Consider the following 142,894-nt stretch of genomic DNA (forward strand, 5'->3'; position numbering starts at 1 on the left):
CCCCGCACAGGAGGAAAGGCATGGCCTGAATCTGGAATGTCACAGGATTCTCTGCAAGGCACAGGACTCAGGGCTTGGGGACACTGGGGCGCAGTCCACGCTGTGGACCATGTGAAAGACATCTGAGGAGGTTGCTGCTCTAAGCCTGGAGCCATGATCTTCCCCCAGAGGCCCTGGGAGGGTGGGCATTCATTGTACACCTGAAACTAATACAAACTTCTATGTCAATTATATGTCAATAAAACTGGGGAAAAAATGAGTAAAAGAGTGGAGTGGCTGAGAGGAGGGATTGTTTCTTACCTCAGCATCACCCAGCGCATCCTGACTGGCGCCCCCGTAACCATCGCTGCTCTTTCCCAGGTCCCTCTTCTTGTGGCGGCTGCCTCATCTCTCCTTCCTCTCCGTCCTCGTCAGCCCACTTCCTTCCCACGCTCCTCCCCAAGTGACTTTCAACTTGCACACTTGCTGTTTCCTACACACGCGGGGGAGGGGACCTCAATTCTGCCTGCCGCGATGAGGACCCCCACTTTACAGATGAAGAACCAGGGCTCCCAGAGCTGGTGAGGCAACAGGGAGTCAAGGTTAGACCAGGGGACACAGGAATTGTGGCGAGGGGTGAGGACCGCGCCTCGTTCGTCTGTGTCCCCTTGGAGTGGGGCACGTCTGCAGCTGGACGGGGTGCCTGACTGGCCGTCTCCTCAGGTTTCCCAATGAGCCATCTGCTCGCTTCACCACACAGGCAAGTCCACTTGGCTGCCCATCAGCAGAGCCACTCCGGAGGTTCTTTGGAGGATTGCGGTGGACGCTGGGTGGGCCCCCTGAGATTCTAGATCTTTCTGGTCCCAGATGAGTTACTTACTGGGAAAGTCACTCTCCCTCTGGGCTTCATCAGACTCCTCTGTGACATAGAGATGTTGGATTAGATCAGAAATCCTGACCTCAGAGGCCTCCAGGGGGCCCGGCAGGCAATGTGAGTAAGGGAAGTTAAGGGGTAGGGACTGTTGGGGCCCATGGGTCCCGTCCAAAGGGAGCAGTTGGAACTCAGCTCCAGCCAGCTCTTGCCATGAAAGACACCCTCTTTTATTTATTTATTTTAAAAAGAGAAACGAGAAATGTCACAGGTTATTATTATTATTTTTTTGGACATTGACAATAAACTCAATCAAAAAAAAAAATCCCCTTACAAGACTTGACATGGCCCTCGAGCTGCCAGTGTGAGCCCTGTGGGTTATCTGGGTCTTCCACTCCCTCCTGTTCTCCATCCGGTTCTCTGATTGTTTGGTGGGTCTGTGATTCCTGGGCGGGTCAGGTGGGGTTGATCTGGGATGAGATTTCAGAGATGGCAATTCCTGCCTCCTGTCCTTCCACACATCCCCACGCTGTCATGTGTCACCCGACATTCCCAGGAGGCCACACATTGCACCAAACAAACATTCCGTGTGCTGAGTGCTCAGGGACCAGTGTCATCCCGTGCCACTGTCACCATTCTACCCAGGTGAGGTCTTCAAGGATGAATCATTGTGGGCCAGCCCTGCAGGTTTCACGGAGACTGGAGCCCTGTAGGTTTTCACTAACAAAAAGAAAAGAAAACTTCTGATTGTTCCGTGTGTGTCAGGGAGGACGAGGGCTCTGACTTATTCCTTGACGCATCCTCAGAGCCTCAGAGCCTAGTACATAGTAGGCTCATAGCAGGGGAGGGTCACGGTGACTATAACCCCTGCGGGGGCAGAGGCAGGACTTGAAGGTGGAAATACTGAGCCCAGATTTCCGAGGCCTGAATGAAAGCAAATCAGGATCAAACAGCACGGGGCGCACTAAGAGTTTGCCTTAACTATTTTTTTGTTTGTTTTTAAAAAAATTATTTATTTGGCTGCATTGGGTCTTAGTCACGGCACGTGGGATCTTCGTCTCGGCGCACGGGCTTCCCTCTCGTTGTGGCACGTGGGCTTAGTTGCCCCGCGGCATGTGGGATCTTAGTTCCCTGACCAGGGATCGAAGCTGTGTCCCCTGCGCTGGAAGGCGGATTCTTAACCACTGGACCACCAGGGAAGTCCCTGAACTCTTAATTATATATGTTTTTAGAGTAACCTTTAAATGGTTACTTTTAAAGTACTCAAAAAATGGTATAGATGATCTTATTTGCAAAGCAGAAATAGAGACACAGATGTAGAGAACAAACGTATGGATACCAAGGGGGAAGGGGTGGGTGGGTGGGACGAATTGGGAGATTGGGATTGACATCTATACACTATCGATACTGAGTATAAAACAGATAACTAATGAGAACCTACTGTTTAGCACAGGGAACTTCACTCAGTGCTCTGTGGTGACCTAAATGGGAAGGAAATCCAAAAAAGAGGGGATATATGTATACGTATAGCTGATTCACCTTGCTGTACAGTAGAAACTAACACAACATTGTAAAACACTTATACTCCAAAAAAATTAATAAAAATAAATAAAAAATAAATAAAAGTACTCAAAGCCACACAAGCTTGTAAGTTTTGAAGCCCAGAGCACTTTTTTAAAAAAATTATGGTAAAACTACATAACATAAAATTTACCATTTTAACCTTTTTTTTTTTTCAAGAGGGTATTAAATTGTTTATCTATTACACATGATAACGGATGACACACAAGCTTCATTCCCATCTATATCTGGTACCATAATCCACTTTAGACATATTGCATAGGATATGCCAACAATCATACATTAATAATCAAAAGACTCCGTGACCTGGCTTGGGTGACCCTTTTCACGGTGACCTCCAGGTCACAACGCAGTAACTGTCAGTTCAACTACACCAAGGTTTCGGAAGACAGTAGCTTCTCCACCAAAGCAGGTTGTAAATACATTTTGAATGGAACCGGGCATCACCCTGAAGGAATACTAACTTCACACTGTTGGGGTAGTTTACCAAAATGGCTTCAGGGTAGACTGACTTTACACAGCACATTTTAAAAAAAGACACGTTTATTCAGCGTCACGATCAGACTATTACGTTTAGCAATCAACAGCATGGGTGCAAAAAAAAAAAAATCTACATTAAAACCCTTTGTTGGAATGCTTCACGCTTTTCACAGAACAGAAACTAAAATAAACTGTTACACAATTAGTCACAAATACAGTCCTCGAGTTTTTTTGCCCATATACATGAGTGTTGTGTAAAACATGTCTTCTTTGTAGCAGCTAGGCCCTGCCACCACTGTGCTTGGCTGAGTTCACAAATCTGTTGTAACCTGTAGCTTCCCTGTCACTTCTCTGGCTCTCCTCTCCTGCTAAGCTTTGTTTCCTGGCAGTCATCAAAACCTTCTGCCACTGCCGTAGCTCCTGCTGCTGCTGGAACCACCGTAGCCACCTTGGTTTTGGGGTTTGGCCTCCACCACCGTAGGGGCCAGAACTTCTGCCTCCAAAGTCTCCTCCTTTCATGGGTCCAAAATTTGAAGATTGATTGTTGTAACTGCCAAAATCATTGTAGCTTCCACCACCTCCAAAATGGCTTCCATCGTTACCAAATCCATTATAGCCATTTCCACTGCCACCATATCCCCCGCCACCACAGCTGCCACCAAAGGCACCTCGACCACTGAAGTTTCCTTCACGACCACCACCAAAGTTTTCAGAACCACTTCGACCTCTTTGGCTGGATGAGGCACTAGCCATCTCTTGCTTAGATGGGGCTTTCCTTACTTCACAGTTGTGGCCGTACACAGTGTGGTATTTCTGACCGACAGTCTTGTCTACAGAGTCATGGTCATCAAAGGTTACGAAGGCAAAGCCTCTCTTTTTGCCACTGCCTCGATCAGTCACGATTTCAGTCAGTTCAATTTTTCCCACACTGTTCAAAATAATCTCTTAGGTGACGCTCTTCAGCACCTTCTTTAATGCCACCAATAAAAATCTTTTTCACAGTTGAGTGGGCGCCAGGTCTCTGAGAATCTTCTCTTGAGACGGCCCTCTCCGGTTCCACAACTCTTCCATCCGCCTTGTGTGGCCTTGCATTCATGGCCGCATCCACCTCCTCCACAGTGGCATGTGTGACAACCCTGAAGCCTCTGGAGCGCCTGGTGTCTGGATCCCTCATCACCACACGGTCTGTGAGCACTCCCCACTGCTCACAATGGCTCCTCAGACTGTCATCGGTTGTTTCAAAGCTCAGACCTCCGACGAAGAGGTTCCTCAGCTGTTTGGGCTCTTTGGGTGACTCTGACTTAGACATGACGGTAGTGGGGGGGGGGGGGAGACGTCAACGATGCTTACTTGGCGGCGTCCACGGGCAGAAAGGCCATTTTAACCATTTTTAAGTGTACCTTTCAGTGGCACTAAGTACATTCACATTCTTGGGCAACCGTCACCACCATCCATCTCCAGAACTTTTTCATCACCCCAAACTGAAACTCTGTTCCCATTAAACAATATGCCAATTAGATCTTATGGGTTAATGATGGGTCGGTGGTGGGGGTCTGGTCAGGTGAAATGGGCTTCTATGGGAGTTGGTGGGTATCCCATCGCTAGAGGTGAGCAAGCAGACTGGTGTCAGATACAGGGATTAGCTGAATGGCACTAGTCTATGACTCTGTAGTGGTCTTTACCAGGATTCTGTCGGAGGATGGGACAAAAAGCCTCACTTGTTGCTGAGGTGGGAGGTTTTGCTGTGTGGGTTTTTTGTGTGTCCCAGGGGACATGATTTGACCTGCAGTTTACCTGTATTAAAAAAAAAGCTGTCCAATAATGAGGCTCCATCATACCTCACACAGCCCACAATCTCATCAGGCCAGTCTGAGTCCAGACCTGAGACATGGTGAGTTCATTCATGCTTCTGCCCATTCCATTCCACTTTCCAGAATACATGATAGCCCCCCTCCACCCCTGCAAGAGGGTGCAGACACTGTTGGCTGTCTACTTAACAGCCACCGCCCCGCTCCCTCGATGACAGACCTTCACTTTAAAGGCTCGGGATTCAGATGTACTCAGGGACCGTGCGCCCAGTGCCAGGGCATGAATCATGATTGTTCTAAGGTGTGGACTCTGAGCCACGTTGTGGTTATTCCATTCCTCTTTGCCACTGTAATCATGGTGGTAAATTCCAAGATGGATGGATGACTTGGTCAGGAGCTCAGGAGTGGCTTGTCTGAGCTGAGCCCTGAAGGGTGAGTGAGTTAACTGGGGGTTGGGGTGGGGGTGGGGCAGTTCCAGAGAGAACAGCATGTACAAAGGTCCTGTGGTCAGTAGGGTATGAAACGTCTGAGGTGAGAAAGCCAGCCTGTATGCCTAGAGAGTGTGGCAGGGCCCAGACCCCAGAGGCCTTGCGGGACGGGCCAGGAAGTGGGCCTTTAACTCAAGAACAAGTGAAGGGTTTTAGGTGTGTGTGTTGGGGCTTGGGGGTGCAGGTGTTATAAAACCTGGTCAGATTCGCCTTTTGAGATTTATTCTGATTGTGTGTAAGGAAATCACTGGGGGGAAGGCAGAGTTGATGCTTTAATCTTCTAACTTTATGTCCAGTAAAAGTCCAAAATCCTCCACAGTTTCAGAGATCCCTGGACGCTTATGTTTTCACCACTTCCCCTGCCATTCTTGCTTCTTCCTGAGCGATTTCTGCCCAGTACTGTGCTGACTCAGACATGAAACTTCACCCCTTCTCCATTTCCATAAAACCCTCCTCTTGACAAATACTGGTGAGTGGAACATAGATCTTGGGGTCATAGAGAGGGGTGATATCAGGTCTCACACAGAGGACACTTTACAGGGCATCTTCGATAAGTCTATTCTTCCAGACCTTTTGGGGATACTCTGTTCCCTCCCCTCCCCCAGTCCAGTAGTTCATCTCCAGATCTTTCCCCAACCCTTTGCCTGGTCACCCCGGCTCCTCTCTCCTCCTCCCCTTTGCTTGTCTCTCAGCTCCACTCCCCTCTCCCAGGGGGCATTGGAACTGTAGGATTCATCTCCCGCTGACACACAGAGCAATTCCGCTCTCCCCAGCTCCCTCTCCAAGCTTGCAGATCCCAAGTCACAGTTCACAAACCTGACCATGACTTCTGTTCATTTTCTCCTACGCCTGCCTTTGATGGAGCCCAGCCTCCTGTTTGCAGCCTTTTTGCAGCCTTTTTGACACCTCTGGCAGTTCTGTTAACTTTCTTGTTACTTTCAAGCATGAAAAAGTCCAGAGTTAAATCTCACATCTGATTGAACACCTCCTCAGTTCCCAGGGCCTTACTGGAGAGACTTGGAGGGGGTGGGGTGGGCTGCTCCTTTACCCCTCTTCCCCCTGTCCTTTGGGTCCCTTTCTTCTCTGGTGGGCTATGGTGGGGACAAGAAACACAGAAAGGGCCTCATCTCTTATCAGGTGGTGCTGCCGTGGTCCTTTCTGTGTGATGTCCCTGCTTCTGTGGCCCTCATTGGTGGCTCTGGATGTCCCCTGTGTGGCAGGTGTCTATGCGGTCTGGATAGACGGGCGATGGAAGGAAGGAGGCTGTACTGGCATTTGTGTTGGATGAATGAGTGGCGGGATGGTGGATGGATTGGTGGTGCATAGATGGGGGGAAGGGACACCGAGAGATGGAGGAGGGAATGGAAGGCATTGGGCGTTCGCACCTGGAGGTCTCTGACTGCCCCTGTCTGGCCCTCAAGCTCCATGGCAACATCTGAGAAGTCTCAGCAGTATCCGTTCTTGATCCTCAGTGGGTGGGCAATGGGTAGAGAACATGGTGGGAGAGTAACCGGGGAGGGGTGAGGGAGAGAGGGGATGGGTCTTCTCACCGCAACTTGGGGTCTAAAAGCTAAGATTCCAAGTGCCAGGGAGGGTGGGGCAAATGGGACTCAAACAATTTGAGAGTCTGGGTTTGCAGGTGTCAGAGGGAAGAACAAATCTGACTCCATATTGGATATGTTTCCTTTAACCTGTGTATTCTTTTGCTTTTGCTACAAGTTAATCACTAAAAGAATGTTGTCTATAACCTGAAATATACGGGATAACCTATTCTCAAGGCTCTGACCTTTACAGGTATAACACTTTTCCATTCATATAGAGCTAAAAAGTTGCAGAACGGAGAATAACATTTGTCTCGTTGGAGGTTTACAGGAACATCGACCAGATCTATAAGCTGCAAGAATAAAGGTTTCCGGCACCAAGAAGTTTACAACAACCAGCCACGCCCCCTCCCCTTTTAGTATAAAAGAAGCCTGAATTCGAACCCCGGTAAGACGGTTCTTTGGGACACTAGTCAGCATCTTCTCGTTCTGCTGGCTTTCAGAATAAAGTCACTATTCTTTGCCCCAACAACTCATCTCTCGAGTTACTGGCCTGTTGTGTGGTGAGCAGTATGAGCTTGGACTCAGTAACACAGAGTTGAGGTGGGAAGTGGGAGCAGACTGTGTCCACAAGGGAGAGACCAGTGCAGAAGCCAGGGGTCAAGAATGGCCATGTGCGCAGTGGTTGAGAATCCGCCTGCCAATGCAGGGGACACGGGTTCGAGCCCTGGTCTGGGAAGATCCCACATGCCACGGAGCAACTAAGCCCGTGGGCCACAACTACTGAGCCTGCGTTCTAGAGCCCGTGAGCCACAACTACTGAGCCCACATGCCACAACTACTGAAGCCCGTGCGCCTAGAGCCCATGCTCCACAGCAAAAGTCATCGCAAGGAGAAGCTCGCGCACTGCAACGAAGAGTAGCCCCCGCTCGCCACAACTAGAGAAAGCCCACATGCAGCAACGAAGACCCAACACAGGCAAAAAAAAAAAAAAGAATGGCCACGTGTGGTGAAGATGAAGTCCGAGGACTGTGGGAGCCTGGCGGGTGCCCTGGCCGATGGTGAGCTCAGCTGTCCTCATCCCCTGCCCCTTTAGGTGGTGGGACTGCCCCAAACAGTGGGCAGGCCCAGTGGGGCTGGACAAACAGGCTGTACAGTTAGTTCCCAAGAACGAGCTGCTGGGGCACATCTGGCTGGAATGAGAAACTGCCTCGGTAGGCGATGCAGTCCAATTACGATGCACAAAAGGTAAAGTATACTAACTCCCCATTGCATTGCAAAGTGCTCTGTAGGCAAAAAACCAAGACCAACAAAAAACGTGCAAATTCAGGTCCTGGGGAAACCGTGATAAAGGAGGTCCTTGGTGGGAGAAGGTTTATAACCTGCAGACCAGTTGGGGAGCATTAACATTCTGGGGGATCCAGGGGTGCGTACAAGGGGCCAGGAGGTGTTTCCACAGAGGGACTCTCAGCTACCGTCCTTTCCCCGCTCCCTGCTGGTCAGATTCTGTGGGGGACCTGGATTCTAGTCCTGATTCTGCCACAGATTTGCTGTGTGGCTTTGACCAAGTCTCTGCATCACTCTAGGCCTGAGAAGGGACCCTGCCCTGCTTCACCCTGGCAGCCCCCTTCCTGCAGGTGGTCGGAAGCTCCTGCAGACTAAAGGGCACGTCCAGCCCAAGCTCCCCAGGGGGCAACTGGTGCGCTAGCAAGGAGGTGGCCCAGGGCCTTCCATGTCTGCTGACCTGGCCAGCAGGCATTTTCCCACTCCTGTGGCTCCTGCAGCAGGAGAAGAACCCTGGGACCCCATGTTGCCACTTCTGTTACGAGGATTTGTAGCCTCCCATTTTTTTTCCCAGAGGGAGGATTGTGGAATTTGGGGGTTGAGGGAGCAGAAGAGCAGAGTGGGAGGAAGCCTCAGGGTCATTTAATCAATCTCCTTGGTTCATAGTTGGGGAAACTGAGGCCCAGGCAGGAAAGGGCTTGTCTCAAGTCAAACTGTAAATCAGTGGTGGTGTGGGCCAGAAGCTGTGTCTGCTGATCCCCCGCCAGGGCTTGGGGCCACACAGCCTCTGCCGGACAAATAAGGCCTCCGCCCTGGCCTCGCTGAGCTCTCGGGGTGGGCTGAGGGCTGCCTCTTCCCGGGCAGGGAGGCCCCTCCCCTCCCTGGGCCACTGTTTCCCTGTCTGTGATACCACAGTGGCCCAGCCTGGACAGTGGGGGAAGAGGGGTGCAGGCTGCCCTAGGGCAGGGGCAGGGAGAGGCCACAAGATTCCTGAGCCAGAGGCAAAGGGAGAAGATGGGGCCACGTGAGGCTGCTTCCCTAGCCTGGTCCTGCTGCCCAGGGCGGGCAGGAGAGAGCCCTGCCAGCTTGCTGCCTTGGATCTGCTCTGAAACATAGTAGGTGGCAGTGGGGACCAGGACAGCCCCTAGCCCCGGCTCTGGGTGCCCGTGGCCTCCTCGCCTCCACCTCCTTCCTGTTCTGCTCTGCTCCTGGCCCCAGTGGCTAGCCCTTCCTGGGCTCCCAAGGCCAGGTTGGCCCAAGGATGGATCAAACCACCCTCAAATCCCTAACAGGGGTGTGGAGGTGGGTGTTACATGTGGTCACTCCTCTGCAGAGCCAGTGTAGGTCAGAGGTGATGCTGTTCTAGGATGGGGTCCAGAGCAGAGTGGTCATGCCCTGGGAGGATGGCCAGAGGGGCCAGGACTTTGTATATCTGACCAACCGTGGACTGAACTGTGTCTCCCTCAACTTCAGCTGTTGAAGTCCTAACCCCTAAGACCTCAGCACATGACTGTATTTGGAGATAGGGTCTTTAAAGAGGTAATTAAGGTAACGTGAGGTCACTAGGACGGGCCCTAATCCAGTATGACTGTGTAAGAAGAGGAGATGACGACACAGATACACACGGAGGGAAGACCACGTGAAGACACAGGAAGAAAACGGCCATCTGCAAAACAAGGAGAGAGGCCTCACGACAAACAGCCTGCTGGCACCTTAACCTCCTGCCCCAGAATTACGAGCTAATATACTTCTGTCGTTTAAGCCCTCAGCCTGTGGAACTCTGCTATGGCAGCCCTAGCACACTAATACACTGGCCAAGGACTTTTGTGGTGTTTTCTGATGCAAGAGGTAGGCAGGGGTAGTTTGGAGGTGTCAGTACTAGGTTTGCACAAACATTTGGATGGTTTGAGGAGACAGCGGGACTCAGACGTCACTTTGGAGTCTGATCATTCTTCTTAATGGGAAATCTCCTCTTCCTCTTCCACTTCTGTCCTGAATAACTGGTTTAAAGCCATCAGATGGGACCAGGCAAGGCAGGCAGCTGCCTTGAGGCGGCGCTGGGCTGCAGTGGCCCCTAGTGGGGTGTTGGAGACTGCACTGGGTGAGGAAAAGTCTGAGCAGGGGCTCCGGTGGTCCATCCAGGGATGTCGGGACCCAAACAAGGTGAGGACACCTACAGGGCCGGGGCAGCGGGGGCAGTGGGAGACTGGCTACTGATGGGACTGAGCAAGTAAGTCTGTACACAAAGGGCAGCGGGAAGCAGGCTTCTCAATGTTATCGAAGGGGGTCATGGGGAACGGGGAAAACGAGAAGGAATCTCTGATATTGGGTTGTGATTGGAGTTGTTGGTGTAAACTTGTGCTTTTCTGCCTAGACAGGTAGAACTAGACATACACAGGGGTCTGAACTCGGCGTCCGCTGAGCAGGCCCACAGGAACGAGTGCCCCCCGGGCTTCGCAGGAGGCACTCAGAGCTCCCTTTGGCCCTCCCGGCTTGTCAACTCGGTGGTGCTGGCCCCACTGGCCCTGCTACATGCAGCGCTGCTGCCATCTCGTGGTCGCTGTGGGACACTGTCCTGAGCCAGGGTCACCCCTGGAGAAGGGGTTGGGGGCGCTTCCCAAAGCTCCCCACTGTGCGTCAAGCAGAGTCCGATCCAGGACCAGCGGGCAGATCCTGCCTCTCTCTCATTGCCGGGATCAAGACACTCCAGTCCCACTCAGGGGCAGCAGCTCAGACCCAAGAGAGGGGCACAAGGGCCCTGTTGTTGGAACTGCTGTCTGGGAGGCAGCGAGCACCCTTGAGAGCTGGGAGAGCAATATCAGAGGCTGAGCTGGGGTCTCTGAAATTACCCAGGAGTTGGCGGGGCAGTGCCCCTGGCTGGGTGTCAGATGCAGAGGCCGTTCTGGATGGAGGGGGTACCATCCATGACAACATGTTTGGAACATTTCCTTGACAGATGTTGTGGTACTGGTCCTCGCAGTTAACCCTCATGACAACCCTATGAAGCAGCAACTGCTATTAGCCTATTTACAAGTGAGAAAGTTGAGGCACAGAGAGGTTAAGTAATTTGCCTAAGGTCACACAGCTCAGAAGGGTAGCATCATGATTTGCTGTTGTATGACAACTGGAGAGGCTGGATGTTGACACTGGGATTGGGGGGTGGGGTCAGCGTCCAGGCCCAGGCTTGGGTCTGGGCGGGGTGGTGGTGGTGGTGGTGGTGGTCAGGGAAGCCGGGAGGGTGCAAAGAGGGTGGAGGCCCTGCTAAGGGGCTTCTAGGTAGCTCTGGTCAGAGCTTCCTCCAGGCTCCAGGGACTGCCTCCCAGGTGGCCCCTCCCTACCCACCTGCCTGCCTCCACTCAACCTCGCTACACCCCTGGCCAGATGCCATTTCCGAGGCAGAGGGCCCTGCAGGAGCCACTGGTGCCTGGTTAATCCTGACGCGGGGGCCGCAGCCCAAGGCTCCCGCCTGCAGCTGGTCCTCTTCTACGTGGGGCCGCATGACTTCCCGCTGCTGTGATTGGCCCAGGACCTGTGGCCTCAGACACTGCCTGGTGCCAGGAAACCCAGCCTGGCCAGCACCGGTGGCTCCTGCCGGGGCTCCCTCGCCCAGCCCAGCCCAGCCCCAGATGCCTTCTCTCTGGAGGGGTCCTCAAGGTGGGGCCGTCCAGAGCTGCGCCCTCCGGGGAAGCCTGGACACCTTCACGGCAGGGCTCTTTGGGCAGGCCTCACCTCACTAGCTTTGGGTCCTGGTCAGGGGCCCTCCCCGGCCTCCTAGCCCCTGTCACTTGGCATTAGTCTCCCTTTCCTTCATTTCAGAGAAGGTGGCACGTTTGCAACTTGCACCTGTCTATATTGCCCCCTTCCCTCCACGTGACCCATTCACCAGGCCCATTCACCTCTGTATTCTCAGCACCTAGAACCATGCCTGGTGCGCAGCCGGCGCTCCTACCCACACGCAGCGAAGAACAGGTCACTCGGCAACTTTAGCCATTCACAGGCCACGAGCCCCTGGAGCCACCGACTGAGGGTTCCCTGGCTCGCCGTCGCTCACCTGGAGGAGGGGCAGGCAGAAGGGAGAGGCAACGGTGCCAAGAGGAACAGGTCCCGCTTTTCCCTTACTTAGGGTGTGACTGGTCCTGGCGTGCCCCGGCCTCAGTTTCCCACTTGTAAGCAGTGGTCAAAACCATCAACCCCACAGGACCGTTGTGAGGCATGGAAAGGCCCAGGCCAGGTAGGGCCCACAGCAGGCATGTGGTGGGGATGGAGGGGAGGACCTGGGGGAGCTGGGGTCAGGTCCCAGGACAGATGGCTGGAATGGCCGTGCGAGCAGGCAGCCCGGCGCGCCCCACCGCGCATGTGTGAGCGCGAGTGGTGGCCGTCCAGCCTAGCCAGCGGTGGGGGTGGGCAACACGCCGAGTATCCCCACAGTCCTCTCGTCTGACCCAGGTGCTGCCAGCCTCACGATACAGGTGCACATTGGGAAAAAGATTGTCGCCAAAGCCAGGTGCTTTAGGGACCTTCACAGGCTATGTAGAGTCAAGCACAGATTTCGGCTCCGGCTCCAGACGCTGGTGGTCTGGTGTGTGGTGGCTGGCCGTCGGCCAGAAGCGGCCAGAAGCGGCCGGGGAAGGGGCCTCTGGAAGCGACCTGCTGTCATGAGTGCTGAAGGGAGGAGGCGGCCGGGCCAGCTAGATAAAGCAGACTGGGGAGCCGGGCCGCGGTCCCCAGCACTCAGCCGCCTCTGCGTGACCTAAAGCGGAAGGCGGCGGGGGTGCTGGTGGCCGTGTGACAGCACGGTACACCAAGTTGGGCTTCTTCCCAATTTTGAGTCCCAGCAGCCTGGGCAGGGCTGGCAAGGCTCCACCACCTCGGCACAGGCGTCACTGCTGAGTAACTAGGCAAAGCTGGACCATGTCCAGGAGATGCTTAATACCTCGTTAAAACCACTGCCTTCCCCTTACCTGGGTGGACACAGCTAACTTACGCAGGATGTAGGCGGTAACCTTGAGTTTGGACCAGCTGAGCTTGTTATGACTGACGGGTGAGGGCCCAGGACGCCTCCATATCCTGAAAAGCTGTCCGACCAGGCCGATGGCTGGCTACCCAGGGGACAGTGATATGGCTGCTCCCCTTGGGCAGGGGTGGCGGGGAGAGGAAAAAAAGGTGGTTTAGGTTGGGGAAATGGGTCAGATGTCACGTTCAGCAGCCTTTCTTCCAGGCTGGCTCCTCTGCAAAGCTCTGAATCTCGGCCTAGACGATAAGGTCCCTCCTCCCTGCTTAGGGGATGGACAAGCCTCCCGTCCCATCCCGTTGTACCCGCCTCCCAGCTGCCTCCCTTGCCCCAGCTCCACCTGGAGGGCTGGCTGAGCCTGGTCTCCTGTGTGAACGGCTCTAGGCCACGCCTCAGAACGCACGTACAGCCCACCCGCTGCTGATGGGAGCTGGGGGCTGCTCAGAGACCCAGGTGAGCCCCACTCCAGCTTCCCAGGTCCCCTGGACCCAAGCATTCAGATTTCTGCTGTCCTTCATGGGCTGACCTTTCAGGCAGATCAACTGTTCCAGCCCCCTTCCCTCCCACCACCGAGTGCTGGGCCAGGGGGCACCAATGTGCCTCAAGCAGTGACTCCTGGGGAGCCTGGTGTGAAGATCCCAGACCAGAAAAGCTGGCACCCCGAGACCTGGGGTGGCTGAACTGCCATGGAGATAAGAACTGACACCGCGCCTGACCCGTGTGCCCAGGCATCCACACTGAGCCTCAGTGTTGTCATCTGAGAAATGGGGACAACGCACTGATGCGTGAGGAAGTGCCCAGCACCTGATAAACAGCTGCACCTGGGGTGGCTCACATGACCCACCGAGTCACAGACTCAGGCTCTGTAAAACAAGATGCAACTCTGCTCCGCCCAGGGTTGTCGAGACGATTCCACGAGCCCACGTGTAGCCTGGTACGGCGCCTGGCACCTAGGCCTCAGACGGGACGGCCGTATCCTCCCTGCAGGCCCACTGCCCCCCCATCCCCACACCTGCTCCATCTCTGTGACCACAGTGCTGCTGCTGCTGGGCAGGAGCTGGCCTGAGCGCGGATGGCAGCGGGAGGTGCTGAGGCTGCAGACGCGTCACTCGTGGAGAGCAACGGGGCCGCCTGGCAGGCCACGCGTGGCTGGAGCCTGTGCCGGTGTGAGCCGCGGCTGGGTGCCCAGGCCTGCTGCTGCACCTGCCCCGCCTGCAGATGCCCATCTCACGGGCGGCCCCCAGCCCAGCCCAGCCCAGCGGAGTCCCTGCCTCTGGTGAGGCCAAGAAGTCACCTCCTCCTGGAGACTGAACACTGCTAGCAGGATGCTTTTCTACCTTTAATTGGGGATACAAAAGGCACCTCTCCCAGGACAAGAGGATCAACCAACAGGTGCCGAGGCCCAGTGCCTGGTGGAGCCCTGCGTGGGAGGAACAGAGGAAGGCCGGAGGGCAAGGAAGTGGAGTTCGTGGGGGCCACAGGTGCCCCAGGCATCCCTGGAAGCCTCCCCTGGCGGCCTGGGCCTGGTGAGGGCTCCCCCCACCACGTGCAGCTTCATATCTGGACAGCGTGCGCTCAGCAGAGGCCACACGCCCTGTCCTCGACAGCTGGCCAAAGCCTTCGGGCTCCAAGGCAGGGCCTGCGGAATGGACCTGAGGCTGCGACAGAAACTGCTGCTGTCTCCAGCTCACGGCCAGGCCTCGACTGTCAGTGTGGGCTCGGAAGAGGGCTCCTCTGGGCATGGGTCCAGGGAGGGGTAAGGGGGACTCACGCTGGGGCAACCAAGCAGCCGGCCTTGTCTGTCCCAGGGCCTCCGGGTTCTCAGCAAAGTCACAGTGGTCAGTTGGGGTGGGAGGGGAGGCAGGGTGTCCAGGGTTCCGAAGCGCAACTGACCTGTTCCCCCAATTCATCCGGCTGCCCCCCACACCCCCAGGCAGCGCGGCCCCAACCTCAAGGGGGAGAGAAGGGCATACGTAACAAGCCCCCCCAAAGCAGCCGTAACGCTGAAGGAGAGACAGGTCCCCGCGCGGGGTGTGGGAGCAGCGGGGGCTCGGGCTGCAGGGTGCCAGACCCCACACTCATAAGGCAAACAGCACGTCGTCATCCTTCTCCTGGGTCTTCTTTCGAGGGGCACTGCCAGGCGGGGGACCCGGGGGCCCCTCGGCGGAGGGGCTGGAGACGTTGGGCAAACGGTCGGCCACTTTGGCTCGTTCTTCCAGGAACTTGTCAAATTCTGGAGGAACGAGAGGGAGGCTGCGGGTGGGCTCGGAGGCTGGAGCGGGGCAGGGGTGGGCAGAGCCAAGGTCTACTACCTTCACTGGTGACGCCCTTGGGCTCCTCCGCATGGTTCCCCTGTGAAAGCAGAAGGTGAGGTTAGCTGCGGGCACTGCGGAGCGGGCTGGGGCGCAGCCTGACCCCGAGGGGTCCAGACCTCGGCCCCACCCCTTCCTGAGCCCCAGGCCTTGGCCCGAGCCACTGGACTTCTCTGAGTCTCGCTTTTCTGCTTGGTGGCACTCACAGGGTTGTCGGGAAGCTATAACAGAGGAGTACTTGCAGAGGGCCAGGCGCAGGGTAGGGTGCCCGGTGGGCCCCTGACAATCGCTAGTCCCTTCCTTCCAGTGTCTAGAGGGGTGGGCAGACTCGCCCCATGGTGGAAAGGCTGACACCCAAGCCTGAGGCTACACGTGCTCGCGCTGGGGGCTGGGGAGCGGATAAGCCTTCACCCACCAGATGAAACGGATGGACCTTCTCCTGACCTCGGGCAGAAACATGTTCTTGGCCACTTGCAGAAGGCGGCCTCTGGGCCTGGAAGTGCCCAGGCACTTGATCCTTGGTGCCAAGAATTGGGGTGGGGGCTCTGGAGACTGCCGCCCCCCACCGTTGGCGTGGCACCCCTCGCAGCTGTCTATCAGCCTCCCGACCCGCACGAGGGGGCTGCCGAGCTCAGTGCTCCCATGGTCCCGGCTGCCCTCGGCCCACCTGTCCTGCCCACAGTGGGAACCTCGATCGGCAGCAGGCTCGGGGGAGGGAAGGCCCCAGAGGCTGCGAGGGGTGCGGGGCCGGGCCCTCCTCTAAAGGGACCGCCCCCCCCCGTCACCTCCTCATGAGAAAACGGGAGCCCCGGGTCAGGTGGGCGAGGAGGGGGCTGGACTTACCACGTCCGTGGACAGCCACTGCTCGATGTCTTCCATAAGGCAGGCCTGGGTGACGGGGATCTGGAGGGAAGGGCAGCGGGTGAGGGCAGTGCGCCTCGCCGGTCTGGGGCCCACCGGCCGCGTCCTGGGGCAGTTGCCCACCCCTGGGACTCCTCCCTCATGCGATGGGGCCAGTCGGACCTGCCCTGCGTCCCCGTCCCCGGCAGTCCCTCCAGGATGGCTCGATGGCTCCTGCCCAGCTGCCTGGGACCCCAAGTTCTGCCCGCTGTGCCAGGCTGTGGGCAAGGGGGAGGCGGGGCCAGCAGGCTGAGCAGGGGATGGGGAAGGGCTCCTGACAGCTGGAGCAGGGCCACGAGGAGAGAACGGACCCCCGGCTCCTACGGGCCAAGGGTGCGGGCTTGGTGCGCAGGCCCAGGGCCGGGACCAAGCACAGGTGCTCAGGGGCATCTGACACAAGAATATTCACAGCCCAGGGAGCGGCCAGCCAGCAAGGCTGAGGCAGGGGGCACGACTGCAGGCCGTCCCCCTACACCTCCGCAGACTCAGCGTTCGTGGTGGAAGGGGGCAGAGGTGGGCCGGGACAGAGGGAGGGGTCGAGACCACCAGACGAGGCCAGGCCGGTGCATCCCGAGGGGCTGCGGCTATGCACGGGGACATGGCACTGTGGCTCCACCACACAGGCTCCTGCACAGAGGCGGGGGGCTGAGGGCTGGACTGGGGCAGGGCTGGGGCCCGGGGGCTTCCCACGCGAAATGCGTCTACAGCGGGAGAATCCAGCTGGAGGTTAGGGGCACAGACTCTGGGATCAGAGAGACCAGACGCTGGCCGAACCCCTGCGACTCGGCGCAGGTTACTCAGCTTCTCTGCCCCTCACTTCGCTCATCGTTAGAGAGGGTGACAGTACCTACCGTCCAGGCCCAGATCGCTGTGAGGAGTAAACGAGACGAGGGAGCTAAAGAGCTCAGCACAGCGCCCGGCACAGCGTAGGCGCTCGGGGAAACGCGCTTACCACTGAGCGACTTTGGGAAACAGAGGGAGAGCGAGTCTTTCTCCAACCAAAGCCAGGTCAGTCCCCAAGCCCCGTCCTCAGCACCGAGGGCCCCAGGGGGCAGCAGGAGCACCCAGAGAAGAGGCAGGAGCTGACTTCCCAGCAGCGGCAGCAGTGACTTCTCTGGGCTGCCCGCCTCAGCCCCCTCTGCAGGCACTCGGCCCAAGCCCAGGAGAGCCCCGGTCGCCTCCTGGCTGCCACAGGGGCTGCCCGGGCCTTGCTTCCAAGGCAGCACCGAGGGGCCATGGAAGCGAGAGCAGAGGGAGCCGGACCGTGCTGGGTGGGCACCGGTAGGCCCTTGGCTGCCCACCCTGCTCTCCACTGGTTCTGGGGGGCCCCCGCCTGCGAGTGTGCCCGGCCCCTCCTCTCCGTGCCTGGTCTCACCATCCAGTCACTGAGGCTCTTCTCACTGCCGCCTCCCATCTGGGTGAGAGAGGGTCATGCTGAGGGTGGCGGGAAGGCCAGGGCCAGGGCCACCGGTGTGCTGGGGGCCTCCTCCAGCAGGGGCCTGCTACCGCCTCAGGAGCCTCTGTGCGCGCATGTGCGTGCACGCGTGCCCATGCTTGTGCCGGGCTGGTGGGCGGTAAAAGGGGACAGCAAGCAGCAGAGGGCGTTTCCCTGTGGGGACTCCGGAGTCCTGGACGGGCAGGGCAAAGCTTCTCCCCTACTCTTCACCCCAAGGGTCCCTGTGGGTGGGGAGCTGAGCAATCCTGGGATGGTGGAGTAGGCAGCCATTAGCCCCTCACTGGTTCTCAGGGGATTCTGATGGGCACCCAGGGTTAGGAGCACTGCTCTACCCGGTCCCCTCATGTTTACTGACGGGCAAAGAGGAGATCTGTAGGGCCCCAGAGCAGACCGACGGTGGAGGAAGCCTCGGGTCCTGGCTCCCAGCCCATCACCCTGTGACTGCCTTCCCCGCCTGGACAGACCCAGCCCGGGGCCTGTCACATGCCATCCAGCATCCCCACCTCCCAGGCCTCACTAACCCCGGGGGGCAGCCACTGGCTGCCCACAGAGTCGGCACTTGATTCCATTCTGTACATTGCTGCCTGGGATCATGTTCTGACAACCGAGAGGGAGAAAGCCTTACCCCCCAGCCAGACGTAAGCACCTCGGAGCAGATGTTCATGACCTGGTTTTAAGGAAGTCACACCCTGATTTGGGTGGAAGTCACTTAAATCTCCCAAGTTGTCAGAGATGAACGAGCAGAACTTAGCCAGCGCCTGCTTTTCTGCAGGCAGTGGTGTGTGCGTGTTTCTGCCCCGTGGCCGCCTGCCGGGTGGGGCAGCAGTCAGGAGACCTGCATCTAGTGCTCCTCATGCCCTTGTTGCCGTGTGCCCCTGGGCAAGTGACACCCGTCCTGGGCTGCAACGGTCAGCACAGCCGGGCTACTCGGTCAGCCTCCGCCCATGGGAGGTCAGGTGGCGTGGGAGGGAAGGGCTTCCTGAGTGTCCTGATTCATATGGAGTCCTGGAGCCAGAATGATGGCCCCTGGGAAAGGAAGGCTGAGCAGCAGGGGAGCACCTCTGCTCTTCAGAGCTCCACAGGCCGTCTGGGGTTCTCGTTACCAGCACTGGCTTCCAAGCTGGACAGACCAACAGCTGTGAGATCATGGGCAAATGACCTCAATTCTAAGCCGTGGTGTTCTCCTCTGTGAGTGGGAAAAACCACACTGCAGTGATGGAAAGGTTAAAAGCTTCACTGCGTGCCAGGCACTGGGCTAAGGATGTGACATCTGTGGTCTCACTTAACCCCCCTCTGTAATGAACCCCTCATCTGTAAAAGGGGATACCTTAAGGGTTTGTGTGATGACTCATTCAGTAAGCTGGGGTCGCAGAGTGCTTAGCACAGGGCACAGGCTCAACAAATGACTGCTTACAAAGAAAAATGGTGGGAGGCTCTGAGACCGGGGCGTGAACGCGCTCTGCGAGGCAGCAGGTCCACAACGCACAGGAGGCATCTGAGTCCTTGCTGGTCCCACCTCCACAGTGTTCCAGGTCTTGCCCTGTCTGACTTGGGAATGACTCCCGGGATGCTGGGGACGTCTCTGGGGAGTCGCTGGGGATCCCTCCTGCACCCCCTGCCCCGCACCCCACTCCAGAAGACTGGGCAGCTTCCACGGCCTCCTGACCGCTCTCCCAGCTTCCAGGCTGGGTCCTTCTAAAACGGAAGCCAGATAAACGTTCCCCTCTGCTCAAGACTGCTCAGGGCTCCCACCTCACGTGGCATAAACCCAGTCCTCCCAGTTGCCCCTCGGGCTCCAAGCACCCAGTCCCACCTCGGCCTCTGAAGCCCTACGCTGTCACCAACCCTCTCCTCTGCCACGCTGTTCACTGCCCCTGCATCTCCAGCTCCCAGGTCCTGCACTTTCTAACAACCTCCCAAGGAGCTACTTGGCCCACTTACTGGGACAGAGATTCTCTCTTCCCTACAGGCACCCAGAAACAAATTCAAAGGTGCGAGAACTGTACTTGGAGCCCTTGCGAGGGGGAGGGGTCGCCCACAGCGCCTGCTCGGGCATGTGGCTGCCACTCCACACAGCCCAGAAGTTAAATGCAACAAAAATGGCACCCTTGGGTGCCGCCCTGTGGTCTTAGGGTCTGTTCTCCCGTCCACCTCTGTCCACACTCCTGCAGATAACAGGTCTCTGGAGGGGCAGTGAGGCCGAATACTGACTCAGCTCCCATCTGCCCTCTCAGGCTGCCTATTATAAACCACCGTGGGCATCGCTGGGCAAGCATCCCCTGGCCCTCCTTCTGGACAGGCCCCAGGGTGGCGGCAGGGCCCCTCTGCTTACCGCTCCGGTGCTCTGTTGCCGGGCATCCAGGGCTCCAGCCAGGCCATCTGTTGCTTGAGGGGCTTCGTATTTTACCCTGAAACACAGAGGCCACCGTGGCCATTACGTGCCGCCCTTGCCTTACCAGGCATGCCAGCTGACGTGAGGACAGAGGCGGCTGAGTGGGGATGAGCTGGATTCACAACCTGTGTGGACTTGGGACGTGCCTGGGCACGGGCGGCTCAGACCTCAGGAAGTGTGCCAACTCTGCAGGCCTGCCTGAGGATGGTAGGAGGGGTCTCATTTCCTGCCTTTGGGAACCGGGATCAGACGTGTGACCTGCATGACAGGCAGAGCAAGGCTGGAGAGGGGAGGGAAGGTGTTGGGGGCCAAAGACCAAGACCACCAACCTCCTGTGACCAGATCTGGATGAGAAATAGCGTCACTGACCCCACAGCCATAGAGAATTTGCATCTAGACCCTTTTCCGAGCTGCTCCCATTGCATAATTTCAGAAATCACGGTTCTGTGCAAGGCTGCATTTGAAGGGGGATCCCATTCTGCAGCTGAAAACAAACGTGCAGACTGCGGGAGAGGATTCTGAATGTCCTCTGGGGGAGGCCGGCCGGCAGGTACTGGGAGGAAATCGGAGCTGATACCACAGCTTCCGGGCAGAGGAGGACGGGGAAGGAGGTGCCTGCGGTGTCTGAGGTGAGGTTGCAGGGGAGCGAGAGAATAAACCAGGAGTGGGAGGAAAACCTGTGCTAACGAGGGGGCTGGGTGTCTCTCTGACTGCTACAGAGGGGACGTCCAGGGGAGGCTTTGGGGACTCAGCCCCGGCACTGGGAAAGAGCAGGTATCCTCGCCCTGAGCTGCTGGCGGAGAGGAGGTGAGACCGGGTCAGTCACTGAGGCACAGATGAGGGCACGGAATTCTAGCCTCAACGGGAAAGCCGGTACGGATAGAGATGAGGGCTCTTCTTCCAGGTGGGGCGGGTTGGTGAGCATCTCACCCTCTGCTGGAGCCAGGGCTGGTCCAGCTCGAGGCTTCAGGAGCCGAGACCATAGCACGTGTGACTCTCGTAACGCCAACCTGCCCTCCTGGGGACTGGGTAGACTGGCACTTAAACAGGCCTCTTGAGTAAAAGCCCCAAATTCTCAGGCAGCCTCTCTGAAGAGCAGCCATCTGCTACTCCCACAGGACCTGGAGGCAGCCGGGAGAGCACGCTCATCAGCGAGCTCACCGCCCCTCAACCCCCAACGACTGGCGCCCATGCAAGTGGGCTGCGGCCAAGCCGAAGGCCGGGCGGCGGGCGGGGCGCCCAGCCCTTCTGGAGGGCAGCTTAGCACCCCTGGCTAACTGGGGCAACAAGAGCTGGCGAGGAGGAGGAGATGCCGAAGGCTGAGCAGCGCATCCTGACCCGGGGAGGCCCGCTGACGCTGGCGTGGAAGTGGCCGTGCACCTAAGATACAGTGGGTGCGCTGTGGGGAAAGGCAGGGATGAGGCATGTCCAGCCCCAGGAATGTACAGAAAACGACGATGCCCTTCATTCAAAAGAACCATGTGCTCCTTCCTAATTACTCCCCACCACCTCGGCTTTTCCGTCTCTCTCCTGCTCTCATACAGCCCCCAAGGCCAAATCCTGGCCATCCCTGGGGGCCGTGCCTGCAGCGGTGGGGCCCACACGGAACTGCTGGCCCTGTGCCCGGCACAGGAGGGAGGAGGGCCACCCCTCAGGTGGTCTCGGTGAGGCTGGGGGGCAGGGGCTGGACCTGGGGCCACTTGGGGTGACACTTGTCAGTGCCTGAAGGAGACACAGCGGCACTGGGGAGCAAGTGAGCGTGGAAGACGTTGAGAAAGAGAGCACCCTTGGGCTCCCCTGGTGGCGCAGCAGTTAAGAATCCGCCTGCCAATCAGGGGACACAGGTTCGAGCCCTGGTCCGGGAAGATCCCACATGCCACAGAGCGACTAAGCCCGCGAGCCACAACTACTGAGCCTGAGTGCCACAACTACTGAAGGCCACGCGCCTAGAGCCCGTGCTCCGCAACAAGAGAAACCACCGCAATGAGAAGCCTGGGCACCGCAACGAACCCCGCTCGCCACTTAGCCTGCATGCAGCAACAAAGACCCAACGCAGCCAAAAATAAAAATAAATAAATTTATTAAAAAAAAAGAGAGCACCCTTGCTTCTGGCCAAACCTGGCTAAGGCGACCCTAACTCTGCTCACCCAGATGTCCCCATGGCTCTACTTGGCATCCTGAGTGGAAGAGCCTGGTCAGCTGGTGAGGCCGTGATTGTGCCAGCTGTGGTCGGCACAGGCCAGAGGGAGGCATAGGGCAGACACTCGGTGGGCAGAAGAGGTCTTGGAGGGTTCAAGAACCCCAGGGTACAGGGCAAGGTGGGCAGTCCAAAGGCCAGCCAGGTGACCAGGACGAGAAGACCCAGCTGATGCATCAGAGAGGGACGGCCAGGGAGGCTGGCAAAGCAAAGAGGAGGCTCGGGCACACTCCCATCCCGCAGGGCGCTTTCTGCTGGGGTGGAAACCCCTCCCCAGGGAGGGCCTGCAGGAGGACCCATGACCTGAGACGGTACGTGCTGCCCTCGCAGTACGTCTTCCCTGGCCCTGGCGTCTCACATTCTCCCCTGTCTCTGACCCTTTGCACGTACTGTTCCATGGCCTGAAGTGGCCGCCTTGACCTCCCCACTGCGTGGTCCAGTCCTGAGTGCCCTCTGCAGGGCTGCACGCACCTCCTCCGAGTCCACAGTGCTGGGTACGCCCCTCCAGGACGGCACGCGGCACTGCACAGCAGCGGTCCGCATGCAGGTCACTCCCCCCGTGAGACTGCGGGCCCCAGGGGGCAAGCTCGGGGTGTGCTTTTCTCTGTTCTTCAGGACCCCGCTCCCCAGAGGAGTGACGGTGCAGCAGCAAACCTCAGCCGGGTTGGGGCTCTCAGGTAGGCTGCCCTCCAGGCTGCAAGTCCCACCAGACTCACTAGCCTGCAGCAACACAGCAGCCTCAGTGTGCCCCTAACTCCAAGATGACCGTAAGCCACTGATCCTGGAGCACCTGGGCTTGGGAGTACAGGCTCTCCCCCAGCCTAGAGGTGCGGCTCACAGCGCAGGGCTGGTTAGGCTAGTGGGCAGGGCTGCGAGCAGCCTGTCAAGTTCCACCTGGATTGGCCAGGGTGGAGAGGGGATCCCTGGGCCCTCTGGAGGCCCATCAACAGTCCCCCAAGACACCAGAATAACCACTAGGGAGCTCGGGAGTCCGCTGGGAAGGTCCCTTAATCCAGAGCTTTCCTTGGCTGTACATCCTGGTTGCCCTGGGGCTATAAGCAAAGGGCTGACAACAACCTCAAGCAAACTACTTCCAGCCTGTACGGAGCCGGTCCCGGGAAGCTGGCCCTGGTGGACGCTCGGCCGCCTGCCTCGGCTGCTGAAAGCATCTCCCTGATGGACATGGACAGTCCCAGAGAAGGACAGAAGCCCAGCTCCAGTGCAGAGCAGGCAGACTTGGGTGGGGTAGCAGGACTTCTCTGGCTGGCTACGGAACAGCAGAAATGACTGGACCAGCCCCCGAGGGCTTGGTACACAGCCTACAGTGCAGTGGAGAGCAGGGCTGGGCTGGAGGCACTGTGCTTTGGAACCAGACGGCCCTGGGTTCCCAACCTAGTGCCTCCAAACGTTAGCTGCCTGACCTGGGGCAAATGACCCCAGCGTCTCGGTTTCCTCATCTGAGCGGATCATGTAGGATCCTGGCACCTAGCTGGTCATCAACCTACGGGCATCCCTCCCCCCATCCATCGCTGCCTGTAGGGCACAGGGTTCCCCGGGCCTCGCAGGATTGGCTCGGGGGAAAGAACTCTGCTATCCTGAGGGGGTGCAGGCAGGGGCTGGTGTGCCCACCAACAAACTGGGCTCAGGGACCTGGAGAGAGGCCCTCCCCTGATAGGGGGCGACCCAAACTGCAGGGGCCCAGGGCGGGGCCCGGCCACTCACTCTTTGCGTTGGTCAGCCAGCGAGCTGCCCCGTGTCAGCGCAAACATGTCAAACTCATCTTCCAGGCGGCCAGAGGTCTCCAGAGACTGCAGGCCAGCCCTCACGCTGCTGGAGTCCAGGTCTGTGGGGACAAAGAGGCCACGTGAAGGGTCTGCCTGGCTGTCCTTGGACACTGAGCCGTGGCTGAGCTGCTCCCTGCCAGGCCCAGGTCGGTTCTAGAGAAGCAGCGTGGCCTGGAGTGGTGGTGGGGTCGGGGTGCGTACGGATGGAGCAGGCCACCTGCTGGCTGAGGGGCCAGGGGCAAGTCACTTCCTCTCTCTCAATTACTTCCAAGGGCTTGGCGTGAAGCAGGCAGCCAATAACGCTAATCATGGTGACGACGGTGGCAATGGCTAACGCTTACCAGGAGTGCACTCTGGGCCTGGCCCTGGTCTAAGCCCGCTCTGTGCAGAAGCTTATCCAGGCCTCACGATGACCTGTGAGCAGGGCCCATTCCTGCCCCTGTTACAGAGGAGGAAAAGGGCCCAGGATGTCCAAGTGACGTGCCCAGGTTCACCAGATGATTCAGGCCAGGGGGAATCCACGGGGTTGATGGGAAATCACACAACAGTGGGATTTCTGAGATCTGAGGGGGCTCAGGAGTTGTGAGACTGCAAGGGAGGGTCCCCTGTGTTTTGTCCTGGCTGCTCAGCCTTGCAGGAAGATTCAGCACTGGACCCTGGCGAGGAGGGGTCTGGGCCGAGATTCTGCTCTTGGCACTCCAGCTGCAACTGTGTAATGGGACGGCACCGCCAGAGCTGCAGGGCTGTCCGCAGTATGTAAGGTACCCTCAGCCCAGAAACCCGCACGCTGCACTTACTCATTCCCGCCAGCTGGGACGAGAGGCTGCTGGTGGCTGCAGGGTCAGGGCCCATGTCGATCAGGTCAGCGGCCACCTCGGCCTCGCTTGGGGCCTGGGGGCAGGGGAGAGGCCACCGTCACCCTCCCAACCTGACCTGCAGCCTCATTCCCTTCTGTGCTGAAGCACTGGCGCCTTCATTCTTTGCCTGAGGATCTGTCACCAGCGATACCCCCCCACCCACACACACCCCGTCCCTGCAGCAGTGATTGGGAGTCAGGGAGTCTTTCTCCCTCCCCTTGGCCTGTCTAGCTCAGCTGGAGGCCTGGGAGGCTCAGAAGACCCTGGGGCATCAGCTGGGGGCAGAACATTACCTACCCTAATGGCACAATGACATAAAAACTGAGAAGGGGCCCTGTTGGAGATTCTGGCTGAGAAGGCGCATCCCAACCAGGATACCTGGGGAGGGAAGTGGGCCCAGCCCTCCTTCTTCCCATTATCACGGAGAAGCAGCCTCTTACCTTGGCGGTCTGGCCTGTTCGGAAGCGTTCAAACCTACGAGACAGAAAAGACCTGAGTCAAAGAGAAGGACTGGGTGGCCCCTTAGCACAGCCAGGCCAGAGCTTTTCCCACCGCAGGTCTCAAAACCAACAGAGTGGGTCACAGACAGGGTGATGACACGGCCTGGTTTACCCGGACAGATCCAGTTTATGCCTGCTGCCCCAGGGAAGTATTAGCAGGGCCTGTTTTTCACTTGCAAGTGTCCCGATTAGATTATCAATTATCTGGTCACCTTAGTCACCATTAGCATTAAATAAACAACAGGAATAGACTAAAGCAGAAAAGGAAACGGGGGTGCACGCACGCAGCAAAGGTAAGTACTGTTTTTTGGAACTTGTTCGGTAACATACATTTGCATTTGCGTGTGTGCGTGTGTGTCTCTAAAGCGGTGTAAGGAAGACACACCTCTTACACTGCTTTATGGAGCCACTTAAAACCGCCCTAGACAGGTCAAGGGGCTGGTGGGCAGACTGAGGACTTCGGTCTGAGATCTGTTCCTGACCTGACCCTGTCCCTCACTGTCCCTCACTGTGTGACCTTGGGTAAATCACCTCACTTCTGAACTTCAGTCTCCTGTCTATTAATAAGCGGGTGACAGTGGAACCTGCCTCCCCGGTGTGAGGATCAAGCGAACCACCCAACAAACGTAAGGTCTGATGAATAGGTGTCAGAGGGGTCCCAGTCACCCCCTAGATCGGGGCCCTTGGGCCACCTCACGGCCCGCACTGCAAATGGCAGGGGCTCCTAGTCCCACCAGGTCAGCGAGCAGGAGAGGCCTGGCAGCCGTGGCCTGCCACGGCCCCGCCCCCCTCACCTGATCCAGAATCACTCAGCAAGTGTTTGCTGATGGATTAAAAACACGACATGAACCAGGGGCTGGAGGCGGCTGGCATAAGTGGTACCCTGTGCCAGACAGCCTGACCCCCGAGTGCTTTACAGGCATAACCGCACGGGCCCTCAGTTATCTACAAGGAACCATGAGCTCCGCTTTACAGATTCAGAGGAAGCGTGGGGGACATCAGTTCTGCAGGCCCAGCACCTCTCCCTGCCTTTGTAACTGCAGCTAGGTGCTCCTCGGGAGCTGCTCCCCCCCTTTCCTGTGATCCCGGCGGGACTGTGGTCAAGGGGGCCTGTTCCCTCCCACACCTGCATCCCACAAGGACGCTGAGCTAATCAGTTTCTCGTGGGGAGCTGACTCTTGGACAGAATGGTACAAGGTGGGCAAGCGTTTGGAACCCATGTATTCATGATGACACCCTGGGGTCATGGTCCAGGAGTTTCTGCCCCGGAGCCCCTGAACTGCCCTGGCATCTGTCCTTCCTGCCCCACTGGGAGGCCTGACTTTTATTCTTCTTTGGATTCTGAAAGCTATCCATTCAATAAAGGCTGTTCTCCTAATGACTTCTTTTTCTGCTTAAGTTAGAAAGCTTAAGCTGTGATCCTGGATGCAGGGACGCAGGCGGCAGGAAAGGAGGTGTGGGGTGAAGGGCGGGCGCTCCTGCCTACGCTGGACGAAGACAGCTGAGGGCATGTGTGCTGGGCGGCTGACCTGGTGTTTGAGAGGGACATGAGAAGTCAGAGGGTGTGAACAGGGGAGAAGGGAAGGAAGAAGGTGGGGCGGCTGGCCCGGGGCGGGGCACACAGCGGGGCTACCGTTCGTGGCGCAGGAAGACGTTGTTGAGGTTGTCGTTGACGATGAGTAGCTCCTCCGTCAGCTGCTCATTGGCGACACGGGGGATGAGCTCCAGGACCCGCTGCTGCATGGCTCGGCATGTCCGGTTGAGCTCCTGCCAGGGGAGGAAGTGAGACAACCACGGCTGCTGGACCCGGAGCGAGGCCGTCTCTACCGGACACCCGGCCCTGGGCGCACCTTGGAGGCGGAGAGGTTTCCAGACTGGACTTCAGGTTGCACAGAACAGCTTTTGGGGTTCTACGGACAAGCACTGGCGTCTCATTTCTAAGTGTTTAGCACACAGGAGACGACCAACATGGGGGCTGTGCTATGGGTTTAACCTGGCTGTGCGGCCCTCAGGGTGAAGCTCCTGCCCTCACCTCTGCATCGCGGAAAAATCAAGACTGTGAGGTGGCTGGTGGAACACCTGCCACTTCTCTGGGTGCACTGAGGTTTTTTTTTTTTTTTTTGCGGTACGCGGGCCTCTCACTGTTGTGGCCTCTCCCGTTGCGGAGCACAGGCTCCGGACGCGCAGGCTCAGCGGCCATGGCTCACGGGCCCAGCCGCTCCGCGGCATGTGGGATCCTCCCGGACCGGGGCACGAACCCGTGTCCCCTGCATCGGCAGGCGGACTCCCAACCACTGTGCCACCAGGGAAGCCCCTGCACTGAGGTTTTTTGTGACCAAAGCATAAAAAATAAACTGGATGATCCAACTATTATCCCAACTCTGAATGTCTGCCTCATTACTCTTTTTTTTTTTTTTTTTTTTTTTTTGCGGTACATGGGCCTCGCCTGCTGCAGAGCACAGCCTCCGGATGCGCAGGCTCACGGGCATGGCCCACGGGCCCAGCCGCTCCGCGGCATGTGGGATCTTCCCGGACCGGGGCACAAACCCGTGTCCCCTGCATCGGCAGGCGGACTCTCAACCACTGAGCCACCAGGGAAGCCCTCTAATTTCTTTTTTAATGCTTTTTATTTTGGAATAATTTTAAATTTACAGAAAAGTTGCCAAGATAAGAGCCCAGGGGTTCTTCACCCAGCCTCTCCTTAGTTTGGCATTTGTCAAAACTATGACATTAATGTGGGTACAATGCTGTTAACTAACTACAGACTTTATTCAGGTTTTACCAGTTTTTCCACTAACGTCCTTTTTTTCTGTTCCCACATTGCATTTAGTCACCACGTCGCCAACTGACTTTTAATCAGTTAGTGTTATGTATTTAAACTTGTTTGGGAAAAAGAAAAAAAAATAGAAGCCGAAGCATTTACAGGCTTTTCATTTGTAGGACTGAGTGCTTCCGTCCTCAGGTGCCTGCCATCAGGTGGACAGGGGCCCGGGTCACGGTCCTGAGGTCCCAACAGATGGTCGGGCACTGCTGACTGTGGCCATGCGCCAGCACTTTTCTCCTGGCACCATGAAGACCACTGATTTTGGTTCTTTTCAGACCCTGCTGCCCTCGCCTCCCCCCAGGCCAGACCCTCTCCCGGGATTTCCTCTCTTGCCTGAGCTGGGGCAGGGCAGGCCCAGGGGACTTCCAACATCCTGCGGGCCTCCCCTCTCCTCCCCCCATGACCAAGCACACCGCAGCTTTGTCCCTACTTCCTTTCCTGCCCCTCTTAAGAGCAGAAGAGCAGCTGGTGGAGCCAGGGTCCTGGGTTCATACCCCAGCTCTGCTGCTGACCAGCCCTGTGACCCTGGGGGCATCCCATGACCTCCCTTTGCCTCAGTTTGCTGACCTGGGATGTGAGGATAACAAGAGTACCTACCTCATGGGGGGGAGGGGGAGAATTAAGTGAGTGAATGTATATCACGTGTCCACATCAGAGCCTGGCACACAGGACATGCTCAGTGTGCATCAGCTGTCCCCGTGTCACCCCTGCCTGCCAGCCAGCCTTCTGAGTCCCCACAATCGCTCCTACCTGCAAGGCCTTGGCTTGGGACACCCAAAATTAACTGCGCTACAGCAATCCTGCCGCTTCCCAACTCACTCAAGCTTCTGTCATTTATTCTTTTTTAAAAAAAAAAAAAAAATTTTATTTTTGGCTGTGTTGGGTCTTCGTTGCTGCACGAGGGCTTTCTCTAGTTGCGGCGAGCGGGGCCTTCTCTTGTTGCGGAACACAGGCTCTAAAGCACGTGGGCTTCAGCAGTTGTGGCACTTGGGCTCTAGAGCACAGGCTCAGTAGTTGTGGCGCACAGGCCTAGCTGCTCCGCGGCATGTGGGATCTTCCTGGACCAGGGATTGAACCCGTGTCCCCTTCATTGGCAGGCAGACTCCTATCCACTGCGCCACCAGGGAAGCCCTGTCATTTATTCTTCACATTCGTGTGTTCACTCAACTGTGAGACTCTGACTTCACTCCCCTCAACCCTGCCCCCTGCTCCCACCATAAGGTAAGGACACCGGAGCAAGAACACTGTGTCAGCTTGGTCGGGCCCAGGGCCAGAGAGATGAGCACAACCCAGCCTCGCCCTCCAGGAATGTGAGGCCCAGCAGGAATGACACAAAATGAGGTGATCATGCCAAGCCCTCTGTCCCCTCACAGGTTCAGGTTGATTCCTGGGCCTCGGGGGTCCCTAGCTTTCTTGGCGTGTCTAGGACTGACCTCTGTGGGGAGGGTGCCTTTCCCCACACACAACCCCCTCACTCAAGTGGGGCCCCAGCTGGGGGTGGCACCCTGGGGATATCACGTGACATACGGGAGCCCCAGCCTGCAGATCCCAGCTCAGGCCTGCCTGCTAAGTTTCATATTCTGAAAGGTGGACCTTCCAGGTTTTCCTCAAGACCACTGATGGGGAGCTATTTGGAACCAGGCACAGGGAGGGTGTTTTACATGCAAAGCCTTATTTAATACTCAGGTCAAACCTGTACCACAAAAGCAAACTTACCGATGAGGAAACTGAGACAAGAGGGGCTATTCTGTTCAAACCACCAAGTGGTAGAGCCCCGAGTTCCTATCTGATGGAGCCCAAAGTCCCTGGCTTTATCATCTCCCATTGTGACCAAGGGGCTCAGAGTCCGCCATGGAAAGCACCGTGGCGGTGGCGGGGCCGGGAGGCTGAACCGGGCGACTGCTGCTCACCTGTAGCAGCTCCAGGTCTGCCGGCTCCGCCTGGGTGGGCACAAGCTCCGTCAGCATCTCCGACATCACCCTCACGTTCCCACTCACCATCTCCAGCTCACTGCGCAGCTTCCCGATCTGGAACACACGGTTAGCCCCGCTGAGAGAGGCCGGGGTCTGGAGCCTCTGCCACTCCTGGGACACAGCCTGACACTACCAGCCCGACCTGCTGGCACCCTCTCTAGGGTCCCGGGCCACAGCCCTGCGCCAAGAGGCCCACGGTAGGCTTGCCCTCACCCCTGCTGACCCCCTTACAGAGATGTTAGCAACTGTTACAAGGCGCCCAGTGCAGGGAGAGGCCAGGAGGAAAGAAGCTGAGGGCAGAGGCGGCCCTGAGTATGGCTGGAGGGCTCTGGCATCTCCTGGGTGCTTGGCGCCTAACAAGGCCCTGGAGCGGGGGGTTCCCCTGAGGGGAGAGGAGGGAGGCCTCCCTCCTAGGAGGACCCGGTTCTGTCTTGCTCCTGGTCCACTTTGGTGCCCCAGACTCTTCCAAGGATGAGACCCAGTGCCGCCCCCCACCCTGAGTATGAAGCTGGGACTGAGCACTCGTTAAAGGGACGTGAGCAGGTTTTCAATGATCAGGGGGTCCCAGTCTTGGCTTGGGGAACAGCTGTAAATCGAGTCGCACAGTCTCTGCACTCAGGTGTGGCGTCTCATGCGGCGGGCTCTGCGGGGCGTTTCCTGTCCTCATGGACAACGTGGACACTGTGAATGTCCAGGAAGGGATCAGTGTGGACGTTCCCAAACCTGATCTGGTTGATGAACCCTTTGATCGTGGGCTACCTCACGGGTCTAGGATTGAGCAGCCTACATTTTGGGAAATGCTGGTGCATTCTCAGTTGGCTGAACCAGCTGATTTCAGAATCAGTGTCACCATATAAATTCACGGCGCCTGCCTGTGAGGGCAGCTACCATTTTGATCACCTCTAAGGCCCAAGCACTTAATGTGTGTTGCCACTTAACCTTGACCATAGTCTCATGAGGAAGGTATCACTGTCCAACCCTTACAGATGAAGAAGTGGGAGTGCAGACACAGGCCCACTACGGTTTGCCAGCAGCTTCCAGACCCGTAAAACGTTTGGTACATTTGGCCTGTTTAACAAACGCTCCTGGCAGAAGCAAGGGAAAAACAACTGATCACAAACCCAGCGTGTCCAGGTCAGATGGGACCTAATTACAAGGAGTCTGGGAGTTACATCAGTGCTCCTGAAAGCCTTAACGTGTCCCAGGAGACAGAAGGGGACTCTGAAATTAAACAGACTGCTTGGTCTTGTTTAGCGAGAACCTTCTTCCACTGGACATCATCAGAGTCTTAATCCACACAGGTGCCAGACTTCAGGCAAATTGGTTAAAATTATAACCAGGTTAGATCAGTTTTTGATCACGGGGTGACTTTACCACTTTTATGCACTTTTAATTATTGGGCCTGTTAGGAAAACTTTTCTAGTAATGTTATTTGTAACTCTGGGGGTTGATTTCTTAACTTGCTATAAGTACAGAGGTTTCTCTTTGAATAGGTTTGGGTATGAAAGGCTGTTGGTAAGTTTATTTGTTTGTTAAGACCAAACGATACCGTAGAAGTTTGTAAAACACCTCAAAAATGGGCACCCCCAGTGTGCAGGCCTCGAGCAACCCCGTCATCCACGACTAAAATGACCGCGCACCCAGGAAAGCCGGTCATGGCTGTGGACGTCCCTCGTAGGGCGGCAGCTAAGGCCGCCACAAACTGCTCGGCGCCAATGTGCAGGGCGCTGGCCTCACTGGCAGGAGGGAGGGGCTGAGGGACAGGCGGCCGGGTCTGAGGAAGGCACGAAAACGAGGCCTAGGCCCGGCCTCCAGGATCTTACACTACGCCTCAAACCTTCTTCTTGGGGCTTGGTGGGAAGCATCATGGTGCAAGGCAAGGGTTTAAATTTTTTTCTATACAGATGTTTTAGAAGCGTTTTTAGCAAGAACCTCTGTCGAAATGAAATCTTACGTGAGACCCTGAGCAAACCCCAGCAAGGAAGTGGAGCTGCTGCGGCCGAAGGGCTGCTTGCTGGGTGCTTCCTCTCCCTGGAGCTGCCCGCAGGGCTCCACAGAGGGCACAGTTTGGAGAAGGGCCCAGGTGCAGGACAGAGCCTGCCTGGAGTCAGATTTGCGCTTGAATCCCAGCTCCGTCTCTGCTGAACTGTGGGCTCTGGGCAAGTGAACTGATCTCTCTGAGCCTCATCTCCCAACAGGAAGGATGACACATGCCCTGTGGGGCTGCCCTGAGGACTAGGCAGAGTAATTTCCACACTGACAGGGGCCTGCCCTGACTTGTGGGGAGGGGGAGGCCCACGTCCTGACCTGTGTGGCTACGGCCCAGGCTTGTTTACCTGCTCAGCGGTTGGCGTTATGGGTGTGTCGCTGGGGAGTAGGGCCAAGGTGGGCAGCGGGGTGGTGTGCTGGCCGGAGTCCCCTTGATGACTGGTATCAGTGCCCACAGAAGAATTCTGTCCTGACGGTGTCTCTGAGTTGAACACGGTCTAGAAGGCAACAAGCTGAATCCGTGAGGCTGGCAGGTCGGGGCCACCAGGAAACAGCACCCGCTCTGGGGGTGACTCCCGCCGCCCCTGCCCGCCGTTCCTCACCCTCTGGGGCGTGTGGATGGGGGACAGCATGTCCAGGTCGGTCATGGGGAACTCCAGGCCCTTTCTCCGCAGGTCCTCGTAGACAGCGACCACACCTGTCAAGTCGGGGGAGCTGCGGAACGCGTCAGCCCAGGACTGAGAGGGGACAAGGGGACACGGCCGGTAACCACTGCTCACCGGCTCCCCTGTGAGCCTGCCTGCCAGCCCCCAGGGAGCAGAAATTCCCTCCTGGACTCGCTGGTCCTTTGGTGGCATCACCTGGACAGCCCGCTCCACAGCAAGGCCCTCAGCCAACAAGGTTACCCCCGACCCCCCGGCTTAGAGGTCCCGTCAGCAGAGGAGCAAGACGGACCCAAGAGAACAGACGAGAGAGTAGCAGTGGCGGGGGCACCTTCCTCCCGGCCCGCCCCCGGCCGCCCGCGCTCACCTGGATGAGGGTGAGCACCTTGTCGTGCACGATGGTGGGCGGGTTGTTCTTGGGCAGGATGGTCCTCACCAGCACGCCCTCCACGAAGTCCTGGCTGGCCACCAGCACGTGGAAGCGGTGCCCGCAGTTCTTGACGCAGGTTTCCAAGACCTGGAGGCCGTGCGGTGCCCGTGAGCACCCAGCAGAGGAGCGGGAGCGCCCGGGTCCCCACCCTCACACCCCACCCATGTCCCACTGGGGAGGCCCAGCAGAGGATGCACCTCCCTGAAGTGAGACCCAGAACACAGAGGAGCGGGGATCACACCAGATTTGGCAGCTGGTTGGCTGGGGTGGGCAGGGGGACTTGGGCGGGCAGAGGGCCGCGCGCTGGCTGGAGGCCCCTGGCTGAGTGGCTCTGGTGCCCACAGAACCCTGTCCCGAGGCCGTCTCTGAGATGAACACAGTCTTGAGGGGAGGTGGCTCTCCAGGTGTAAACCAGAGGACTTTCAATCAAATGGTGACTTCGCGGCCTGCGACAAAGGCGCCCAACTCCCCTCCCCGCTCCTGTCCCCGCTCCTGTCTCTCTATTCCCGGGCAGGAGCTGCCTCTGATCTTCAGTTGAGCAGACGGATCCAGATGTAAGCGCTGCCACGGGGGAGGCGGAGACAGAGTGCTCGCGCCCCCACCCCCCAGCCAAGCCCACCCTGACTGCCAGGCTGCCAACTCCTGCCTGCCCCGCCCTGCTGTGAGCAAGGACTGTCCTCAGCCTCTGGCCTTTGCTTTATGTTCATTTTTCAGGGCCAATTAGGCCAAGTGCCAACTGGAACCCAACTTGGGTACCGCCCCCCAGAGGCCTGGGTGCACTGAGCTTCTGTGTCACCAGCAGGTCCTCTGCCCACGCGTCCCATGACGGGCCCTTGAGGGATGTGGGCCTCAGTGTGTCTGCTCCCTGCATCGGTAGGTTAGAGGGAACTTTTCCAAATAGCCTCTCTTGCCACTCCTCGTTGGCCAGCCGTGTAGACAGGACAGTGCCTTGAAGGCTGACCACAGCCCTTGAAAGAGTAGCCCCAGGGTGGCTGGGAGTCCTGCTGGGCCCCCAGAGGACTGTGGTCCCGCCGTGGATGGAGGGACGGGGCACTCACCGTGAGAGCCAACATCACCTCGTGGAAGTTCTTATTCCCCACGATTCTCTTCTTCACTGCTCGGAAGGCATCTTTGGGGCTGGGAAGAAGGACAAGAGGAAGGACGGGCTGAGGCACGGAACCTGCTTATCCCACAGAGGAGGCTGCGCGCCTAAGATCGGGAGGCACTGGAAGACGGGAACGGCTCTTATTTACCCGTCTCCCTCGGTCCCACCCTGTTTTGTGTGCCCAGGTTCTAATCACATCAGAATCTTCCTGTCCCACCAAAATCCTCAGTAGATGACGACTGCTTGGCAGGGATTCTCAGTGTGCAGTCAGTCTCTGGACACCCTGCACCAGAATCCCTTAGTGGGGAGGTGTGAGTGCTTGTTAAACATGCGGAACCCCAGACCTGACCCTAGACCCCCTGAAGCAAGCTCTCAGGGAATCCGCATGCCCACCGTGCCCCTGGGGCTTTATTGCAGTAGTGAAGGTTAAGCACCCATAAGCTGCAGGCACAGAGTCCTTGTGCCCCATCCTGGCCAGCTCCTCTACTCACCCGTTTCCACCCAGGCCTTATCAGGCACCAGATGTGCCTACACCAGGCTGGGTGCTGGGACGCACTGGTGAATAAGACCCCTCGGCCTTGCTTCAGGGATCACATGTTCCAGGGAGACCCACATAAGGGAGGGAAGCAAGCAGGTCCCGAGGTAAGAGTGAGTGTGAGTGTGTGAGTGTGGGCGGGTGGGTGGGTGCTGGAGGTCAGGGAAGTCTTCTCCCAGGAGGTGGCACCACAGCTGAGCGTGAAGGATGGGATGCAGCCAGCTGCGGGGCGCAGGGCACGCGGTTCGTGGAGGCAGGAGCCTGGACCAGGGCCTGGGCAGGCGGGCAGGGAGGAGATGAAAGGAGGCCGCCGAGCGTTGGGGGAAGGTGGAGGGAGGGGCTGGGGAGGCCGCGTGGTCACGCGGAGAAGCCAGCGGCAGCCTGTTCTCCCCGCCCCATCGGTAACTCCACTGACGCCCCAGGCCTGCTGCCTGCACCCTTGCCGCTCAGCCCTGTACAGGGGAAACCCACGTTGCCCGGACTGTCCCAGCCTAGGAGTCTTCGTGGCCCCCCCAACTTCCACATCTACCGGGTAGAAGCCCAGCTAAAATCCGCTTCGCCCATGGCGCTTTCCCAGTCCTCCATCTCCTGGGTGCACTGACCCCGGGACTGCCTGGCTAGAGGATGCTCTCTAGAGGCCAGGAATGGCGTCCTCCTCTGACACTTTGCCTCCCCAGAGCCCAGCACGCTATAGGAGCTCAAGCAACACTTCTTAGGCCGGGGAGGGCCTGTCCTGCTGTCTCCTGGGCATCTGTCAGACTGTCAGTGCCAAATCCATCAAGGGCAAGTCGACAGACCCGGGAACCCTGACATGACATGGGCCCCCCGACAGGAATGAAGGCGGCAGGCAAGGCTTTCTGGAAGAGACCTGCGTGGGGGTGGCTGTGACGGAGATGACACGAGGGGTGAAGGGCCACGGCCCCTGACGGGGTGGGACCCTGCTCCTGAAGTGTGAGGGTGCTTTTCAACTCAATGCCCTGGGGCAGCCCCTCGCCCTCCGGGCTCCATCTCAGGGGAAGGTAGCTTCTGTTCCTGGCTTGGCCACTCCCCTGTGGTCACGTCAGCTCTCTAAAGGGACTTGTTTCCACTCCTTACAGAGTGACCCAGAAGTTCTGGCCTGTGTGCCACTACTGTGGGCCTACCGTGTGTCTAGTACTCTGCCAGGAGCACAGCACAAAGTGGGTGGCACGGAGGCCACACACAACCCAAGGCGGGAGTGGACAAGAGACTCAAGCTTAGATGACAAGCTCCGTGAGGTCAAGGGTCACATCTGCCTTGCTCACTGCTGGGTCCCCTGGGCCTCGTGCAGAGCCTGGAACCCAGGAGGTGCTCAACAATAGCACCTGAACAAGTCTGACTCCAGTTCTGCCGACGTTTACAAGGGAGATGGAGACTTGCTTCTCCAAGGACACAGCAGTGACTTTCAGCCCCAACATTCAAGAAGAGGCTCCGTGAGGTTTTCTGCCTCAGTCTTCTCTCTTGGTGGCCCTGCTGCCCGCCCACCACTCTCACCCCCGACACTTATGAGTCCAGATGCAGGGGGGCATGTCCCCTCCCAGCACCTCGGCAAGCCCATGGCACACGGCTGGGGAGCTGGAAGGTTCTGGCAGCCCCCGTGCAGTCCTAATTGGCCTTGACCATGTGCTGCAGACTCCCACAGCCTCCTCAGGCTCTGAGCTGGGTGCTCCCCGTCTGCTCCCTCCACACACAAAGCACCACGTGGTGAGAGGAACCCTCGCAGGGCAAATGGACCATCCCAGTGAAAGATGGGGAGAGAACTGAGACCTGCTCCAACTGCTGAGCCTGTTTTTCTGGAACAGAGGCCTCATCTGGCGCTTCTTGCTGGCTGTGGTCATCACACCCCTCCCAACCCTTCCCTGGTTTCTCCTGAGAAGGACAGTGATCCTGCATCCATCCCCTCTCTGCTCCCCTGAGGGACTTGGGTGGATTGCTGGAAGGATCGAAGAGCTCTGTCTCTGAGACAAAGACCCAGAGAGGTAAAGTGATTTGCCCAAGGTCACACCGCTGGTCAGTGATGTCGGTCAGAGCCCAGGAGCCAGGACCACGGTGCTTGCCCCACACCACGTCTCTGGCGGGGCTGCCTGACCCCAAGCAGGATGCCGGGACCCGAGCACCAGAAATGCTCGGCCAAGGCTAACCTTGACCTGTCTCTCGGTTCCACTGCACGTTTACTCCCCTCCCTGTGAGCACAACCTTCCCTGCTGGCCTCAGAGCTTAAGGAAACGAAAGTCCGTTCTTGCTCACTGGGGAAGCTAGGGGTCCCTGCTGCACAGTCTAGCCTGCGGCATGCAGATGGGGCTTGGGGCTTCCTCCTAATTCTACGAGCTGCCAGCTCGCCTTGTCCTAGGAAGATGCCGTCCAGGTGACGTCCTAGGAAGGGCCAGTCGACTGCACTGCTGCTGCTGGGTGGGCCGCACACCCCATATCTCTGGGCTTCTCATCCGTTTGATGAGACAGTCAGACTAGATCGTGGTTCCGAAACGTTTAAGGCCCGCTGTTGTGGCCGCCCCGCCGGCGTCCCGCCTCTCCCCGGGGATCCTCACCCTTCCTCGGTCTCATTGATGATGTCGCAGATCTCCATGTTGAGTGCCCAGTTCTCGCTCTGCAGGGAGCCATCTGTAGCTTTCTCTGAGGACAAGAAACCACAGGTCACACCGGTGTGTGGGGCTCCCAGATGGACAAATTCAGCGGGAGCGGGGAGGACAATGGATGCTTTCTGGGCACCCGAGATGGGCCAGGCACCATATAAACAGTGTCACCTTCATCGCCCCATTTCGTCACTTAATTGTTAGAGTAGCCATGCGAGGCCGGGGAGGGAGCCATGGCTGAGTCCACCAGATGGGTGAGCGGGACGGGGACTCAGGGGGCCTGGCCTCAGAGTGCTTGTTTTTGACACGACAATATAGATACAGGGTTTTGTTTTAGATTTTTGTAAATAAATATTCCCTCTTGACCCTTTTATTATCTTTTGACTTGGAAACCATTCACACGGTTCAAAATGGTTAAAAAGCTCCAAAGAGGCATCGAATGGAGAGTAAATCTACCGGCCTCCCCTGCCCCCAGCTCCCTCTTCCTGGAGGCCCCCAGTTTCCTCTCAAATCTCCCAGAGATATTCTTTACCTCCAAAGCCAAGGACACAGGGTTTTAAATCCCGACTCTGTTACCAACAGGAGGCCTGTCCGTGGTCTTCCTCTACAAGCTAGCTTGTCTGTAGATGGGTAGAAGCGCCCCGGGGTGTCTGATGATGCAAACCAGGCATATGCATGGTACTTGGTGCAAAACAGGTACTCAGTGGGTGGTGGGTCTTTTTTATTTTTTTTCAATTGAGGTGAAAGTCACACAACGTAAAATTAACCGTTTTAAAGTGAACAGTTCAGTGGCATTTAGTCCATTCACAATGCTGTGCAACCATCCTGTCTCTGGTTCTTGGGGTCAGGTCTCCAGGCCAGGAGCCACTACGAGACTCTGCAGGCCTGTCGAGGCCACAGTCAGTGGCCCTTTGCTGTAAAATCTGCTCAGTGTTGGGACCCGGCTGCCTTTCGTGTGCTCTAGTGTGAGAGGAGGTGGGCGAACAGTGAACACGGGAACAGAACATACTATAGGACGTTCAAAAACGTTCTTTAAAATCAAAGTGCTGGGGCTTCCCTGGTGGTGCAGTGGTTAAGAATCCGTCTGCCAATGCAGGGGACACAGGTTCGAGCCCTGGCCCGGGAAGATCCCACATGCCGCGGAGCAACTAAGCCTGTGCGCCACAACTATTGAGCCTGTGCTCCACAACTATTGAGCCTGTGCTCCACAGCCCGCAAGCCACAACTCCTGAAGCCTGGGCGCCTTGTTGCTCTGCAACAAGAGAAGCCACTGCAATGAGAAGCCCGTGCACTGCAACGAAGAGCAGTCCCCGCTCACTGCAACTAGAGAAAGCCTGGCCACAGCAACAAGGACCCAACGTAGCCAAAAAAAAAATCTAAAAAACAAAAATCGAAGTGCTGTCCTTGTGTTCACATCACCCACTTTCCCTGCCCTCTCCATCTTGTAGATTCCATCCTCATGCAGACCTGACTTTAAAATGAGTTCCACTGGACACAAGATGGCGTACTAGGAGGACACAGAATCCGTGTCTTCTTCCAACTAGGGCACTTACCAGGCACTGGTGGGGGACCACAGACACCTAAGGGGACGGGAGGAACCCCCAGTGACCGGCTTGCGGGATCTTGGTTCCCAGGCCGGAGGTTGGGCCCGAGCTCCTGTGGTGGGAGCTCCGAGTCCAAACCGCTGGACTAACAGAGAACCTCAGACCCCAGGGAATATCAATCGGAGTGAGGCGTCCCAGAGGTCCTCATCTCAGCACCAAGACCCGGCTGTATCTAACTGCCTGCAAACTCCAGTGCTGGACGTCTCAGGCCAAACAACCAGTAAGACAGGAATACAGCACCACCCATCAAAAACAAAAAAAATGAAACGACAAAAAAATTTTTACAGATGAAGGAGCAAGGTAAAAACCTACAAGACCAAATAAATGAAGATGAAATATGCAACCTACCTGAAAAAGAATTCACAATAATGATAGTCATAAGATGATCCAAAATCTCAGAAACAGAATGGAGAAAATACAAGAAACGTTTAACAAGGATCTAGAAGAACTAAAGAGCAAACAAACAGTGATGGACACCACAATTACTGAAATTAAAAATACTCTAGAAGGAATCAATGACAGAATAACTGAGACAGAAGAACGGATAAGTGAGCTGGAAGGTAAAATGGTGGAAATAACTGCCAGGGAGCAGAATAAAGAAAAAAGAATGAAAAGAACTGAGGACAGTCTCAGAGACCTCGGGGACAACATTAAACACACCAACATTCAAATTATAGGGGTCCCAGAAGAAGAAGAGAAAAAGAAAGGGTCTGAGAAAGTATTTGAAGAGATTATAGTTGAAAACTTCCCTAACATGGGAAAGGAAATGGTCAATCAAACCCAGGAAGCGCAGAGAGCCCCATACAGGATAAATCCATGGAGAAACACAAGACCCATATTAATCAAACTATCAAAAATTAAAAACAAAGAAAAAAATATTAAAAGCATCAAGGGAAAAACAACAAATAACATACAAGGGAATCCCCATAAGGTTAACAGCTGATCTTTCAGCAGAAACTCTGCAAGCCAGAAGGGAGTGGCAGGACACGCTTAAAGTGATGAAAGGGAAAACCTACAACCAAGATTACTCTACCCAGCAAGGATCTCATTCAGATTCGACAGAGAAATTAAAACCTTTACAGACAAGTGAAAGCTAAGAGAATTCAGCACCACCAAACCAGCTCTACAACAAATGCTAAAGGAACTTCTCTAGGCAGGAAACACAGAGAAGGAAAAGACCTATAAAGACAAACCCAAAACAATTAAGAAAATGGTAATAGGAACATACCTATCGACAATTACCTCAAACGTAAATGGATTAAATGCTCCAATCAAAACACACAGACTGGCTGAATGGATACAAAACAAGACCCATATATATGCTGTCTACAAGAGACCCACTTCAGACCTAGAGACACATACAGACTGAGAGTGAGGGGATGGAAAAAGATATTCCATGCAAATGTAAATCAAAAGAAACCTGGAGTAGCAATTCTCATATCAGACAAAATAGACTTTAAAATAAAGACTATTACAAGAGACAAAGAAGGACACTACATAATGATCAAGGGATCAATCGAAGAAGAAGATATAACAATTGTAAATATTTATGCACCCGACATAGGAGCACCTCAATATATAAGGCAAATACTAACAGCCATAAAAGGGGAAATCAACAGGAACACAATAACAGTAGGGGACTTTAACACCCCACTTTCACCAATGGACAGCTCATCCAAAATGAAAATAAATAAGGAAACACAAGCTTTAAATGATACATTAAACAAGACGGACTTAACTGATATTTATAGGACTTTCCATGCAAAACAACAGAATACACTTTCTTCTCAAGTGCTCATGGAACATTCTCCAGGATAGAGCATACCTTGGGTCACAAATCAAGCCTTGGTAAATTTAAAAAACTGAAATCGTATCAAGTACCTTTTCTGACCACAATGCTATGAGACTAGATATCAATTACAGGAAGAAAACTGTAAAAAATACGAACACATGGAGGCTAAATAATATGCTACTAAACAGCCAATAGATCACTGAAGAAATCAAAGAGGAAATAAAAAAATACTTAGAAACAAATGGCAATGAAAACATGACGACCTAAAACCTATGGGATGCAGCAAAATCAGTTCTAAGAGAGACATTTACAGCACTACAGTTCTACCTCAAGAAACAACTCAAATAAACAACCTAACCTTACACCTAGAGCAATTAGAGAAAGAAGAACAAAAAAACCCCAAAGTTAGCAGAAGGAAAGAAATCATAAAGATCAGAGCAGAAATAAATGAAAAAGAAATGAAGGAAACAATAGCAAAGATCAATAAAACTAAAAGCTGGTTCTTTGAGAATATACACAAAATTGATAAACCATTGGCCAGACTCACCACGAAAAAAAAGTAAGACTCAAATCAATAGAATTAGAAATGAAAAAGGAGAAGTAACAACTGACACTGAAGAAATACAAAGGATCATGAGAGATTACTACAAGCAACCATATGCCAATAAAATGGACAACCTGCAAGAAATGAACACATTCTTAGAAAAGCACAACCTTCCGAGACTGAACCAGGAAGAAATAGAAAATATAAACAGACCAAGCACAAGCACTGAAATTGAAACTGTGATTAAAAATCTTCCGACAAACAAAAGCCCAGGACCAGATGGCTTCACAGGGGAATTCTATCAAACATTTATTAAAGAGCTAACATTTGAGAAGAGCTTCGTTCTCAAACTCTTCCAAAATATAGCAGAGAAGGAACACTCCCAAACTCGTTCTACGAGGCCACCATCACCCTGAGACAAAAACCAGACAAAGATGTCACAAAAAAAGAAAACTACAGGCCAATATCACTGATGAACATAGATGCAAAAATCCTCAACAAAATACTAGCAAACAGAATCCAACAGCACATTAAAAGGATCATACACCATGATCAAGTGGGGTTTATCCCAGGAATGCAAGGATTCTTCAATATATGCAAATCAATCAATGTGATACACCACATTAACAAATTGAAGAAGAAAAACCATATGATAATCTCAATAGATGCAGAAAAAGCTTTTGACAAAATTCAACACCCATTTATGATAAAAACCCTCCAGAAAGTAGGCATAGAGGGAAACTATCTCAACATAATAAAGGCCATATATGACAAACCCACAGCCAATGTTGTTCTCAATGGTGAAAAACTGAAACCACTTCCTCTAAGATTAGGAACAAGACTAGGTTGTCCACTCTCACCACTATTATTCAACATAGTTTTGGAAGTTTTAGCCACAGCAATCAGGGAAGAAAAAGGAATAAAAGGAATAAATTGGAAAAGAAGAAGTAAAACTGTCACTGTTTGTAGATGACATAATACTATACATAGAGAATCCTAAAGATGCTACCAGAAAGCTACTAGAGCTAATCGATGAATTTGGTAACGTAGCAGAATACAAAATTAATGCACAGAAATCTCCTGCATTCCTATACACTAATGATGAAAAATCTGAAAGAGAAATTAAGGAAACACTCCCATTTACCATTGCAACAAAAAGAATAAAGTACCTAGGCATAAACCTACCTAAGGAGATAAAAGACCTGTATGCAGAAAACTATAAGACACTGATGAAAGAAACTAAAGATGATACAAACAGATGGAGAGATATACTATGTTCTTGGATTGGAAGAATCAACATTGTGAAAATGACTATACTGCCCAAAGCAACCTACAGATTCAATGTAATCCCTATCAAACTACCAATGGCATTTTTCACAGAACCAGAACAAAAAATTGCACAATTTGTATGGAAACACAAAAGACCCCGAATAGCCAAAACAATCTTGAGAAAGAAAAATGGAGCTGGAGGAATCAGGCTCCCTGACTTCAGACTATACTACAAAGCTACAGTAATCAAGACAATATGGTACTGGCACAAAAACAGAAATATAGATCAATGGAACAGGATAGAAAGCCCAGAGATAAACCCACGCACATATGGTCACCTTATCTTTGATAAAGGAGGCAAGAGTATACAATGGAGAAGAGACAGCCTCTTCAATAAGTGGTGCTGGGAAAACTGGACAGCTACAAGTAAAAGAATGAAATTAGAACACTTCCTAATACCACACACAAAAATAAACTCAAAATGGATTAAAGACCTAAGTGGAAGGCCAGACACTATAAAAAGGAAAACATAGGCAGAACACTCTATGACATAAAACACAGCAAGTTCCTTTTAGACCCACCTCCTAGAGGAATGGAAATAAAAACAAAAATAAACAAATGGGACCTAATGAAACGTAAAAGCTTTTGCACAGCAAAGGAAACCATAAACAAGATGAAAAGACAACCCTCTGAATGGGAGAAAATATTTGCAAATGAAGCAACTGACAAAGGATTAACCTCCAAAATATACAAGCAGCTCATGCAGCTCAATATCAAAAAAACAAACAACCCAATCCAAAAATGGGCAGAAGACCTAAATAGACATTTCTCCAAAGAAGATATACAGATTGCCAACAAACACATGAAGAGATGCTCAACATCACTAATCATTAGAGAAATGCAAATCAAAACTACAATGAGGTATCACCTCACACCAGTCAGAATGGCCATCATCAAAATATCTACAAACAATAAACACTGGAGACGGTGCGGAGAAAAGGGAACCCTCTTGCACTGTTGGTGGGAATGTAAATTCATACAGCCACTATGGAGAACAGTATGGAGGTTCCTTAAAAAACTAAAAATAGAACTACCATATGACCCAGCAATCCCACTACTGGGCATATACCCTGAGAAAACCATAATTCAAAAAGAGTCACGTACCACAGTGTTCACTGCAGCACTGTTTACAATAGCCAGGACACGGAAGCAACCTAAGTGTCCATCGACAGATGAATGGGTAAAGAAGATGTGGCACATACATACAATGGAATATTACTCAGCCATATAAAGAAAGGTAATTGAATTACTTGTAGTGAGGTGGATGGACCTAGAGTCTGTCATACAGAGTGAGGTAAGTCAGAAAGAGAAAAACAAATACCTTATGCTAACACATATATATGGAATCTAAAAAAAAAAAAAAAATTGGTTCTGATGAACCTAGGGGCAGGACTGGAATAAAGACACAGACGTAGAGAATGGACTTGAGGACACGGAGAGGGGGGAAGGGTAAGCTGGGATGAAGTGAGAGAGTGGCATGGACACATAGCCACTACCAAATGTAAAATAAATGGCTAGTGGGAAGCAGCCGCATAGCACAGGGAGATCAGCTCGGTGCTTTGTAGACCACCTAGAGGGGTGGGATAGGGAGGGCGGGAGGGAGACGCAAGAGGGAGGGGATATGGGGATATACGTATGCATATAGCTGATTCACTTTGTTATACAGCAGAAACTAACACAACACTGTAAAGCAAGTATACTCCAATAAAGACGTTAAAAAAAAAAAAAAGAAAAAGACCAAGTTCCAGCAGACTGTGCAGAGACAACTCCATACTCTGCTTGTGTCAGGCAAGATTCCACCCCGCACGTTACTCCTGCGGGTCTGTCAGGCCCACGCACGAGTTTTTAACCATCGGTTGGATCAGCGTTTAGGGCAGTAGCCAAGTTCCCCCATCACGGTTGTGTCTTCGGCTTCAGAGCCCGGCTCCAGGCTCAGAGCCCTAACACCCGCGGCCTGAGTGCACCCGCGGGCATAGCTCTGTGGGCGTCTCCCAGGAGCCCCGATGGACCGGGCACACGGAGCTCTTATTCCACGCGATGGTGCAAGGGAGGCTCTCTCACCACCCTGCTCTCGGGTGAGGCCCCTCACGCGTCCGTCGCACAGCTACTGATGTGGCAGGCCTGCTCTAGGCACTGGGGATGCAGTGTGGACAGATGGACACGGTCCCTGCCCTGTGGTGCCCAGAGAAGCCACACTCCGAGCCAGGTCCGTCAGGATAGACGGGGCAGACTCCGTGTGACTGGGCAGGGCCCTCTTCCAGCTGGGCAGGCAGCCCCATCCTGTGGGCAGAGCCTGGGCTGGGCTGGCACAGTCAGCTCCCTACAACGGTGGCTTCCATGATCCTGGTTTTGAAACTGGCCTGACTTCAGTTCCACCCTGGGTCCCCCTTGGGTCCTGTGGGCTGGATGGATGCCAGGGTGGCCCAGGACACATGCCAGGCAGCTGAGGCATCCACGTATGGACCCAGCAGCAGGGTGGGTTGCTTTGCTCCTGGGTTAGGGCTGCGAGAGGGGATGAGAAAGGCTGCCCTTTAAATGGGTGAAAGATGGACTCGCTCATCCCACAACTATGTCCTGGATGTGGCTTCTTTGGGCCACACTCCCACCCCTGGGACTCACACACATACTGAACCACATACGAAGAACCAAAGAGAGCTGGACAAGTGCCTCCTGAGCGGGGGGCTGGGCCCTACTTTGGAGGGTCTGGGGGATGGTGGCTGGTCAACCACGCAGAACTGCTCCTCCTTCGGAAGCCACGTCTCAGTGACTTCCTGGCCTGGGGGATTCGCCAACCTGACTCCTGACCGCCTCTAAGGGGCCCCTGAGTCCTGCCAGTTCCAGCCCCTGAGGCTCTCTCCATCCCAGCCTTCCCTTCCCGCCCTGCCCTCGGCCAGGGCCCCAGCTGGGCCACCGCCCCGCCCTCGTCAGCCACGCCCTGGCTCCTCCTGCCTCCCTGCCCCCATGCGTCCTCCATGCTGACCTAGAGTGAACCTTCTGGAGCTTGAAAGTGACTGTGTCCCTCCCATGCCCCTTCAAAGGCTCCCTTGCCCCCAGCTGGGCCCTTCCACAACGGGAATATTTTAACTTCCCAAGTTAGATGCTAGGTAACACCAAGCATTTGTTAGCTGTTAGCTGTTTATGTAAAGAAGGTGATTCAACCCTCACACCTATAAGGCGTACACTATTGCCCTTGTCTAATGAGGAACCTGAGGCCTGGAGAGGTCACACATGGTGGAAAGGGGGGATGGCCGTGGATGCCACTGCCCCCGCCTCCCATCAGGAGTCAGGGAGCTCTGCTTTTTTTCCAGAATGATCCGCCTGGACCCCTCAGGCCATCTGCCCCCTCCTCCACTAGCAGCCCTCTCAGTGGTTCCACCATTGGATCCCCTATGACCTCTCCCAGTGACCGCTGAAAACGAAGGGCACCTCCCTTCTCCTGCGGGAGAGAAGGGTGGGGCTTCAGAAGGGATTATGATCATTTTGGAACAGCAAGCGGGCTGCTAAGGGGGCAGCTGGGACATTTGTGAGTAAGAGGCAAGCCGTCCCAAGGAACCAAGGTGGATGCATCAGGACCCCTGGAGCGCGAGTCTGATGCTAACCTGAGGACAGGTGCCAAGTTCTTAGTCCTGAGTGCCAGTCGTGGGCAGAGCCATTAAGAGGATGGAGCTTTTTGGAGGGAGTCGGGGGAAAGGGGGGAGCTTCAGTCAGTCTAAATAGGTGTGGGGGGGTGGAGAGGAAGAGGAGGAAGAGGCAGAAGAGAGACAAGAGCCATCTGATCAATTCCAGAAGAGAGGTGTACCCACCCCTCCCCTCAGATCTGGGAGAAGCCTAAGACTTCCTTAATAAACATGTCCAAGGGGCAGGCATGCTCCGTTAAGGGCAGAAATTTAAACCCACAGGAATCTGGGGATGTGTGTTCTATTTTTGGTTTTAACCACAAAAGTAACTCAGTTGGCTATTTTAAGAGGGGGGATAAAAACACTGACAATGGTTACCAGTTCTAAAAGACAGCCCGCTGACTTGTCCAGCTCTGGGCTGTTGGCAGTACCTTCGGAGGCCCTGCCCTTGCCCCCAGCTCCTGAGGAAGCTGGGCCCTGCAAACCACCTGCTGTTGTCGGGGGCTGGCGGGCGGTAGATGGGGTCCACCGGGTGTCTTTCTGTCTGCTCTGTCCTCTCCACGTGGGGCTGGTGCCCGGACAGCTGGGCTGGGCGGTGGCACAGCTTTGGAGTGGGATGAGCTTGGCCCCACCTCTGAACTCGGAGACCACGCGCAAGGATCCGAGCCTCGGAGTCTCGGTTTCCTCATCTGTGAAACCGGCAGAAGACTGACTGCCTCCCTCACAGGTGTTGGGACTCTTCAGCCAGACAATGTACGTATGATGTCAGCTAAAGGGCAGCGACGGGTCACTGCTAAGTCCCATGACTGTGACTTGGACCGAGAGCAGCAAAGAGTGGCCACCAGACACTCTCCAGCTCCAGGGCCCTGGTGTCAGCCTGCGCATCCTCGGGGGCACCCTGGGTATCTGGCGAGCCTGCCCTCTTGGCCACTGGGGAAGCCCTGCTTTGCAGGAAGCCATTTCTGCGGCGATCAGGGGACCCGTGGTCAGCACTGTGGATGTGAGTCACACTGACCACCTCCTGCCAGGTCAGCCCGAGGGCAACAGCCTAGAGCCTTCTCCCCACCACCCTGCATGTTCACTCACCGGGGTTCCAGCTGAGGGTTCCAGCTGCTCAACACCTCCATCATCACGGCCACGGCCCTGGCTCAGGCACTGTCTCCCACCCAGACCTGGACCGTCACCTCCACACTCTCCTCTTCCAACATAAATCCAACCAGTGTTTTTCTCTGTCTAAATGTCATCCATGACCCCCCCACTGCCTGAGGGTCAAAAACCGGACCTTTTCAGGGGCTGAGAGGGACAGCTGGGGCTGAGCTCAGCCCCGACCCACGGTGTCGTTCTCTCTCCCTTTGCGGACCTTGTTCTTTCAGGCATTGGGGCTTCTGCCTGGGATGCGTGGCTCCCCTTCAGGCCGGCACTGGTTCACAGGTGATGACGAGACCACCCCCCACCGGCCCACCACACTGACACGCTGGGCTGTCACCACACACCAAACACGGGGCTCTGCACTTCACAGCAGCTCTGCCGGCCCTCACCACAGCCCCTAAGGCAGAGGATGGGTACGCTGAGGGGCACAGAGAGGCCAGTGGCTTGCCCATGGTCACACAGCTTGTACGTTGCAGAGCAGAGGTTTGAACCCAAAGAGGTCTGGTTCCCAAATCCGTACCCTTAACCACTAGATTATGTGCCTCTCGAACATACTCGGCATGTGTCACGCAGGCCCTGGGAGACGTCAGAGAGCAAAACCAACCAGGTCCTGCCCTTGGGAAGTCTACAGTCTGGTGGGCGGCCACAAGTGACATTACAGACAGCAAAAATGCCCCGATGGAAAAGAGCAGGCACTGAGACAGTAGAGGGGCTGAGATTCAGATGAGCCAATGGGGACGGCTTTTAAGGCCCTACCCCAGTGTCGGCCCCGCAGTGTCACCTCTAACTGGGCAAACCGTGCCAGGCCTCATCTCGCACTGCGGCATTAACACTGTGGACAACAGCGACCAGATGACCGGCCTTCGCTGCATGTCAGCCTGTGCAGGACGCGGCGTGGACCTCTTGTTACTGCCCTACAGCCCCCACCACGTGTGGGCACAGCTGATGCCCACACCTGGCAGTGGAGTACGGGGACGCAGAGCCGGGCCCTGGGGCCTCTGGACCCGTGTGCTCTCCCTCTGCTCTGCCCCCGCCTGCCTTGGCTGGACCCTGAGTTCCGGGAACATCTCTGTCTCACCGGGGCCTACCCTCTGGTGGGAAGGAGGGTAGAGGTTTGGCCAACGTCTGCGGAAGGAGCGGCCGAGCCTCCAGACCCCCTTGCCGCCCCAGTTCAGCGTTGAGCACCCGTCCCCACCCCGTCCTGGGAAACATTCTCATGTTTCACTGACCCTAAGCTCCCTTGTCCACTCTTCTTTTTTTTTTGGCCACGCCACACGGCTCGCGTGATCTTAGTCGCCTGACCAGGGATCGAACCTGGACCCCGGCAGTGAAAGTGCGGAGTCCTAACCACTGGACCGCCAGGGAATTCCCCCCTTGTCCACTCTTGAGTCTCTCTGATATTGGGATGTTTCTTACAAATGATGACCTGTCAGAGCTCAGTTGGTAGATTTTTCTTTCTAGATTCAATGAAATATGGTTTGTAAATAGTAAGGAACTGTCTTAAAGGTCGAGGCCGATAGCAGCCCTAGTCCCACCTTGACTATGACCAGGTCTAGGGCAGGGCTCACCCACCGGGGGGGTAGGGATAGAATGGGAGTTAGCTGACCGTGATCAAGAAAGCAGTGACACGGTGTGTCAGCTCTACCCAGAGCTCCCATGGGGGCCCTCTTTCGAGATCCTTCTCCCATGACTGGCACCCCTGCAAAGGTGCCCACAGCTGTTTTGTTTTTAGTCAACATTCATGGAACGTCATCTTTCCAGTGTAACGGCCACCTACTAACGTCACTCAAAGGAACCATGGTGAACCTCTGAGATTTCCTTCTAGTCTTTACTGTTTTCAGGCTTTAAAAAACACATCTGTATAATTTTTTTTAAAGTGTGTAATGATATTGTGATTATGGCTTGTTTGTTGGTTTCTACATGGGAATCCTATTCCATGCCCTTAAAAGACACGCTGAAATATTTATGAACGAAATGATATGCTGTTTGGAATCTGCTGTAAGTAGTACCCACCCCTTTGCTCGACTCCGCTCCCCCCACCCACCAGCTGCCTCCATCCCTTGCCCAGTGCCCCTTTATCCCATCTGCCCCCCAGCTGCCTTCTAGATGCCCTCTTCCCGCCCATCTATTCTCCGTCCTACGACACGCTCTGAGCAGCTACAGTGCCAGGTGCTAGAGAGGCCTGTGCCCTGTGCCAGGTGCTAGAGAGGCAAAGAGGGAGAAGAGAATCCCTGCCCTTAGGGAGGCCCTACAGCGGTCAGTGAGAACAGCTGGACAGGCGTGTTCAGTGCAAAACGACAGGTGATGTGACTGAGGTCAGTCTGGGGCGCTGGGGGAGCCGGGAGCAGGGGGCAGCACCTCAGGGGAACCGGGAAGGCTCTGGTGAGGAGGTACCGACTGAGCTGAGCACACAGTGCAAGCTGCCAGGCGGGGGAGGTGAGGCGGGACGAGCCCGCTAGAGGAAGAGCACGTGCTGAATGAATGAGTCCGTGATGAAACCTCGGGGATGACGGGAAGAAGAGCAGAGACGAGGGGCCTGAGGGTCAGTCTGAAGGACCTGAGGGAGGGAGAAAAGGCCGTGCTGAGACCGGGAAAGATCCAGGAGCCCAAGGGAGGCTGAGGGTCAGGAGGGAGCAAGGCAGCCGGAGGAGAAAGGCAATGATGCCAATGGCTTGGCAGACCAGTCTTCAAAGCCAGACAGAGGGAATCAGGCACAGACACCCCCTAGCCTGCCCCCCAGCCGCTCCTTCCTCTTCTCCACCCAAAGTGGCAACCCCTCTCCCCTTTGCCAGAGCCCAGTCCAGGCGTGGGTGAGCTACTCAGTCCGGATCCCTGGGGAGTACAGGGTGTCGGCGGGGCCTTGTCGGGGAGGGGAGAGCCTTGTCCACCCCCCCCACCCCCCGGTCTCCTTCTGTCCTCTCTTCTGGGAGCCAGCATGGGAGCACGGCGCCTGGAGCTCGGGCCGAGGTGACACGCTCAGGACACAAAGCCAACATATTCAGGACAGAGAAAGAAAAAGCCTGGGTGTTGCAATACATCGTGGATCTGTGAGACCAATCCTGGAACTGCCGACCTTCCGACTTCTTGCCAAGTAAGCCCAGCGCGTGGGGCCGGCTCGCCTGTCTCTCGGTCACTTGCAGCCGAGGTACCCCGAAGCCTGGTGGCAGCCTGCGGCGTGCAGACCGGCCTTCTCCCCGCTTCCTCCTCCCATCGCCTGGGCCTTCTGCTCCCTGCTCCCTGCGGGGCCTGCCCTGACCCCCAGAGGGCCTTCCCCTCCATGCTGGGCCAACGGCACTCTGCGCACACCACAACCACAAGCTCTGCTTAGTGTTACAATAACCCTGTAGCATTTACTTCTTTGTTTCTATGTCTCTCTCATTAGGCTGTGAGCTCAAGTGTGGAGGTTACAGCTTGTGAGTCCTTGAATTCTCTACACCACACAGGATGACCGGGCCTGTGAAAAACCTGCAGGATGTGTTTGATGAATGACTGAATGAAGGATGAGGCCATATTCACCACGACCATAAGCCCTTAGAGCACTTTAATTTAAATGAAGTACTCCCACCCTTTGGCCTCATTGATCCCTTAGTAGCGGTTGTGCAGAAATCCTAATCTTTCTTCAGCTCAGCAGTCCTGCGAATGTTTTTAAAAAGCACCGTGTGCCTCCTTCATCTGACCTCCACGTTACCATCCTCAGTTCCTGTGACCACTCCATTCTGGAAGTGACTTCTAGAGCCTTCACCGTTCCCACTGATCCGCCTGGGACACCGCCCAGCTGTGCTGTCCTCCTGGAAACAGTGTGGGAACCCACTCACCTGCCCACGTGGGATATGGTATTTGTGTTAACTCACCCTGTGACTACATTGGATGTTTATCGACTCTACTGCATGGAACTGACTCCTGCAGAGCTTGTTGCTGTGAAAGACACTCTCCACTGGCCCACATTGTTTAGCTTTTCTAGCCTCCCTTGCAGCCAGAAGAGGCCCTGTGTTCTGGCCACTGAGGTGTGGGTGGAATTTTCTTCCCAGTGGCTCCTGGGGAAGTTTTTCCTCTCCTGATAACAGAGGCAGCACCAGAGGGTGCCTTCACCTGTGCTCTCTGTTACGTGGGGGCTAGCAAGAGGAGGAAACCAATATGCTGGAGGTTGGGGTGGTGGGTGGAGAAATACAGAAAGAACCATTAGGAACAAACTCATCCTAGATGGACCCTGAACCCAGACATTTTCACTCTATAGGAAACCCGCCAGGTCCCTTTCAATTCTAAGGGGAAGCAATGAGGTGGGAAAGTTAGGAGAGTGGGATCTGGACACAGACAAATCGCAGTGCAAGTCCTGACTGGAGCACTCACTAGCTGTGTGTCCCTGAGTGAATTCCTTAACCTCTCTGTGCCCTCGTTCCTCCCCTGCAAAATAGGGATAACTAAAGCACTCACCTTCCAGCGTTATGTGAGGAAGAAATGAGAGAATGCACTTCATGTGCTTTGTATCCCACCTAGCACAACAGCTAACACCAAAACAAACGTTACCAACTACAAAAATATCAACCTAAAAATCACTGTGTGAAAATTTCAAGCATTCCCATAAAATAGTTTAAATCACATACATGCAGAAGCCATTCATTTTTCCCCAGCCAGCACTGTCCTGAAGCCTATTTTCCAAACGAATAGCTCTTTCCAGACCCGGCATGGAAAGTTCCAGCAGTCTCCTAAGTTGCTGAGCCATCCTGCCTCAAAGCCCTGGCTGCCTCTCCCCTGCCATTTTGTAACCACAGGCCACAGGAGGAACTCTAAAATACTTTACAGAGGCATAACTGTGGCAACCCACAATTTTAAAGTTGATATAACTAACTATAGTACCTAACTGAAGAAAATTTCAGTTAGATGAAGGACGGCTTTTAAAAAACTATCTAGGTAAGAAGGAGCAAGGCCATGAAAGTAGAGAGGCGTGAAGGGGCTGGCCAAGGTGTATATGACATTGCTTTTTTGTTCCCCCAACTCACGAATGTAAAAGATGTTACTGACAAATGTAGGTATGTAGGTACGTACGTACCTATCAAGAGATTTAAGGAATTGCTTGTGCTATTATGGAGGCTTGGCAAGTTCAAAATCTGCCGGGTAGACCAGCAGGCTGAAGACCCAGAGGACAGATGCAGCTTAAGTCCAAAAGTCGTCTGCTGGCGGAATTCCCTCTTCTTGGGAGGCCAGTCTTTCTTCTATTCAACAGATTGGATGAGACACACACACACTACGGACAGTCATCTGCTTTTCTCAAAGTCTGACTTAAATGTTCATTTCATCTAAAAAATACCTTCATATAAACATCTAGATTAACGTTTGGCTAAATATCTGGGTACCATGGCCTGGCCAAGTTGATACATGAAGTTAACCACCCCAGGGGTTTATCCTGCATCAATACAAACAAGTTCCACTGGAACAGGGGACACCTCTGCCTGTCCTTCAGTTCTCCTGGTCTCAGCCTGTGTGGCCTCGCTGGCTCCTCCCCACTCCTCCCCGGCTCCCTCCTTCCTTTCTCTACCTCCCCTGAAGGAGCAAAGCCCAGGTCCTCCCCATGGGTCTTGCACAGCTGCTTGGCTCTCTGTGGCACTTTTTGGTGCTTTCTCAGTTGTCAAGCTTCCCACCTCCGTGGGGCGGAGGTTCTGTCACTTGCCTGTGGGATGCGGCTGGGGAGGGGAGGGGCTGGCACTTGAACCCACATCTTCTGATGCAGGGTCTAAGCTCTGACCCTATTCAGACTGCTGACGTTCCAGCGGTCAAAACGTGCCACCTGGGAACATGCTAGGTGGGCTTGTGGGCAAACGTAAAGACATTTTTAGAGTTACCTATTTACCTGAATGTCGAGTAGAAGGGAAAAAACACAAACTAGCTTATCAAAGTCATGATTTCAGCATATAATTACACAGGATAAGGTCAAATTTAAAAAGTGAGTGAACAAAAGGAAAACACTCTGAAAATAAAACTAAAGGTGGTACACGAAGGGCAGACACATATCATAAAGGTGGTATACGAAGGGCAGAAGTCTGGAGAGTGCTAGCCTAGACCGAGGCCTCCTTGGTAAGAAGGTAAAGAGTTAACTTGTCCTGAATCCTCTTGCTTCTCACGGGGTGATGGTCCCAAGCTAATTAGAAGACACTGAGGGTTTTTGTTTTTTTCTAAAACCAGAAGGACGGAACTCCAGGACTTTACTCTTATTTCTTTGAGCTCAGGGAGGGAACAAAACCTATTCACCAGTTCCACCTGTAGGGTCAGGCAAAGGCTTTAATTCCCAAGTGAGAACCGGCTCCACCCCGCAGCCTGAAACCTGACCTGTCTGTGGCTGTGGCTGCCACCCAGCCTGCAACTGCTCATTCCCAGCGACAGCAAGACCGACAGAGGCTGTGCTGGAGCCAGGGCCCTGGGTGGGCACCTGGGCTTTGCCTCCAACTTAGACTACATCCCAGCAATGATGATAACACCGGGTAAAAAATCACAACAGCTAACAATTATGGACAATTACAGTCTGGAGGGCACCGGGCCAAATGCTTCACAACGTGACAGTACTACAATTTCCCAACACAGCAATGCAGCAATCCCAACTGATACGTGCTATTATTATCCTTATTTTTTAGACAGGAAATTGGAGAACAGAGAGGTTAAGTAACTTGCTCCAGGTAACAAAGCAGGTGAAGGATAAACCAGGACTCAGACCACGTGGCCTGACTCAGGAGCACATCCTGGATGCCTTACTGTGTACCATGCGGCTAGCTGACACAAAGCCCTTTCTAGACATTAGTCCCTGTTATCCTTAAGACAGAAATTCTGGGTTCTAACCTGGCGCCAGCACTTATGGATCAAGGAGTTGGAGCTTCAAGATGCAAGGGCTCCCCACGGCACAGAGTGGGAAGCGGTAGAGATTCTGACTCAGGGGGTCCAGGGCTGGAGCATCCTCAAACATCTCTGACAGGGGTGCTCTGCGACCCCAGTGTGAAGAACAAAGAACTTAATCATTCTGCCTCTGGCTAAGAGGTCAGCAAACTATGAACCCACGTGCCAAATGCAGTCTGCTTTTGCATGGCCCACAAGCTAAGGATGGTCTTTACATTTTTAAATGGTTAAAAAAATCCAAAGAACAAATTTCATGACCCGTGAAAATTATACGAAACTCACATTTCAGCGTCCGTAAATAAAGTTTGATTGGAACACAGTCATGCCCTTTCATTGACTTATTGTCTGTCTGCCGTCGTGCTCTGAGGCAGAGTTGAGCCATTTGCAGCAGAGGCCATATGGACCATAAAATCCAAAATATTTACTATCTGGCCCTCTAAAGTCTGCAAATCCTGGTCTAGTCTACCCTGCCAGCCATGCAGCATCCTCCTTACAGCCTCCCTCCCCTCCAACCTCTGCCTTCATACCTCCAGGGTTAGGGAGCTCACCAGCAAACAAGGCAGCCAGGCCCACTGTGAAAGGCGCTGGCACTGAGCTCCTCTGGTAACCGGCCACTCTGCCCTCTAAGCCTGTGCAGTCGGTTCTATTGCCCCTCTGCAATGCCCAGCCATGTGCTTCTTTCCTCCAGCATCAATCCTTCCTGTCCTCATTGTCCCCTCAGTTGTTCAATTCTCTGGGAAACAGAGGGAGGACGGTGGCACCTCTGTGTGACAGGTAGGGGAGGCGGTGGAGGAGTGTGACATAGTCAGCAGTGGAACTGAAGCTGGACCCAGGTCTCCTGCCGCCCAGCCTGGTGTCCCCTTGACAACCTTGCTTGAGTGTCCAGTTTGGTTTCCACTCATCACTCCCAAAATGGCAGCCCCGAGGGCCCGAGGTGTTCTCTTCCTGCTAATGCCTATGGTCTCTTACCTATGATGCCTTCCGGTGGCCGCCCTGGCTTGGCCTTTGTGGAACTAAGCGTGGCTCTCCCCGACCTTTCACCTCTCCCGTCCAGCCCAGGGCTCAGTCTTAGGCTCTGGGCTCTCCGCCCGGTCCATCTTGCTCTCCGCACCCGTTGCCCGGGGCTGGTCCCCAGGCACTGCCCATGTTTATAGTCTGTGCTGTTTGCAGCTTGCTCTCCTGAGTCACCTGCATCTCTAGTTCAAAGTGCCAGGGGTGAGCCGACAGCCTGAAGTGGAATATGGGGTTCTTGGGTTGCCTTCTGACGTCTCTCTATAAGACACAGCCAGTAAGGGCTGTCCTCAGAGAATACCTGGGAAGGGTTTTTAAATCCTTGGAAGAAGAGGGCTGTGTCAACACCAGCTCGTACTCAGCTATCTGGGATCCTTTCAGCCCCAGGCTGCTGCCCACGGGAAACGGGAAGCTCTCCTGATAGATAAGGATGTGCGGACAAAAAAACGTCACCCGCCATTTCAGTAAACAAAGGCAGCTGTGGCCATCAAGCCGCTGGCCACTGTAGCGCCCTCCCCTCACCACAGGTGCACCTGAGTGGGATTCAGGATGGAGAAGAACAGGATATTGGTGCTAGATACTGAAGACGCATGTCAAAGGACTGATTTCAATAAGCCCAGACTCTTGCATCTTCCCACACAGAGGAAAGCGCTAAAATCATTAACTTGAGATGTCTGTTTTTTGTGATTAGCAGTAATCTTTTTATGTTTGACTACCTTTTTTTTTCCGCCCAGCAAAAACTCCTGTATATCCTGGCTCCTCCCTCACCTCTTTGGAACAGTCCCTCAGAGCTACCTGAGAGGCTGCCTCGCAGGCTGTAATCGTCAGTAAGGTCTCCAGATAAAACATAATTCTCAACTTTTAGGTTGTGCAAATTTTTCTTTAGTGGACAGGTGAGTGACCTGGAAATGTGCACAGGTCCAGGAGTGCATTGCAATCAGAAAAGCTAGTCTGTGGGTCAAACAATAACTGTATGTTGGAGGGCTGGGATGCTGCATATTCCAAACAGGTGTTGATCAGCCAGAGGCAGTGTGGTGAGGGTACGAGAGAGGACCTCGGCTTTGCAGCCAGAGACTCTACTGAGCTGTGAAACCTTGGGAAGTGACACCTGCCTTCAGACTTACCTTTAGTGACATGGGAAAAAATAGCAAAACCCTGCAGGGTTGAAACTGAGTCTCCCTAAAACCGACGTCCTCTGCCGAATTCCTGATTAAGCTCTCTATCCAAAACTATTCCCTTTCTCGTCCCACACCTGTTCCCCTCAAGACTTACGAATATCAAAGAAAAGGGGGCTTTGAAACTGAGCGGGACCCTGTGGGGTCCTTCCGGGCACAAAAGCTCTTCCGTGTCCCCCTTCCCTCCCTTCCTTATTTCTTGTTTGTGGGAAAAAGGCTTCAGCCTCCTAAATCTCCCCGAGTGTCAAAGTGCAGACTCAAACAGTTACTAATTAGGGAAGGGAGGGAAGGCAGAAACAAAGGAAAGGCAGTCAAGAAACACTGGTGCAGCGACAAAGCATAGTCCCAGCTCCTCCTCGAGGGATTTACTTAACAATCTGATACAAATCTCTGAGTTCTTCTGCTGGACCTGGGGGTCCCACCCAGGGGGAGGATGGTGACTTCAGGTCTGCACAAGCAGACCCCAGAGTGGAGGGAACCAGAAGGTTGATGTCTGAGATTCCTGGAGCACCATCGTGTCACCTCCCCACCAACCAATCAGAGGAAAGTCACAGAAAACCATCAGGGAGTTTGGGTCTTTTGAGCACAATTGCTCAGCCCCTGCAATAAACCTTTCACTGCTCCCAACGGTTTGGTTGGTTTAGCCTCACTGTGCATTGGGCACACGAACTTGGGGTCGACAACAGGGTCGTGATACCAGCGTGGCACCTGGCATTTGCTCACAAACTGTTACTTTCCTTTTCTCCTTTCTTTCCTCCTCCTATGTGCCAGGCACCATGCTGAGAGCCAAGGGTCTGGATCAGTAAGGTACAGCACCTGCCCTCAGGAAGCCCAGGCTAGCCGGGGAGACACATGCACAACTACTAACAGAATGGGACAGTGCTTTATTAGTGTGATGACGGTGAAAATAATAAAAATGACAATGATGTTTCCCCAGCACTGACAATGTGCCACAGGCCCTGTCCACGGAGCAGCTCACTTCACTCTCACAACCATCCTGAGAGGTGGATGCTGGTATAACCCCCATTCCACCCAGGAAGGAGCAGAGGCTCAGAGCCCAAAGGCAGACAGTGAGGGAGCCTGCAGAGCTAGGGTGATGGGAGGGCACAAAAGCAACGGCTGGATCTGAAGGGGTCAGGGAAAGCCTCAGGGAGGAGGTGACGATGCCCGGGGCTTTGAAGGATGCACCGGGAGCAGGCAGAGGGAGCAGCAAACACAAAGGGGTGTAGGTGGGTGGCTGGGGACTTTGTGAGTTGAGAGACACTCACCCCTGATTAACACCGTCAGGACCCACTGCGCTCAGGGCTGCCAACTGGACAGGACTCTACCCTCAACAGAGAGATGGAGTTGGCAGGCTTGAGAAGAGATTATTTCACCCCTGCAGTTTACAGAAATGCAAGCAACTAATACTAGGTCATTAGTAATAGTAATCACAGCCAATCAGGGCTGTTGCCGTCTCTTTATCAAAGAAAGAAAAGAAAAGAAAAAAGGAATACTGAGGGTATTAACTCAAATGGCAGACATTCTTCATTTAATCCTACTTTTAGAGCCTCTTCAGCTTTGGTTCAGATATCAGGGGCTCAGGGCAGTTCATCTCAGCTTTCCTATCACTTCACTGGGGTCCTTGGGTGAGTCCTAGTCTCCACCTCCCCTCTCTGGGCCTCAGTCTCCTGTATAAAATGAAGGGGATGGGCTAGAACAGAGGGTTTTAATGTGTGGTTTCCAATCCAGTGGCCATCTCAGACCTATAGGGTCACAAACTCTGGGGATGGGGTCCAGCCTTCGATGCTTTAACAAGTCTTCCAGGGGATTCTGATGAGAGCCCTGGGTCACAAGAGCCCCAGGGTAAGGACTGTTCCTGCAGTAATACTTGCTCTGTGCTCTAAGGTATTAAGGGTTAGTAACTCTTTGGACTGAGTTATCTCTTGCCCAAGACAGGCAACCTTTCAGGGTAAGAAAAGAAACTGTTTTCTTTGACCATCTAAAGCCCAGAGTCCAGATGAGCTTTTCTAGAGAGGCTCAGGCACATGTGGCTGCCTGTGAAAGCCAGAATTTTTCTGGGCGGGGAGGGGTAGGAAGTCTCAGACTTGGCATGTGATGAAAGAAGTGGTATCTGCAGCTAGAGAAATATAGATGAGAGACAAGCTGCCTTCTCTTCTCAGCTCCGAAACAATGACTCACCTGTGCATGTATGTGTGTGTGTGTGTGTGTGTGTGTGTGTGTGTGTGTGTGTGTGTGTGTGTCTGTAGTAGGTGGGGCAGGGAGGTGGCCCTGAGAGGTGCAGCTTCCCCTCTCTCATCCAGGAGCTTCCTGGTGTGTAAATTCTCTACTGACAGCCTCCTCTTGAAGACATTTCATTACAAAACCTCAGAAGAGCCACAGACGGCCACGGGGGCGATTGCAACAGAGCTGGGTCAACAGACTTCAGCGAGGTATGGCTTCCAAGATAGTAAGAATGGAAAGAATATCTTGTCTAAAAGATCCAATCTTCCCAGTTTGAACTTAAGGCTAAAAACCGTCAAAAAGTTGGAGAGAGTTTCACAGTACTGCCCTGGGCTTCTTCATGCAAGGAGGCACACCCAGACTGCCCTGGAGAAGTGTTAGCGGTTTGGGCCATGGCCTGTGGGTCCTCTCAGCTTTGGTGGGCAGAAATGAGTGCCTATGAGACCAACTGTCCAGCCATTTTCAGGAATTCCAGACCCCCACTTGGCAGTGTCTCAGTAACAATAATAAATATTACCACTTTCTTTTATATAGCATCGGCCACGTGCCAGGCGCTAAGTCCTTTACATTTATTAACGAGTTTAACCTACACAACAACCTCACGGAGGTAGGGATCATTATTATCCCCTAATCACAGGTGAGGAATCCTCCCTACAGAGGCAACGTCACAGAACTAATAAGTCTCCCGTCAATAGGGGGCGAGAGATTCAGGAGATCTGGGCTCTGAGTGAGCCTGTGTCTCTGCCACAGGGCTTGGCCATGCCCTCTACTGAGAAATGAGGGAGACCGAATTAGGTGGTTTCTAAGATCACTTCCAGCTCAGAGTCTGCGACTCCATGCGGTCCATCTGATGCCGGTTGGTGAGGGCGGCCAAGGCCGGCACGTCCTGAAGCTTTGGCCTGGCCTCCTCATGGAGCGGGTTCCTCAGCGTCTAGCCCCGGCCCGGGGGAGGCAGGGCTCCCTGTCCCCCTCCCAGCAAGACGCCCACCCAGCCGCCAAGCCCTTGTGTCCTGGTCCTGGAGAATGGACTTCCAGCCCTTCTCAGGTATCCGTGTCCGCAGCGCCGAGTGAGCCAGGAATGAGACGGCAAGGGCCCAGGCGGCGCGACGTGCGCCGGGGAGGCGACGAGAGAAACATTGGAGGGACCCATGGACTGCAAAACCACGCAGTCCCTTTAACCCCCCAAACTTTCTCCCTTGATTAGCGACCCTAGCAGTCGCACATTGGCTGAGTCGCGGCCGCCAGGACCCGCCTTCTCTCTTTACCTATTGGTTGCTGTCGGTATCCATCACAAGCCGAGGCTTCTTAGTGGATCTCGGCTTTTGTCAATCAAAGCAGGCGGGCGGCTGGGCGGGGCCAGGTCCCGCAGAGACACTCCAGCCTCGTTCCTCTCCCTGCTTCCCTCAGGTGTGTAACTGGGAACCTGGAGGCGCGCCTGGGGGCCGGTGCCGGGCGCGGAACCCTGCGCTGGGGCTGGGCCGGGCCCCGGGGACTTACCGATGCGCTGTCCCACCGGAGAGCTGAACGGGTTCCCCAGGAGAAAGTCCATCGCCACGGCTGCCGCTGCCGCTGCCGCTGCCACTGCCACCAAGCCGGGGAATCAGCTGACAGCAACCGCCAGCGCCGGACCCGTCACGTGACGCGCCGGACGGTCCTCGAGGAGGCGCGGCTGGGGCGGGGCGGAGGGAGTCTGGAGCCGGCCGCAGGCCCCGCCCCTGACGTGGAGGGTCGGCGCCTCGAGGCTGAGGGCGATGACCTCACTGCGGTTTACTCGGCGTCGGTGGACGTCACGCACGACGTCGGACGGCTGCGGGCCTGGGGCGCTTGGGTCTAAGCCACATCCTTCACGTCTTTGTAAGGATTAGGGGCGTTGTCTTTGATCTCTACACACCCAGAAAACCCAGTCTCAGACCAGGGAAATGACTTGGGTAAGGTTACCCAGCAAGCTGAGACTCCAGCTCTCGCTCTTAGTTTTAGCCTCTAGGACCTCACCATGCCTACACACCCACTGCTGGGTTTGACAGCCTCTCTGGCCTGTTGTCTCCCTGCCCAGAGAAGACTCTTCCTATTTGAGATCAAGGTCTCCCAGCTGCAAAATGTATCCTCTTTGCAGCCCAGATTCCGTTACCTCAAGATAGGACGGAAGAGCCAAGGGTTTTGCGACACCTTGACACTGAGAGCCAACTCAGTGAATTGCAGCTAGGGACGGGCTAGAGCCCAGGGTGGCAGAAAGCACACAGATGTCACGAGTGGGTCCTGGGACCCATCTCAGCCATTCATTTACTGTGTGATTCAAACAGCGGGCTTCCATTTTCTCTGGATTCTGGAATTAGGTCCAGGACGTTTCTTTTTTAGGTCACTGGCTCCTTTGAGAAAGTGTAGAAAGCAGCGGAGCCTTTCTGAAGAAAAAAGGCAGAGATACAATTTGACCTCAGGGAGTTTCTGGGGTCCCTGAGGTGCAGCAGTGGACCCCAAGCTAAGAATTAAGAATCTCAAAGGCTCTTCGCAGCTTTGTAATTCTAATATCTTCAACCTTCTCGTGTGCTGTGTTTCAGCTATGTCATCTACTCATTAGATACCAATATTAGATCTATTGGTTATTTTTTTTTGCTTCTAATGACATGCACTCCAAAAGATACAATAACCACTGCTTTGGTAGTTTGGGTTACTGCAGGATGCTTCAGTATTTTTTGGGCATATCTGTGAATTTTAAATTTGAAAGGCTAGTAAATTGCAGAAATTTAGGACGATAGAAAACCTGAATTAGAACTTAATCACTTCCGTTAATCTGAGCAGTCATAGGGGCTGACATCTTTACCGTACAACAATAAAAGCTTTATGGACGTCATGTACTTCTGTGCTTTGAAGTGTTTTAATAATGCTCATGAGACCTGTTAATACATGCCCATACCCCCAGTAGTCTAGATGCTCTTTGAGGGCTGGGATGCTATGTCCACTTCTCTCACTGTTGTGCAGCACAGTGACTAACGCATGAAAATCTAAATCAATCTACCTTTCTGTAATGGATTTGGATTATAAGGGGAGATGTACACTTAAGATGATCTTCATGTCAGGTACCTTCCATGTTTTTCTTCATTTAAACATATTGCTTGGTTGTATGGAATATGTTTAGCATGATTTTCCATTGGATTCTTCCATTAACAACCTTTAACATCCTCATGTTGGGTGGTGATTTAACCAGAAGTTCTTGCCTTCTTGCACCACTCTGGTTTAAAGTGATTATGGGCAGGGCTTTCCTGGTGGCGCAGTGGTTGAGAGTCCGCCTGCCGATGCAGGGGACACGGGGGTCCGGGAGGATCCCACATGCCGCGGAGCGGCTGGGCCCGTGAGCCATGGCTGCTGAGCCTGCGCGTCCGGAGCCTGTGCTCCGCAACCGGAGAGGCCACAACAGTGAGAGGCCCGCGTACCGCAAAAAGGCAGAGATTAAAGTGATTATGGGCAGATCTTGGCTTTCTGCCAAGAATTAAAAAGCCATGTTTTATCCTTCGTGGTAAGAAACCATATACCCCCAAACAGGGAATGAAATCATAGCTCTATGTAAACAGAAAGCTATTTAGCTATTATATTAGAAATGGAAGTGTGTGGATTTTGTCAATACAATAGATAGGAATGTAAATTGCAAACATTAAATGTAGTACAGCACTAATTAAAACTATGTGTTCAAAGTGTTTCCTAACAGGAACAAACTCATTTAGTAAAAAGTCTGTTTTAATTTAATTTTTCCTTTTAAGTGTTTTAGCAATATCAATATCAAAATGCCAGACGCAAGAGGGAGGAGATATGGGGATATATGTATATGTATAGCTGATTCCCTTTGTTATAAAGCAGAAACTAACGCACCATTGTAAAGCAATTATACTCCAATAAAGATGTTAAAAATAAAAAAATCTAATGCCTTCCCAACGATAAAAATGTTTAAGTCCTTTAAAATTGACATATTGCATAAATGTAACATAATTATATCCTTTAAGTACTTTTAGACAAAAAAATCAAGATACTTTGCCTCCAAAGCTTAAAGACAACAGGATGACAAGAAAAGTGAGGTCTGTATAGTAAAATCCAGCTAGGACAAAAGGACATTTGAACAATGAAAAGGTCTGACAGTTTTCCTACAATCACATTTGCTCAGGACTGCATATAATGGGGAAGGATTCTGATGAATTACATACACAATTTAACTTTGAAAGTGGCCTGGGGTTGAAGAGAGCCTCAGCTTTGGGGTCAACTGTACCAGTGTGTTTATTCTGGCTTTGCCATTTACGTAGCTGTATAAACTCAGGAAAAGTACTTTCCTGCATCTGTCTCCTCATTTGTAAAGGGGGATAATATTCATAAGGCCTTGGGGAGGATTAAGTGTGATAAAACATGCCAATCACTCTAGTCGTTCAGTAATATAGCTGTCTCTTTTTTGCTGCCTCTCCATAAGAAGTGAGCCTTTCAACCAATCATAGTATTTTGCTATTTATGACTGTTAACAACCTTGTGTTTGAATTGAAATTTTTACTTTGAAGGGTCTGATCTCATATATTGAATGTTCACAATACTACTAAACTTCATGTCAGGCTGGCTGGCTTCAAGGCTTGTAGACAGGGAAGTGACATTAACACTATTTTACAGATCAGGCTGCAGATGCCCATAAAGATTAAGTGACCTATCCAGTCCAACGTCACTCAGTAAGGACAGTACTGAAACACATGGTTTAGCACAAGATTTGGATGTGATTCTTATACAAGACTCATAGGTATTTCTTGAGTTAGGCCAACAATGTAGTGTACAGACAATTTCATTTGCCAATGAATAGAGCTACGCTTATCAGAGCCACTGGCTTTGCAGTTTGCAAGAGAGAAGATGAGAGTCCGCAACGTAAAAGTTACTAGAAACAGAGCAAGATGTTTGTTAGGAAGATGGCTATGATCAGAAACTTGACCTCTATTCCAAACGAATTTTTTTTTAAAGAAAATTATGGTAGGATATAGTGTGAAAGACAGGTTTAAAATTTCATAGCAACTTTCGTTAGCAACAGGGAAAAGATAGCTGACACTGGACTACAAATATTAAAAATGTGATTTTTAATAATATAAGTACAAAATTTTATTTCTTTATACAACTGTAATGGGATTTGGATCAAACAGCTAGAATTTATTTAAAAAACAAAATAAAACAATGATATAAAAATTTCAAGAAGGTCTGAATCCAAAGTTTTTCCTCTAATAGTACCAAATACCACAAGGAACAGATTATTATACAAATGTGTACAAATTTTAAATACAAATACAATAGGTTTGGATTTTAAAGGAAAACGAACAAACAAAAAGCAGGTCCTCGTCAGGACTTCATTAATGTGTACAAATGACAATGGTAGGACTGACTTCTTTCCGTACTAATCCACGTCTCCGAGGCCCTTCCTTGATACCCTGTGTCAAACAGAAAACTGACATGGGTACAGAGGAGGCGTGGGATAGGTGCTAACACACAAAATTAAACCAGGATTTCTGCTCTTCGTGATTTTGGTTCCCAAGAATTCCTGTTTCCCAGTTAAATTTCAAAACTGCTCTGAGGTGAGAAAGGCATTAAGCAGCCAGAATACCTTTAAGAAACACAGCCCTGTGACCACACTGGTGGCAAAAAAGGAAAGAATTAAATAGGATGCAGCAGAATTAAATAGGCTGGCGGCACTGTCCTCAAAGATCTACTTTGATGCTGCAGTGCTCTGTCCAGGCCAAGGGAAGAAAGCAGTCACCTCAGAGCTTGGTTTTGACATGGACTCTCAAACCGAATTTAAAAACAACGCTGAAGTGCTCAACTGTTTTCTCTGGAACTGGGAAGCAAAAGCCTGGTTCTCTGGAAATAAGGGCAGCTGGGAATGGTAACATTCCTTTTTATTTACTTTCTTGACATTATTCATTTTTAAAGAACTAGAATCCCAACATAATGATTCCTTTTTGAGGCACGATACCTTAAAGTGTAGATGATTTGGAGTTTGCAGAGGAGACCAGAGGAAGGAAGGGAGGCAGAAATGACAAATCTGTATCTTCCACATGCTGTTGCTGGTGGAGGCTCTTGTTTTTAAATTATATATACAGAAATTTACAGGATAAATTAAAATCTAAGAGAGTTTTAAGAGTTAAATACACATAATTAAACACACATTCACACACGCACATAAATAACCCTACATGAGAACAGAGTACTTTTTTCGCAATTTGCTTATGTGTGGAATGCAGAACGCTGTGTATCTGCCCAGCAGGGGAGCCAATGAGATGAACCCAGGAATCAGCCTGGGCAAAGCTCACCTTCCACACCCACCAAGCAGCTAAGCAGCAGATCTGTGAGCTAAGCTGACGAGGCCAATGTAGATACCAGCTCTTAGTTCTGCAGACCAAATGCTCTGGGTCAGCTCACAATACAGGCCATTCAACTGGTGGCACTGACAGCTTTACCCTCTCCAGGGCTCACAAATCTCCTTGGCTCCGGCTGAGGCTGCCAATGGTACCGATGACTACAATAAGTTTTGCGACACGGACACTGGTAGAGCAGGAATTGGAATGAACCCCCTACTAAGTTCACTTAAGCCATCGCAATAACTTTCAGATGGGAACGATGTTATCACTTCCCACCTAGGTCACTTCAAGTTGAAAAGCTTTGTACTTTCAGTTAACTGACATCTTCCCATAATCTTTCCCATTACATTTCAGACTGTAAGACAGGTAAGGCAAATGGTCAGTGATGGGTCTGGAGGTACAACTGAGTTTGGAAAAAAATCACATTTTAGCTGACCTTAAAGCGATGCACTTGGCATCCAGAACAAGCCCCCAGCCCCCAAGTTACACTGATTTTTAAGGCAGATTTATCCACCACAGTAGAAGAATCCCAAGCCCATATTCACGCCAAGGTTTCCTCTTGGCTAAACCTTTGCCATTTCATAAAATTATTAAAAGCAAAGTAGTTACAGTCCTATGTATATATTATACATTATATATATATATATATATGCATATATATAAAAATTTAAAACCTACACCCAGATGCCAGTGAAGGGATCTGGAACAGTCACATATACACAAGCCAGCAACAGGCAGGATAAGGTTTCTGTCCCAGGAGTCTTTGCTGTCACAGTCCAGGCATGATGTAAGCAATGTTGTCTAGTGTGTTTGACTGCAAAACAAAGGAAAAAGGTTCAGCTGAAGAGTATTTTACCTTAGTTCCCTGAGACATATTTTTTGTTCAAGGGAGAGAGATGAGAAAGAAAATCTAGAGTTAGAGAAAACAGGGAGAGAGAAGATGTCACGCCGTTGTCTGCTATGCTGGGAGCTTTTCTGCTGGCTTCTCCCATTAACCCTAGTAAAATAGAGGCAGGAGACTCCTGTACTTTCTTTGTCTCTGGAAGAGAAAATAGGCAACACAGGAGGTGCAGTACCTTAAGGGCTACAACGCTTCTCTCCAAAGGAGAGAAATCTTAGGAAACGGCGTGTTCGCTGTTTCACTGAAAGCCTGGCAGGCATTCAACACTCAGTGTCATGTTCATGGGGCGACAGCCTATGGCAACGCTGTATCCAGGAAGCCTTATGGGCTTGTGCTTGACAGGGCTCATTAAGGCAGGGCCTCTCTGGCTCCCAAGGGGTCTGGCCCCCAAAATCCCAGGAAACAAGGAAACTCACCAAGACCTGTTTGGGACAGCCATTCAACTCAGGTAGTTGTGTGGTCAGACATGCCAAGGGGCCAAGCGCACAGATGATGGAATCCAGAAGCACTGACAAACTGCCGGACACAGCAACCATGCCCTGAAAAGGAGAGCGTGACAGGAGAGGACTGAAGCTTGACTCACACTCCTGAGGCTCCCTCCAGGCTCTGGGTGAGTTCCTTGCATGGTTCTTTAAGTCCTGGGTGGTTCTATGAAATTGTGGCAGAAATGGAAGGTCTCTGCTTTGATAAGAATACATTCCCAGGTTTCCTTTCTATATTCCTAATCCACTGTACCCTCTGTGAGACCTTAGGTTAGTCACTTAGGAACAGTAGGAAAAAACCCCAAAATACCTATACCGAAAAATCGTAAAAAATGCCTCATCTATTCTGGAGACCTGCTGGGAGGATTTGTGGAGATCATGTATGCAAAAGTATTTTTCTTATGAACTCCGCAAATATAGCTCAAATGTGATAACCATGAGAATTCTACACATTAACATTTAACACAAACACACACACACACACACACACACTTCTCCACATATGTGGCTTTTTTGATAGTGGATGATACCACTTTTCTGTTCTTTTTAAAATTTAACTTATAAAATGCATATTGTTTATATCTCTGTGATTCAAAGACATAGCAAATAAGATTGCTTGCTACAAATAATGCTGCCCAGCTCTTGTATAATCTGCTTCAACCAGAAGTACCGTGAGGATATGTCACCTAGGAAGGCAGCACAGAAGCGTCCTTCAGAGAATGAGCTCTGGGCTTGAGATGCGGGGTTGAGAAACTGGCTATATCCCACTCACTGAGAGGGGCAAGCGGCTTTCTATGCTGTGCCTGAAAAACAGTACTGACAGCATCTGTAGCACGGAGTGGATTAAGTGAGACAACAGACATCAAGTACCTGGGGTGGTGCCTGGCACCTGGGAAGTGCTCAGAAAGTATCAATAATGATTACTGCTATTACCAACATCTTCATCTCCAAAACTGCCTTTCTGGCTGCCTGCTAGGGCTTTCATTTTGGATATTTCTCAATCTCAACATACGGTAAAGAGAAATAACCTACCCTTCCTCCTAGCATCCCTTCCTCTGCTAAAATCACCACCATTCACACATCTGCCCAGTCTCAAGGCCCTGCCACCGTTGACTTTTCTTTCCCTTCATTCTCCTTGTCCAATGTCTCCCCCAACTTCCGAGGCAGGCAGCAAAGGGTTAAAGGCATGGATCCTGAGGTCATGCCACCAAACTCAAGGCTCTGTTTCAGCACTTATGGGCTAAACTCTACAGAAAGTTCCTTAACCTAAGTCTGTTTTTCCTTTTCTAAAATAAGGGAACACAAATTTTGTTTCACAAAGTTGCAGTGTGAATTAAAGGAAAGGATCCATGTACAGCACTCTGAACCAAAGCTGCCTGAGTGAGCATTCAGTGGAAGATAGCAATTAGGAATATTATTCCATACTTTTGCCCTACAATTAATGACAGCTAATATTTTATGTTTGACTCTCCCAATAAGCAACCTGAGAGTAGGAACCAAGTCATACTCATTTTTATATCCTTCCAATAAATACTGGGGTTCTACACAGAGTAAGCTCTCAATAAATATTTGTTAAATTCAAATCTCTGTCATGTCTAGTCTAGATTATTGTTATAACTTTTCCCTAATTCTGGTCACTTTTCACTCCCAATCTAAAATAGAAGATATTCTCAGTGAAAACCAAATGAGAGCTCTGATCATTCCTCCCTACTCAAAAAATTCCAGTAGTTCCTGAGCAGTCATTTCCCTCTGTAGTTTGGACTATGCCCTTAATATTCAGCCTTCCTCTACCCTATGCATTGGATCTTCTAGTTTTTCATCATTTTAGCAATAAACCCCTTTGGAAATAAAATGTTAAGTGGAACCCCAATATATAAAACAGCTAAAAGATCTGGTTGAAGTGGGAATGGGGGGTCTAGAGCCCCACTGGGTCTCTTTTGGCCCATCTCTGCAGAAAACTCCAGGGCCGAGAAGCAGATGTTCTCTTGGTTTACGATGTCTCTCTCCAACAGCTCCGTGATACCAAGTCCTGCTTATCCTTCCAGGTCCCGCTGGAACCCCACATCCCCTTCACAGAGCCTCTCCTGACCCCCTAACTCTCTGCTCTTGAGCGCTACTGTAACTGCTTCAGGTGGCACAAAGCCGCAGAATGAGAGCAGGCTGAGAAGTGGGGCAAGCTGTGCTCGGTCACAGCGAGTTGTGTAAACTTGTAATAATGGTCACTTAATTTCATTAGGTTTCAGGTATTCAGTCTTTAAATGAGCAAACTGTATAAATTAGTGTTCTTTAAAGTGTAGTACGTTTACTAATTTCAAGTGGCGTAGAGGTGAACATTAATTATTTGATATAAATCCATTTTGAGATATATTAGAAAAAAGATTAGAGTATCTCACTTGTGATATCGAGGACATCATTGTGAAAGCATGGATAAATTTATTTAAATAAATCAGGAGCTTGGGATGAACATACACACACTACTATATATGACAGATAACCAACAAGGACCTACTGTATAGCACAGGGAGCTCTACTTAATATTCTGGGATAACCTGTATGAGAAAAGAATCTAAAAAAGAATGAATATACATTTATGTGTAACTGAATCACTTTGCTGTGCACCTGAAACTAACACAACATTGTAAATCAACTATACCCCAATAAAATTAAAAAAATACAAAGTAAATAACAGTATAAAGTGGTATGTGGAAATGGCAAAATTGTGAAGATATACACAAATGATTGAAGTCTGGGAAAAAGTGGAGTATAGGGGGAATGGGGAATTACTGCTGATGTATATGGGGTCTCTTTCGGGGGTAATGAAAATGATCTGGAATAGACAGTAGTAATGGAGCCACAAATCTGTGAATATACTAAAAGCCACTAAATTCTACATTTTAAAAGGGTAAACTTTATGGTATGTGAATTATATCGTAATAAGACTGTTCCTTATGTTAAAATAAAAGGGGACTAGAGATTCTGCAACATTCTTTCCCTTTTCTGGTCAATATGTATATGTAACTCTCCCACAGCAACCGCTCACAGAAGCTGGCTTGTTTTATTTGCTAATTATTTATCTATTCTATCTTTCCAATTAGATTGTAAGTTTCCTGAGGATACAAAATCATCATAATTTCTACTCCCCCCAGTTTTTGGAATAATGCCTAAGTACTCAACAAGTATTTGTTAAACTCAATGGAAACGTCAGGGAAAATCTGGAATATGGAAGGTGAAAAACACAAATCATTTAAAATTTTAACTTTTTAGGAAATGTAAGAATGTCTAAATATGAAAAATAAATAAGGATCCCAGAATATTTTATTCTGGAAATATCTATATCCATTCAAATATCTGGGCCTACAAGAAAGCAGCTGTTTTGACACCTACTAAATTTTGAGAAACTAGCCAAAGAACTTAGACAAAGCTTCATCTCTTGTGGCCTTCGGCATTTTATTTGTTGAATAATAATTCAACGTCCACATAAAAGCAAGTGAGTAGTTTTATATCCCTACACTGATTTCTCAGCTTAAAGATGGCTTTAGTAATTCAGACTGATTTCTTTGCTGAAATGTCCTATTAGGACCCAGTGGAAAACTGAAATACTACACTACTTACTGAGTTAGCCAGGGAGAAATATGATTAGAAATTGAATATGGTAATAGAAATGGAACATGACAGCTTTGCAGGTTAAGTGATTTTGAAATTGAAGCTTAAAAGGACACAGATCTCCTTAGGGTACATAGGACTGTATGATTCAAGTGCAGAGAAATGAAGAGCTTGAGAACCTCAATCTCCCAGTTGCTACCTACTTTCAAAGCAGTAGAGGAACACTTAATCCCCTGTACAGTCTAATCTGTCTATTGAAAACCTTGCTGGAAATGCATAGAAAAATCCAAGCTCTCTTAGAAATAAAAACGATCAAAGCTTCCATGGGATTTGTACTCATTTTTCCCATTGCATTTTTAAAAAATAAAAATGAATTACAGGATTATATGTCAATTGTATCTCTGTAAAACTGGGGAAAAAAAAGTTACAGGGTAGTCTAATTTCCTTTTGTGCCATTGTTTCAATAGGACGGTATTAGTGTAAACTTTGAGAGCCAGTAGGTAGATTCCAAATCTCTAGATATTTCTATTACCATCTCTCTTCTCTATCACCGTATCCTGAGCACCTGGCATAACCCAGCATACAGTAGTTGCTCAATGAATGTATGTGGAATGAGTAAGTGGATTCAAATTATATAAGCAACTGGAGTCATGCTGCTGGCAGTGCCCTCACCTCGGTTTCCTGCAGGCGGTGTCCAATGAGGCTCAGGGACTCTCCCAACAGCTGGAGATGAGCAGCCACGTCGATGGGCTCTGTCTCAGGGGCTTTGGCTGGCGAGGCGGGTAACAGCATGGTGGTAGGTGGGGATTTCTTTTGGGGTGACAGTACTCCTGCAGAGGAAGCTGAGAACAGAGACAAAATAGAGAAAGCTTGCCAATATTCTTCCAGATTTTCCCTTTTTATGAGCTCTACCAGGCATTAACAAAATTATGGACTGTGGGCCAAATCTGGCTCATGACTTGTTTTTATATTGGCCTGTGAGCTAAGAATGATTTTAGATTTTTAAATGGTTGTTGTAGAAAAAACAAAGAGGAATACGTGACAGAGAATGCATATGGCCCTCAGACTTAAAATATTTACTCTCAGGGACTTCCCTGGTGGCACAGCAGTTAAGACTCCAAGCTCATGCAGGGGGCTCAGGTTTGATCCCTGGTCAGGGAACTAGATCCCACATGCATGCCACAACTAAGAGTTCGCATGCCGCAACTAATGAGCCCAAGAGCTGCAACTAAGACCCAGTGCAACCGAATAAAAAAAAAAAAAAATTAAATAATAATAAAAAAATAAAATATTTACTCTCTGGCCCTTTACAGGAGAGCTTGCTGACTTCTGACTTAACATTTTCTAGGGCTTCCCTGGTGGCGCAGTGGTTGAGAGTCTGCCTGCCGATGCAGGGGACACGGGTTCGTGCCCCGGTCCGGGAAGATCCCACATGCCGCGGAGCGGCTGGGCCCGTGAGCCATGGCCGCTGAGCCTGCGTGCCCGGAGCCTGTGCTCCGCAGCGGGAGAGGCCACAACAGTGAGAGGCCCACGTACCGCAAAAAACCCCACAACATTTTCTAAATTTTTTTGGCAACCCTTAATATTTAGTAATAATATCTGGATATCAAGATCTGCTTCTAATATAGGCTCTTCTCCCCATTTCTTAGTGAGGAAGCAAAATTCACAGTGCTCTAGGGAAAAGAATGAAAAGAGGAGAGGGATGTGGTCACTACCTTTCACTTTCATGGAACCCTCTGAACTGGATGCTTTTCTTTTCACAGTTGTAGCTTCTGCTTTGTTCTGTTTGTGTTGCAGATACTGAGCTTTTTGTTTCCAAATCTGCAATCAGATCAGGGCAAACAAATTTAAAAGGGCAAAAAAGTAAAAGGGAAAGCAGTCATGGAAGAGGAGAATGAAGAAAAGAAAGGGAACAGTGGAGGGGAGCAGACAGAGGGTTAATGTTAACTTTTAAGCTGGAGGGTCAGTGAACAGGCTTCAGATAGCGGTGACAGTAGCATCTTAGGAGAGGACCACGAATACCCCCCAGTGCTAATGGTCACATTGCAGCATTGATTCTGCGATCACTCTAAGGTTGAAATGTAAAATCATAGAGGAAACATCTGGCTCATCCTCATGTCCACGTGGTTTAAATATTTCTTCTAACCTGCCGGTTGGAAACCCCAGTACTAGGATAACAATGACACGGAAAACAGAAACTAAAGATAATTGACCTGGGTGAAAAATATATGTTGTTTTCACCCAGACAAGCTGTGCTTTAAAAAAGCAAGATGGTAATTCTAATGCCTAGACTACCTTCGTATCATCTAATTGGAAAGTGACTGTGATTCGAATATGACTATTTATCATTGTCTTATTAGCTTTTTGACAGGAAGGTTTATTATTTGGTAATGGTTGATGAGGATGATGACCTGGAACCTACTTACCTAGTAAACATTGTCCCATGTTTTTATTATTTGCTGTGACTATCAGGTGGACCACTTTCCTCAGTTCTCAGACCACAGCTGACTAGTAGGTGTTTGTGGTCAAGGCCTCTGACTTTAGATTCTCTTTTAACACGACTCATTGCCCAAGTTACGTCATCTTTTGGCTCAAATGTCAGGTTGTTGGGAAAAAATTAGATGAGGTTAGAAGACAGCCTCCCTGCAGCTAAATCCTCATGTAGAGTGAACTGGCACCAACTACTTTACTGCCCTCTGCTAAACCATTTTCCACCGATTTGTAATTTCTTTTCTATGTTCAGTGTTGTTTGGGACGGTGTGTCGGAGGATCACACATTTTGGAAGGCATAAGCAATGAAAAATGTGTCCGTAGTAAACTGTACTCACCAGTTTGTCCTTCTCTGGCAACTGCTTCCACACCTCAGCCAGTTTTTTGCTCAGTTCCCCAAAATCTAGCATAAAAGAGTAAAAAAAAAAAAAAAAAACAGGAACAACCCAAAACAGTAAAGGTTTAACCATAAACAAAACAGACGACTGATAGGAGCAAAAACTAGGAAAAGGGTCTTGAAGATCAGATTTAAATAGCACAAGAGTCTTTCAGAAAACCAAACCAAACCCCATCACTTTCCTTGATTCTTTTCTGGAAGGAAGGGGCTGTTTTGGTGGCCGTGAGACATGCTCAAATTCTCACATGTCTACTCTCTAAGGACTTATTCCTTAAGCATCTTTCTGGTGTCTTTTAATTTGATTCCACGGAACAGGGCTTATCTACTTAAGTTAGAGAAAATATGTTATGGAGAATTTGACTGATTAAGAGATGTTAGAGTTTTACCGAATTTCTGAGAGCTCAGAGACAAAGAAGAACTTCCTTAGAGCAGCTCGGAAGTGATCTTCCAGACGTGTAATGCTGTGCTTCCACACGTAGAGCGAGGTCGTGCTTTATAAAGCACATCTGTGTCTTTCACGGTGCTTCAGTGTGCCTCGCAACAACCCTGGTGAGCAGGTTGGGAAGCTAGTTCACACACCAGACAAATGAGATGCGCAGAGGGTGCGCGACTTGTCTCAGGCCTGAGGTGTAGTGTGCTTCTCACCTCACTCACTTCCATATAGAGACAAATATGAACAGTGTAATACGTCATCTCGCTCCGACTCTATACTGAGGGCAGTTTAAGGAAAAGGTCAACTGTAGAACCTTGGAAAGAAACAACTGCGTATTTACGTACTGTGCTTTATGGACGGGGTGAACTAAGACAAAATCTACAGTGACTTGCACAACTGAGGAAAGAAATGAGATTTGTGTTCTTTTCATACTATGGGAATACGTTTGCCGGCTGACTGGATTAACTGCACTGCTTCAGGGACACAGATGGAAAGTAAAAGCACTAAAGATGAGAAATGTTCTTACCTATGCCTGGATGGTCGGCCACAATGGTTACACGATACTCCTTACAGAACACCTGGTAGGCCGACATGTTCTTCTTTTTTGGCTGGTACCACATAAAAATAGAACAGGGTAAGACTTAATTAGAACACACGTTGAGCAACCTTGCATCTATGGGAACAAAACAAAAAGATACCTGCACTTTTTCATCAAGAGTGCTAAATTACTAACCAGCTTTCCTAAACACGATAATTAATTTTTAATCCATGTTACTTACGACTCAGAGATGAGTATCAGTTTTACTTTAGAAGGTAAAAATCACATGCTAATTTTAGATTTTTCAGGTTGTTGCAGCTACTTGGTAATTATTTGTAACGCTCTTCATCCTTTCTACAAATGCTACATATTTCGGTTACAATTAAGTGCTAAGAAAATCTTTACCTCTCCTTGGGTGTCTAGTTTTCATCTTCTTTGAAAATAAGAACCACATAATTTCCCTTTGCTTTGGGGCCAGAAAATCAAGAGCTAAATTTTGTTCATATTGTTCCTCTGGTTTTGATTTCTAATCTTAAAATTTTCCTGATCCTGCTTTGACTGTCACTTGTAGTTTATCGTTATTTTATTATTCACATTCTTGTGGTCCAAGGTGAGAAGCAAATAACTGAAGACAATTCTTTGGTACTTAACGTAAGATGAACCTCTTTCACTTCAACAAACTGCTTTGTACTACCTGAAATATGTTTATTCTTCACTTATGACAATTCCAAAGGCAATGCATGATTTTTGAGAAACAAAAACAAAATGAGCTTTTAAAACCAGTTCAATGAGGGATATATAAAACAAAAGATACTATATATTACTATGCATCCCATTTTACAATTATCCATAGACTCGGGAGAAAAGAGTTTTCCTACCTGAAAAGGTGCATTAGATAGCACCTGTTCAAATCTCTCATTTTGAGGATGAGAAAGGCAACTTCGAAAAATAGTGACTTCCCTGGGTCCTGCAGCTATGCCAGTTATAACATGAGAATGGCTATAGCCTAGCCTGGCCTCCAGGGCTATGCATTATGGGCCAAAGAAAAAAAATATGTTGTAACAGAAAAAATTACTTTTCAAAAGAAAAGATTATCCCTTTGTAACCATTATCTAATAAACTGAGATGTCTTCAGTCTGGCTCTCCTTACAACCTCATCTGTAAGTATCAAAACATAATAATCAGTCCTCCATCGCCTCCCAAGATAGTCCTTTCTGGTCCTGCACTTATAATGACATAAACGGTTGGTTGGTGCTTTAAAAGCTACCGGAAACTTCTGTTTGCCTCAAGAATCTGATTTTACAACCAAAACAAACCAACAAACACCACAGTCCTGTCTCGTGACTTCAGAGTTGCACCTTGTTTTTAAATGAAGCCTGATCACACACTTTATTCACCTTAGTTCTTTTTTTTTAAAAATTTATTTATTTATTTTTGGCTGCATTGGGTCTTCGTTGCTGCGCACGGGCTTTCTCTAGTTGTGGTGAGTGGGGGCTACTCTTCATTGCGGTGCACGGGCTTCTCACTGCGGTGGCTCCTCTTGCTGCAGAGCACGGGCTCAAGGTGTGCAGGCTTCAGTAGCTGTGGCACGTGGGCTCAGTAGTTGTGGCTCGTGGGCTCTAGCGCGCAGGATCAGTAGTTGTGGCGCACGGGCTTAGCTGCTCCACGGCATGTGGGATCTTCTTGGAACAGGGCTTGAACCCGTGTCCCCTGAACTGGCAGGCGGATTCTTAACCACTGCATCACCAGGGAAGCCCTCACCTTAGTTCTTAATGTTGTTTTCATAAAACAACTATCCTCAAAGGCCAAAGACTAGCCAAAACTTATGACAGTAAAAAAGCTGTGTGATGTCTCAGACTTTAATTCCGAAAGGAATGCTGAAACCATTTTTGAAGAATGGAAACCCTGAAACGTCTTCCAAAGTAAACTGCTTTGAATGAGATAGCGCTTCTTTGGCTACGAAAATTATGCCATGTTTGTTATAAATTTAGCTTCAAAAATTTTAGACTAATCTTTTAAAAACAGCTTATTCATAGGCCTGACATTTGGCCATAAAATAAAACTTGCAAGGAGTTTTAACAATGTTTTCTCAAACATGATATAAGACTATGAAAAGTCAATGCTCTCTATTCCACAAGGCTATCTACAGCTATAACATAAAATTGAAACTACCTTTACAAATTTAATCACAACTCTTACCCAATATGTTAGATCCAAATCCACATAGTGAAGAAAGGGGCTCCTCTCATAACTCTTATAAAGGACTTTATTCAATTATGTAGAAAATATACCGGCATTTATTGAGTATCTGTACTGGGTACAGTGAGTAGTTAAGAGGATGAGCTTTTGGAGCCCAGATCTTATTCTAAGGCAGTCAAGCAGCATAAAATAGTGGAAAACATGAAATGTAAAGTTTAAAGGCCCACCATTTTTTCTCACCATTTTAGCTTCACCTTATACTAATTATCTGATCCTGAATAAAACACATGAGAAGTGGATTGCTCTCTGACGTGATATTTTTTTTAAAAAATTTGTTATTTATTTATTTACTTATTTGGCTGTGTCGGGTCTTAGTTGCAGCACGCGGGATCTTCACTGCCATGTGCCGGATCTTCGTTGCAGCATGCGGGATCTTTTAGTGGTGGCATGCAGGCTCTTTAGCTGCGGCATGTGGGGATCTAGATCCCTGACCAGGGATCAAACCCGGACCCCCTGCATTGGGAATGCGGAGTCTTAGCTACTGGACCACCAGGGAAGTCCCCTGACATGTGATATTAAAAGTATTTCAATGGCAAAGAAAGAAAAACAGAGACTAAAAAGGAGACTGCAAAGGAAAGAGAAAAGCAGTAAAGTTTTCTCACCAAAGCTTTTATTTTAACCATTCTGAATGGGAATCTATTTCTGCTCTCTCTCATAATACACCACTGAATATAATGTAAACATTCTTTCTGGGTCCTGTAATCAGAAAAATCTGGGTTCAAATTCCCATGCTGCCACTAAACAGGTGTGCATCCTGGGGCAGGTTATTTCACTTTGAGCTTATTTCTGTGAAATGGACAGGATAATACCTACATCTCATTGGGTTCCTGTGAAAATTCACCAATACACCATAGATAAAAAACGTAGTGCAGTGCTTAGAACATATGAACAACTCAGTAAGTATATAGCTCTTATTATTATTGTAATTTACTAAAGCCCGCTTCCTGCCTTCCACATGGTCACTTTTAACCTGCTGGTTGGACCTCCTGTGGTTCTCTGAACACCCTATGCCCTCTTGGGCCTTCACATGCATTTCCACTCCCTGACTGGAATACCTATTTGGCCTTAAGTTTCAGTTCAGGGCTGCCTCCCCCTGAAAGCTTCTTGGACACCCACAGGCTTTCCCTGGCACTCTGCACCCACCTCTGCTGAGGTTCAACACTCTGAATGCTTTCCAACCCCTTACTACACACGGAGCTCTTTGAGAGCTAACACTGTACCTGATTCAGTGCCTGGCACAATGTAAGTGCAGAATAAATATGTACTGAATACATAACAAAGTCTCAGAATTGTGTGTGAAAAGGCCAGTACGCACGTTCATTTGTGTTACCTCGTCTGCTTTTCACAACACCCTCGTAGGTGAAGTTCTACGAAGAAAACAACGGGGTCAGAGTGGTCCCCTGACTCCCCTCCAGCTGATGTTCCTTTCCCCAGTGCCCACGACGTGCTCCAAGGAGCTGTAGGAAACTTGCTCTATAACATCTGCTTTTGGTCCTTAGAGACCCTGTTTTCTTTCTGGTTCTTAACTGCTTTCCAAATAGGTGACAGCTACAGAGCTTGCTTCCTAAAAGGTGGATGTTAATATTAAAAAGCAAAAGAAAACATAAACAAGAGCCCTTTTGCTTAGTCGAATATGTGAAATGAGTGGTTGAAAAAAAACTTTTAAAAAGATGTTTTCAAGTATATTTTATATTTCCGAAGAACGTGGGATGAAAGCAACAGTCGTTGTTAACAGCAGCTACTGACTGAGCCCTGCCCTGTGTGTGCCAAGCGTGCTACACGTACACCTAATTTAATCTAAATAACCCCATTTCACAAGTGAGCAGAGAAGCGAGGAAGCAATCTCAAGAGAACAAGGCTAGTAAGTAGCAACAAGAACAAGAACCAAGTCTGCTGAACTCGAGTCCAAGCTTTCCGCCCCTTCATTTCGACATCTGTATGCTTCCATAGGACAAATCTCAGACACCAGTGCACCATGTCAGTCTCCCTTACCCTAGAACCTATTTTTAGCTTTGTCAAAGACTGGTTGTGGCACCGGGTAACCGTCTCTTAAGTTTTAGAAAGGCATGTGCTACAGTGGAAAGAGTACAGCCTTGGGGTTAAAGAACCTCCATTAAAATTCTGGCTCCATGTCTTTTCTTCTCAGCTTCTTCCTCTGTGAAAGGGGGCTAACAATACCTGTCAGTCAAGACCCCTATGTGTGCAAAAATGCCTCAGAGAGCCTGGCACATAGCAGGCTCTCAGAGATGGTACCTCCTGATTTGTACCACTTATCGCTACTGTTATTCAGCGTCAGTCTTAACAGAGGGAGAATTTATGTAACACCATGACAAGTCTAGTTATCTCTCAGAATTTAACTTTTTTTTTTTAATTTATTTATTTTGGCTGCGTTGGGTCTTTGTTTCTGTGTGAGGGCTTTCTCTAGTTGCAGCGAGCGGGGGCCACTCTTCATCGCGGTGTGCGGGCCCCTCACTATCGCGGCCTCTTGTTGAGGAGCACAGGCTCCAGATGCGCAGGCTCAACAGTTGTGGCTCACGGGGCCAGCTGCTCCGCGGCATGTGGGATCGTCCCAGACCAGGGCTTGAACCCGTGTCCCCTGCATTAGCAGGCAGACTCTCAACCACTGCGCCACCAGGGAAGCCTTATCTCTCAGAATTTAGTTTATTAGTAGATCAACAGCAATGTCTGAGTGTGCCAGGCACTAGGCCACTGGGCCAGGCTTCATTTGCTTAGAGGAAATGAGAACATTCTGGAAACATACAGGTAAGTGAAGGCATTCCTCTGAAGTGGCAACGTCACAGATTTTAGTTTGAGTGGGAGTGAATGGGCTTTTACTGATTTAGTAAAACCAAAAGTAAGGTATTTCTGAAATGTTACCATATCCTGCTCCTCCAACATAAACCAAAAGATCCCCACTCCAACGGGATGGTCTTAAAGCGGAAACGATCATCAAGGTATCACCATATGATTTCTCTCTCCTCCTGGAAAGCAGGATTCAACAACAAAGAAACAAACAGGCAAACAGAAAAGCTAAAAAAGCACTCCCTAAATGAAACTCCACACTGAAAGTGTCACCATTCACAGGGGAGATAGTCCAATCTCCCTTCTTTGTATCAGTCAAAATTCTCCAGGAAGAGTCCCCCACTGCTGCCTTCGCTTCTCACTCTCGTGTGAACTCTGCCAGCCTGGCTTCCATTCTCCCCACTACACCTGAACTCCTGTCTTCTCAAGCATGAGACCAATCTGTTCTTGAAACTGTCTTCCTCCCTCTGCGATGCTAAGCCCTCTCAGTGTCTCCTCCAGCACCACGGCCCCTCTTCCAACCCTGGTTTCAGGTGGTCCACTGAACTCTAGGTCTTGCATTTCCACTGCTCCCTGGAAAGTCTACTGAGATGATGACTGTAACAACTAACGTGTATTGAATGTTATTTAGCTAATGTGCCGAACACTGTGCAAAGCCAAGGTTCCCAAACTTTGTTGGTTCATGGTTCCTGTGTGGGTCTTCACGTGGTACGTGCTTTTTATCACAGCAATCACTGAAAGGAATGGAACATAAAAAGACGTTGAAACTGTGAATTACTTTGCGCTAGTAGTTCATGAGGTACCTGACAGATGGCAAGTATGACTGTTTTTTCTGAAATTCTAATGTTGAAAAAAATCTAGTGGTGCCACTGTGAGTCTGCTGTGGCACCCCAGAGGGCCTTGGCACACTGAGGCCCTGAACACCTTTCCATGTATTACCTCACTGAACCCTTAACAACCCTACCAGGTAGGTCTATCATCATCCCCACTTGTAGATGGAGAAGTCATGCAACTTGTCCAACATCGCATAGCTTCGAAGTGGCAGAGCCAGGAATGCAGCCCAAGGGGTCTGGCTCCATAGCCACGCTCTTAACCACTTAGCTATGCTGAATCTCTAGATGCTTATATCTTGGAATCTAAACCTAACTTTTCTTCTTCTCCCAAACCAGCCATTCTCTTGCTTCTCTATTTTCACTGCAGTCTTGGTCACAGATTCTAGGGTAGAAGGGCACACAGAGGCCTCCTGCATTTCCACCAGTGGGCTCTCTGTGTGTGCTCACTGCAGGCCGAGGGAATGCTATTCCTGAAACCATCCTTTCTATCTCTAGGTGGACTTTCAGATACTTTTTTTTTTTTTTTGGCCGCACTGCTCAGATTGCAGGATCTTAGTTCCCCAGCCAGGGATTGAACCCGTGCCCGTTGCAGTGGAAGCGCAGAGTCCTAACCACTGGACTGCCAGGGAATTCCCTCAGATAGTTCTTTTTTTATACTGAAACAAAACCCAGGATTTAAAATTTTTCTTTATTTCTTTGGAAAGGATTTTTTTTAAAGCTCCATGGAAATTTTCATGCACAGGTCAGGTTTAAAAAACATGGTGTAGGGCTTCCCTGGTGGCGCAGTGGTTGAGAGTCCGCCTGCCGATGCAGGGGACATGGGTTCGTGCCCCGGTCCGGGAAGATCCCACATGCCGCGGAGCGGCTGGGCCCCTGAGCCATGGCTGCTGAGCCTGCGCGTCTGGAGCCTGTGCTCCACAACAGGAGAGGCCCCAACAGTGAGAGGCCCGCGTACCGCCAAGAAACAAAAACAAAACCAAAAATAAAACCATGGTGTATGTCCCATAAATAATCTGTTGACTAAATAAATGATTACATTCAAAGTATCAGGTTTCAGGTTTGGACAGTCACAGTCAAATACTGAGTCATAGTAAGATTTTTTGCTATAAACTGAAATTCACTTTTCACTAGCAACTGCTAGCTGCATGGGGGAATTATATATAAGTCCCTACCCTTGAGGAGATTATAATTTTATCTTGCAAGCCACCCAGGTTCAAAACCTTAAGGGACATTTATATACTCATTTATGTTTCTGGCTCCCCAGAGCCAAGCCCAGCTGCCAGATCTTGTCAGTTTTTTCTTCAGAGTCTTTCTTGAATCTGTCTCTTCAATTTTATTTCTATCAGGCTTTCATTACTGACCTCCGACTATAATAACCTCCTGGGTGATCTGCCACAAGTCTCTCCTCGGTCTAAGTCACCAGGTAAAGCTTCATCATTTTATTCTTAAATTATCATTTACAGTATATGTAAACTCTGCTCATAACCCCAAAGTGCCCATGGCCATATCCCTTACTTTGGCATTCAAGATTCTTTACCATTTGCTTACAACCTACCTTTTCGATGCTGTTTTCGTCCACATATTCATTCATCTGACATGTGTCACAAAATGCTTACCAAGGACCCCGAGGAGTTGAAGGTAATAACATCAAGGTGGCTGAGAGTCCCTAAGGAACTAAAACGCCCTCAAGGAGTCTTCAGTAGGGGAAATCGAATATATACAAAGATGAATCCAATATAAGGAAGACAACAAGTGCAGTAACTTCCCATAGCAAGGGTGTTATGGGAATTCAGAAGTTAGTTATAACTGGAGAGTCAGGATGTCTTAGAGGAGGTGGCATTTGATCGCATTTTGAAGGGAAGGCAGGCCTTCAATATGTGAAGGAGAAAAAACAAGGGGAAGAAGGTCACTGCAAAATACCATCCAAGGAGTGGAGCTAAGACGGTAAGGAACAAGTATGGTCCCCACACAGTACACACAAAGCAGACTAACAGGAGGTAAGGCTGAAGAGGGAAGTTTCGGGCTAAATCACAATTATGAATGCTTGGTCAAGGGTTTGGACTTTGATATTCATTCAAGAAGTATTTACTGACTTTCTACGATGGGCCAGACTGTGGGTTATGTACCAGGGACAGAGTAGACAGCAAGACAGACATGATCCCGGTCCTCCAGGAGCTTATGGGTCTAACATAAAGGCAGTAAGGATGCTCTGAGGATGTTGAACAGACAACTGTCATCATCAAAGTGGTCCTTAAGTTCATTCTGGCATCAGAGTAAGATGAATTTTGCATGGGGGAAGAAATGGAAAGGGGGCCATTTATTACTACATTAAGTAGTAATGTACTTAATGAGAGGGATGAGGGAGGGATGAGGCAGTGGTGATAGAGGGCATAAGGGTGTGGAAGTTATTAAAGAGGAAGAGTATCAGGCCTAACAGCTGAGCGGAAATAGTGGCGGGTGTGGGCAGGGAAGAGGGAAATGTAAAAGTGAACCATAAGGTTGGAAAAAAATCAGAACAGTGGTTGGTTTTAGGGGTGGGGATTGACTGAGAAAGGGTATGAGAAACATTACTGGGTATCTGTGATGAAGCTGTATCTTGATAGAGGTTTGGTCACACAGGTGTGTGAACTTATCAAAACTCATCAGGTGGTATACTTAACATCTGTGCATTTTACCATATGTGAATTTTACGTAAAAAAAGCCCAGAAAACAAGTATTGAGCTGAAGTTAATGATATGCAAGCTGAAGTGTTTAGGGGTGTGTATGTGATACCTACAGCTTACTTTAAGATACATTAACAAAGATAAGATGGATTGATGGATGGATGGATGATAAAGCAAACAGCAAAATGTTAACTGAAGAATCTCAATGGGTGGCATATGTACAATTCTTTCAATACTTTCTGTTTGAAAAATTTCATAATGAAGTACTGAGAAAAATAATCAGCATATAGTTTTTAGTTTGGATTGACTGGTAGGACATGCGGACTACAGAAGGAGATGGAGGAGGAGATGCATGTTTAAGGGTCTGGATGATGAGCTCCATTAGTGACACATGGCTCTGACGTAGCCAAGGCATCCAGGAAGAAATATTTATCAGACAGTTGGAAACATAGGGCTAGAGTTCAGCTGTTTTGTTACGTTGCTTCCTAAACATCTCTCTGCCTCCATGTGCTCCCTTCTGCTGACAACCCTTTTCTTCTTTAGAGCGTTCTCTGACCACCCTGCCCTCCTCACACTTAGCACTGTAAGATTAGTTTACGGCATTATCATGTATCACTAGAATGGAAATTCTTGGAATAAACAGACTCTTACACAGGATACGTACTATTTCATGAAACAATTTTGGAATAAACAATGAATAAAACCCACCCTAGTATTGGACTGTTCAGTTCTTGATGCTCACACTGATTCTTAGCTCAGAAGGTACAGTTAAAAAAAAACAAGATACAGCTTTTTCTTTCTGATCTGTATACTTGCTTAAAAGGCACTCCTACTAGTGGAGAAAATCACCTGTGACTCAATTATAGACTGAAATGAAATTGCCAATCCCATATTCTTAATATATTTGCTTTTCTCTTTCTTAGCTGCCTTTCTTTCAGATTTTACCTGACATTTAACTTTGCAGAGCAAAGGAAGAAAATGGTTGTCCTTAGGTGGCAAAACTATGATTTTTTTTCTTTCTACTATTCTGAATTTCTAAATTTCTAGAAAAATAATATATTACTTTGGTAATCTGGGGAAAAAGTTTATCTTTTAAAGGAAACCTGTAATGACACAGTCATCAGCCCCTGTACTGTAGTACAACTGCTAGAAAATTTCTTGAGTTGTGAGGAAGAAATCAAACCAAGGCGGCTGATCTCTCATTCCCGTCTCCTCAACAACAGTGAGCTCACTGAGGTCAAGAGCTGTGTCCTCCTGCCCCTCTTTCCACCTCTTAACTCCTATGGCAGCACTGGGCTTGGCACACAGGAAGCACTCAAATGGTGAGAGCACACACGCTGGACACTAAAAAGAATACCAGAAAGTAGCCAACACCAGCTCGTGGGAAGCCGTTAGCTTATTTTGTTCATCGGTCATCATTCTAATTTTTTTTTCCATCATTCTAATTTTGAAAATCTATTTTTCACAACGAACTCACAGAATGAATACGTTTTTACATCTCTCAACTGCCTCAGCCAGACAGCGCTGCTGAGTGAAAGAAATTGGGCTTGGCTCCTTCTGTGAATTTTAAGGGCCAGTCAGAATAAGCCTCTGTATTTCTAAACCTATGCTTGGCACGGTGGGAGAACAACTCTATCAAGGAAACCCATGAATAATTAAGGTCGCTCCTATTTTTGTACCATTGGTAATATTTTCTACTTTATATCATTCCAGCAGGTTTACCTTGCTACATTCCCAGCGGTCCATCTGCTTAATTCCAAGTCCACTTACTACTGTCAAGGAAAAACCTGCTTCACCTCCTACCCTGCATCATACTTTAAAAAATGCCTTACCTTTTCTCCTCTGTCCCTCTCTTTGTCCTTCTCCTCTCTCTTCTTTTTTTTCTCACTGTGCCCATCTGTGTGGAGGCCAGGAAGCGGTGGGGGAGGGGCGGCTGCTCCAGTGTACGGGATGCTGGGCGGAGGGCCGGGCGGCGCTGGGACCTCTCCTACTGCTGCAGCGGGAAGTCCCGAACTTCTCTTGGACTTGGAGTGTCGTCTCTCTTTATGCTTCTCCTTGTCCTTCTTCTTCTTGCTCTTCTTTGACTTCTTTTTCTTCTTGATTTCCCGGTAAGAATCATCGATCACTAACTCCCCTGCCTCTAGCTCCCCGCCAGAGGAGGAGTCTGATTCTACTAGAATAGGTTCAAGCCCTGAAAGATCAAGGTTAGCACTGTGGGATTCTGGGAACTGGGAGGCATCAGACCCACAGCCTTCAGGGCCAGGAGACGAACGTGAGTCTGAGGATGACTTGTGCTTCTTCCGGGCTGTTTTCAGAAAGCTCTGTAACTCATGTCCTAGGAGTAAAGCACCTTGCTCATCCCGAGCTGACTTCTTAGAGGATTTTTTCACAGTCGCTTGTTGAGAGGGGTACTGAAAAGACTCCTCGTCAACTGAGCTGCTTCCCTTCTCCTTTGGTGAGAGAATAAGTTTCATCTTTAACCCATCAGGCTCACGAAGGGTCAGCGTCTCTGTGTTCACATACAGTGGTTTCATTTTTTTGGATTTGTGGGAACCACCATCCTCCAGGGACAGCTCCCCACTGCTTCCGCTGACTTTCTTCCTGTGGTGTTCCTTTTTACTCTCTGAATGGCTTGAAGAACTGGAGGACTTTTCTCCTGTCTTTTTGGAAGGCTTGGTGCCTGTTGCCAGAGGGGAAGTGATCGCTTTCAACAGGTCCATAGCTGTATCAGTAGATTGCGGGCTAGATTTTTTCTTTTTCTTCTGTGACGACTCCAAAGACGAAATATCTAGGAATAATCAAGAGAAGTAATTGTCCATTTGACAAAGCAACTTCCAGCAAGTTTCCTCTCTCACCAAAAACACCCAACTAAGATGAGGAAGAGGCCAACAGGAATGATTGGAGGGGAGGCCCTTCAACTGATTCCAAACATTCAGAGATGACGCTCATGTGCTTCTTGGCTTGGTAGATTCTGCCTCTGACCCTGGAGACAGTTCTTGCCACTCAAGTTGTTTTTCTTCACTGAGTCTTCACAAGCAACCAAAGAGAGCATACCCAGAAGAATGGACCATAGCTGCAGGATTACGAGTAGTTACAATTTAGATGACACTGAAGACAAGCATCATTTGTTCCTGTGTTCAGGACAAATCCATTCTAGGAAAGAGTTAGTCTTGTCAGCTATGTGCACAATATAGCTAAGAAAAACTGGTCTTGTGAGTGGATACGCGCTGGATTGAGAAGTAACCCACAGGTGCAGGCCAGAGGGCCCAGGACTACATATGGCAAAAGGGATGCTAGACAGCAATGGGCACAAGATAAGTGGATGATTGAGGGGAGAAGGAACCTGGTACCTGGTGTATCACAAATGAAGACTGTTCTTCTATGCTGAATCCTCCAAAATACCAGCCCTCCACCTCTCTCCTCCTTCACACTGGTTTATCGGCACTCAGAACAAGAACCACTGTCCTGTTAAATAGGCCACTGAGTCAGCAACATCTGGATCCCTTTCCCCTACCCCGACTCCAAGAACCAGTGATGTGTTTCTCCCGCCTGTTGCCCCTTCCCATCCTTACCTCCATAGTAGTAATCATCAGAGGAGTGCTTCCTCTTTTTCTTGTGCGTGTCCGTCCCCAAGAAGTAAAGTTCACTATCCTAGAATTGAAGAGGAAGAAGAACTGAGCAATGGATAAGATGATGAGGCAAAGGCAGGTTGGAACCAATGTTGTTTTCTGATGATTTCTGACTTTGGAAAATAAAGTAAAACACAGGAAATAGTGAAAATAGATGTGAATGATGTTTATTTTTCTTTTTAAATGTTTTTCAAAGAAACCTCTTTCTTCAAATACTAGGAAACATGATACGAAATAGTTTAAAACTTTCCTAATTCAAATGTTTAGAATTTACCTTCAACTTCTTCTTGGAAGAATTCCTGACCTGAGCAGCGATTTCTTCCTCTTCCCTTAAAAAATCTTTGTAAGAACGTTTCTTTTCTCGTTGGCTTCGGCCAGCAGCTAGCCCTATGTCCTCAAAGCTGTGATCACCATCAAAGCAATCTGAGAAGCACAGGTTCATTTGGGAAAGGAAATGAGAAAGTCAAGTAAGTCACAACCAAATCGCCACATGTGAAATGCAATAGTCCCTTCACTTCCAAATTAGAATCATGTTATTTGGTAAGTCCACTGGAACACAGGGCTAGATCCAAGGGGACAAGAATATGTCTTGATGACTTGGCTGCAAATACAGGAATCAAACATGAAGAAACAATGCTTCCACGCTATGCAAAGGCCCAAGGTGCATCCTTAGACACGGTTTCTTAGTTGTGATTTGGCAGGTGGACACAGACTTGCAGAGGTAAGGCTGAAAAGAATAAGGATTCATGTGCTGTGCTGCTCTGTGGGTGTCCACTGTGTGATTCCTATCCTCAGACTCCTGCACACTGGAGCTGGCAAGGACCACGAGTGCTGCAGGGGATCACCCCAATAGACTACAGAGACTTATGGTTCGGACTCTTGTGTTGGAACCCTGTCCTGGTTTTCGTTTCCATGGGCCCAGTCTGGGGATGACGTGGAGTTTTACTAGTGCTCTGGATCATCACTTGGGAGTCCAGGCTGTGATGGCCAGTCCTGGTCTCTATGTCCATGGGCTGCAAGGATTGAAGAGGACACCCCCTTTGGAATGCTTCTCAGGTTAAGGGGTCATACCTTCTTTCTTCACGGAGTCATCATAAGCCATGGCGGTCCTGCCGGGCCTTTGAGAATGGGTCCCTGTGTCCAGGCTCCTTCCCGTCTACAGGACCAGGTCTGAGAAACAAAGAAGGAAAACCCTCCTGTAATGCAAAATCACCGTGGAGAAGCAACCTTCCAGATGGAAATGCGTAGTGATCCAAGGGCAGACTGGAAGGGCAGCAAGGAATAAAGGAGTGTCTTGTCACCTCCTCTTTCTGTTTGTAAATATACTAGGGATGAAGCTGTAGGAAGTGCATTAGGCTTAATTTGATTTGATTCATGAATTAAAGCTGTTGTTTGGGGAAGTATATAAAACACCTCCTATATAAAAAAATACTTCAAGATTAATGAGAACTTCTGACATGCCAACAGGTCTGACAACACTGAGACAGGGTGAAAACCGACATTAAGTCAGAGGGATAGGTTCAATCACGGTTACAAAATGCACAGATAAAGCAGGATGCAGAGGAAGACAGGTTATACCATGCATTCGAGACCACAAAATCCTACCATTTGAATCGGTGAAAGGCTAAAATCTATTGTATTGCAATTTAAACAGAACTGATGATAACATGATAGTGATATTAAAGATCTTGAGAGTATAATTTTTTGGTATGCATTTTGTTGGGCTCTCTGAATTTGCTCAAAATCAGAGAAGTGTAAAAGTAGGCACACTTCTTATATTAGTTGCCCACAGACAGCTTTCAACTCTATCAAGCCTTTCTTAAAGGCTATAGGTGAAAATAAGGAGGAGTTGTCATCTGTCCACTGGTGATGAAATTTTTATCATTATTAAGATTTTCACTGATTTGAAGAACTACTAAAATTTAAATGCTGTAAATATTGTCTTAAATTTGTTAAATTTTTTTTTTTTTTTTTTTTGCGGTACGCGGGCCTCTCACTGTTGTGGCCTCTCCTGCTGTGGTGTCGTGGATCACAGGCTCCGGACGCGCAGGCTCAGCGGCCATGGCTCACGGGCCCAGCCGCTCCGCGGCATATGGAATCTTCCCGGACCGGGTCACGAACCCGTGTCCCCTGCATCGGCAGGCGGACTCAACCACTGCGCCACCAGGGAGGCCCTAAAATTACTTGTTTGGCATTCAAGTTTATACGTCCATTTTGACTTTGAAGATGACAAGCCATGAACTGCACTCAAAGGTAAAGTTCTTCAAATAATTTTAGGACAGGCAATGTCACAATTCCCGCAGGAAAAGTTTTTTCAGGAAATTTAAAAATTATATACTAAATATATTGAAAATGTCCTCATTCAGTTAGTGAAATGCTTAAAAGTTGATCTGACTGGTTATTTACTTAAATTTTATTTTACCTTCACCACTATAGTGGGGTTTAGAAATGCTGAAGGACACTTCAATGAGACATTGCCAGTCCCTTCAGGAAGGTATGGGTAATAGTGAAGTATGTAACTTATGGGAAAGAAAAGATGAATTAACAAGGGAAAATTTCATAAGAGTTACATTTAAAATAAACCAAAAGAAAAAAGGCCTATTTGCACAAGTCAGATAAGATACAAGGCACAGATAATGCCTAAGTTGAAAACAGAAAGAGAAGTATTACCAAGAATGATTTACAAGTCAGATTCAGAAACATAAAAAAGCATTTCTCCACTTCCCTAAGAAGTGGAATGAATGAACTTGGTCAAGGTAAGAGTGAAGAAATGAACTGGGTTACTTTACAGGTAATTGGAGAACTATTTACTCAAAGGGCTTTTCACAGGAAATGAAGGTGATATGAGGTCAGGTCTCATGTAGAAACTACGAGGAGGCAAGATACTTAATATAGCCAGTTTTTCATGTTCCAGCATTAGGCATTAAACTTTCTCAAATAGAAATTACTGTCATCCCCTGTCCACCCAAGTGGTGTAACTCCACAAGGGGTTAGGGGAGGGGGATCATCATAGGGAATTATATCCATTCACTTAAAAATAGTACATCCACTCACTAGCACTAAAGTAGTGAGCTTATGAGAAGAGTATATGGATCCCATTAATCTTCATAGGCCGATAATGCCAAGAAATACCACATCTTGAGACCTCAGCTTAAATGTTTTTCATGATAAATGGAGTTTGGCAAAGAACGTTTGAGAAATAATGGGCAAAAAATCTTAAATATTCAACATCATCAGTGTGTCCACCAATCTGTTGTCAACAACAAAATGCTCTTCTGTATGATGCAAAGGCAGGTCCTGAGACTTATAACCAGGCCTTCCCTTTGGTAACATCAAAACTAACATAAAACAGAGCTGAACAACGAACAGTCAGAATAGGAGTTAAGTACCTCTGAAGACAGTATGAGAAAGAAAACAATGATGTCACTGGACTGTGAAAAAGTGCTCATGGTCTCATAACTGACTGCTTTGAAAAACAGCCAGTGGGTGAAAAAACTGTAAAAGGGAACAGAAAATTAGGAGCTGATCCTCAGAGGCACAGGGCAGCACAGAAAACATGTGCTGGCTGTCAGCATTATGTATTAGAATCAGGCCCGCTACTATTCAATTTTTACAAAGACATGGAAGAGCACTTTATAAATTACAAGATTAAATAACCGATAGTAAAATATGAACAGGGCCTGAAGGCAAGTCTAATTCAATAAAGAACTGGGACAGCCAAGAGCTTAAAAAACTAAGTTTAGACACAATGGACTATCTCACTCACAGCCTGGGCAGACTGATAGACCCTGAACTTCTGGGTTCTTTAAAATCAGGATATTATTGCAGCCCTGAGGTTAGTTTTGGTTGCTGACTCATAGAAGAAAGATGAAACCAGATAAAGAAGTCTCAAGCAACAGTGTGGAAGAAAGGCAGAGTTAGGGCAACATTTATGTAAGATCAGACGACTCCTGTGATTCTTTCCAGGTCTTGAATATTATCCACGATAAATTCAGAGTCCAGGGTTAGGTAGCGCATTGTCAGGATTAATGAAAACGAAAAATATTAGGTTTGACATTCACATTAGAAAACAGAAGCCATAATTACATTAAGTGTTGGCAAGTGTAAAACAGGTGTTAAAGCTCAGTCTCCCGAATTCCACAAATTTTGGAGTTTACAGAATCCGGTGTTGTCAACTTCAAGAGGCAGGGATAGTTTTACAATTATGTTCCTCTCAGTGGGCTAACAAATGACAACAGAAGTAAAAGTTCATTACTTAAAGCTGTTTATGGAAGTAAGAAATATGCCATCATAAAAAATGTGTACTCTTGAAAGGTGCAAATTATCAAATGGCTCTTGTGGGACTTTTCTTCAGGAGATGAAAAAGGAGGCAGAGCTGCTCTTCCACTTGTAGGTAAGTACATGCATGATGTTCAGGCTTTGTTTTTAGAATTATCAAAGGAATCAGGGAAAAACTGAAAATCACCAGACACAGTACTTTGTTATTTTGAAGGTCCAAATTACAAATACGGAAAAAAAAAAAAAAGTTTCAGAAGGTGATTTTTTGAGGTCATCTGAGCCCCAGCAATCACTAACAAGCCTTTTCATCCCAAAATGTAAGTGTGTATTGAAAAAGACAAAGTAAACCTCGGAAACGGGGCAGTAAGCAAAATCCCAGGTCCAGTCCAGGAGGACAGCCTTGCTCAAGATTCTGTGTTCTCTTCCTCCAGCACTTCTTTCAGGAACTCAAATTGCCAGTGCCGGAAAAGGAAGATGCACATCCAGCTGTCGCCAGTTTCTGAATTGCTGTCGTTGTTGTTACTTCTAGGATAGGAGCAGGGGATGTCTTCTCATTTTCGTCGAGATCTCCTCCAATCTCAGAACCCAGCGACTCCGAATTCTTGCCACTCCCTTCTCCTTCTCCACGAACCTACCTATGCAGCACTCACAGCCCCTGCCAGCTCTGGGAACTGCAGAGATCCCGACAGCCTGGGATGGGGACTGAATCCTCTCACTGTAGTGCAACTGAGCGGAACCACGACGACCTCACAGAGCGGCTGACAACACACATTCCCAAAAATCCAGCGGTACAAATTTTGACAAGCCTTGTCCAATCAACGGGCTCTACTTCGGATTCAGTTTTTTATTTATTCTGCTATGGGGGAATATAGTCAGCCATCAGGAGGCAGGGAGATAAATGGCTCTCTTCTGCCCGACAGAAAATAAAGTGAAATCTACAAGTACCAGCTTTGGGGGGAAATGGGCCTGGATGGAGAAAAACCCACTCGGAAGGTATGTTCAAACTGGGTCGCACGCAAAGAGTACACACCACACCGGGTTATTGCTACAAAGAGCCCCAAGGACCACCGTCTTTGTGGTCCTCACGGCAAACCAACAGGATTCTCCCGGCAGTTCTGCAGCAACAGCTAGTTCAATAAAGCTGTGCGAAGGTGCGAAGAGGAAAAGAAGAAAGCTCCTTGCATCCTCTCCTGCCAGCCGCGGCCCCGGCCCTCCCGTCACCCGGCCCCCTCGCCCCTTGACAGCCCAAGGACCCTGCGTCCCGGGTCCTGAGCCAGGCGGCCCCACTCAGGTTCCCGCGTCCCGGCGGCTCCCGGCGCCCCCGAGGGCGGAGACTGCCGGGCAGGGGGAGGGGCGGCCTCGGCCCGCGGGCCCCCGGGGCGGCCGCACGCCCCCTCCCGGCCCGCACTTTCCCGCCTTCCCCATTTGAACAGCTCCCGCCCGCCTTCCTCCTTCGACCCGCTCCAGCCCCTTCCCGGGGGCGGACTGCGGCCGCTACTCCAGTCCCCGGCTCGGCCCCTGGGCTAGGCCGCGACGGGCCCCGGGCGCCCTCAGGGCGGTGTCGCGGCCCGAGGCGGCGGGTGGTGGCGGGGCGGGGCCACTGCCGCCTGGGGGTGGGGGCCCAGCTCGGCCTCGTGGGGGCTCCGCTCGCCGCTACCTTCACTAGGCTCGCTCGGATCCCGCCTCAGCGCCGCCGACCGCCGCCATCTTGGAGAAGGAGAGAAAAGCGCGAGCGGCCAGGGAGCCTCAGTCGAGCCCAGAGCGCAGACTCCGCTTGGGAAGGGGAATCCCGTTGGTGCAAGAGTGCCGAGCGCATCGAATGAGACGCTGGGCTTGCAGAGCTCCGGAGCTGTCCTGTAGTGAGAATTTGCTCTGTGCCGGGCTTGGGCTAGAAGTTTTACCAACACGATAGCATTTGATTCTCACTGCATCCCTGTGAGGTAGGTTTTGTCACATTTTACAGGTGAGAAACAGGCCCAGAGGGAGGGGTTAAATGATTTGCCCAAGGATACACAGGTAGTTGGAATGGGAGATAGATACTACTCCCAAGTCTTCTGATTCTCAGTGAAGTGCTCTTTCCAAAAGACTTTGCTATTTCCTTCGGGATATTTTTATACAGTAATTCCTGTCTTTGCAAAACCTAGACCATGCAGATTAATAGCAGTGGTGCCTGTCTGGAATTTAGCGTCTACATTTGGGTATTTGGCATATTGAGAGTGAGGTGGCAGAATTATATCTTTATAACAATGCACTGTAAAATAATTCGCATGGCACATCATCTGCATTTCTCCCCGTAAATTATTTGCATTTAAAAGTTCGAAACAGTCTTCAGAGAAATGAATAGATGCTACACACAGGAGAGAAATTTTTTTTTCTGTTTTGCTCTGGAAAATTTAGACCAATGGGTAGAAGTTACAGTGTGCAGATCTTGGTTCAATATGAAGACGAATTAATTTTTCCAGAGCAGTTCAATTACGTTGGGCTACTTTTTAAGGTAGTGATCTCCCTGTCACCAGAGGAGTCCAAGCAGAAGCTAGTGTCCTAGTTTCTGTAGAGCAGAGAGGTTACAGATATAGAATGGCTTCTAGAGTTGTGAAACCCATGAGACTCTATGCAAAATTATGTGTTTGTGCACATGTGTACTTTTCTGGGGTTTTGACCCCATCGAAGATTAAGAACGTCTTAACTAGTGGGCTTTCCATTCCAGAAATGATTCTTGGTTCAGTGATGTTTTCACCATATTATGCTCTCTTGAGACAGAGTTGTTGAATAAATTCCCGAAAGGTAAACACAACTAATAAAAAACTAGCATCATGACCTTCTCCTCAGCCCCTATCCTGCTCACCAAAAAGACTGGCAATGAGTTTCACCAAAAGGTATGGGATGGCCCTTCTGGAACACCTTGCCTGACATGAGGCTTCTCAGCTAGGTATTTAAGAGCCTCAAGAATGTATTTCCCTCTTGTTCTTTAGTATTGGTCAGGATGTTCTTAGTTGTACGTGACAGAAACCCAATTCAAAATAGTTTACCAGAAAAGGAGAATTTATTGGCTGGCATTATTGAAATGCCCAGTACCTTCAGGTGTGGCTGGATCCAGGGAGGGACTCAAGTTTGTCTCTTGACATCTCTCTTTGGTGCTTTCTTCTGAGTTGGCTTTATTCTTAGGCTCCAGGTGGTGACTGCGACAGCTCCAGGCTTTATTGTCTTTATTGCTAGCAATGTCCTTGGAGAGGAAGTTTCTTTTTCCCATTTGTTTTGGTAGATATCATGGGATTGACTCTTCTTTCCTGAATTGGATCATGTGTCCAAACAGAAAGCAATTGGTATGAGCAAAGGTGTGGGGTATGCTGATTGGCTAAATTAGGTCACATCCTCACCCCAAAAGTAGGTCAGACAGAACCTCAAGGAAAGTCAGACGTTATTGTCAGAAGGGTGAATGGGTGCTAGGTAGGCAAAAACCATAGCTGTTCGCCTAACTGTGCTACTAGCTTGGACCTGAATGCCTCATGTGTCCCATTTGTCCCATTCCTTCTTTTATCCCACCTGAGGATGGGCATATCAAGTTATTGCTCATCGTCACGTCCTGTAGACTGGAAGTTGGATCGCTCCTCTGTCTGTTCTCTCTGTTAACTTGGTCTTAGTCTTACATCACTGCACGTGCATTCATTGATTCATTCAACAAGTATTTATTGAAAACACAGCATGCGTCAGGCGCTGTCCTAGATGTTGGGCATAGAACAGGGAACAAAACTGAGAGTCTTTGACTCCTTAGAGTTTATATTCTAGTTGGCTTGGAGGGCAGAACATAAAAAAATAGATACCATGTTAGATGATGCTTAAAGGTAGAGAAAAGTACCTGGAAGGGATACCAGGATGGGGTGGAGGTGGTAAGGATTGTTATTTAAAACAGTGATCAGGAGAAGCTTCTCTGATGAGTTGTACACTGGAGGCCATCTCAACCAGAAGTAGGTCAGTGTGGGAGCCCGGAGGTCATAGATGCTGGAATGGATGCTGATGGAAAAAGATTCCCTATTGAATATCCTATCATGGTTCTTTTGTTTCTGAAACTTGGAGAGAGAGAAAGGAGGACCTGCTTGGTAGCCCGAGTTGGAGAGGGACTTGGTCATGGTGGGCTTTGTGAGTGATAATGCCTTGTCCCATGATGAGTGGAGGATGGCATTTAAGATATGTGAAGATTGGGCACTCCCTGGGGCTGGTGCTGTTCTCTGGTCCACCTGACCCAAGTAAAACTGTCCAGTGCATGGCAGTAGCAGGTGGTGGCCCAACAAGTTGTGCTTCATTTGGACATTTTCTTCTTCAGATCATTTTTCTGTGCTTTGCCCTTTTCAGCTGGGTTTTAATCGGCTTCTTTGTGCTAGGCCTGACGGTCGATGCAGTGATGGGTTGTACATTAGTCAGGGCCCTTTTGGGAGTGACTTCTGGGAGTGACGGGACCTAATTAAAACTACCTAACGAGGCAACAGTTTTTTGGATATGACACCAAAAGCACAAACAACAAAAGGAAGAATTGGTAAGTGGGACTACATCAAGTGAAAAAGTCTCTGCACAGAAAAAGAAATAATCAACAAAATGAAAAGGCAATCAATGGAATGGGTGAAAATATTTGCAAATCATATATCTGATAAGGGGTTAATATCCAAAATATATAAAGAGCCCATGCAACTCAATAGCAAAAACCCAAACAATCCAATTAAAAACTAGGCAGAGGGCTTCCCTGGTGGCGCAGTTGTTGAGAGTCCGCTTGCCGATGCAGGGGACGCGGGTTCGTGCCCCGGTCCGGGAAGATCCCACATGCCGCGGAGCGGCTGGGCCCGTGAGCCATGGCCGCTGAGCCTGCGCATCCGGAGCCTGTTGCTCCGCAACGGGAGAGGCCACAACAGTGAGAGGCCCGCGTACCGCAAAAAAAAAAAAAAAAAAAATTTTGGCCACACTGCACAGCTTGTGGGATCTCAGTTCTCTGATCAGGGATTGAACCCAGGCCACGACAGTGAAAGTGCTGAATCCTAACCACTAGACCACCAGGCAACTCCCCTAGAATATTCTTGGGTGACAATTTTTAATCTTTCAGTATTTTGAGAATGTCATTTTATTCCCTCTAGGCCTGTAGAGTTTCTGTTAAGAAATCTGCGGATAGCTTAATTGGAGTTCCTTTGTCGATTACCATCCTTTTCCCCCAGCTGCCTTTAAAATTCTTTCTTTGTTACTGACTTTTGGCAATTTTAATACTATGTGTCTTGGAGAAGGTCTTTTTGCATTAAGGTAATTAGGTGTTCTCTTAGCTTCATGGACTTATATATCCAATTCCTTCCCCAGGTTTGGGAAGTCCTCAGCTATTATTTCTTTAATCTGTCTGCTCCCTTTTCCTTCTCTTTTCCTTCTGGGATACTCATTATTCTAATGCTGCCCTTCCTAAAAGAATTGAATAGCTCTTGTAGGATTTCCTCATTTTAAAAATGTCTTGTTTACCTTTTCTCTTGTATCATTTTTAGATTTCTGCCTTTGAGCTCACTAATTCTTTTTTTCGATATAGTCTGCTGTATTTCCAATGCTTTTTAATGCATTCTTTATCTCGTTTATTGTGTCCATCAGCTCCAGAATTTCTGTTTGGTTCTTTTTCAGAATTTCAATCTCTTTGGTAAAATATCCTTTCTGTTCATTAATTTTATTCGTGAGCTCATTAAACTGCCTTCCTGTGTTTTCTTCCATCTTGTTGAGTTTCTCCATGACAGCTGTTTTGAATTCTCTATCCATTAGACTGCAATATTTTGTGACTGTAAGTTTGGCTTCTGGAGAATTGTCACTTTCTTTTTGTGTAGTGTTACTGTAGCTCTTCATGTTGTTTGATGAATTATTCCTCTGCTGATATTAAAAGACAGGTTAGGTGTTTGATTCCTTTCTTTTGTTTTCTGGTAGGTGGCACTCATACACATTTTTGGTTTCTCTTGCCTGAGCTGCCCCTGGTAAAATTTGAGCGTGGCACTTTCCAGCCTCCACTGACTCTGTAAGAGGTGTGGCTCTGTGCCTTTGTTGTTGCTTCTTGTGCCACCTGGGTGTTTGCTGCCTTGCTTCTGCCAGAGCCTCTGTCATCACCGGGATGGTGGGCTGTTCCCTTGCATCTGGGACCCCCTGAGTCACAGGCTCTGCTGCTGTGGAGGGAGGGGGTCGATGCAGGGGGAGAAGCCAGGGTCGTGCAGGTGCCTCTACCTTGTCCATTGTTGTTGGGTCCATGAATTCTGCCACTGTGAATGGAGGGAGGCGGGGGCTGGGATCACAGGTGCCTCAGCAGCTGGAGGGATGGGGTCCCAGGCCTCACTGCTGCTGCTGCCCGGTTAGCAGTGGCTGTGGGCACTGGTGTGGTTGGGTGCCTGGAGTCATGTGTGCTGCCTTCCTTGCTGTCACTGGGTTCTCTGAAGCTGTGGGCTCTGCTGCCTGGTCAGAGGGCTAGGATTGCAGGAACCATGGCTGCTGTTCCCTCTGTGTGTTACAGCCCACCCACCTTTAGACGTGCAAATGTGTGAAATTCTTCGGCGACCTGTTATGTTGGGCAGAGGCACCTTTGTTGAATTGTGGATGTATTTTTACTGGCTGTAGATTGACGGGGAGAGACAAGGGTAGATTTTTCACTCTGCCATGTTTCTGATGTCACCCACATTCCTCTTTTCTAATGTGTGCATTTAATGCTATACATTTCCCTCTTGTTCCTGCTTTAGCTGGTGTCCCATGATTTTTATATGTTTTATATTCATTCAGTGTTATTTGTCTATTTCTTTGAAACTTCCTCTTTAACTTAAGGATTATTAAAAGTGTGTTGCTTAGTTTTCAAGCACGCGGAAATTTTTCTGTATCTTTGTTTCTAGTTTGATTCCACTGTGGTCCATGGATGCGCTCTATATTATTTTATTACCTTGATTGTGGCGATTGTCTCATTGGTGTTTATATACGTCAAAACTTCATCTAATGTCATACTTTAAATATGTGCAGTTTAATACATGTCAATTATATTTCAATAAAGATGTCAAAAATATCAGAAAATAAGAGACTTAGATAAAATTTCTAGAGATGAAAGCTACAATGTCTGAGATGGAAAATATACTAAATGGGATTTATGGTCAATTAGACACTGAAGAAGAAAAGTTTAATGAACTTTAAGATATAGCTAGAGATGCTATGCAAAATGAAACAGAGAGAAAAGACCCCCCCCACCACCAAAATGAAGAGTATCAGTGAGCTGTAGGAAAAGATTAAGTTTAATGTAAGTGTAATTTGAGTCCCTGAAAGAGGAGAGAGAGGAGAGAGAGAGGATACAAAAAAACTATTTGAAGAAATATTGGTATCAAATTTTCCAAATTTTCCAAAATCACAAACATAAAGAAAATGACACCAAGGCACATCATTAGCTAATTGCTTAAAACCAGTGATAGAGAGAAAATCTTAAAGGCATAAATAGAAAACATTTTGTGCAGAAAAGACTTAACATTGCAGGCCTAAGACTACTATCCTTAGAAAATTTGGCCCTTGGCTGGTGTCTGTGAAGTTGGATTTTGGGGTGGGGGGTTTCCACCCTTTCCTAACTGGTAGGAGTGGCGCACTGTGCCTACCATTTGTGCAAACAATGTGATTTATGATGAACACCTGCTTTCTCTTTGGAAGTCTGGAATTTTAGTACATGCTAGGCAGAGTTGGCATGACCAATCCCCCAGTATAAGCTTTGAGTATCCAATGGGCTTCTCTGGGTAGGAATATCACACATGTTCCTTCATTTTTACTGCAGGGGAAGAGTGCACTGTCTGACGACTTATGGGAGAGAGAGCATAAGGAAGTCTGTACATGGGTTCCTGTGTCTTTTCCCCTTATGTATACTCACTATGTACCCCTACTGTGTATCCTTACTGTATTGTATCCTTACTGTGTATCCTTATATGTTGCTATAATTAATCTTAGCCATGAGTACAGCTATATGGTGAATCCTATGAGTCCTTCTAACAGATTTCTGAATATGTGGGTGACCTTTGGGACCCCACATATATGACACAAAAAAGAGCACAGATAAGGATGACATCAGACTTCTTGTTCGAAACAGTGTAAACCAGAAGACAGTGGAGCACCATCTGTAATGTCCTGAAAAAGAAGTCAACCTAGGATTCTATACCCAGCAAAAGTATCTTTCAAATGAAGCTATAACTGATATAAAAATGGAAAAATGAAATAATTTCAGAAGCTAAAAATTTCATTACCAGCAGACCTTCACAAGAATGTTAAAGGAATTCCTTTAGGTGGAAGGAATATGACCCCAGATGGAAATCTGGATCTGCATAAAGGAATAAACAGCACTGGGAGTGGTAACTATGTGTGTAAATGTGAAAGCTTGTTTTCTTTGAAATCTCTTTAAGTGAAAATTGGCTTTTAAAAGCAAAAGTAGTCACAACGAATTGTGGGTTTTTAAAAACATATGTAAAATAAGATGAATGACAACAACATCACAAAGGTCAAGAGTGGTAAAAAGAAGTAAAGTGTTGAAAGATCCTTGTAATATATATGAAGTGGTAAATATCACTTGAAGACAGACTGAGATAAGTTAAAGATGTATAGTGTAAATCTTGAAGCAATCACAGAAACACTCAAAAGAGTTATAGCTTATAAGCCAAAGAAAGAGATAGAAGGAAATCATAAAAATACTTAATTAGTCCAAAAGAAGGCAGAAAAAGAGAGAAAAGGGAACAAAGTAAAGATGGGAGAAACAGAAAACAAGTAGCAAGATGGTAGGTTGAAACCAACCATATCAATAATTGCATTAAATGGAAATGGCCTAAGCAATACAAAGATAAAAGAAATTGACAGGTTGGGGAAAAAACCTCCCACCTATATGCTGCTTATAAGAAACCCACCTTAAATACAAAGCACAAGTAAATTAAAAGTAAGATATGGAAAAAAATATGGTGCTATAGGCTGAAGTCCCCCCCGCCCCCTCAAATTCATATGTTGAAACCTAATCCCCAATGTGATGGTGTTTGGAGGTAGGACCTTTGTGAGTTAATAGGGTCATGAGGATGTAGCCTTCACAAATAGGATTCGTGCCCTTGTAAAAAGAGATGTAGGAGAGCTTTCTTCCTCTCTCTTGTTCTGCTCTCTGCCACGTGAGGATACAATGAGGAAAAGACCATCTGCAAACTAGAAAGTGGGTTCTCACCAGACACTGGATCTGCCAGCAGCTTGATCTTGGACTTCCAGCCTCCACAACTATGGGAAATAAATGTTTGTTGTTTCAGCCACCCAGTCTGTGGTATTTTGTTACACCAGCCTAAGACATTCTAAAGAAAGCTGGAGTAACTTTTTATATTAGATAAAGTAGATTTCAGAGTAAAGAATATTACCAGAGAGAAAGGGGGAGTTTATTCACAATGATAAGTAGATCAATTTATTAAGAGGATATAACAATCTTAAATGTTTATGGTCCAATAACAGAGCTTCAAAACACATGAAGCAAAAGCTGATAGAACTGTAAGGAGAAATAGACAAATACACAATTATATCAGAGATTTCGACAACTGTCTCTCAATAACTGATAGAATAAGTAAACAGAAAATCAGGAATGCCACTAAAGACTTGAGCAGCATGTTAATTGGCCTAGTTGACATTAACAGAACATTCCACCCAACAGCAATACATGCTTTGTAAGGGCACATGGAACATTTACCAAGATCGATAGACTGTACAGTGAGCCCTAAAGAAAGTCTTAATAAATTTAAAAAGGATTCAAGTCATATAAAATATGTTCTCTAACAACAATGGAATTAAATTAGAAATTAATAACATAAAGATACTTGGAAAATTCTCAAATATCTGGAGATGAAATAATATACTTCTAAATCATGCATAGGTCCAAAAATAAAAGGGAAATTAGAAAGTATTTTGAACTGAATTAGAATGAAAATAAAACATATCCAAATTTGTGACATGCAGCTAAAGTAGTGCTTAGGGGAAATTTTATAGCACTAAATACATCTATCAGCAAAAGACAGGTCTCAGGGCTTCCCTGGTGGCGCAGTGGTTGAGAATCTGCCTGCTAATGCAGGGGACACGGGTTCAAGCCCTGGTCTGGGAGGATCCCACATGCCGCGGAGCAACTAGACCCGTGAGCCACAACTACTGAGCCTGCGCCTCTGGAGCCTGTGCTACTCAACAAGAGAGGCCGTGATAGTGAGAGGCCCGCGCACCACGATGAAGAGTGGCCCCCGCTTGCCACAACTGGAGATAGCCCTCGCACAGAAACGAAGACCCAACACAGCAAAAATAAATAAATTAATTAATAAACTCCTACCCCCAACATCTTAAAAAAAAAAAAAAAAAAAGACAGGTCTCAAAGTTTTAAATCAAGGACATCAACTTTCACCTTAAGAAATGAGGGGGAAAAAAAGAGCAAATTAAACTCAAAATAAGTGGAAGAGAGGAAGTAATAAAGGGAAGGGCAGAAATCAGTAAAGTGGAAAGCAGAGGAAAAATAGAGAAAAGAAATGAGACTGAAAAATGGATTCTAGGCTGGGGAAGAGAAAATCCAAATGAGCCTGGAGCAGTCCATAGTACCAGAAAGTAAGGAGAGTTCTTAACAAAGAGAGAAGGGGGTGAGGGTATGTCAAAGGGACGGATGAATCAGCCTGAAAGGACTCCCAATGGTCAAAGCTGGAGCAATTCAAGCAACAAACTAAATGATATATTGGATCGTAACACAGATTATAAAATAAATATACATGAGTCTGTAATGATATAAATGAATGAATGAATAAATAAATAAAGGAGAAGAGACAAATATGCGTTGTAGAAGAATCCCGAATAGTATATGCAGACACCCCTGGCCCCCACCAGGAGGCTGAGCTTAATTCCCACCTCTCCATTTGAGAGTTGGCTAGACTTAGTGACTCAATTCTGAAGAGTAAATTATGGAAAGAGAAGACAGTAAGTGTTGATGTAGAATCCTAACAAATGCTACCTTAACCAAATGATACTAGTCATCTCTGATATGCCAGATGAGAAGGACACTTCACCTTGAGGTATTCTTCCCCTACATCCATTACTCTGACCAAATCACAAGAAAATACATCAGACACATCCAAATTGAGGGACCTTCTCCAAAATACCTGACCAGTACTCCTCAAGGCTGTCAAGGTAGTGAAAAACCAGGGAAGGCTGAAAAATTGTCACAGACCAGAAGACACGAACACAACAAAATGCAAAGTGGTTTCCAGAATGGATCCTGGAACAGAAAAAGGACATTAATAGAAAACCTGGAAAATCCAGAGTCTAGAGTTTTGTTAATAGTAATGTATCAGTGTTGGTTTCTTAGATTTGACAAATATACAACAGTAATGTGAGATAGTAATATAAAGGGAACCTGAAACTGGGTGGGTGGGGGGGTATATGAGAACTTTCTGGACTATCTTTGCAAGTTTTCTGTAAGTCTAAAGTTACTCCAATTATTTTATTTTCAAAAGGTCATCCTTTGAGAAGATCAATAAAATGGATAAATCTCTAGCTGGACTGATCAGGGAGGAAAAAGAAGAGAAGGCATCAGAAACCAAGCTACAGAATACACAAACACAAAATTTTGTCTTTGCTGTCCGTCTGTGTTGACACGTACACAACCAGGTAATTTATTTTCACAGCTGTATAGTATTCTATGGTGGCAACGTACCAAGTTTTATTTATTCATTTTCATCACTAGGGACATTTATTTATTAATTTATTTTTGGCTGCATTGTGTGGCTTGCGGGATCTTCGTTCCCCGACCAGGGATCGAACCTGGGCCACCTGGCAGTGTGGAAGCACAGGGAAGGCCGTGGGCCACCAGGGAAGTCCCACTAGGGCCATTTATTTATTATTTATTTATTTATTTATTTTTGGTTGATCGGGTCTTCGTTGCTGCGCGCGGGCTCCCTTTTGTTGTGGCGAGTGGGGGCTACTCTTTGTTGTGGTGCGCGGGCTTCTCACTGCGGTGGCTTCTCTTGTTGCGGAGCACGGGCTTCAGGCGCGCGGGCTTCAGTAGTTGTGGCACGCGGGCTCAGTAGTGGCTCGCAGGCTCTAGAGTGCAGGCTCAGCAGTTGTGGCGCACGGGGCTTAGTTGCTCTGCGGCATTTGGAATCTTCCCGGACCAGGGCTCAAACCCGTGTCCCCTGCATCGGCAGGTGGATTCTTAACCACCGCACCACCAGGGAAGTCCCCACACCGACTTTTTAAAAGACTTTTTTGGAAGGGAAATGCTGGGGGTGCTCCGGAGATGAATAAACTCCCACCTGACTCTCCTGGGGGCTGCAGAGTCGTGCATGAGGTAGACACACACCCCCTTTCCATCCTGCACAGCGTAACTGGGGCCCTGCATGGTCCTTCTTGGGGGCATAGTAAAGGTGATTTCTTCAGAAGAGTTGATTGAGAAGCAGAAACATAGGTCAATGTCAATACATTTTCCTTAAAAAATAACGTACACATCAAACTGCCCTTTGTATAAAGCACTTACCTGTGAGTCATCTTATTTAATCCTCAGAACCACCCTGCAAAGTAGACAGTTAATTTAATCGTATACAGATACATCTTATTTATGGGAAAGGAAACTGAAGTTCAGAAGGGTAGTTACTTGCCTCAGATCCACCTACAGGTAACTGTACATGCTGATCTCTGAACCTCTAATGATAATGACACAACTCTGGGGTTGGAAGGTGGGACTGATGAGAAACTTCTGGGAAGCCGATGGCCAAATTGGCCTGCCTGGCTTTGTGCTGTGTGGGGCAGCTGTGTCCGAGCTTTGGGGCTCTCTGAGGCTTTCCTCTGCGTTTCCACTAGAGGGCACTGCTGGCCCAGTTTAGAAGTACTTACTTTCCCTACAACTTAAGTGTGGTCAGAGCAGGAATTGCTATAAAAGCCAAAAAAGCTTAAGCTTCAGGGTCTCTCACTTGCACAGACCCCTTCTACTTTTGTACCCAATTTTGCATTTATAATTTTGAATTATTTTTCCACAAGAGGCATCTCCGAATAAGCCTCAGACCCCCCCACATCTGTATTGACCCCGGCTCATGCAAATACTTTGAGAACTAAGGGCTGGGAGCTTTGAGACACTGACCCTCGTGAGCAGCACAGAGAGTAACTTTCCAAGGGAGGTGGCTGTCCCCTCTTTTGGACTGTGGACCCCCAGAGAGCCGGACTCTGCCCTTTTTGACCTTGATTCCTGGCCTGTAGCACACAGTAAGCTGTCTACACATGTCTGTTGAGTGAATAAACGAGGCGCAGACATCGGCCAGTGTCACTGCTTTTATCTTTTCCTCTTTCTCCTCTTTTGTCTCAGTTGCTCAATTTCCGAGGTGGGGGGAGGCGGTCTAGAATTCATCTGAGGCCGCTCCCGGCCAGAGATTTTCTCTAGATTCTCTCTCTATTCTCTCTCCTGCCTCTCATCTGACTTTTAATTTCTCTGTTTCTGCTACCTCCCACCCCTGCACCCAGCCTGTGCCTTAACATGGCCAGAGCCCCCTTGGTTCTGCTAACACCCTTGGGGGAGGTCTGGAGTCCTCAGCAGGGTGTGGTTTTCTGGGTTTCTGTGTCTGAGGAACCAAGGATGATGCTGGGTGGGTAGCGTGGGCGGGGGGATGGGGAGAGGGTCAGCTACCCTTTTCTCAGCACCCGCTCAAGCACGAGGAAAAGCTTTGCTCCCTTCCTGCCTTGTCCCCCTCTGCTGCCCCCATTAGCTTCACTTTTCCTCCCACTCTGCCATCCTGGTTTCCAGAGCCACATTAGCCAAGGAAGAACCAAGGGCTTACATAACAGCCCTCTCCGGTTACTTCTTGGACACCATTTCTGATTTTCCTTCCATTGCTCTGATGGTTCTTTTGCAGTCTCCTTCCTGAGCTTTGCCCCTTTAATTTTGGGGTTTTGCAGGGTTGCATGCTCCTTTTTCTGCCTTTCTTGCTCTGCACATTCTCCCTCGGTAAGCTCATCCACTCCCCAGGTGTCTATTGTGGGATACCCCGATGACTCACAAACTCTGCAGCCAAGCACGTCCTCTGAACTCCAGACCCATCTCTGCCACGATATTTCCATTGGCACTTCCAACTCAGGCGTCCAAGGTTTTTATCAGCTTTATTGAGGTGTAATTTGTATATAATGTGATTGACCATTTCAAGCGGCTATCTCAGTTTTGGCAAAGGCACACAAAAGCATAAGCTCTACCATGCTCACGATATAGAACATTTCTGGCACCCCCCCCCAATTTCCTCATGGCCCCCTTGCCTCCCCCATCTCTAGCCCCTGGCGACTACTGACCTGCTTCCTGTCCCTGTATTTTGCCTTTTCTGGAATTTCACAGAAATGGCGTCCCACAGAATGTGGTCTTTAGTGCCTGGCTCCTTTCATGTATGGTAATGTCTTTGAGATTCACCCATGTTCTGTCTTGCAGCAGTAGTTTGTTCCTTTTTATGACCGAGTAGTATTCTATTGTATGGATATACCATGATTTGTTTATCCACCTACCAGTCAGTGAACGAGGCATCTAAAATTGACCTAAAAGTCAGGCAGAGCTGCCTGGGTTTGAATTTGACTCCGCTACACATCAGCGGTACGATTCTCAGCGAACTGTGTGGCTTTTATGAGCTTCACGTTTCTCAGCTGTACAATCAGGACAGTAATGCCTTGCTCGTAATGTTGCTGAGCGGATTAACCGAGCTCGCCGATGCCAAGCACGGGGGCTGTGTGTCTGGTACTCAGTAGCATCGCCATATGGATGTATTGGACCTTCTTGACCACGTGGGGGCGCAATACACACTACTGTCTCCCTCTCATACTGCTGCAGGCGGATCCCACAGCTCTGGTTATTTGCAGCTGAGAACTTCAATTCCACATTCTAGTTCGTGCCCCCTTCCCTCCCTGCAGCGCACACTTGACCCAGGGCAGCAGGGACCCGCACGGGGCGGGGGATGAGAAGGTTGAGAGCCAAGGGGCCCCCGTGTGGGTTTCTCCGAGGGCCCTGTGGAGACCTCTCCACGGTCCTGCCCCCTGGCCATCCTCACCACCCGCCCCCGTGCCGTTGCTGACGGTGGAGCTCACAGCTTCTTCCTCCATCCTCTCTCTCCAATTCTTTTCTTCCCCGTTGAGTTAGAGGGAAAGTTGGAAAGCCTGCGACATTAACACAGACTCAGCCTCCTTCCTTTCAGGCCACCTGGAGCAGGTGCTGGGGTGCCCCGCCCCCCCCAAAGTGCTCACTTGCTGACTTCTGGGGCAGCCCCTGCATCTCTTTACCCCAGAGCTTTCTACAGGGGCCTTGGCAGGAGTGGCAGACAGAAGTGCAGGGAATCAACAGCCCAGCAGCGGCCCCCAGCTGATGGCTAATGAGTGTTGGTGAATTAACCCCCATTGTCCCCTCGTCCCTCAATGGGGGATAGCTCTGGGGCTCGTGCTCCTCCCTGACCCCAGCGCTCCCCAGCGGGATTCAGCTCCGTTGTTCAAGGGGTCCCTTGCTCAATAACCAAACCCTTTTCACTGCCCTCATTTCCCCTCCTCTTTCTCACTGCCCTCTTGGTGTTTCCTGGGATCATCTCTCAAGTGAACCACTTGTCCTTCAACCCTTGTGTCAAGGTCTCCTTCTGGGGGAACCCAAAGGGAGACTGAGCCCTAATCTTTGTAAGTGGTTTTCTTGAGGTTGGCTGGGGGAGGGGAGGGGTATGTGGCAGGAAAGGAAAAGTGGCAGCCCTCTCCCCCTAGATCAAGGCTCTCTTCTCTAATGCATCCCCTTAAATTTAGATATTAGCTCTTCTGCTAATAGAGGCTGGAGGAGCTCTGGGAGGGGGGGTGACGGGGGGGCAGAGGTGCTTCTGTCTGCCCTTAGATCCTCCTCCGTGGCTGTGTCACAGCTCTGTTCAGACGTGAGAGTATTTGGTGTCCATTGTCCTAAGTTTGGGGGTTTATGTACAACTTTGAGACAATAGGAGAAAAAACTCTTTCATTAGCACAACACACAGTACTTAGGTTCAGTACTTAGGTATTGGTTTGCTCGGGCTGCCACACAAAATACCTTAGACTGGCTGGCTTAAGGAACAGAGATTTATTTCGCAGTATTCTGGAGGCTGGAAGTCCAAGGTCAAGGTGCTGGCCAAATGGGTTCCTGGTGAGAACCCTCTCTCTGTCTGGCAGCCTTCTCGCTGTGTCCTCATGTGGTAGGGGGACAGCTCTGGTGTCCCTTCCTCTTCTTATAAACTCACTAGTCCCATCACGAGGGCGCTACCCTCATGACCTCATGTAAACTTAATTACCTCCTAAAGGCCCCAGCTCCAAACGCCATCACATTAGGGTTCAACATATGAATTTTAGGGGGACACGGTTCAGTTCTTAGCAACTTGTTAAAATGGTGAGGATTTACCTCTGTCCACTAAAATCTGTTTCTACTCCTCTATTCCTTATCTAGGGCAAGACACTCACTCTCTTCATCCTTGATTCCCTTCTCCTCTCATGTCCAATCAGGTGTCAAGTCTTATCAATTATATCTCCGAAGCATCACCCGCATTCCCCCTTCTGTCCCTCTACAGCTTCTCTAGGTCAAGCCCTCATCATTCAGATCAGCTAGGACTGAGTATCAAGAAACTCTGCTGTAGTGGCTTAAAAAAGTAAAGGGTGAATTGATCATATGCAAAAAGAAGTTTGGGACAGGCACTTCAGGATCGGAATGGAAGCCCAAGGATGTCGTCAGAGACCCTGGCTCCTACTATTTTTTTTTTTTTTTTTTCTTTGCGGTACGCGGGCCTCTCACTGTTGTGGCCTCTCTCGTTGTGGAGCACAGGCTCCGGGCGCGCAGGCTCAGCGGCCACGTCTCACGGGCCCAGCCGTTCCGCGGCATGTGGGATCTTCCCGGACCGAGGCATGAACCCGTGTCCCCTGCATCGGCAGGCGGACTCTCAACCACTGCGCCACCAGGGAAGCCCTCCTCCTACCTTTTCTCTTCCACCATCCTCAGCGTTGACATTGGTTCTCACGGTCACAAGATAGCTGCTGCTTCTCTGAGCATCACTTCCACATTCTAGGCCATCACTCCTTTTAATTGAGAGCCTTTGTCTTTTTATTTGGGAAGGAGACCCTTCTCTAGAGTCTTCCATCTATGTCTCAAGAACCGTGTCACATGACTCCCACGGGTCTCAGGGGCATCTGGGGAGGTGAGTATTTCACTTTCCAGGCTGTATAGGAGAGGGAGGCAGGGGAAAGGGGAATGCAGATGGCTTTAGGTAGCCAGTCCTGGCATTTGCTACGTCATCCCTCATCCCAGCAGCCTCCTAACTGACCTTTCTGTCTCTATTCTCACCAGAGTGTTCCCATTGACAACGTGTCTGTCTTAGGGTCATAAGAAACCATTATATGCAGCAAATCAATTACAGTACAGATGGTAATAATAACACCCATGACAAATGTCTCTTATATGTGTCCTGGTGTGTCGAACTTTCAGGACTTGTGAGGTGTAATTCTAAAAGTCACTTTATTATTGTCTCTTCTGTCCCTCTAACCCTGGCTTTAGAAGAGTTGTCCCTTCCCTGGTGCCGGAGGAAAATTCTGGTGTCCTCATGGCTCTGTGGGTCAGCTGAGGCAAGAGAAACCCCTGTGGTCACTTTAAGATACAAAAGAGAACCTTTGTTCGGAAATTGGAATGTACAGTCCAATCTATTAGTCAGCTTCAGTGTGTTTCCAAGGTAAGATGCCTCCCTCCCCCATCCAGCTGGGCCGACTGCAGGTAGGGCTCTGGCTTTGGGAAGGAGATGGTCCGTCCTTCTCTTTTTCCCACTGAGAGTTCCTATTTCTGGCTCCTCTGGGGTTGTGGAGCATTGGGTAGGAGCGTGTGGAGGGTAGGAGGAAAAGGGGTCAGGAAAGTTCTTATTTGCCTGGTGGCGTCATCACATGCCTTCCAGATCTTTGGAGTGGTCGGTGGAGCTGACCTGCTCTTTCAGGCGCCAGATGGATTTTCTGGGGATCCCACTGCTGCCCTCAACTCCCATTCAATTCCCCCGGACACTTCTGCCTCGTCAGCTCCTGGATTTCCCACAATCCACTCCCACAGACCCTTGCCGTTGTTAGAATCCCCCTGACTTGCAAACCCTGGGTCCTTTCCCAGAGGCAGATCCTGAGACCAACCTTTGTGTCCACGTGGTTTATTAAGGAGATGCTCCCCGGAGAAACCTGTAAGCAAGTTGGGAAAGGAGGACAGGGAAGGGGAAGAAGCCTAGCAGCCGCGCGACCTTAGGCGAAGCCCCAGCATCAGTCTGGTTCCATGGGAAGCTCTGGAGTGGATATTAAACCTCAGAACACTTCCCCACTCGGAGCTTTGGGCTCTGGGCTTTCGTACTGTCACACCAGACAGTCACTGGCTGAGAGCTGTCGTGGGGCTGGGGGTACGGGGTTGGAGATTGGGGGTGGGAGGTAGACTGCAGAGTTGCAAAGTCACTCCAGTAGCCCAAAGGGCAGGCTTCCAAAGAGAGTGTACAGGTGTAGCCTTGAGAATCAAAGCACCTAGAAGCTGGGTGATGGGTACACAGGACAGGTAAGAGCCATCAAAGGGGATATGAGCAGGGCACCAGCAATGTCCCCAATACCATCCCTACTAGGCTGGTTTTATTTTATTTCCCAAGTTGGTTTTTCTAGCCATCAACCCCCTTGTTTATCCTCGTAGCTGAAATCTTCTTGGCATTTCACCTCCCAAACTCCCTTCCTAGAGGCTGAACCCGTTGCAGGAGGAATAGCATGTTGTGAGCATCTCTCTGCCTGAGGCCACCCCCCACCCCTTCCCTTCTCCCGACATCCCTCACAACTCATCACCATCTGTGTAAACTTGGACATACACTTTGTGTATTTCTGTAATGTTGTCAGCTGCCCATAGAGCATCTAGAATATTTTCGCCCATTTTGGAGTGCTGGTGACTCAACTTACAGCAATTTATTCCACAAAAGCAGACAATAACTCAACTGGCGAGAGGGGGAAAAATAACCCTACCAACCCACCACAGTCTCTCCGCACTGGAACTCAAAATGGTAATGCATGGAATAGATTACTGCAAGTAATAGGCTTGGTTGGCAGACGTGCGAGCTGAGTTAAATGCCTTTTAAGTAAATCTCAGCGTGAGTTATCTGTTCACTCAGACATGTGTGCATGGAGACAGAGGGAGGCCGTGTGGACAGACGGCACACGCTGTAACTTTCATAATCCCACACTGAGGTTATTTGTTAATAACCACAGTCAAAGGCACTGCAGATTTTCTGATCTCTGTGACAGGTGGCTACCAGTGTGAGGTTGAGGCATTCATTCATTCATTTGTTCATTCATTCCCCAAGCCATTGTGAGGCCCAGGATGCACCAGGCGTTGTGCTGGGCATTGGAGGCATAGAGGTGCAGAGATGGGTCGACAAGGTCCCAGCCCCTGCTGAGCTCACAGTCTGGTGGGAGGAGACAAAGTGATAAACAGGGCAGGTGATCAGGTGTTCACGTGCTATGAGATTGGGCAAGGTCTGGAGCTTGCTCTGGAGAGTCACAAGCTCTGGAGTCAGACTGCCAGCGTTCGAATCTGGGCCCTGCCACTTACTTGGGCAAGGTGCTTACCCTCAGTTTCCTCATCTGTAAAGTGGATAGAAATAGTGCCTATTTGATAAAGTGGATAGAAATAGTGGATGGGAGGAGTAAATGACACATGCATGGCAGAGTGCCTGGTTACACTTAGTGCTTAATAAATGTTTTTTGTTGCTGTCGTGATTACTGACATCTGTACAGGGCCAGCGTAAGGAGGGTCGGGAACGTTTTGTTGGAGAGGGTGATGTTTGTTCAGAGATTTGAGTGGTGCTGGCGTATCTAAGCCAGGAAAGGGACCTAAGTGCAGGGAAGTAGGATGAGCAAAGTTCAGAGGGAGGGGCAGGTGACAGGGGCACATTAAGAAGGTGCTGGTGTCTGTCTTAGTCTGCTCGGGCTGCCAGAGCAGTGGACCATAGACTGGTGACTTGAACAACGATTATTTTCACACGGGTCTGGAAGCTAGAAGTCAATGATCAAGGTTCTGACTGATTTGGTTTCTTCATGAGGGCTCTCTTGCTGGCTTGCAGATGGCTGCATTCTTACTATATCCTCACATGGGCTTTTCTCTGTGCAGGTGGGGGGAGGGGAGAGAGAGAGACATAGAGAGAGAGAGGGAGAGGAAGGGAGGGAGGGAGAGAAAGAGAGAGAGAAAGAGAGAGAGGGAGAGATCCTTGGTGTCTCTTCCTCTTCTTATAAAGGACACTACTCCTATAGGATTAAGGCCCCACCCTTATGACCTAATTTAACCTTAATCACCCCCCTAAAGGCCCCATCTCCAAATACGGTCACACTGGAGGTTAGGGCTTCAACATGTGAATTTTGGAGAACACAAACATTCAGTCCATAACAGAGTCGTTGGAAAACTGGATCTGAGAATCATGTTTCTCTATTTACTAGCGGTGTGACCCTGGGATCTATAAAATTTGGCCAATTATAGCTAACTCTTGGGACTTTTGCATGAATTAATTCAGGTAATATTTTGTATTGAAGTGGAAGAAAATGTTGAAGGCTGTGGTTCCTTAGTGGAATGATGGAGCAGCATCTAGCTCCCAGGCAACACAAGGGAAAGAGTATTTTCCATGCCCACCAGTGGAGAGGTCATCCAATCCAGTGGCCCACTGACCCGCTGGGAAGTCAGAGGGAATCTAACTTCTGTTGCACATCCATCCGAGAGTTCCTCTCCTGCTGCTTTGGACAACCCATGCTGCATGAGCTACCGGGGCCTTTTGTATCACAAGGTGCTGGACCTGTCACTGCCTATTAAAACCACACACAACAAATCTTCTCATTGGTCCTTTCTCCACTCCTGCCTTCTTCCTTAGCTAGGGCATGAAAAAAACACAAAAAGGAAATTTGGACCATCTAACAGGACCAGACAGCCAGTTGACTGTAGATCAGTGAACCTCAGGAATGACTTTTAAGTTTGCTGTACGTCGAGCTAATGCTGTGGCGTTCTCATTTTGCATAAGACTGGCATCTCAAAGATATCATTGCCGATTGACTAATGCTGTGGTCTCCTATCATGTTAAAAACATCGTCACTCATAGAACTTGTAGGCCACGTTTTATCTGTTTTCAACAGGAATCTCATGCAAAGGATGATCAGTCCAGAACCCAAAAGTAGCTGAACAGGCAATTTAAGTTTTTACTGCAATCCTCTTGAGAAAATGACAAAGAGAATTGGCATGAAAAGGCAAACAAAACTTCTTTTTTTAAAAAAATAATTAATTAATTTTTGGCTGTGTTGGGTCTTCGTTGCCGTGCCGTGAGTTGCGGCGAGCGGGGCCACTCTTCATCGCGGTGCGCGGGCCTCTCACTGTCGCGGCCTCTCCCGTTGCGGAGCACAGGCTCCAGACGCGCAGGCTCAGTCGTTGTGGCTCACGGGCTTAGTTGCTCCACGGCATGGGGGATCTTCCCAGACCAGGGCTCGAACCCGTGTCCCCTGCATTGGCAGGCAGATTCTCAACCGCTGCGCCACCAGGGAAGCCCACAAAACTTCTTAATACTCATTTCTCCTTATTTCTTGTACTCTTCACATCTCTCACATACATAAAGCTCCCCTCACCCCAATCATCCCAACCATAATGGCCCTCTTGCTTTTGTTCCCTCCCACCCACTTCCATTACTATATATTTATTCAATTTTGTGTTCTCTCTTATGTGCCAAGTTCTGAATATAATGGCAAACCAGAGGCACGTGGTTCTTGCTTTCTCACGTTTACATTTCCCCCCCAGCTTTTCCCAGGTCTGTGTCCACCACTGTTATTGTCATCTCTCACCTACATGACACCAGTGGCCTTAATTTCTGCCCCTCTTCCACCCTTGCCCTGTGGATCTGCTGCTCAGACTGCCTGTCTGGGTTCTTGTCCCTGAGGTTCTCGCTTCTTTCCCTCCCTCCCTTCATTACCCCTCCCTCCCTCTATCTCCCTTTGTTGAGATATGATTCAGTTTACATTCTTTGATAGAAGATATTTAGTATCTTCTCCAGTCTCCCTAGAAGATGCCTGGAAGCCACTATGTGAAATTTATAACTGGGAAAGGAGCATTAGGACAAGAAAAACAGCTCTGATATTTGGAAGGAACTGTAGAGATTATCTGGTCCAATGTCTGGGGGTCCAGGTTGAAAGGACCCCCTCTGCAATATTCTTGGAATCACCCAGACTTTGCCTTGGCTTATCCAGCATGTCATTTCCAAGAGTAGTTACCTTTCTATGCTGTTCCTGGGAGTAACCCAACACCTGGAACCATAGGTGCTTGGTAAGTAACTGTTCACTTTTGGGTAAATGGGGAACTTCTTCAGAAAATGGGGAACTTGCCTCAAGAAAGTTCTCGATATTGAGCCCAAATCTGCCTTCCTATCCCATGGCCCTGTTGTTCTCAGCACTACCCGCACAGAATGGTAGCTGCCAACGAAGCTATCCTTTCCAAGATCAATTTGAAGACAATTTCTGCAGCTCCTCTTTAAAAATTGTTTTTGGTGTCTGTTTCTGAGCCATATAAAGGAATTGTGCTTGGTGCTTTGTCTTAATATCAGCGTCCTGGAGTCTCTTCTGTATTGGGATTTGCAACGATGCCATATTTAGACCAGGGGAGACTCAGATGGTGAGGGAGGCACAGCTGGTTTGCAGAAATCACTTAGTGAGCTGATGCTCTTCCAGGACTCATCTCTACCCGATCAATAGATTGCAATTGGATGTATAGATTTTTCATTCATTTATTTACTCATTCGATCTCTCATTTATCTGTTCAACAAACATTTGTTTAGCACTTACCGTGTGCCAAGCCCTGTGTTAATCACTGGATACAGAGATGAATGAGAAATCTTATATTCTCAAGAAGCTGTTAGCCTGGTGGGGAAATCGGATATGAAGACAGATTATTCCAATACATCGTGATACATACTATAATAATCATTATAGTGCACAAGGCACAGTGGGAGCTCCAGAGAGGGAGGGTCCATTCTACATAGCAGATGGGGTCAGGAAAGTTCTCACTGAAGATCTGACACTGGAGCTGAATTTTGGAGGTCGACCAGATAGGTAGATGGCATTGAGGAAGGTGTTGGAAGAAACCACCAGGGAAAGGTGCAGAATATGCAAAAGCTTGTAGGGGGCATGAAGGATCATGGTCTGTTTGGGGAAATAGGTTGTTTTCGGTTGGCAGGGTGAGAGCATATGTGTAGGAAAGCAGCAGGATGGAGAGGGAGCCAGGGACAGACCTTGGAGGACATCAGCTCAGAGCCACCTGTGTATTCTCAGCACAAGTTTGCTCAATCTTCTCTGTTTAATGTGGAGTTCTTAGCTTTATGGAGGTCATAAAAGAACAGCCAGATTTAAAATAATAATTATAGAAAACTTGAACATACTCAAAAATGGAGATATAGTACAATGACTTCTCATATATTCATGAATAATTACTGTGTTTTTGTTACATTTGCTCTATCCATTTTCTTTTCCTTTTTCCCTGCTGAAATACTTGAAAGTAAACTTCAGACACTATGGCATTTCATCGCAACATACTTTGTTATGTACTTTTAAAAAATGGTCATTTTCAGGAACTCCCTGGCGGTCCAGAGGTTAGGACTCTGAGCTTTCACTGCCGGGGCAGGGTTCAGTCCCTGGTTGGCGAACTAACTGCAAGCCGCACACCATGGCGATAAAAGGAAAAAAACAAGGTCATTTTCTTATATAGAATCACAGTGCTATTAGCACACCTAATAAAATTAACACTATTTTCTTCATATCATCTAATGTATAGTTTATATTCAGAATTTCCCAAGTGCCTTAGAAGTATTTTATAGGAGTTGGGTTGTTTCACTCAGGATCCAGGTGAGGTGGGAGGGGAAGATTTTAATCTGAATTTGATCAATAGATGTATCAATAAGGATGCTGGGCAGGCTGAAGGATGGCTCCAGTAATGCCCACCCCCTGGCAGTCCTGCCATGTCTAAATCCTTCTGTGTGAGTGGGCAGGACCTGTGACTTTCTTCTACCCAGTGGAATATGGCAAAGGTGCAGACTTCTGTGACTGGATTATGGAAGATGCTGACTTCCGTTATATTTGTGGAGTCTCTCTCCTGATGGCTTTGATGAAGCCAGCGGCTACGGCTACGTTGTGAGCTGCCCTCTGGGGAAGAGCAGATGGCAGGGAACTGAGGGTGACTTCCAGGCAACAGCCAGTAGGGAACCAAATCCTTTCACAACCAGAGTCCTTTCAGATGAGACCCCAGGCCCAGCAGACACCCTGCCTGCAGCCTCTTTAAGGGGTCCTGAGCATAAGACCCAACTCTGCTGTGCCCAGATTCCTGGCCTCCAGAAACTGAGATCATACACATGTGTTGTTTTCAACGGCTAAGTGTGTGGTGATTTTATGCAGCAATAGATAACTAATATAGATGTGTTTGGTTGCTAGTAATAGAAAACCCAGCTACCAGTGGCTTAAAGCACAAGGAGATTAATTGTTTGCCTAACAGGAAATTACGTAGTTACAGGGCTGTTTCAGCAACTGAATGGTGTCCTCGGGACCCAGATCTTCCTATCCTTCTGCTCTGTCAAGTATTCTTGTGTGTTGGGTAATGTCTTTTATCATGAGGGCAGTATGGTTGCCTCAGCTTTGAGGATCATGCCCTCACTGCAGTGACCAAACAGTAAGGGAGAGGATGTCTCCCTCTTACTAGATAGAAATAGCTTTCCCAGAAGCACCTGGTTGTCTCCTCTGAGTATCTTTTTTTCCAGAACTGGATCGAATGCCCATTCTCAGACCTAATACCTGGCAAAGGGAAATAAGATTGTACAACTAGTTTGGACCAATCAGTCATGGTTTATCTCCTGAGCTAGGCACTTTGTCACCTGAATGAAACAGACGTTTTATTAGCAAGGGAGAAGGGAGAAATGATGCCTAGGCAGGCGATGGTCAGTATCTGCCAAAGCGACACTGCACGCCAACAGAGGGATGCGTATGAGAACCTGCACATCGAGCCTCTTCCCTCAGCCTGGCAGGAGCTAGAAGGAACTTTCTCTCGCTCTGGCTGACAGCTGCAGCCAGCACTGTATTTGTCTTGTCATGGATCCGAGGATAACAGGCATCCAGTGATCAGGGCTGGCACCTTTTGGAACGTGTTTTTTCTAACTCAAATGAAAAAAAGAACACACACGCGTTATAAGACTGTGCGTCTGGTTCTGTCGTTATCTGCGATGTAAAATTGGGAAATAACCTCGTGACCTTCAGTTGCTTTATCTGCAGTGCCCATTTGATTTTTTTTCTTTCAACATTTCTCCTTCTAAAGCTGGGGTTTACTAAAGGGCTATATGCAAATTTTTTTTAACATCTTTATTGGAGTATAATTGCTTTACAGTGGGTGTGTTAGTTTCTGCTTTATAACAGAGTGAATCAGTTATACATATGCATATATCCCCATATCTCTTCCCTCTTGCGGCTCCCTCCCTCCCACCCTGCCTATCCCACCCCTCTAGGTGGTCACAAAGCACCGAGCTGATCTCCCTGTGCGATATGCAAATATTTTAACCAGGGGACTCCTAGGGACTTTAATTGGAGCCCATTGCCGAGGGCTTGTACACACTACATTTGGAAAGGGAGGCCTGAAAACTCCCCTCCTGTTACCAGTAATTCTCTCTTTTCCTTATTTCCGGGAAGGACAATTCTCATGTGTTGAGGAGCACATCTGGTGTGTTGCCTCATGCCGTGGCTCAATCCAGACAATGGTGACTGTCTCAGTAGGATGGGGTCAGGATGGACTTTTTTTTTTTTGCAGATTGAATGAAGTTTAACTGGGAGCGGGTGGGAATGTCCATTTATGTATTGCAAATGAGCATGCAAAACCTGACATATTGGAAGGAGCAGAAACTCCTCCAAAATTCTCCCCTGGGGAGGGGCACGGCTCAGGACCCAGCTGGCTGTTGTGTTTAACTAAAGCAGCTGATAAAAGCAGAAGCCTAGTTCTTCTGGAAGCAGATTCCAGCTAAAGTGAAGGATGTAAGTACTGGCACAGCTGCAGGGCTGGGGGTGTGTCCGGGAGGCCTGCGTTTCTCAAATGCATAGTAGAATCATTTGGGAAGTTTATAGAAATCTGGAGGCCCAGACTGAACCCCCATGCCAATTACGTTAGAATCTCTGGGAATAGGATCAGTAGCTTTTATAACTCCAAAGCTGATTCCAATGTACAGCCAAGTTTGAGAACCGGTTATCGTTCTAGACCAGGGGTCCGCAAACTTTTCTGGTAAAGGACCAGATAGTAAATATTTTTGGCTTTGCTGCCCATGTGTTCTCTATCGCAACCACTCAGCTCTGCCGCTGCTGCAAAAACAGCCATAGCCAATGTGTAAATAAGTGAGTGAGGTGGCGTTCTAATAAAACTTTATTTACAAAAACAGGCAGTGGGCTGGGTTTGGCCCATGGGCCCTAGTTTTCTGATCCCTATTCTAGACCCTGCAATACAGTTTGGGCTGCAAGCATCACCTGGGATCTTGTTGGAAATACAGACTCCCGGGCCCCATTCCAGACCTACTGGATCTGCATCTACATTTAAACAAGATTCTCCAAGTGATTCCTATGCACATTGAAGTTTAAGAAGCAGTAATCTAGACCATTGGTTCTCAAAGTGTGGTCCCTGGATCAGTGCCATTGGTATCCCCTGGGAACTTGTAGAAATGCAAGACCTGCTCAGTCAGAAACTCTGATGCACCTTAATGGTTGAGAACTACTGGAACCGACAAGTGGTTCTCAAACATTAGCTTATTCTAGGAGATTTAAATAATCTCCAGGCTCAGGCTTCACCTTGGACCAATTAATATCAGAATCTCTGGGATGGAGACCCAGGCATCGGTACTTAAAAAGTAAGTCTCCAAAAAAAAAAAAAAAAAAAAGTAATTCTCCAAGAGATTCCAAGGTGTAAGTGAGTTTGAGAAGCAGTGCCGTAGGCAGAATGGGCACATTGAGAGCATGGCCATCCGCTTGGGTGGCGCTTTACTGCAGCAGGCAGTGAAGGGAAGGCCCACCCTGGGAAGCAGGTGGGTAGCAGATACTGTTGATTGATGAGCCAACAGCTTCCCCTACCTTATTTCCCTGCTCGGAGGAATTACGTGCTTCATTAGATGCTGGGCCGTTACTCAGCCCCAGGGAGATCATGAGTGGTCAAACCGACGAATAGTTCAGGCATGGGTGTATGAGCCAGTCTTGGCCCAGGGAACTGAGAGGAGGCCTGTTGTCTGTTGTTCTGAAAAGATTTTAAAAAGTACATGATAGGAAACTTCCTTTTTGCTGGATGTGATGTGGGATGCCTGAAAATACTGTAGCCTTCTTGGGCCCATGAGGCATGATGAAGATTGTAGAGCGGAGAGCAAGTAAGCGCTTGGGTCCTTCAAGGTGCTGAATCACTGAATTTACCAATCCTGGACTTCTTTGGATTTCTTGTTATGTGAGATAATAAATGCCTTATCATTTAAGTCACTTTCAGTTGGGTCTTCTATTACCTGTAGCCCAGAGCATCCTAAAAAATTTAGGGGAGTAATTACAGCTTCACAATGTCAGGACCCCAGAGGTTCGTCTGTGGGTTTAACAAAGCCATCTATGGCGGGGGCAGGGAAACAGAACTAACATTTATTGAGTGCCTATCTTGGACCAATGGCTTTTTCTTCTGTGATCCATGAAATACTCATAAATATCCCGCAGTGGGGGTTTCTGCCTTAATTTCATAGGTAGGACTCAGAGAGTTTGCAGTATACTTCAAGTTAAATAGTGGATCCAGGATTCAAATACAGGTTTTTCTAATTTCAAAGTCTATCCATGAACTATAGACATATGGGAACCTACTTGTACTAAGACTGCGAGATTTTAAACTGGGGCTCTCAGCCTTAGAGAGCGGGGCTGGTAAGCAGGGCCCCTCCCCAAAACATTCATTTACTGGGAACGATGAAGGGACGTAGTTATCATAAGTCGAATGTAGGCAGGGATCTCTTTTGGAAACAAGGCAAAGCTCTCCTTGTAGAAGTGAGGCACAACGGAAGGGTCAGGCCAAGAGCATGGTGCTGTACCCTAAAAGAAGACTTGAGGCTGCTGTCACCCCTGTGAGTCTCCTGGGCATCTTGTTAAAATGCAGATTTGTATTCAGGCGATCTAGGGTGGGGCCTGGGATTCTGCATTTCTAACAAACTCCCAGGTGATGCTGATGCTGCTGGGCTGGGGACCCCACTTAGACTGTCAAGTGGTTAAGTCCATCCCGTTGAAGCTCAGTCCTCACTGTGGGTCTGAACCCACAGCCAGGGCAGGCTTGCTAAATGGCCTTGGTGGTGGGGAGAGGAGGGCTCTAGGGATGGGGGCCCAGGTGGGACCTGATGTAGGGCTACAGGGTGAATCTAGTGCCGCTGTCAAAATGGTTTCTGGAATTCCTGAGAAGAGAATTCAGAGGAGATATCTTTGGGGAAACTTCCAGAAGCAGCATTTGTCTTGGGGTCAGTGTGATGTGGTGAAACATATATGGGTTTTGAAGTTGTTCATTCATCCCTCTGCCCATCCATCCACCCATGCATTCAAGTTGGCATTCATTTATGCAATAGCCATGTGCCAGAACTGTTCTAGGTCTCCTTCTGGCTCTGTCCTTTGGCAAACCATTCTATTTCTCTGATTCTTTATTTCCTCATTTGTAAAATGGGGATGAGCATAAGAGTCACTTCACAGGCTTGTTGTAAAGATTGGGTGAGACAATTGAAAGGGAAACTGCTTTTTAGATCATGAAAAGGCATCATGAATAAGGAGGAAGGTTGTTTTCTCGTTCACCATGTCTTTCTTCATCAGGTGCTCCTAGAGGCAGTGCTGGTGTGAGAAGCTCTTTGAGCTTCTGACTTGTGACTGGGATCGGGGAGAATGTTACCATGTGATACGGCACATCCTCCTCCCTCCCCAGGCTACCGAGGCGATTCGGTCTGTGTCAGGTTTGTTCCTGGGCCCTTGTGTAGGGCTGAGATAATGGGTCAGGGCAGAAACAGTCACTCAGGCTGGCTGGATTGATTAATGTGGGTGGAAAAGGAAATGCAGAAAGATACAGCTCAAAGCCAGAAGAATACACATGAAAGGTGTGAGAAGACGGAAGAAAGATAAGATGGACTGATTGGGGGAAGAGTTTAGGTAAGTTTGGAGAAAGGGAGAAGAGGATTTTGGAGGGTGATTCATGGGAGCTATTGAGACAGTTGAGGAAAGAGGAGTTGTGAGATGTTTGTTGTGTGTTATAGACTTTCCTTCTTTAGAAGTTATGTGAGGCTCTTCAAGTAAGGATTTACCTTGCTTTTCAAAAGAAGAAAACCAGAGCATAGAGACTGTTGGTTTGGAATACGATACTGGGTCACGTGCAATATTGTGTCTAGGTAGAACCCTAAGACCACTTTTTTTTTTTTTGGTAAAATATTTATTTGGTTGCACCAGGTCTTAGTTGCGGCAGACGGGCTCCTTAGTTGCAGCTCACGGGCTCCTTAGTTGCGGCTTGCCAGCTCCTTAGTTGTGGCATTTGAACTCTTAGTTGCGGCATGCATGTGAGATCTAGTTCCCTGACCAGGGATCGAACCCCGGGCCCCCTGCATTGGGAGCGCGGAGTCTAATCCACTGCGCCACCAGGGAAGTCCCGCCACTTGGTTTTTTTATTTTATTTTATTTTTTTTGCGGTATGCGGGCCTCTCTCTGCTGTGGCCTCTCCCGTTGCGGAGCACAGGCTCTGGACGCGCAGGCTCAGCGGCCATGGCTCACGGGCCCAGCCGCTCCGCAGCCTGTGGGATCTTCCCGGACCGGGGCACGAACCCGTGTCCCCTGCATCGGCAGGCGGACTCTCAACCACTGCGCCACCAGGGAAGCCACTGCCACTTGGTTTTATAGGGATTACATGGAATGAACGTAATGATGTTACAAATACACTTATACATATACATATATGGAAGAGGGAGAGAGAGAGAGAGTGAGATTGATTGATTGATTAATTTGAGGTTCTCCCAAGGAAAGGAGCTTTCTATATAATGTAATCTTCCTCAGGAAGACACTCTGATACCATGGAAAGAGCATTCTCGACTTGGGTGTCAGACCCATGTGGTAATCACTTCCGGTTTTGCCACCACTTGGAGATGTTTGTTTCTTTAGTTCTCAGTTTCCTCCTCTGTGAATTGGCAACACTATCTGCCATGCCCACGTTGTGAGGGATAAAGTAGAATAAGAGGCAGTAAAGCATTGGGGAACGGTGAAGTGTTCTGCCCGTGTGAAAAGCATAATGAAGGAAGAGATTGCATTTAAAATTAAGGCATCCATGGCAGATGCCCAGCACAGCCTCCGCCATAGTCGTTTCCTTCCCACCTCCTTTCTTCTTAGAGCATCCAGGCTTTGTTGAGGTAATGAGTGCCCAGATACTCCATGGGCCCCTCCCTAGTTGGGAGGTGGAAACTGAATGCTGATTGGTGTAAGCTGAAGATAGTAATCCCATTCTCCTGGCCAATGGTAGGTTGAGGCATAAACATGTGATGCAGATTGTCCCATGAGGCTGCTGGGGACTTGTGGGAAAATTTCCCTTCATCCTTAAAAAGGGGCAGAGGGTGGACACCTGCTCCTTCCTGACTTTGGACATTGTCACATCAAGATGTGATGCTTTGAGCTGGGACAACTATCTTGCAAGCATGATGGAAAAGCCAGGAGAACCACAGAGAAACCAGCTGGATCCCTTATGTCATGGAGCTGCTGATTTATACACCCCGGAAGCAATTTGTCTGGGCACTTCTTGAGATATAAAATACATTTCTGCAAGCCGCTTTTAGTTAGGCATCCCTTTCTGCACTCATTCTTCATTATTCATTTGTTTGACAACTATCTGTAGATGTCTGACTGTGTATCAGGACCTTCAAGATACTGGGGCTAAGGTGGTGATATCCCTGCCCTCACGGAACTTACTTTCAGATGTGGGAGGTGGAAAATGGACAAATCAGTAAGTAAAACATAGAGAATTTCAGATGGGGATGAAGGCTGTGGGGAAAAATAAAGTAGGGAAGGGGGTCCCGGAATAGGGTTGGCTTCACCACCTGTAGAACCGAATGAGGATGTGTCCAGAGGCGGAGAGTGCCGGGGGTCCTGGGCTTCTACTGGGGACCAACGCAAATGGACATAAAGGCCATGATGAGAATAGACCCGGGGGGGTTTCCAGACATTTGGCAGTCGTGAGTATTGGGCCAGGGGAGAGGGAGGCAGGGGGGTCTTACTAGGGGCTCACCTTGTTTGGGGGCCCCCTCTTTTTTAAAATATATATATTTTCTTGTCCGCACCGTGCGGCATGTGGGATCCTAGTTCCACTACTAGGGATGGAACCCGTGCCTCTTGCATTGGCAGCTCGGAGTCTTAACCACTGGACCACCAGGGAAGTCCCTGGGCACCCCCTCTTTACTTGGCTGTAGTAAAGGGGATGTGTGGACTGAAGGAAGTGGGGGTGTTGACATGACATGATCTTCTGAGCTTCCTTTTGACTCCTGAAGGCATCCCGATGATGCTGCATCCTCAAAAGTAGTGCCCCCGCCCCCTTCCACCTTGGAACTGAGTATGGCTGGGACGTGGGTCCGCTGTGGGATTTAAGGGGAGGCTGGCATTACCACCATGTTCGTGGCAGGGGGATCCGCACACTGCACAGCTGTAAATTGTGGTCCGAAGGGTCAGGCTTCCAGAATCCCTCAGACCAGCGTTTTATCTTCCTGGAAGGCACGGCTGTCATGTGATTTGCGTTCTGCTCCTGTAGGGACTGAGGGTCAGAGACAGGGGCTGAGGGGCTCAGTCTCCCCTGCCGCACCCCATCACTGGCCACCCTGAGCCCCAGGACAGCCGGCTGAGGTGGAGGTTGAGCCGTGGTGTTTGTCAATCTCCTGTCATGACTCAGCTCTTCCAACACCCCCGGCTGCCACAGAAACCCCCGAAGGAGCAACACATCTAAGGATGCCCCTCCCCGGGCTATTACTCATAATGCAGATTCCAGAATTAGCAGGAATTAGCAAATTCCAGGCCAAGCAGGGTCAGCACTGATTGGCTTTGTGGCAGGGCTTACAAAGGACAGATCCAAAGGCGAGGAGCCTCCCAGGGCCTCTTGCCCCGACACACTCCCATACAGCACGGCGGCACCATGGCAAGGGCACGGCTCAGGCTCAGGGCAAGTGCTGTGTTCCCATTCACCCTCCAGCACTTACCAGCTGGTCACTTTAGGTCAATCATGTAATGTCTTGGAGACTCGCTTTTTTCATCTGTAGAAGACGAGGACAATGCATCCCCCATAGGGTTGCCATGGGAATGAGGATAAGCAGGATAACAGATGGGTAGAGGATAAATGTTAGGTTGTGTTAAGAACCTGGGCTGCTCTCTCCAGCTAATAGAGCAGCATCCCCCTGGGGCACTTGGAGTGGCACAGGCTCTGTAAGTGACATGTGTTTTTTCTTCCAATAAATTGTCAGAAGCACAGAAAAAAAAAAAAAAAGAACATGGGCTGTAGGTACGAGTCCCTGGGTCTGAACCCAAAGTCCTCCGCCTCATAGCTGTGTGAAGTTGGGCAAGGGCATGACTTGGGGACCTCAGTTTACTCATCTATCGAATAGGTGTGTTAATAACACCTACATTATGGGATTGTTAGGACTTGACGAGATAATGCAGGTGAAGCTCTTAGCATAGCGTCTGGTGCCTAGTAGAGTTTCATTCAATGTTTGACATTCTTAATTTACTGTTATTTCAGGTTACATGACTTTCGATTGGAAGACTCTATACTGAGCGCACTCAAACCCTTGGGCAGTTAGCAGTTTGAACAAGGAAAGGGACCTCAAGTGTCTTGACTCTCCAGTTCCTTTGATTTCCCCATGGCTGTAACTCCTTTCCTCCTAAACTAGGCTCCAGCACTTAGGGCTACAATTTCAGGGTAGAGTAAGGAGCAGGGGATCACAGCCTTTTGACTCTTTCTATGTCAGCCCCAGGTGTTTCTGTAGAAGTCATAAACTGACTCAGTGTCAGAGCTATAGATCATCTGGTTCAATACTTTCCATTTTACAGGCAAGGAAACTGAGACCGTAGTCCCAGATGGTAGAAAAGCCTGATCATCTGACTCTTGGGGCAGTGCTCTTTCCACTACCTTACACTGCTAGCTGATTAACCCGGCACTCATTCCCAACATTTTCTCCCTTGATTAGTCAATCTAGAGTACAGCTAGGTGTTTTAATGTGGTCCTACTTTAGAGAATGAGGTGTAAGTGGAAATTTGTTGTGGGTGAAGTGAGACTTCCAAGAAAACTTTTGCTTTACTGGTAAAAGGGATAGGTAGAGTTGTCTTTGCTCTCCTCTGCCTTTCATCCTGCCTGGAATGTGGACGTGATGCCTGGAGCTGTAGCAGCCATTTTATAACCATGAGGGAAAGGCCGAGAGAATTGCAGAGACACTGCCCTGACATCATTGAGCTAATGAGTGGATTCTGGCAGCCCCTTGTTTGTTTGTGTTAGTCAGATGTTCTGTTACTAGCAGCAGAAAGCATCTCTAACTGCCTTTCCCCTTGTTGAGCTCATCTTAGAGGTGAAGCACTGAGATCTTCAGACAGGAGGAAGGGCCTGCATGGAGGGTGGGGGCCAAGGAAATGCTGGCTGCTCTTACAGAGCACTAACCCTTGGATCTAGCCATTTTTAGACATAGCTTTTGGTTCTCACTAGCCTGTGGGGTCTCATTCCAGCCTGTGACTTAGGGCTGAGAGCCCAGTTACCAGTTAATAATATGGGCTGCTGCAGGATGATGTTTGCAGGCACTCCCTGCCACACAGCGGCCTATGAATACAGAGTGTTATTATTATTAACCCTCCGCTGGCCTCCAGGAGCCAATGGAAGTGAACCGTCTTACTTGTTTGAGAGACAGCGAGAGAAATGTAATTGTGATTTAATTCTTGGCTCCTCTGAAATGTGCCTGTATGCTGCTCAGAGGTGGGAGGGGGAGAGACAGTAAGAAGAGAACACTTCTCACGGGTGGAGGGGAGAAAAATGGCAGCGTGAAGGAGCGTCGGTCTCCATTGAAAGGACCGTTTTCTATGTGACGTTTTATAAATTATTTCAAATATAATCTTGAATATAATCAACAGTCACGCTTCTGCCTACCTCCCTGCACTCCACATCTTCCCACACCAATCTTCGAAGGAAAAGATCTCAGGTAAGCCTGCCCTTCCGCTGAATCCCCCAAAATTGAAAAAAGCTGAAATTATGGCTTAAAATGACCTCTTAGCTTAAATGAAGGTAAATCTGTGAAGGTAAATCTCACGGAAAAGAGACAGTAAGTTTGGCTTCTGTGGCTCAGAGTGGCTCCCCTCCTCACAAAGGCGATGAATTACTAATTAATTAATTCATTAAACAGTTGTGTGGTGGGCACTCTGTTTTATGTATCTGGCCCACTCTCTGGGAGCAGAGATTCTGTCTTACTTATTTCCACAAGATACAAGCTGTTTAATTAGTGATGATGGATGCTGGTGCCAGACTTCCTGGCTTCCAACCCTGGCTCTGCCACTTAGCTGTGTGATCTTGGGCACATTACTTTACCTCTCTGTGCCTCAGTTTCTTATCTGTAAACCGGGGATGATAATAATACCTACCTCCTGGGGTGGTTGTGAAACTAAGGGAAAGAGTACGTGTAAAGCTCTTAGCTATAGCTCTAACGTGTTAGCAGTCTCACTGTGCCTGGTACATGGCCAGGTGTGGTTAACATGCTGGAAGAATAACTCCAGTAGAATTGGTGGTAGAAAGAACAGCTAACGATTATTGAACCCTTGTCCTTACCAAGGCACTTTGTTAAGCCTGTTGCATCCATTATCTTATCTAATTCCCAGGCCAGTGCTGTTCATTCACTCACCCACTCACTGACCATGGTTGTTGGGTGCTGCACTGTGCCAGGCATTGTGTATACAATGGAGAACCCAAGAAACAAGGTCCCTGCTCCAAGCCAGTTACATTAATTTACATTCTCGTGGGGAGACAGACAAGAAGCTAACAGAAATGTCACCTACAGTGAAATGTTATAAAGGGACAGGAGAGATGCTCTGAAGAGACGCCACATAACCTGGGAAGTAGGGCATCGTGGGAGGAACTATTTTAGGCAGGGTGGTCGAGGAAGGTCTCTTCACGGAGGTTACCTTTGTGGAGACTCCAATGATGGGAGGGAGCGGGCCATGTTCCTCAATGGATTGGGAGGAGTTAGGCAGGCATCAAGCTCTCATGAGACTTTTGTTTTGGTGGGAGAGTCAGATGTGATGTCTGGACCTACAGGCAAGGGTGACAAGAGCTGCCACAGGAAAAATGCAGGGCACTCTGAGGACACCACCTATTCATGTGTCTCTCCTCTACAAGTGACAGAAGCCCCACTCGACTGGATTAATGAAAAGAGGGCCCTGCTGGTTCAGGTAATTTCCAAGGTGGGTTAGGTTGGCTTCAGGCATGGCTGAATCCAGGTGTTCTAATGGTGGCTTTAGAACGAAGTCGCTGCTTCACTTCTCAGCTTGCCTCCGTGTGGGCTTTGTCCTCCACAGGTTCTCCAAGTGGTGCCCTCAGTCCCTACCCTGATTACCGTGGTCAGGAGGATGGTCAGAGGCCAGGTCGTGTGCCCACCCCGCCCACTCCCTGAGGACTGACAGTAGGCTTCTAGAAGGAAACTCAGGCTGGTTTTACAGGAGAAGGTCTGCCAGGCAGATGGAACTAACAGGCTGCCACCTAGTCTGGGGGCACAGGGCGGAGCTTCTTGTGGAAGTGATGTTCAAACAAGTCCTGCAGCTGAATAGCGGGGAGAGGCAGCAGGGTAGGGAAGAGAATCAGACTCTCAGGGTTGAAAGGGGTATAAAGTTAGGGGTCCACTCCAGGACACTTTTGGGGAGTAAAAGAGCGCTGTTAACCATTGCACCGGGACAACCGTGGCAACAGGGACTGCGGTGGGCAAACTGCGACATAGGGCCACCCTACTTAAAGTCATCTTTTTTGAACTTCTTCCGATACTCAGCTCCCCTCCATATCCCTGCTCAGTGCTCCCCAGCCTTGGCTTTCATGCCTTCAGGGCCGGGACTCTCACTACTTCCTGTATAAGCCTGTTTTCTTTTGGTTCAGGTCTGCTTTTCTGTCTTTTGCACCCAAATTTATTTCTCTGAAGCATCCGTCCATTGGTCCAGGTCCCAGATTCAACACTTTGGAGTGCAACACATTTTTTTTAAATCGAAGAGGAGTTGATTTACAACATTGTGTTAGTTTTAGGTGCACAGCAAAGAGATTTGGTTGTGTTGTACATAGCTATAATATATGTATATGTCTATATTATTTTTTGATTCTTTTTTCCATTATAGTTTGTTACAAGATATTGAACATAGTTCCCTGTGCTGTACAGTAAATCCTTGTTGTTTATCTATTTTATATATAGTAGTGTGTATCTGCTAATCCCATTTTATCCCTCTCCCCACTTCCCCTTGGGTAACCATAAGTTTGATTTCTATGTCTGTGAGTCTGTTTCTGTTTGGTAAATAAGTTCATTTGTGTCATATTTTATTATTTTTGGCTTTTTTTTTAACATCTTTATTGGAGTATAATTGCTTTACAATGGTGTGTTAGTTTCTGCTTTATAACAAAGTGAATCAGCTGTACATACACATATATCCCCATATCCCCTCCCTCTTGCGTCTCCCTCCCACCCTCCCTATCCCACCCCTCTAGGTGGTCACAAAGCACCGAGCTGATCTCCCTGTGCTATGCGGCTGCTTCCCACTAGCTATCTATTTTACATTTGGTAGTGTATGTATGTCAGTGCCACTCTCTCACGTCATCCTGTGTCATATTTTAGATTTACATATAAGTGATATCATATGATATTTGTATTTCTCTCTCTGACTTACTTCCCTTAGTATGATAATCTCTAGGTCCATCCATGTTGCTGCAAATGGCATTATTTTATTGTTTTATATGGCTGAGTAATATTCCATTGTGTGTATGTACACACAATGGAATATTCATTCATCCGTCGAGGGACACTTAGGTTGCTTCCATGTCTTAGCTATTGTAAATAGCGCTGCTATGAACATTGGGATGCATGTATCTTTTTTTCTTTAATTAATTAATTTATTTGATTTATCTTTGGCTTCGTTGGGTCTTCGTTGCTGTGCACGGGCTTTCTCTAGTTGCGGCGAGCAGGGGCTACTCTTCATTGCAGTGCGCAGGCTTCTCATTGTGGTGGCTTCTCATTGCGGAGCACGGGCTCTAGGTGCACGGGCCTTCGGTAGGTGTGCCACGCAGGCTCAGTAGTTGTGGCTCGCGGGCTCTAGAGCGCAGGCTCAGTAGTCGTGTCGCCTGGGCTTAGTTGCTCCGCGGCATGTGGGATCTTCCTGGACCAGGGCTCGAACCTGTGTCCCCTGCATTGGCAGGTGGACTCTCAACCACTGCGCCACCAGGGAAGCCCCGGCATGTATCTTTTTGAATTAGAGTTTTCTCTGGAAGACAGCATAACTGTTGAAGTACAGAGCCAGTGTTTGAACTCGCTGCCTGACCCCACTACGCAGCACGGCCTCCCAGGCTTTGAATCAGAAGATGTGCATTTGCATCCCAGCTTTGCACATGCCCGCTGTGTACTTGGGCATATTGTTTCACCTCTCCAAGCCTCAGTCCTCTCACCTGTTAAAATGGGTTAACAGCTACAACCTCCAGGAGGATGGCTGTGAGTATTATGGGTGAAGAGGCTGTTTGCAAAGTTCTATAAAAATCTTCAGCTTCCACTGCTGCCTTTGTGATAGGCCTCAAAATGGCTGAGATAGTTGAGAAATCTGTGCCAGTGCCAAGCCTCAACGTCTTCACATTGACCGTTGCATGTAATGGACTGATTGGTTCCTGTTGCACTGAAGAAAGAAACCAGCTCCAGAGGGGACTGGCCCCCGGGAGGGTGGGAGCCGGGTCTGGGTGTGTGTCTGAGTCCGAAGGGAAGTGTTTCGCAGAAGTTTTTTCTTAACAACCTGCACACAGACTAGCCGTTTCCCTCACCGGCTCTGTGGTCGGAAGGAAATATCAATAACATGACTAATTATGGAAATTGCATAATGCACCATTAGTTAGTAATTATGACTTTGTCAAGCGCCTGTTAATTTTTATGTAAGAACCACTCAGTGTGTGACATGGAAATATTAGCTTGTCATCCAGCTTTCCTTTCTGGTGGGGGAGAGTGATCTTGAAAGTTTAGGTTAATGATGTGTCGGGGTGAAGGGAGAGGAAGAGGGGGAGAAGGATGAGGGGAGGGAGAGGATGGAAAGGGGTTGGGCAGCAGAGGAGCGTGTGGCAGGACAGGTGATGTCACGTGTGGAGAGATGCCGATGCTCCCATTTGCATGGGACCCAGGAGCCGGCCTCAGAAGGTGACTCATGTCAGATGGGCCTCCCACTTCTACCCCAGAGCCAAAGAGTTTGCATGGGGTGTTGACACATTTTCCTAGTAAAACGGCTTTATCGTTTTACAGCCTCCCCGGAGATTCTTGGCATGTCTCATTTTGCTTGAATAAATTATTAATTTGGTTTAATTAGGCTCATCCGGCTGCTGGGAGGCAGGTTAAGCTAATTCGGGATTCCTGTGTGGGTCTGCATGCATGCTTGGCTCTGTGGAGATGGGGGTTGTGGTGGAAAGCTCTTGGAAAGAAGCGGGAGGTAAGGTTTTCTGCAACTCCATCCACTCGTGACTGTTTCTTCTTGGGCACCTGCCAACTGAGAGACAAGTGCTAAGAACCTTTGTCTTTCTTGGGACACTTGGATCCTTAATTATGGTGGCAGAGTTGCCTAGGTCAGGAGAGGACATGGTTTAAAAGAGTGGATTCTGTCAAGGTGTCTTCCAGCCTGATGTTCAAGGAGCTTCACAGTCAGGCGTGCATCTACCAAGTTCATTTCCTTGGAGTTACAGACCCTCAAAGACCGCTTCAGCTGACAGGCTTTAGAGCAACACAGCTCTGGGTTCAGAATGTAGCTTTACCCCACATAGCCCTCTGAACTCCGGAAGTTATGTCAACTCTCTGTGGCCTCTATCACACTGAGATAATAATGCCCTGCCCTTGCACCATCACTGTCAAGATGAATGGAGATGATAAATGCATGGAAACTTCCTAGGATGGTGTCTGGCCCATTGTATGTGTTCAGTAAATGGTAGCCGTGAAGTTCATGGCAGAAGCAGGGCAGAAACGGTTACAGCTACTTTATACATGGGGAAATGGAAATCCACGGATTTGCCTTGGACAGGTGAGACGAAATCCCTGTCCATTGTTCTACCAGCCCCATCAGGGGGGCTTGCCACCTCTCAAGGCTGACATTGGCTATTTAGCTATTTATGTTTTTCGACAAAAGTTTGTGTTTTCACAGGCTGTGAAAACAATGTGCTTAAGAGCCCTGATTATATTTTAATGGTATTCAAATCCCTCTGACACTTCTCCCCATGGAATAAGCTTTCACGATTTAACTTGTTTTGGGGAGAACAAAATCGTCTTCATGGGTTTTGTGATTAATAAACCTGTTTCTAAGCGGCAGCACAGGAATCCATCTTGCCCACCTCTGAGCCCCGGAGCCCGGGTGCGAGCTCAGACAGCACATCTATGTTGGGTCTTCAGTGGTTCTTTCTGTGTTTGTCGCCCGGGCTAGGCTTCAAGCATCTGGAGGAGATGCTTCTTCCCCCCGGGTTGGGGGCTGCAGACAGCACGCTCTTCCAGGCTAGGAGCTATGTCTCATATCTCAGGGACCTAGCTCGCTAGCTCAGTGTATGGCACCTGGTGGCTTTTCTAAAACGTCTTGATGGATAAAGACAAGACATTTAACAACAAAGCTGCAGTGGCTGTCATTTAATCATTCCTCGGTGTTCAGAAGGCTCCATAACATCTCAAGGCCATCCATTTAAATCAATCAGCACGCATAATAAATATCACCACTGTTGCACTGCTTCTGTGCCCACGTGCCAGCTCACATAATCAGAGGATCAGAGACTCCCTTGTTTACAGAGAGGAGACCAAGAGCAGAGAGGAAGCAAGCAACTCGTGCAAGGTCACCTATATTTAACTCTTCCCTCTCCATGGCCCCTTTCATTAATTGGTCCGACATTGTTGACTCTTCTGATAATATATATAATATATATGATATATACCATATATATATATATTTAATCCTTTCTCCACCACTTTATGCCAAGATTGCTGCAACCCCTCCTCACTGATCTTCCTGCCTGGGTCTCTTCCATCTCAGGTTGACAGATTCTCCTGAAAGAGGGTTTGTCTTCTTAAAAGAACCTACTGTGGCTTTTTCATGCCTACTTGTGCTCGGCCCCGGGCGTCCCCGGGAGTCCCGACCAGCAGGACAAATCCTTGTGAGTCCGAGGAGGAACCTGTAGGGGTTGAAAAGAGAAGAAGGGGCAGGAGACGCGAAAGAATGGAGGCAAGACAAAATCCTGATCAAGCCTCAAACTTTTATTGCTGCAGTAGCTGTATTTATACAGTACAGAGAAAGGGGGGCGGGATCCAGAATAAGGGAAGTACTTGGCAAATTATCATTGGTGCTGCGTGCGCGGGCTTTCGTTTTAGGCGCGGGCTTTTATCTCATTAAGCAGGAAGAGAAGCAGGATGTCGGCCATCTTCTAATGGCGAAAACTTCTTGGCTCCCAACATCTCTTCCCTTTTTATTTCTTTTAAGGAGGTGGGCATTAACCGAGTGAGGGAGTAGTGACCTGAATCCTCCCGTGGACAATGTATGTGTGTCCACCATTGCTGGCTCTTGGTATCTTTTGGGGAGGAGAGGCAGAGCCAATAATAATCTTAGATACTGAAGCCAAAAACAATGTTTAGATACCAACCTCTTTCATAATTCAGGTATACTCACAGGGAATAACAGAGATTACCTTATGTATAAAGGTTTTCCCTTGTGCATGCTTTGCTGTCACACTCAACTCGGTACCCATACCCTCCCATCAAAGAGGGGGGTAGGCATGTCTCTGTCTCATGCCGCTCCAGTGGAGGGGCAGCCAGAATCATCTTTTGGTTCTGCTTCAGGTTAAATTCTGAGGCAAGTGTGGAGGGGGTTCAGCCTGGCTGACAACCAGCAAAGATGACAGGATCAGGGTCACAACGGATAGTCCTTGTTGTCTTTGTCGTCTTTTCAATGCCAAGAGGATCTCCATCTTTTTCTGAAAAGGAAAAGAAATACAATCTCAGGGAAAAGGGCCCTGGATAATTTTCATTATTTCATAGAATTTATAGGTTTAATAAGACGCTCGGGCAGCCAACGTCTGGGTGAGGGGAACTTGTCCAGACTTTTGAGGAACAAACCGAATCGCCCCTTGGTTCGGTTCCAAGGAAGGGGCCAGGGGCTGGCCCCGTGAAAAGTTTCCCTGTTTTTTGGGGAGTAGTTGGCCATTTATGTCCGTTTTTGAATAACATTCCGAAGACCAATGTTTGCCTCTTTTACAGCGAGGACAAACGGTGGTGGGAGGAGCTCGGGATTGATGTTGGGGTTGTTGTGGGTTAGCCTTTGATGACTGTCCTTGTCTATATAGTGGACAATCCCGGGCAAAGTGTCCAGGTTGTTTGCAATTATAGCAAGTTTTTTGTTGTTTGTCTAGGGCGGATGTGTCTTTAAATAAAATCTTTTAGGGCGGCTCCTATTGCAAGACCAACAGAATGGGAGGGACCAATTCCGGAACACAATTTAATATAATCAGCAAGGCTACCACCACGATGAGCCCGAAGGGCAGCCTGGCAGGCCGGATTAGCATTTTCATAAGCTAAATGTTTAACAAAGGCGTTATCAGTTTCACTGTCGCCCACCAGACGTTCGGTGGCGTCCGTGAGGCGGCTAATAAACTCACAATAAGGCTCTTCTGGTCCCTGGCGAATTTTCGCCAAGGAAGTTGTGGCCGAACCCTTAGGCGGAAGGCGGCGCCAGGCCTTAAGGCCAGCATTTTGTATTTGAGCCAACAGACCAGGGGGAAAAGCAGCCTGAGCCTCATTGGAATCATAGGGGCTGCTTTAAGAATTGTTTCTCCGGTCTCAACAACCTTTTGGATATCGGGGTCAAAAAAAATGACCCATAAGAATCTCTCTAATTAAATTCCAATATGAAAATGCAGTCACAGGTACTTTAGAAGGCCCAAAAGTCTTATAATAATCATTTAAACAATCTCCTACACGATTCCAACATTTTTTATCTATCGTCCCCTTCTTGTGGGAACCATGGGCAAACATCAGACAAAAATATAAAAAAAATCACGCAAATCTTTTTTTCTAGCCTTAATCTTTCGCATCTTGAGGGAATCCTCGATCCCCTGAAGAAAGAGTTCGTGGGAACTCAATTCCTGTCCCATTTTTAAGCTCCACTTACCTTACTCTCTACCGGTCACAACTGCCGAAGGGCGGCTAGTCCTCCGGGGACCTAATCGAGCCGCACTTTCGAGTTCACTCTCGCGGCGGCTCAGTGGGTGCCTGGCCAGGCGTTCGTAAGCGTGCTACCTCCGTTAGGATCCGTTCCTCGTGCCCCACGTTGGGCGCCAATTGTGCTCGGCCCCGGGCGTCCCCGGGAGTCCCGACCAGCAGGACAAATCCTTGTGAGTCCGAGGAGGAACCTGTAGGGGTTGAAAAGAGAAGAAGGGGCAGGAGACGCGAAAGAATGGAGGTAAGACAAAATCCTGATCAAGCCTCAAACTTTTATTGCTGCAGTAGCTGTATTTATACAGTACAGAGAAAGGGGGGCGGGATCCAGAATAAGGGAAGTACTTGGCAAATTATCATTGGTGCTGCGTGCGCGGGCTTTCGTTTTAGGCGCGGGCTTTTATCTCATTAAGCAGGAAGAGAAGCAGGATGTCGGCCATCTTCTAATGGCGAAAACTTCTTGGCTCCCAACACCTACTGCTTGTCTAAGGAAAGAAAATCTATACAAGCTTGCTCAAGAAAAGTGTGTGTGCATGCGGGTTGGGAGGGGTTACAGAATTTGTCCAAGTGCTTGAGACACGGTACTGTATAAGCATTGGTGCTGCTGGCGATATTATTCCTTATTATTGCAGTTGCTGTTATTTTTGTTATTAATCTCTAATAGAATCCAAGGGTAACAAATCAGTGCAGCAGGACCTCATGGGAATTAGAATTGAGACTCAGCAAATATGTTACTTCTTTCAGGAAATGTTCTTGACACCGCTATGCTGTAATTGGATTATCCGAGTGGCCCCCAAACAGTCAAGAACCATTATCCCACTTCTTATCAATATTGTCTTTGGATCAAGCCAGACATCAGGGAGCTGTGTATTTGGACTTTACTGTCTTGGCCCTTGTAGAACTGCTTTCATATAGGCCTTCATTGAAGGGCATTATAAAAAACTAGGGCAAAAACCATGTTCTTGGATTTGTTAAAGAAATATCTAGAAAGTGGTATCCATTACCTTGCATACTTTCCCCTGTATTGGGGACAAATTTCTCTCAGGTTTCTGCACCAGGGAGAGCTGTCATTCTTCTTTTGGTTTGTATTTGATGCTTTGGACATTGGGAATGTTACAATAATGTCCACGTTTCCCTCTTTGCTTTTGCTGCTGGGAATCTCAGAGTTAACTCTCCAGCTGACCTCCAGCAAGGCTTTATGGATGCATTTTATGTGCTAATCTGACTTCATCTTATATTATTTTCAACCTATTTTCATTTTTCTTTGATTTCATCATAAAAATTCTGTTTTACTATATGCATCTCTGTAAGCCCATTGATTCCTTTTGGATATCAAGTAGTTAATTATCGAACAAATGTTCATCCATATCCTTGTCCTACCCCATCCTGGCCCCAGAGGGTGCATCAGAACAGAAAACCCCTATAGGCTGCCAGGCAGAACCCATTCCAGATCCCATATAGTTGAATTTTTAACCCAGTGTTAAAATCTCAGTCTTTTAACTGGATAATTTAGTCCATTTACATCGATTATGATTTATATATTTAGATTCATTTCTGCTATCCAATTTTGACTTTTTATGCATCTCACTTTTTCTAGCTTTTTTACCTTTCCTATTTTCTTTTGCCTTGATTGAGATATTTTAATCCTTATTTCAATTTTACCTCTGTTTGCCTGGAAGTTGTACTAAACCTATGTTTCTATTCTTTGTGTTTTCCCTAGAAATATATATAATAATAATATATAACATTATTATACATTATAATATATTACAACATATATATTATAATTAAATAAAATATACTAAAGTATAACAGGTAATACTATATATTCTTATATAGACAATATAAGAATATAACATGCACAAATGTAATATATATTATATGTAGCATATACATATATATGACAATGTTCTAAAATTAATTAACATCTTTACCTTCCTCCCGAACAAAGCAAGGCTATGAGAATACTTTTTTATTATCTGCCTCCAGGCGTATTTGTCATTGTTCAGTATTTTAATTCTTGGTTTTTTTGAACCTCATATATTGGACATTATTGTGAATATTTTATAAAATCAATTTTTGTTTAAATTTATCCACATATTTACCATTTATTTGTTCCTGCTTCTTCTTTCATGTGAAATCTTCTCTGGGATCATTTTCCTTCCTTGTGAAGCACATCCTTTAAAAGTTCCTTTTGTGAAAGTTTGTTGGTTAATAATCTTTTCTTTCTCTCTCTCTCTCCCCTACCCTTCCTCCCTCCACAAATGCCTTTATTTCACCTTTATATATAGTTTTTTTCTTGGTGCAGAATTCTAGGTTGATGATTACTTTCAGCACTTCGAAGATGTTAATTCACTTTTTTGTGGCCTCCATTGTTGCTATGAAGTCAGTTGTCAATCTGATTATTCCTTTGTGTGTATTGATAATAGATGCCTTTTCTCTGACTTGTTTTGAGACTTCCTATTTAATCCATTCACTGCGCAAGTAATATTTATTGATGGCTATTATGTGCTTGGTGCTCCTTCCTTTCATGGAACCTATACCCTTGGATCTTTGGCATTCTGAAATTTGCCTTTGATGTATCAAGATAGGGATTTCTTTTAAATTTATCTTGGTTGGGGCTTTCTTGGGTTCCTTGACTGTTTGGTTTTGTGTCTTTCATCAGTTTTGGTAAAACCTTAGTCTTTTTCTTTTTATGTCTGCAAATACAGCCTATTCATCATTCTCTCTACTCTCTCACTTTCAGTTCTAATTAGACATGTGTTGGATATTTCACTCTATTCTTTATTTCTCTTCACTTTTCCTACCTCCATTTCTGTCTCACGGGCACTTTGAATAACCTCTTTAAATCTATTTTCTGTTTCGCTGATCTTCTCTTTGGCTAGTTCTAATTTATCTCCTGAGTTTTAAATTTTAATTATATTTTTATTTCTATAATTCTATTTTAAACATGTGTCTGGTGATCTTTATTGCTTCTTATTTCTCTGTCATGCTTTAAGTTCCCTCTATCCTTCCCTTGCACTGATACCACACTGTCCTGGTTACTATAACTTTATGGTAAACCTTGGAATCATCTAGTGAAAGTCCTTTAACTTTATTTTTCAAGAATTCTCTGGCCATCTTAGGTCTTTTACATGTTCATCTGTTTTAGAATCAGCTTATCAGTTTCTTCAAAAAATTCTGCTGGGATTTTAACTAAGATTGCATTGAATGGTACATAAACTTGAAGAGAATGGACACAGTATCTCCCCATTTATTTAGATCTTTAATTTTTAATAGAGAGGTCTTCCATGTCTTTTGTTAGAGTCATTCTTTGGTAATTAATTTTTAATGCTACTTTTAACTAGGTTGTTTTAAAAAATTTAATCTTTCAATTGTTCCTTTCTGGAAATACAATTAATTTTTATGTACTGGTCTTGTATCCTGTGAACTTGCTAAATTCACCTATTAGTCTTACTGGTGTTTTTGTAGATTCCTTAGAGTTTTCTATATAAACAGCTTTTTTCACTTGGGAATAAATATATCTTTATGTTTTCCTTTACAATATTTGTGCTGTTGTTTCATTTTATCACTTTATTGCACTGGATAGTACTTCCAGTATCAGGCTCAATAGAAGTAGTGCAAGCAGACATCTTTGACTTCTTCCAGGTCTTGGGGAGCTTCAGTGTTTCACTATTACGTAGGATGTTAGCGGTAGATGTATCATAGATGCTCTTTATTGGATTGAGGAAGCTCCTTCCTATTTCTAGTTTTCTGAGAATGAAAAAAATCATGAATTGGAATTGAGTTTTGTCAAAGGCGTTTTTTGAATCTTTTGAGATGATCATGTGATTTTTATCCTTTATTCTTTTAGTGTGGTGAATTACATTGATTTCTTTTTTTATATGAAATCAAGTCTCGAGTTCTTGGAATAAACACCACTTGACCACGCTGTATTATATATTTTTACTCTCTTGCAGATCCAATTTGCTAATATTTAATTAAGGGACCTTTGCATCTATGTTCTTTTTTGGTACGCGGGCCTCCCACTGTTGTGGCCTCTCCCGTTGCGGAGCACAGGCTCTGGACGCGCAGGCTCAGCGGCCATGGCTCACGGGCCCAGCCACTCCACGGCATGTGGGATTTTCCCGGATCGGGGCACGAACCCGTGTCCCCTGCCCCGGCAGGCGGACTCTCAACCACTGCGCCACCAGGGAAGCCCTTGCATCTATGTTCAAAAGGATTATTGGCCTGTAATTTTCTTTTCTTGCTATACCTTTCTTCAGTTTTTGTTATTGAATTTTCGCTGGCCTCATAAAATGAGTTGCAAAGTGTTTCTTCCTTTTTTACTTTCTGAAAGAGCTCGTAACAGATCCTGTGGTGCCCCTGTCCACTCCAGATACCACTTTCAGGAATGAAGGGCTCATTTTTCCAGCTTCTGGGAATGGTGCCTGTTGATGAATCAGCCCCAGGAATTGCCCTGAGACAAATGGAGTTGTCTTGCCTACTCTGCACCCAATGACTAGGTTGATGTAGGACTACAGAGATCTGGACCCCTCCTGTGTTTGGGATGACTTTAAAGAGGCTGAAACCTCTGTTGCAACTCCATCATTGTTCAACTTTTTCTGTTCAGTCTTTCTTCCTTTGCTCCATTATAGATGTTGTTCCCAAGAGCATCCCCCAATAAACGACTTGACTAAAACTCTATCCCAATATCTATTTCTTGGGGAGCTCCAGCTACGACAGAGTTTATGTAAAGTTGGTTTTATTTATTTCTTAGATGTTACAATTCATTAAACCATCTTGACCTGGAATTTTCCTTGTGGGACAGTTTTGATTAAGAATTCAATTTCTGGGATTTCCCTGGTGGTCCAGTGGGTAAGACTCCACACTCCCAATGCAGGGGGCCCGGGTTCGATCCCTGGCCAGGGAACTAGATTCCGCATGCACGTGGCAACTATGAGTTCGCATGCTACAACTAAGAGTCTGCATGCTGCAACTAAGAAGTCAGCATGCCACAACAAAGACCCCACCTGCTGCAATGAAGACCCAGCACAGCCGAAATAAATAATAAATTAAAAAAAAGAATTCATTTTCTTCAATAGATATGGGGCTATTCAGACTTTCTAGTCTTCTTGTGTTGGTTTCAGTAAGTTGTGTTTTTCAAGGGATTCGTCCACTTTATCCTTTGTCCACTTTGCCTAATATTAATATAGGCACACTGGCTTTCTCATGCTTAGTGTTTACATGGTGTGTCTTTTTAAAAATACTTTTAATCTGTCAGTTTCATATTTAAAGAGCTTTTGTTACAAATAGCATGTAGTTAGGTCTTGTTTTCTTATTTACTGTGATAATCTCTGTTTTGTTTTTAAAATTATTTTATTTTATTATTTATTTATTAAAAAGCTTTTTATTGGAATATAGTTGATATACAATCTCTGGTTTTGAATCAGAATTCTTAGTCCTTTTACATTAATGAAAGTATTGAGTTTCCTTCTTGGTATATGTTTTGATTTTGTCTTATCTATTTTTTTTTTTTTTTTTTTTTTTTTTTGTGGTACGCAGGCCTCTCACTGCTGCGGCCTCTCCCGCTGCGGAGCACAGGCTCCGGACGCGCAGGCCCAGCGGCCATGGGTCACGGGCCCAGCCGCTCCGCGGCATGTGGGATCCTCCCGGACAGGGGCACGAACCCGCGTCCCCTGCATCGGCAGGCGGACTCTCAACCACTGCGCCACCAGGGAAGCCCGTCTTATCTATTTTTGATCCTCTCCTTTCTTGACTTTTTTTGGGGTGAGTTGAGTAATTTTTAGTATTCAGCTTGACCTCCTTTATTAGCTTTAGCTGTGCTTCTTTATGTGTGTTTTTAAAAAGTGATTGTTCTGGGACTTCCCGGGTGGTCCAGTGGTTGGGACTTTGCCTTCCAATGCAAGGGGTGCGGGTTTGATCCCTGGTTGGGGAGCTGGGATCGCATGTGCCTCAGGGCCAAGAAAACCAAAGCACAGAACAGAGGCAGTGTTGTCACAAATTCAATAAAGACCTCAAAAATGGTCCACATTTTAAAAAAAAAAAAAAGAAAAAAAAAGATTGTTCTACAGATTATAACGTGTATCTTTAATTCATCACTGTACTTTCAAATGATATACTAATTCACAATATAATAACTGTAAAACAATATTTTCCTTTTATTGTCTTCTTGCCTTTTATACTCTTGTTGTTGTATAGTTTCCTTCTATACATGTTCTAAACCTCACAATAAATTGCTGTTACTTTTGCTTTGAACAGTCTTTTAAAATATATAACACAAAGATAATTTAAATGAGTTATATAAATATATATATATATTTTTTGCTGTACGCGGGCCTCTCACTGTTGTGGCCTCTCCTGTTGTGGAGCACAGGCTCTAGATGCGCAGGCTCAGCGGCCACGGCTCACGGGCCCAGCCGCTCCGCGGCATGTGGGATCTTCCCGGACCGGGGCACGAACCCGCGTCCCCTGCATCGGCAGGCGGACTCTCAACCACTGCGCCACTAGGGAAGCCCGAGTTATATAAATATTTACCCTCATATTTATCATTCTTATTTCTCTATTTCTTCCTTTAGATCCAGGCTTCCATCTGATTTAATTCCCCGTAAGCCTGAAGAACTTATTTTAGCGCTTCTTATAGTGCAAGTCTGCTGGAGACAAATTCTCTTAGCATTTTTGTCTGCCGAAAATATATTTCTTTCACTTTAATTTTTGAAGGATATTTTCATTGGACATAGACATCTTGGTTGATAGATTTTTTTTTCTTTCCCCACTTTAAAGATGCTGTTTCACTGTTTTCCAGCCACTTTTGTTTGCATTGAGACGTCAGCTGTTATTCTTATTATTGTCCCTTCCATATATGATAGGGCGTTTTTCTCTTGACACTTTTAAGATTTAAAAAAATCTTTTCAGTGGTTTAACTATGCTGTGCTTAGGTGTGGATTTATTTGTATTTATCCTGCGTGGAGTTCACCATTCTTATTGGATCTCTGGGTCTAAAATAAATTTTTGAATTTTGTGTGGAGATGAAGTTTAAAACAAAGTTTAATAAAAGTAAGTTTTGATGAACCCATCACATACATTTTCTACTCTTCTCAATATAGTGGCAAGAATGCATTATGATTTAAAAGTTTTCCCACCACAGAGGAGAAACACATCTTCTGGATTGAAAAACAGAGAGAAAATATTTAGTGAAGATTGGAGCTTCGTTGTTTACTCCCTAGAAAGAGCTCTGCCTGTCCTTCCTTTCTGAGGAAAAATAAAGGGGAGAGGAAATGACAGAATTTCCCAGTTAATTATGGTACCTGAGAGCAGAGGGAACATGTGCCCCCTTTCCTGCATAAACGCTGGGAAAATGGCAAGACCCCACGATTCTCCTGTGCTCTATTTGGCCTGAGGAATTGAGTAGAAGTGGTTCCAGGTGTCTGTCAGGCAGAGATTACTGGGTCAGTCTCATAAGTTTCCGGGGAGCAAAGAATGCCTTTTCTGGATTCCACTTGTATTACTAGAGGTCAAGAAAAGCTTCAGTCTTCCCCCAGTGAGTTTTCTGAAGGCCCTGAGTAGAATTTAGCCTGTAGGCTTCACTGTTGGGACAAGGACACACAACAGTGCAGACTCTCTGAAGATGCCACGTGGTTAGATAATAATGTCTGAGGATCAGATTCTGCTCTTTATACCTGTGCTTGGACATTATTTAACTCTTAAGAATATGGGACTACACAGTAGGAAAGTAGACTAGAAACTGAGTGAGGTTTAGTTTCTGCCATCAAAGAAAATGAAGCTTAAGAGAGAAATTAGATGCAGTGACAGCAATATAAAAAGTTTTATTTCTTGTATCTGTGAGCTTTTGGACTGTGCAGATTCCATCTGCAATGGTGACTGTTGTTACTATTATTGGGATATCAAGTGCTTCCGCTAGGACATCCCCAGCTCTCCTTGTGTCAGATTATTAAGCAAGTCTCACAGGTTTATTTACTGTATTATGTCATATTATACTCAGTACTTAATAGATATCCCATAAAGATTGAATCACATGGTTGAATTCTTTTGACATATCGAGCCAACTAAAGTTGTGTTGGTTTGCCTCCTGGATGCCTAGACCACTTTCTGTTTCAGTGTTTGGTTCTTTGTGGGTTTCTTTGGTTTTTTTTTTTTTTTTTTTTTTCCTAGTCCACTATTTAGGCAGGAGCCAGTTGGGACAGTTTAAGGGGGAAGGGAGAGCTCAGTGGGGAATATCCTAGGTCTTTACCGAGTGTGCTTGACTACCTGGAGCAATTTTTTACCTTCTTCCTTAATCGAATCTCAGAGAATTCTGTGTTCTTTTTCAGCACATGAGTCATTCCCATAGTATACCTATAGTGAATGCATATGCCATTATGTTAGAGTTAAAACCAGAAGAGTGATTTGGAAACACATCATGGCAGACCTTGATGCCAAGCTGATGTGTTTGGACAGAATCCTGTAGGCATGTGGAGTACAGAGGCATTGGATTTTACACTCTGGGAGAAACTTGACAAGAATGGTGTTTTAAGAAGATTAGCCTGTTTTTCTGGTACTGAGACATCTAGGAAGCTTTAAAAAAAACAACAACAGAAAACCTAGATTATTTTTTCTTCGCTTTTAAGGAAAAAGAGACCAATTATAAAGTGATATGAGTCAGGTGGGCATAGAGGGGTTAACAGTAGGAAAAACCCAACTTCTAGGGACTTCCCTGGTGGCTCAGTGGTTAAGAATCCGCCTGCCAATTCAGGGGACACGGGTTTGAGCCCTGGTGCGGGAAGATCCCACATGCTGTGGAGCAGCTAAGCCCGTGAGCCACAACTACTGAGCCCGCAAGCCACAACTACTGAAGCCCGTGTGCCCTGGAGCCCGTGCTCTGCAATAAAGAGAAGCCTGTGCTCCACAACAAAGAGCAGCCCCTGCTCACCGCAACTAGAGAAAGCCCGCGGGCAGCAACGGTGACCCAACACAGCCAAAAATAAATAAATTAATAAATTAATTAAAAAAAAATCCAACTTCTAGACACAACATAGAGTATATCAAGTCTCTGCAACTTTCTACATCCTCATATGTGCAGGTTTCCAAAGGTGATAATGAGACCCTACAAGAAACGAAATATTGAGATCTAGTGCATCTCGGATGCCAGCTCTAGTGCCTCCTCCTCCAGAAAGCCTTCCAGGATCCTTCTAGCCCCCAAGCTAGATATTTATCAGTTCCAATAAATATTTAATAATTTATTGTGATTATATATATGTATATATAATTATGTATATGAATGTATATGAATCTGTCTCCCTGTATATCAATTTACCACTTTATCATGATAAATTATTGGTGAATAATTTATCAACTTACCAATTTATCATGATAAATTATTGGCCAATAATTTATTAATTTACCAATTTTATTGGTTCCAATAAATATTTAATAATTTATTGTAGTATTTAGCAGTTCCAATTTTAAGGCTCGTATCATTTTTTTGCCTTGACTGAGAGTTAATGGCTCTGCCTTATATGCATTTCCAGACTGTGAGCTTTTTGAGGGCTGGGAAATGCTTTATCTCCAACATGTGGTGGGCACTCAAAATGTGGTGGTTAAGTACACGGGAACATCTAATATATGTGAACCACTGACACTTATGAATCCTCAAAGGGAAAAAAAGATTAGTACCTGGCAATTTTAGTTGGAAGTGTATTTAATTGCATGCATCCTTTGAAGAGAGGAATTCCGGTAAGCTAAGGGGTGGGAAATTTTTAATTCTAAACAGAGTTTGGGATCCACAGGGAGAAAATAGTTTATCCAAGGTCACCTATAAA

The 142,894-nt window shown here is 48.5% G+C and overlaps 2 protein-coding genes and 1 pseudogene across 6 annotated transcripts; all 3 read right to left on the reverse strand.

Moving 5' to 3' along the window:
- Positions 1-3,303: 3,303 nt before the first annotated feature.
- On the reverse strand, positions 3,304-4,405 carry LOC116760873 (annotated as a pseudogene).
- A 9,960-nt stretch (positions 4,406-14,365) lies between these two features.
- TOM1 (target of myb1 membrane trafficking protein) lies at positions 14,366-60,532 on the reverse strand. Its single transcript, XM_032645949.1, has 15 exons — positions 60,389-60,532; positions 37,524-37,608; positions 34,378-34,456; positions 33,257-33,406; positions 32,830-32,964; positions 32,575-32,724; positions 30,176-30,292; positions 27,075-27,208; positions 25,382-25,415; positions 24,882-24,975; positions 24,023-24,143; positions 20,044-20,119; positions 16,199-16,258; positions 15,356-15,395; positions 14,366-15,276 (listed from the first exon to the last, which is right to left on the reverse strand). Exons 1-15 carry the CDS (start codon positions 60,438-60,440, stop codon positions 15,122-15,124), a joined length of 1,482 nt encoding a protein of 493 aa, XP_032501840.1. The 5' UTR covers positions 60,441-60,532; the 3' UTR covers positions 14,366-15,121.
- A 3,432-nt stretch (positions 60,533-63,964) lies between these two features.
- HMGXB4 (HMG-box containing 4) lies at positions 63,965-92,291 on the reverse strand. 5 transcript variants are annotated; one of them, XM_032646035.1, is made up of 12 exons: positions 92,219-92,277; positions 87,355-87,453; positions 86,558-86,706; positions 86,227-86,305; positions 86,005-86,119; positions 84,487-85,442; positions 74,086-74,167; positions 73,068-73,132; positions 71,955-72,060; positions 70,912-71,081; positions 66,571-66,693; positions 63,965-66,067 (listed from the first exon to the last, which is right to left on the reverse strand). In XM_032646035.1, exons 6-12 carry the CDS (start codon positions 85,372-85,374, stop codon positions 66,023-66,025), a joined length of 1,479 nt encoding a protein of 492 aa, XP_032501926.1. In that variant the 5' UTR covers positions 85,375-85,442; positions 86,005-86,119; positions 86,227-86,305; positions 86,558-86,706; positions 87,355-87,453; positions 92,219-92,277; the 3' UTR covers positions 63,965-66,022. The 5 variants fall into 5 exon arrangements, with proteins under 5 accessions (XP_032501926.1, XP_032501924.1, XP_032501927.1 ...); XM_032646033.1 differs by lacking the exon at positions 86,005-86,119 and having other exon boundaries at positions 92,219-92,291; XM_032646036.1 differs by lacking the exon at positions 87,355-87,453 and having other exon boundaries at positions 92,219-92,281.
- Positions 92,292-142,894: the final 50,603 nt, after the last annotated feature.

This window comes from Phocoena sinus, chromosome 10 (assembly GCF_008692025.1).
Source record: "Phocoena sinus isolate mPhoSin1 chromosome 10, mPhoSin1.pri, whole genome shotgun sequence".
Classification (NCBI taxonomy): Eukaryota; Metazoa; Chordata; class Mammalia; order Artiodactyla; family Phocoenidae; genus Phocoena; species Phocoena sinus.

Excerpts from the sequence above, each read along its gene's own strand:
- TOM1 (XM_032645949.1), bottom strand. The coding sequence starts at position 60,440 with ATGGACTTTCTCCTGGGGAACCCGTTCAGCTCTCCGGTGGGACAGCGC. Across the intron at positions 33,407-34,377 it reads AGGTGATGTTGGCTCTCACG|GTCTTGGAAACCTGCGTCAA; the intron begins GTGAGTGCCCCG and ends CACGGCCTCCAG. Across the intron at positions 15,396-16,198 it reads AGTGGCTGTCCACGGACGTG|GGGAACCATGCGGAGGAGCC; the intron begins GTAAGTCCAGCC and ends CTGCTTTCACAG.
- HMGXB4 (XM_032646033.1), bottom strand. The coding sequence starts at position 87,385 with ATGGCTTATGATGACTCCGTGAAGAAAGAAG. Across the intron at positions 71,082-71,954 it reads GGGTTCCATGAAAGTGAAAG|CTTCCTCTGCAGGAGTACTG; the intron begins GTAGTGACCACA and ends CTCTGTTCTCAG. Across the intron at positions 66,694-70,911 it reads ACCGCCTGCAGGAAACCGAG|GGCATGGTTGCTGTGTCCGG; the intron begins GTGAGGGCACTG and ends TCTCCTTTTCAG.